The sequence below is a fragment of the Sesamum indicum genome, linkage group LG6 (genome assembly GCF_026168435.1).
Source record: "Sesamum indicum cultivar Baizhima isolate 11 linkage group LG6, ASM2616843v1, whole genome shotgun sequence".
NCBI lineage: Eukaryota > Viridiplantae > Streptophyta > Magnoliopsida > Lamiales > Pedaliaceae > Sesamum > Sesamum indicum.
In genome coordinates this window covers 20681092-20825270 of record NC_142662.1, presented here as the reverse complement: position 1 = coordinate 20825270, position 144179 = coordinate 20681092, and the positions used below count along the sequence as shown (strand labels likewise).

Sequence of the window (144179 nt, the reverse complement as noted above, 5' to 3'; positions counted from 1 at the left end):
AATATAGGATAACAGAGTCAGGAAATGCCACTAATTAGGCAACAGCAGATTGATGAGCTTAATGCTCTTCAAAAACATGTTATAAGATATTTGAGAGGTCAAAACACGCCCAAAAGTATTTGATAAATTTTTAGAGCTTATAATATATTCAAAAATAAGATCTTCTTGAGAAAAGCTAAACATAGTGTTTGGTTTCATTTTCGTATTGTTTTGTTGTGTTTTATGGATATAGAGAGAGAAAAACAAAGATAAATAAGTATGTGTTAAAAATAGTATGCATGTTTGAATTTATTTTTTAAGATAATTTAAAATAATTATTGTATGTTTAATGTTGTATTTTGGGGACAAAAATTACTGTTCATTGTCAAATCATATTTTTTTTATATATATTTATGTATATGCGTGTGTATATATATGTATGTATTTATGTCAAAACAGTTAAAAATACCCAGATAATGTGTTTTTGTATGATGATAAATATTGGGTATATTTTGACTCATCTCGGAGATAACTTGAAAATGAAAACAAACATGGTGAAAGAGTTCTCAATTGCAATAAGCTGATCATCCAATTCAATTACAAAATTATCGTTTCTAACATTTTATAAATTTCGTAAGCTTATTTTATCCAAACACTTTAAGAGTATATTTATAAAATAAAATCTAGCATATCTTATAAGATACTTTTTGATAACGAGTAAATTACTATGAACTTTTCTGAAATACTTCTCGTTATTCAAAAAATTATCAATATCCTCTTATTTTAATTGTCGTTCAACAACTAGCCCAATCTATTATTCTCGGTTAGGTTTTCATCCATTCTTTTGTGTTGAACTGACCAAAATATATGTATGGACTATGGATTATAAGTTTATTTATTTCTTAATATTCTCTAATTTTTATAGACTAAGTAGAATTTTTTTTTTTTTTAATATTTTCATCCACCTAGTCCTTTTTTAAAAACTTTCGTTTTTAAAAACCTACAATAAGTGCAAAATTGACAGTTCTAAGTCTTTATTCAAAAATTACATAATTTCATAAACAATTATGATACTGGCAAGATAATTTTCCAAACAACAAAAAGTATTCATGGTTACATCAACGTTCAAATGAGTTTGTTGTAATTTATCTTAAAATAATTTCAGCCAAAGCTACTTATTTAGAATTATTTTTCTATTTTTTAACACAAACATCCAAATTCAACCACAAGAACTTTCATAAAAAATTTTGAGCCTAAACTATTGGATTATCTTCTGAGCAACTTATTTTAAAACTGTTATTTTACCGTATATTGTTTCTCTAGGGTAAATGTAAGAAACCCTCTCTGTGATATTGTAAATGAACAAATTATTCTTTATAAAAATATAGCAATTTATCTCCATGTATCTTTAAAATACAATAATTTACCACCTTATATTTTTTGAAATTCATTTCGAAAAGCATAGAGGATAAATTACTATTTTTTTATAATAGAATAATTCACTCGCTTACAATATCACAGAGGATAAATTACTATTCATCCATATTTCTCTACATTGGATGATGGGAATTAACATTTCTTGATTTGTCCCTATTATTGCTCCCTTGAAATTGTTTGATCTCCCAACTACTCTATCATATCATTAGGGTTTAATATAATTTATCCTTATGATATTATAAATGTATAAATTACTCTCGTATAAAAACTTAATAATTTATCTCCTATAGGTGCCACAAGACATTGATAAATGTTCTTTTCTAAATTAAAAAAGATAATTAAATCAAATTATAATCTAAAAATTGGATCGCATATAATACACATATAAATGTGACGTCAATATGTAACACTAGTAGGGGATAAAAGATAGACAACGCTAAAATGACTATCGTTTTGTCCAAAATGACATAAAGCTAAAACATATTTTCAGTTTTCTGCACAAAGTTTCGGGCACAAAAATATAGCGAATTACCAATGAAGTCTAATTTAATGAATGAAATTGGGGCTCCGTAGTAATAAAATTATGATTTCTGATCCTTTCAATATACAAGTGTGATCTACTTTGATATAATAATTATTAATTTATCGTAATAATAGTTATTGATTATTTATGAATATCTGAAATTTATAATTGACATATTACTTATTAATTATTGAAATTTATAATATAATTATAATTTATTAAAATAGAGGATTAATTACATTTAAAAACTCTCTTCCAAAATATGAAATTACACTTTTTTTTAAAATAATTTTGGAACTATACTTACATTTCCTCTTAAAGATCGTTAAGATTTGGATGTACGTAAGATATTGACCTTAGCAAAAAATTACATATATTTTTAATTTTATCTCTCATTCAATAATTCAATGTGATAATTTTATACTCATAAGGATAAATTACATTTTATCATCGAACTATATGCACGTTTTTATAATTTTTCAGTTAAACTTTTTTTTATGTCAACTTATCATATAAATTTTGCAAAAATTTACTCTTTGCTATATATATGACTGTTTTCGGTCAATTTTATGCTAAAAAAAATTATAACATGCACTGCATATATGATATTCTATCCTAACGTTCCCCTTAATATCACATGTGAAGTATATGTGATGTTTTTTCCAACAAAAAAGTCAATCAAAAAACAGTCATATATGACAAAGTGTAAATTTCACAAAATTGAGACGTTAGTTGACCAAAAAAAAATGATCAACTTGAAACGTTATAAAATACTTCAGTTTTCCTCTTTAAAAAAAAAAAAAAAGAAATACTAATCTTAAACACTTGCTAATGAAGATTAACCTCAAAAGAATGCGTAGTTAATCAAGAGGCATAACAGAAAACTCGATGACAAAAAACTTAACAGAAACCTGAGAGATTTGGAGATGAATGGCGGTTCCGAATGTGGTTGAAATGATGAAAGATGGAGAAGACGGTGGCGGACATGGTATAAAGCGACGCTACCGGAATATTCCTCCGGTTCCCGACGGCCACCACCCAGCTCAAGTACGTATCGTATATAATGACTCTTGGCATCGGCGGCGGAAGCTGGTCCAGGAGCTGCTCGACGGGAGCTTCCATCTTGGTGACAGTGGCCTCGTAGAAGCCGCGGAAGTCCTTGGCTCGGCCGATCTCAGACGGAATGACATTCGGGATGGAGAGAAACCTGAAGTTGGGCGGCAGCGGGGTCGGCGGCGGGGAGGCGGTGAGGAAACCGAGCCACTCGTCGGTGACGATGAAGGAGACGAGAATGTCCGGCCGGGAACTGAGAATGAGGCGGCAGAGGTTGAGCATTGGGTTGATGTGGCCTCTTCCAGGGTACGGCATAGCCACCACGTGGCAGTTGGGCATTGGGTTGGCCATGTCCAAGGCAAGAGAGCGGATGAAGTCTTCTTCCGTACGCTGGAGAATTCTTGTCCGTTTCTTCTCTTGCTTGGCTATCTCAAACTACTGAATTGATATTGTGTGTTAATCTCTCTATTTGGGCCAAATAAAATGAAAGAATAATTGGTGGGATTTTATTTGAAACTTGATATAATTATGGATACATTTTTTATTTAAAAAATAATTTTTAATTATTTAATTTTATCGATCCTCTAATAATTAGTCTGATACATTAAATTAATTTATTTTTTATGATGAATTGATAAAATACCCTTTTAAACTATGAATAATAGTTTTTACTTAGTTTTTAAAAATTTCAAGAATTGTTTATAGGTTAAGTGGATAATTTTATTATAAATTGTTTAAAAATTTTCATCCATTTAGTTCAATTTTCTTATAATTTTTTAATTTTTTTAAAAAATAATTATAATGATGATAAAGTTGATAATTTCATACTTTCATACAAGTACGACGTAAATCACCAAATATTAGGAGAATATTAATAATTTTTCAAACAACAATATAATTTACCCTAAAATAAAATAATTCAGGGTATTCATGGCAAACGGTGGATAGCTTCAATGAATTCTAACTTGAAAAAAAGAATTTAACATATTTTTCCATTTAAGCTATGCATGTAATTATAGATTTGGATAGGGGTGTGCAATTTGGTTAACCGAATCGAATTGAACTGAATTTTCGATTAATCAAAAATTCGAATCACCGGTTTAGAAACCAAACCGAATAGTATCGATTCGATTTTTTTAGTTAAAAAATTAAAAAAAAAAACCATTTTTTTAAAAATATATATAAATAATTTTGGTATTTTTTCAATTTTATCCAAAAATACATATACCAAAATATCAAAATCTAAAAATAAAAAATTTCTATCAGGCATTTCAACAAACACTCTAAAAGTAAAACTTGCAAGGCAAATTTTTTAAATTTCCTCTACTTGCAAAGAAAGAAAAACTACCTGAGAACGAAGAACAAGAAGAACGAAGTCGCTGGTGGGGGTGTGGTTACTGCCGCTGGACTCTGGAGAGTGGAGAGAGTGGTGGAGAAGGAGAAGAGAACTCTGTCTGAACTGGGTGTTGCGTCTGCGTTCATTCTTTTTTTTCTCTTTTACTTTTATCTTTATTTTATATTATAATATTAACATATAAATATAATATATAATAATATATTTAACATAATATAATTAATTAAAAAATATTTTGATTTTCGGTTCGATACCGAAATTTAAAAAAAAAAACCAAAAACAAAAATCAAACAGAATTTCTCGATTCAATTTTCAGTTCAAACTGAAAATTCGATTCAATTCGATTCGACCTATTTAATCCAACTTTGGAACCTAAATTTGGATAAGTTCAATGAACTTTATTTTGTCACATGTAATTTAACATACTTCTAGACAGCCAAAAATAAAAAATAAAAAGTTATTAGTAATTAAACATTTTATCTGTTCTTCCACCCATATAAGTGGTGTGGGAAAAAAATTCTCGTCTCTTAAGATTCGACTTGAGTTCTTTAGGTTTCTATTTGACAAGCATTAAAATGGAAATTCATAAAGAATAATTAGCACTCCGATGCTCAAATTAATTATAAATAATAAAATCAAAAAACAAAGCAATAGAATAATAATATCTCACAGAATGATTGGATTTCATGTGTGCAAGTGTAATTAACAAATTACCTTCTTCGAATGAGAAAACCTAAGAAAAATTCGAGCCCCACGAATCTGGGATAGAAGTTACTAGCCACCCTTATCACCCCTTCTGCTAGGGTAAGATCCTCGTATTTATGAAAAATGTGATTTTTGTAAATTTTTTAAGGTTTTTTGAATCATTAAAATTAACTTTTTGTTTATTTTGTAATTTTAAGTTAAATATAATTTTTGATTAAATTATTTTGGAGGGTCCGAAATTTGAATTTGGTGAAGATTATTTTTAGCAAACATTAATTGGATTAAGGTGTTTGTTGGAAATAAAAGGTGTTGATATCCATTATTAAATGTAATTCCTTGTGAATGAGCAATATGTGTTTTTATTGCATAATTATAGCATATATGAGATTAGATATCTCTTGAAACTTGTGACGTACAATTTTATAATATGTCATATTATGAAATGTGTTTAATTTGTTTATGTGATAAACGAATCAAAGGATTGCTTATAAAATCCAATAGATTACTAGCAAGCCTGCTTTGTTCTACAAAGGGCTTCTTGATCATTTTTTCTTTCAGACAAGAATCTCAAGCTGGCAAGTTGTCCATCAATTTTTTTAGGAAAAAATATTATTTTAGTCCTCTAAGTATGCCTAATTTTAATTTTAGTCTGATAACTATGTCCATTTTTGTTTAGGTCCAGTAACTTATAAAATTGCTTACTTTTAGTCCTCTGACAGATTTTCCGATAATTTTACCCCTATACAACTTTTGAAAGGCAGTTTTAGTTCATATGCACTCATAGGGGTAAAATTGTCCGAAACTCTTCCGGGGGACTAAAGCTAAGCAATTTCGTAAGTTACTGGACCTAAACAAAAATGGACATAGTTATCGGATTAAAATTAAAATTAGGCATACTTAGAGGACTAAAATAATACTTTTTCCTAAAAAAAGTGATGGACTCGAAGAGTCTAGAAATAGACGATTTGGACAACTTGTCAGCTTGAGATTCTTGTCTGGAAGAAAAAATGATCAAGAAGCCCTTTGTAGAACAAAGAAGGCTTGCTAGTAATCTATTGGATTTGATCCATTCAAATGTCTACGGACTCTTTAACACTCAAGCCATAGGTAGGTTCACATACTTCATAACCTTTACCAATGATCACTCATGGTATGGTTATATTTACTTGATGAAATGCAAGTCTAAAGCCTTTGAAAAGTTTAAGAATTCAGATTTGAAGTAGAGAACCAAACTGGCCGCACCTTTTGATCAGATCAAGGTGTGAGTACTTAGTGAAAGAGACTATGAAACACTCAATTCCCTTTCTTGATGATTTTCGACTTAGAACGTTCAAAACCAACCCTAAAAAATTGGATTTATGGTAGCAATCAAATTCATGATCCAATTTCATTGATTCATTTGGTACGAGGGCTTTGTCCACGTCATGCAATAATAAATATAATTAAAAGCACAGTAAAAATTCACGAAAAAATCTATTCGCAATTTAAATTAATATTATATTGAAAAAAAATTGTCCTTTATAATAGTTGAACGGGACCAATACAATGATTGAAAGCATTGCCCTAGCAATGAAGTGGTGACCACATCTCATGTGGTCCAAAAATCATGATATCACCGCAGTTACTATGTTTGGTTGGATGAATAAGATGGTTGCCAAACATGTCCCATATCAAACTGACTACATTAATCTACTGAAAAGTAGCTCAACGACATATTAGATTTTTTATTGCAATTCAGATTATATTCTTTTATTTTATTATATATGTATATAATTTTATACAATTGATGTCTCTAATATACAAATGGATAAATTATCTCCTATAATAAAAATATATCAATTAATTTTTTTATATTTTTTAAAATAAAGTAATTTATCTCCCTAACTAAGGAGGTAAATTGCTTCATTTTAAAAAAAAACATGGGAGTAGATTGCTGCATTTTAAAACATACAGTGAAGTAAATTATTAATTTTTTAATAAGAAAATAATTTGCTCATTTACAATATTATAAGAGATTATTTGCATTTTTGCACATATACTGTATATATATATAAATATATGTTAGGTATATAAAATTTTTCTTAGATAAAATTGATGGTATTATTGTTGTACACTTAATATGTACATATAAAATAGAATAAAAGCTATATATATATAAAAAAAAAATTAGGATAGAAGATATAATAGGAGTTATAATAAAAATTTCAACCTGTGAAGACAAGGGGTTCACTTGGAATGGAATATTTTGAGGCAAATCCTTGGATTCTTTTTATATTTAGGGGGTATTTTGGCTAAGTTTAATATTATTTTAAAATAAATTTTTAAAATATTCAAATAAAATAATATTATAAAACTTATAATATGTTATAAATAATAAATTAGTAATTATTTTGATAAAAATTAAACTAATTTGTTAAGATTTTGAAAGCAAATTGGGAACTTTTTATTTTTTTAAAAAAAGAAGCTCTTAATATCTCATTTTTCGATCGTGTGAAATTTTTCAAAAAAATATTTTTATAAAATATTTGAAAAATTATAAATCTCCCAAACAATACTCTTACTTTTGTAGGTTTTTAATTGATAATTTAATTTCAGTAATATAAATAAAAGAGTGTCCGGCTAAATTTTAACTAATTATTGCTAGCGACAGTTTTCTCTGTTACTAACTGGTCATTCTAGCACGTCAATTCTACGTGCATATAATAAATAATTTTTACACTTTAAAATATATTATAAATAAAACTAAATCATATAAATCAATACATTACATTAATAAAAAGAAAGAAAGAAAAAAAGATAATAATTGGTTACCAATTAATATAAATTTTAAAAGTTGAATAAGTTAGTTTTTATCATGAAGGGCATTTTTTACTTCACAAAAAATTAGTACGAGGTTGTCATTAACCCTCGTTTGTGAGTGTAGAACTTCTTTTCACTGGATTTTGTGAAATGACAATTTGCCCCCGTACAAGACAAAATCGTTGTCCTGTCAACCGATCACAAAATGGGTTTGGGGGGAGAAAAGAAGTGTGATGGTATGTTGGGGAAACAATATCCAAAAAAGAGTGTCTAATGCACCAGACACAAAAGAGGGTAAATTTGCAGAAATAAAAGGACAATAACGGTATTTCACGACATACAGTTGAGGGTGTTAAAGAGAGGTAACAGGAATCCCAATTGGGGCGACCCGCCTTGGCTTATAATCACCACCTCATATGGGGATCAGAGTCATTGATATCACCCATTATACACTGAATTAAATATGACTTAAAAAGATAAACGCTAAACCTTATTATGCCGTAAAAGGCCTACTGATTATCAATTATGTTTTAATTTAAATAGTTAAGATTGGAGTCCAATGAATAAGTTCAAGGTAATATGTTCACGTCTCACTAAACATATAATACTTATCTCCTGAGGTTTAGCATAAATACAAATGCTCACTCGTTGTTTGAAAAATTACCAATACCCCCATGATTTTAATGATCGTCTAACAATTAGTCAAATTCGTTAGATTTTCATCCATTTTTTATGGTGAACTGATCAGAATGCCCTTGTGAATTAAAAATAATAATTTATTTTTTTTATGAACTAAGTGGATAATTTTTTTATAATTTTTTCATCCATCCCGTTCGATTTTTGTATAAGTTTTTAACTTTTTTAGAAAAATAAAAAAAAATACAATAAGGACAAAGTTAATAATTCCATATATCCATCAAAGATTACATAATTTTATCAAATATTAGGAGAATTTATAATTTTTTAAATAATAAAAAAATATTCATAATTATATCAAATTTCAAGGGAGGTCGATGTAATTTAACCTAAAATAAAAATAAAAAGACTAGTGAGTTCAAACTTGAAAAGAATGGTTTTTGAGTTGGGTTAGGGCCCTAGGCCCATGTATAGGAGTTCAATAGGGTGTGTTTGGGCTGAGTTTATTTATACTTAGATTGCAATCGCATTAACCCCGGCCTTGTATTTTTCAAGATTAGGCCTCATATTCGGCCCAATCAAGACCTAATCAACACCTGTTGAGGTGGAGTTGTAATCACCATCCACATGAACTATTATGTTTTGTTTGTTCATATTGCCCTTAATTTTGCGGTAACTATTACGAATTTGTCCCTGATATTCATGTTAATAACAAATATATATATATATATATATGCATTTGATGAATTTATTAAGCAGGTGGGGAGGGGAGAAATGTATTTTATATTATTATTATTAGTTTTGTTATTAAATATATATTCAATTATTTATTGAGTCCAAATATATTACAATAAATTACATTTATTTATGAAATATATTAATTTAATAAAAAATACTCACAAAGTATATAAATTTTTTAAAAATTAAAATTTTGAATTTTAAAAACAAAATACAAATTTAATATACTAAAAATTCACTTTTCAAATTAAAAATGTATATCCAATATTAAAGTCACTCATAATAATTATATATTATTAACTCAATTAAATTAATATTAGTTTAAATATATTTTATTTATTTATAAATAAACTAATTAAATATCAAAATTAATAATATAAATTATTTTAAACTATATTATTTATTATAAATAATATTTAAATTAAATATTAAATTTATTTAATATTTAAAATTTGAAAAAATTAGATTACTTAATATAATTGTTTTTTAACTTCTTCTCCGTTGCCCGCATTTAGTGGCCGGCGACTGGGCCTGGGCGACGAAGGTTGCCCTTCTTCTTTAGGCGACCACCATTGCCCAAGTCAAAGCTACGCGGCGACGTTGCTCGCCCTGGATCTAGGCAACGTCGCACCAGATCTGACTGCCACCCCCGGGCGACGACGGCAAGGGCGCCCTGCAGAAGGGGGCAACCAAGGTAAGGTCGCCAAGCGGCCACGCCATCGCCCCTTTGAGCGTTGGACGTTGGTGTTCCCCAGAACAATCTGGGCGATAGTCATGAGTGGCGACGGCTTCATCGTCTAGAGTGTTATATTATATATAGTATATGAATAATATATTTTATATATATTATATATATTGTATGTATAATAGATATATTACTATATATATAAAAAAATATATTTTAAATTAATTAAAATTTGAACTGTTTATGTTTTATAATTGAAGATCAATAGTTGTCATAAGAAGGGCATAAAGGACAATTCAATAAAAAGTTAATGCCGTTAGGGCTGTCTAACAGAAGGAGAGAGAATGCAATATTTTAGAAATGTAAGGGGGGATTTCCTATTTTTTTAACACAATGGTGTTTTTTAGCTAAATTTTAAAAATAGAGGGGGATTTTATGTAATTTATCTAATAAGTCCCTCCATTTATCAAAATTCACCAAATCTATTGATATAAAAAAAATAGAAACAAAATCTATATTTACCCCTAAATTGAGTTATTACTGATTTATTGTAGGTCAGATAAATATTTTTATAACCAAATTATCCTCATATATATTCACCCATTAATACATGTAAGGAGGTATTCTTCACCGTTATAAGGATAGTTGAGTTTCAAAAAATTATTAATAAGTCAGTCGAGGGTAAATATAAATTTTCATTCATTTTATTTTTTTTATAATATTAGTAAATTCAATGAATTTTGATTAAACAAATGACTTATTTGTTAGATAGAACTAAACCTTAGGGGTGTCAGATTTAATTTTTCAAATCACAAGAAATTTAGATCTAATTATACCAAACTTTAGGAAAGGGAAGCGTAATTATTCTTTCAATTAATAATAATGCATCGCTTTAAATAAAAAAAAAAAAAAGTTGCTGTGTTAAATATCCTAAAAGTTTGGGAGGATGCATCTCGTAATTTGAAAATTGTTGAATTAAACTCAATTAACAAAACCAATAAAAACAAATGGATTAGTTGTATTGGAATTAAATATTTTTCAAAAGAGAGAATGAAAATTGGAAAGTCAAAAACAAGACCCAATTAACAAGGCAATTAATTCCATAATTCCTCCATACTTTTCTGACTTTAAAGTGTAAATGTCTGATTTTGGTGGTTTCTATTTGAGGGCTCGATGAAACAATGCTTCCAATTACAATTATATTTAATTTTTAATAGTTGGAGGGACAGCAAAATTAAATGTATATGTAATTGCTCTAGGGATTCAACTTTTTTCCCTTGAAAATTAAAAGAAAAAAGTGAAAGTATAAACCCGAAAAAATAAAAAGACACGTTTTATTTTTATTTATTTATTATATATAGTGATTCTTTTTTTTGTCGTGTTGATGATACAAGTCATAATTTTTCAAAAAAAAGATAATTAAATTTTCGAAAAAACTACTACATCATCAATCATTGATAGTAATTTTTATTTTACTTGTACTGAATAATTTAGAATAAATGTATAATACCTATTTGATGAATATTTTTATTAATAAAAAATATTTATGTTCTTATTTGATTAATATTTTCACTAACAAAAATTTTAATTTTTTATATATTGAAATTAGTTTAGTATAATATTAATTTTTCTATTTTCTAATATAAAATAAAATAAAGACAAAGGGTTTAAACAGTAAATTTATAAAAATTGATATTTTCTTCTCAATCTATTTTTTCCGTACCGAACAAGGGATATTATTTGAAGCTTGGACTTTAGATCTGGACTTGGGACAAGAAATAAAAGAACTTGAGAAATGGAACTTGAAAAACAACACGTTAGCACTCCGACGCTCGAGTTAGTATTGAATTTAAGAGAAACTAATCGCAAGAAGTAAATTGTAATGAAAAATTGTGATATGGTGATCATATTCGTGAGAGAAATCGTGTCAAGAGTGAGATTAGAGTTCAAAATAAAAGTTTGACAGCAATATTCAAAGTCTGGAAGGTGTCCCACGCATGAGGACCAAACCTATTAGAGAGGTGTCCTCCTCGAGTGGGGGTCTACACGTTTCCTCTATTTTTGAAGAAAATGAATAAAAGTTGTTTAGATAAAATGTAATCGACTCTTATCCTCTGTTAATCTGTTAATGAAATCATATCTCCACGTTGAGGGGGATTCTTCATCGTTCAGGACTCCTTAATCAGCAAAGAGTCCTTTTAATTCAAGAGTCCAGGGTGTTGAGGGAACCTCCCTTGACTCGCGTCCTTCCACGTTGGCTGAGAAATAAGTTTGGTGATCCATGTGTATGCCACGTGGGGGTGCCCGGATATGGGCCTTGGGTCGGCCCCTTATTCCTGGATCATTTTTTTGGGCCGCCTTCATAAGTGCAGCAGATCCCTTCTTCCTTCTTCTACCGTTGTGGGCTTTGTTGGGCTGTTAAGGGCTCTTTTATTCTTCCTTGGGCAAATTGTTTTGGGCTATATACATCAATGACAAAAGCAATTTTTCATCGCAAACCTTGTGTAATGGCAGCGACTAGACTATCATAGCAAAAGATCGATATTTATGCTATTATTTTGCTACGAAGATGACATCGTAACCATAGTGAATTTTTTGTAGCAAAAGGTCATTTGCTACAAATTTTGTTCGTAGCGAAGCATTTGCTATGCCCGTATACACTACGGATGAAATTCGTAGCAAAAACTTTTTTACTACGAATATCATCCTTTTGCTGTGATTACTGCCTGGTAGCTAAAAGTCTTTTTTTCTTGTAGTGATTTTTTAGTTTGCTTTGCTTGTGAGTATATTTTACATTTTCTTATCAATGTTGGGAATTTGAACTCAAGCTAAGTTTCATAAAGCTTTGATCCTTTTTTTACTAACATATCTCAATCTTTCATGCCATCTCATTTATAACATTCAACATAAATAACCCTTCACTTAGAAATCCTTCCCCAATAACAATATTATATTTCTAAAGGCAAACTTGCATTTTCATACTACACAAGGAGTTTGCATATACAGTCTTGAACTTTATATTTAATCCCAAAATTTTGAAAATTGTGCATTTTTTATTCTTTTTTCTATAATTCCATTAAAATCTTAATAGTTGCCGTTTTTTTTTATTTATTATTTTTATTTCGCATTTTTATTTACTATAGCATGTGTCATTTGTTACCAAATTTGACACATGCTATTATAAGAGCTAGCCATATTAATGGATCCTTTCCTCACTCACAATCAGAGTCTTGGTCATCATCTTTTTGAAGTAAGGGAAAGATCTATGTGTATATTTTTATACATATATATATGTATATATGTTAATTCCTCACCTGTTAATTAATTGACTTGGAAGATCACAGACTTTGGGTCAAGATGAAAAGTGAGTTGAGTTGGGCTAGATCTAATTGAATCAATAAAAAATTAGGATAGTTTGGCCCAAGCCGACCTGAAATCGGATTGGTCTTAGGAATCAATACTTGGAACCAGCCCAACCCAGTGGCCCAAGACCACTTGGTCCTGGATCGAACCTAGGCCATGCTTTTTTCTTTTTAAGCTCATTATATATTCTTAACTATTATTTTTTATATATATAAATTTTCGTGTGATTTAATTTATTATTTATGTATTTCATAAGACATTTACAAGTTTAAGTAATTATTTATAAGATGACCTCAATATCATTAAAAAAAACAAAGAATACCACAAGTACATCCGCGCCTAATGCAGGCCTGGTCTGGGCTTCAATCGAGCCAGTCCATGGGCTTGGCCTAGATTTCAAAATGGACCCAATTAGAATCCACTTATAAGCCCAGAACCGCTTCAAAACTGGCCATAAATAATAGTAGACCGATCCTGAACTGAATTTTTTCAGACTAATTCGTGTTGATCGTTAACCGACCCAACCCACTATGCACCTTAAACCTGTGGGACTAATCCTCGTATATCCACAAAAACATACTTAAGACATTTACAAACATAATGTGTACTTCAAAACCAAATTAAGAAAACAAATAATTCCGAAAATTAATGTGGATTCCTAACCTCATTAAAATTGAAGAATATATAAAGAATAAAATACAACTCTCTTATGATATTGTAAATTAGTAAAGTACTCCTATACGAAAAAAATAGTAATTTATCTCCACGTGTTTTTTAAAATACAACAAGCTACCCCCTTATATTTTTTAAAATGAAGCAATTTACCTCCTTAGACAGGTAGGTAAATTGCTTCATTTTAAGAGAGGTAAATTAGTTCATTTCAAAAAGCATAGGGGAGCAGTGCTACTTTTTTTTTATAGGGAGTAATTTGTTCATTTGCAATATCACAGAGGGATAAATTGTTATTCACCCTATATATACCTTTATCTATACTAATATATAAGAGGAAATATTTTTTTGATAATGTGATGTGATGGTTTATATACATATTTTCTTATTCATAATATACTTTAAAATATAAAAAATTATTTATTATATGCACATAGCTAGGGACTGCGTGTCATGACGGCAATAATATAATTGAAGAGCACCCTATTAGTGTCTTCAATTTATTGGTATGTCATTTTTTATTTTTTAATATTTAATTATTTTTTTTCTTTTCTCAACTTTTCATTTTTCATATTTTTTAAAACAAATTAAATTGATTGTACACACATGTGAGTGTGCAGCATATGCTCGTATATATAAAGGCCTAATTGGAATTTTAGGTTTGTAATAATAGTCATTTGATACTTTAATCCTGTAATTTGATAGGATTATAAAATAGTACTTCACCTTTTTTAATTTGCAATTTTAAGACAAAGTTGGCCGAAGGGTGAATTCCCACCAATTTTGATCCCAACCAATATTTGTTCTAAAATTGTTAAATTAAAAAAAGTGAAGGGCTATTTTACAATGTTAATAAATTACAGGACTTAAAACATCAAAAAGAATATAATTACATGACTGAAAATGCAATTAAATTTGTATATAAATACATAGGTCAAGAAATAAGAAAGTTATTTGCAATAATTTTTGTACTTTTCTTTGGAAGGGTACCATAGGAACGTGCTATTCAAAGGTTTCTTGGACACTTATTTGTAGGCCAGTAGAGGAGGGGGACCTCGACCTTAGGGATATTTTAGCTCTAAATCGAGCCCTCATGTGCAAGCATTTATGGAAGATTATTGTGCAACAACAGGACTCGATCTGGATTGATTGGTTATTCCATACTCGACTTGGAGCTAACACTATCTGGACAGTCAGTAACAGAAGGGGGCCGTGGGGATGGCGGCAGATTCTTGCTCTCCAACCATGGCTTTTACCTTATATCGACTTTCGAGTTGGTAATGGAGATTTATTTTCCCTTTGGCAGGACCCTTGGCATCAATTGGGGCCATTGATTCATCACTTTCCTACTGGGCCGACCGTTACGAATATCCCTCGGGCTACACACCTACACTCAGTCATTGCGAACGGGGAATGGAGCCTGCCGCCACTCACTAATGGATTCGTGGCTATCATTCACCTTGTGCCTGTCATCCATGGTGAGGAGGATTGTATTATTTGGCGCTTGAATGGTGGTACTTTTACAATGGGGGCGGCGTACCACCTCTTTTATCCTCAAGGACCCAAGGTAGGTTGGACTTGACTATTCGTGGGTCCTTTCAAGATTCCCAGCAATCAACTTATCTTATTGCTTGTCATTTTAGGAAAGTTATCTACTCTTAACAAACCATGACTGCACCACACCGGTGGGGCATGTGTCCTTTGCTAAGACGGGATCTCTGAGATACATGAGCATTTATTCTTTTAGTGTCATTATGTTTTTCAGTGCATTGCAGATATTCGGAAGACTGTACGGGTCTGATGAGCTATTCGATCGTGGAATATTGACGTAGAGTGGATGTCGCTTAAATGGAGGGGGAAGCACGTCATCAACGCCTCATACCGCGCACTGTTGGCGTCGTTAGTATATCACTTATGGCAAGAACAGAATCATTGGTTCTTTCAGCATACTAGCCGTACATATGACACACTTGCTAGGGTTGTAGTTGAGGAGATTAGACATGTCATACTTAGTCATACCCTCCCCTCAGTAGTTAGTACACATGGATCTCTTGATTTGGTGAGGTCTCGACTGCTTGAACTATGTTGTTGTATTTCTCTTTTTATCTATTTTATGCAATTTATTATTACCAAAAAAAAAATAAGAAAGTTATTCCCTAGTGAAGAGAGGTGCATGCTAAGCAAGGACAAGAATTAAATGCAGATATTCTGCAACCAAATAATTAATTACACAAGCCCATGTGAGAGTTGCATTTTAATGAAACATCAGTTAATTATATATAGCTAATTACTTCATTTTTCATTTTTCTTTGCCCAAAAACAAATAAAACAATTAGGAAACAAAAGAGGGGCTAATTAAAGTCAATGAAGTAGTTAAGAAACTAAAGAAGTTGATATATTATATTAGTTAAGCTAGTTAGATGAAAATGAACAAACGTTAACCAAGCTTAATTAATTAGCAATTCCTAACAAAAGTTTGATCAAGTCCAAAGGGACTCTCTCTTGAGAGGATCCTGCATTACATTGCTCGAAGTTGAAGCAAAGCCAAAGCATTGTTGAAGGTTATTGAAGTTATTAGTGGCTAAGAGAAGAGATGATTTCTCATCTTGAGGTGGCGGAGGGAGGCCGACCATGGCCGCCGGAGACTGTTCTTGCTGCATCTGAATGCAGAGTATCTCCGCTTGAGCCACCGCCAGTTGCATCTGCAGCTGCGAGACTTGATTCTGCAAGTACGATATCGCGCCTACGCACCCGTACACGGGGTCCCTCATCCTTGCGTTCGCCTCGTACACTAGACTGTTCACCGCGTCTCCTCGTTGATGCACTGGAAGCTCCTGCAAGGAAATTCCCTCTAAATATAAACCACAGACGACGTGCATCCTCTGATAATAATTTACACTTGTAATGTGATTCTAATAACTGCTAGAACGTCTACTGTTTGTAAGGAAAACCCTTTTCGTACATGATCATTGATGGAGACAGTTGCTAATTTAAAGGGTTTTCCAACAACTATAGATACAAAATGAAACCCAAGGAGGAACGAACTTACCTGCAACATCTTGCTGACGTTGCTAGCACCGAAGACCTTGTGAACGATGGCGAACTTATGAGGGTCGTCGGGAGGGAAGTAAGGGGCGAAAATGCAGTCCTTTGCACAACGGCGCCTCAGCAATTTGCAGGAAGCGCAGGGCGAACTTCCTCCTCCCATCTTTTTTCTCCTTAGTGTGAGGGAAAATTACTCTCTATATATATTGGTAAAAGGAGGAAAATGTCAAAGCAGAAGATGAAGTTGTTGTGGTTTCTTTCCTCCCTTTTGCAGTGTAAAAGAGACAAAGATGATGTAGTTTGGAAGACAATGAAATGGGGGAAACCCTATTTATAATGGTGGGCATGGAGGTGTAGTAGCTCTAGTCCACACCACAAATATGGTATATATTGTCAATAAATTATATATGTGTACTTGCCTAATTTCAAATCTACATGAATTTCAATATAAATAAACAATTAGGGACCATAATTTTACATGTTATAAGAAAATATGAGTGCCACATTTCTACCAATACCCTAATGGATCAATCTACCTATATATATTATATAAATTAAATTCTCAAAATTAAGCTTGCTAGTTAATATTAATTACCATCTTGCTCGCAGTTGATTAGAGAACGTACGACATTGTTCAGGGTATTATGGTCATTTTAGATAGGAAACGTCATCTTAAAGAAATAAGAATCAACCGTGAAAGGTTGACCACCGTCGATGGCCATCCATGCAATATTTTGCTGGTTTTCCACATTGCTAGCTAGCTAGTAATAGTATATATATATATATATATATATATATATATAGATAGATAGATAGATAGATAGATAGTTAGATAGATAGATAGATAGGGTTAAATGTAATTCAGAAAAATGAGCAAAAATTTCTGTTATGAAAAATATAACAGCAATTTATCTCTTTACATTTTTAAAAAATGAGTAAAAAAACTCTAACGTGTTTCGTGAATAACTTACACCCTTTTTTTATTTTTTCAATTTAAATTTAAAGTGATAGTCTTGTTTAAAAATTGTTGAATCTTGATTTTAATTTAAAATTTAAATTTAACTAATAATTTAATTGTGTAGATTTTATCTAATATGAATCAACGGTTTAGATTTAATTAAATAATAATTAAAATTATATATAATATATATAATTAAATTTAAATATATATACTTATATAATAAAATATATGTATATGTATATAATATATAGATTTATTTATATATGTAAGACATATATATATATATATATAAAGAGAGAGAGAAAGATGCAATTGGTAGAAAGGGAAGGGGCGACGGCAGGTCGGGAAGCAAGAGGAAGGGGCAACCGAGTTGGGGAGGGGGCCGGATTTGGGCGACGAGGCTGGGGAATGTGGGGGGGGGGGGGCATGGGGAGGATGAGGGGATGGGGAGATATATATTTTGCTCTATTTATAAAAATATATGAGGATAAATTGTTATTTATTTTTCATCAGGGGTTTTTGTGCATTTTTCTTAAAATTGGTGGTGAAATTGCATTTTTTTGATAGCTTGAGAAGGAGAATTATCAAAGAAAAAAGAAAATAGTTTAATGAGAAATTTGAAATAATATTGTTTTGGAGAACAGGAAAGACAAAAGCAATAAATTGGTGGGAAGAACTAGGGCTAGGGTTTTGAGTAAAGTGCAGTATTCGAGGGGGGTGGGGTGGGGTGCGGTGGGGTGGGGTGGGGGTGTGAGAGAGATGGGTTCGACGTGAATGTTTGTTGGAGGACATTCACATTGAAACATCAAACATGTTTTTCTTTTTTACTTACCAAATACTACTAGACCAAAAACATAATAATCTATATATATTATTAATAATTATGTATATTAAATATTTTTTTATTTTGTCAATATATTAATGTTCGTAATTTTAATATAATAACAAATATCGTTATTGATATTTATAAACGTTGGTGAATCATTTAATGTAATGTAAAATTATTACAATAACGACAGCCAGATATATATATTGTCATGTTCACGAGAACCAAAAATGATAATTATTGCTTATTATAAATATGTTTGATTAGTATGATCTTTAAATTGTTGTTTTATAATATTCTTTTACTATTGTAATTATTATTTCTTGATAAAATTATATATGTTACAAGCCTAAAATCATGGTTGTGAAATATTATGGATAATTAGTAATAATTGTACATTGCCCTCATAAATGATATGTATTCAATTATAGACAATTGCCTAATTTTTTTAAAAGAAAAAAAATCAAATATTTGTATTTGAATTCCACGTCAATATTGTATTTTATTTTTCAAAACAAACACAAGAGATTAATTCGGTTATTTTTAATTTTAATAATGAAAAAGATTATATAAGTTCTTATTTCCAAATTTACAATAATTCCAATATTTTTTTTTCCGCATTACGTCGATTCAACCAATACATCACTATACTAAGAACGGTAAACAACAAATTATAATAACGCTCGATTCAACTAATACATGAATACAACTATAAATAAATTGCTATAACTCACGTGACCTCCGACGGGACTCAGACTGATCATGAGAATGAAGTCTTTAATGTAACATATCAATAGATGAATTTTAAATTTGTAGCTAGTAATAAATTATTTGAAGTTATTTGGATAATTTTAAATTTAAACGATTTGATCAGATCCATCAATTTTAAATCTTAATTATATTTTATCGAATATTAATAAACTTCAAATTAAATCGATATAAAATTATTTAAATATTTTCCTCCAAATTCTTCTATCAAGACTAAATTATTTATCCGTCGATCCAAATATAGCCTATATTTATATTGTTGTGCATGTGATTTGTAAACATCAAAAACCAACTTACATATATCCTCAAAATGTCAAACTTAATTAGCTAAAATATTTGAAATAATAACAATAATGATAATTAATAATATATAAGAAAGAGAAGCGAACATGAATTTATATGAACATGAAAAGCAATTAATGTGAAAGTTAAGAGATCCGACATAAGACTGAAATCTAAGAGAAAGTACAAACTTCAAAGACCATAAAAAGTCAGAAATAAATGCACAATATATATATATATTCCAACATTATACAATTCAAAGATATCACATGCAATGAAGCTATTAAATAATCAACAAAGTATATATAGTTGTAGAAATAATAATGGGAAAAGTATTATTTTAATCCGCTAAATATACTTAATTTTAATTTTAGTCCGATAATTATATCCATTTTTGTTTAGGTCCAGTAACTTACGAAATTGCTTACTTTTAGTCCTCTGATAGATTTTCGGACAATTTTACCCCTATGCAACTTTGAAAGGCAGTTTTATTCCATATGCACTCATAGGGGTAGAATTGTCTACCAGAGGACTAAAAGTAAGCAATTTCGTATGTTACTGGACCTAATGTACCTCAAAAGATATTTGTATGAACTTTTATCATCTAATACAGATGTACCTGTAATTACAGCTACGACTTCAAAAGATAGTATTTGTAAATTGGCAATTGAACTGGGGACGTTTGTGTATTTGAATTTAATTTTGGATGATTTAAGTGTAATTTATCCTAATTAATAGTAATCACTACAAAATTATTATTATTATTATTATTACTACTATTATTATTATTATTAATTGAAAATTGTGATGATGTTGTGGTTATATATATATGGGTAAAATACAGTTTGTCTGTTGAACTATACTTGATATATATATATATATATATAATATTTATCCCTTTAAACTAATAAATATAACACTTATCTCCTATAATTAAATTTATGGATAATCTTGCGTTTTTATTATATATATAGTTCAAAATATTTCTTTTTCTAACAATTTTGTATTCAGTTTAATTAAAAATTTCTCAATTGAAAAAAGTATCTTCTAATTATAATGAAGTAATAGAAAATTAGTAAATTAAATAGTTTGAATGATATTATATTTTACAGACTCAATATTAAATAATGAATGAGTACAAAAAATACACAAAATAATTTCATAAATTTTTTTTATTAATTCGGTAATAAAATTAAGCTATTAACTATATATTCTTTTAGATAAAAATGAGTAATTAAATGGTTTTTTAAATATAGTTTTTTAAAAAAATATATGAAAAATGTTTTTATATTTATTCACCTTTTTTCTAAAAATATTTAGCTTTTGGTTAAGCATATATATATATATATATGTCAATTTCTTGTAAAACAAAAGCATATACAAATTGTTGGTTATATTATATTTTTTTGTGTATCTACCATATATATTTCTTTATACTCCACTTGTAATTTAAATTCTTTTTTTATTAAAAAATTAAATTAAAAAATAATTTAATATGCAAAAAATTAAAATATATATATTAAAAATAATATATAATTATTCAAAGCATGAAGGGTATTTGTGTCCAACCAAACAAAACATATTTTACCCTCTATATATAGGTATGAGGAGGAGGAGGGGTTTCTGAAGCTCTACTAATAAATTAATAATGAAAAGAAAAACATGAGATGGGATTCCCTCAACCTCTCGCATTTAATGCTCATCACATGATTCCAAGCTTCTAATCTGCTCTTCTCAGGACATCACTTCTCTTTCCCCACAATTCTCTCTCTCTCTCTATATATATATTCGACGATAACAATTTATTCCATATAATATTGAAAATGAGCACATTACTCTACTATAAAAAAATTATAGCAATTTACCCCACTATACTATTTAAAATGAAGTAATTTACCCCCCTAAATCATAGAGGGGTAAATTGTTATATTTTAAAAAATATAGGGAGGTAAATCGCTATTTGTTTTTTCATAAGAAGGTAATTTACTCATTTACGATATCACAAGGGAGTTGCTTGCATTTTTTTCTATATATATTCTCTACGTTTTCAATAAACGTACTATCAAAATACTACTCACTATGTATATATCTACGTATTTGTTCTCCAAATATTACTGGAAAACATGTTCTCCAAACATTACTCAAATGTTTTCCTTAGTTTATAAGAAGGTAAGTTACATGAACGTTGTTCGAATTTAGGTGTAATTACACAAATATTATTTTATATATTATAAAAGTATAAATACACTACTTAAAATTGTAATTGTGATTTACATCAGTACATTCTCAAGGAAAAAAGATTATCGAAACACCGTCCTGAAATATATTTACATTGATACCTCCTCAAAAATATATTTATAATTTTATAAAAATATATATAAAAAATATTTGTATAATTAAACATAATTAATTAACCTCATATGTGTGGAATCCCGTTATCAAATCAAGAAGGGCTATTAGCCTAACAACTTTTCATGTGTTGTCTATAGTCTTTTGCCATTGTATGAATCAAATTGATCAAAAATAATTAGAATTTTAGAATTATAGGACTAATAAATTTTGAAAATCAAATTCATGCAAGACAAAAAAATATCACCATTTGAGTAATAAGACTAAAATTACCCTAAAAATATCCGAAATAACTTAATAGATCGATTAATCACAAGACAGATATAAAATATAGGGAAAAATACAATTTATCCTTCTGCGATATGAAAAATGAACAATAAAATTGTATGAAAAAAGAATTAACAAATTACCTCGTGTTTTCTATTTAAACTATTCATAGGGGATAATTTGCTTCATTTTTCAAAATACAGGGAATTTATGTACTGAATTTTTTTACTTAATTTCCGATATCAGGTCGGATAAATTGCATTTAACCCATAAAATATATACCAGAAATAAAATTCCTTTTAAGTTAAATTATGGACTATATATAGAGTCTTGAATTGTGTATATAGGGGTGGGTGGGACCCCATTTGTTGAATTGCTATAGTAGTAATAGAATCAGCTGATGAAACGCGTATTTTCAGTGTCAAACATTTCAAGTTTCAAGCCCCCACCCCCTACCCACCCCTAGTGTGATGGGGGGGGGGGGGGTTGGGGTGTGTAGGTAGACAGGATGAGAAGCTTGTAAAGATAGTTTAATGTGTGTGGGAAGTGTGTTTTTCTTGTTTGTTAGCGGTGAAGTTAATAATGAATAAAGTAAGGAGGAAAACAGACATCTTCACCGTCTTAGAGAAAATAAAAAACGTGCGACCTCCGATGCGTTTTACATTAAATGCGCGCTTTGTGATATGGAAGATTCGATTCTTGGGATGTGGATGTTTTTCAAACACTTTTACAACACCACTGTTGGGGTTTGGGTTCGATTTCTGATAATAAGACTCACATATATATATATATATATATATATTGGGACTTGAGAGTCATTTCTTAGTTTCTGAATAATGAATTGATTGAAGTCAAAAGTTATAAACTGTTTTCTACCAACTTTTTGCTGCTTATTTGGTATAACTGTAAACACTAAGTTGTTTTCCAGAAAAATTACAACTTTAATGTTATTTCTACTTTTCACTTTTATTTTCAAACACTCTCGATTTTATTCACCACTTAACTCGTAACTTTTTTCTACGAATTATTTCTATTACATGAGCGAAAACGTGCTACAAACACTCGTATAAAATTTGACAACATTGTGCGTTTCATGAAGAGGTTTGAGGTCATAGGTTCGAGTTCCACAGGACGTGTGGGTATTTATCTCAAGTTGTACATGATACATATAGTATTTGTGATAACCTCGTTGAGTTATATGATTTTATGTGAACCATCGACTCATAGAACATTATCCTGAGTCTGCACATGCCATAATATTCCAGGTCGAGTCAAGATTGAATCATTACAGAATTTGACATATGCTTTGTGGTTAATATAACAGTCAAGGGAGGGCATTTATGTAAATTCTCACATATTTAATGATAGACTAGAGAAATTGTATTGTTCGACCGATTTTTTTTTTAATCGAACAACAATGAACTACTATTAATTGAAACAATCATTTTTATCGAAGATAATTACAACAACATATCATATCCTGATCAACAATATCAGATAAATTAAATCTAGACAACTCCTACTATACAGTAGAACAATATCTTACGCATATAGTGGGGGTCCGAACCCATAATTTTAGAAATCTCGATTTCGTCAATTAAATTAGACCTTATTAACATCGTCTGACCTAATTAAGCAGGGAGCTGATGAGGTTGAGGAAGAATAGATAAGCACGTGAGCGAGCGGAGTTGGTCATGAGACAGTGCATATATAGCTGCAAAGGTAACATTTGTGTAAGAATAATTAAATGCAGATTCCCTGTCATATGTTTACAAATTAGCAGAATATAAAAAAATTGAAGTATTTACGACAGACAGACTGACTGCACTCACTGCTTGTGTGGTAGGTTCATTCATATTGTAGGAGACCCTCTGCTCACACTACTGTACTTAAAATATCCAATCTACTTATTTTGCAAACAAGTGTAGAATCGGAAACTGAATTGAGAAATATTATTCAGTATTCGATTCGATTTTAATTTTTACGGGTAGTTTAATGAGTCGTAGCGAGTATCAAGATATTGTTTATATTTAATTATGAAATAACAAGTTAAAATATCAAAAAGAAATCAATTTTTACTGATTATAATTGTACCGTATCTTTAATAATTTATCAAATTTTCTATTCGATTTAACCAACGGAATACCCCTAGAGCTCGTTTCCATTAAAAACGTTCCCGTTCCTGTTCCTGTTCCAATCAACCCCTCTAAGGACAAAGGGCATGGACTAGGAGCGGTTTTTCTTTTATTTAAAAACTGAAAAAATACTCTAAAAAACTGGTAATGAATGGACCAAGTCTGCCTTGGAATATTCTATAAACAATTAACACACTTCCTAGACTAAATTTTTGGTATAGGAAAAGAACGCAATTTACCCTTTTAATACGATAAATGAACAAAAAATAAATAAATACCCTTTTAACCCATTTTTATATACGTGATAATGCTCTTCCTACTGCAGAATTGTTGTACCATAATGGCAACAAACACATACAGTTTGCTCTTCTGCATTGCTTGTCCGGAAAGCAAGAAATGATGTCATTTTTTAAGGAAAATGCTAATCAAACAAAACATAATGAAAGGGGAAATGTGCACCTCCACCTATGAATTATTAGAAACTTAATAGGGATAAATAGGGTGTTGGAGGCATATAATTAGAGGTTGGGAAGGGAAGCATATTATGAGCTTTGCCATAAATATTGGAGTCACAACTAGGGCTATAAATAAGTCCAGCTAGACAAGAAATTTTGGTACGCACTCGAGTTCAAGCTTTTTTCTTTTCTTTTTCTTTTTCTTTTTTTTTTAATTTTTATTTATAATTAATTAAAAGAATGTTTTAAAATATTTATTTATTATGTTAGATTGACAAGCCCAAATTATTTTTAACAATTATTCCTAATTTTTTAAATTATTAGATAATTTTAAGAAATTAATAATTAATATAAAATAAATATATATATAGTAATAATAATGAACTTACTAGCTTGTTAATTAAACTTATTTCAGTATAGAGATTAAATATGTAAATAAAAATATCATATTTTATCATTAGCTAATTTTAGAATATGTGATATTATTTAATAATTATAATATTTAATTTTGAATATAAAGTATTGAACATAGAATCAAATATATAAAAAAATTAAAAAGCTAGCGATCCAGAACAAAATGTTTTGAGTCGAGATCAAGTAGTCAAGCTTAAAATCGAGCCGACTTGTGAAGCTCAAAGCTCACAAGCAGACTCACTGTTTGCCACCCCTAGTGAAAACAAAATGTTTTGAGTTCGAGATCAAGTAGTCAAGCTTGAAGCTCGCGAACAGACTCAACTTGTTTGCCACCCCTAGTCAGAATAAAATGTTTTGAGTTCGAGATCAAGTAGTCAAGCTCAAAATCGAGCCGACTTGCTAAGCTCGAAGCTCGCGAGCAGACTCAGTTTGTTTGCCACCCCTAGTCGGAACAAACAACACAATAGAGTTATGGGTTGAGTGTTGGGTAACAATGAGCTAGCTATTTCCACTCCGAATTGATCAGCTGCTCATAGAAACAAGGTTACAATTGGATTGAAGGATTTGAAATAATGGATTTTCATAACAAATTCTTTGAATATATTTGGACAATCTTAAATGCAAAGGATTTCAAATTCTTCTATTTTAATTTTAAACTAGGTTTTGGTGAATATGGATGGATTTCAAATTCCTTTCAAATGGACTCATTTGAAATCATTTCTCTAAATACTTCAAATTCAAATCCATCAATTTAAATGCAACTTAATTCTTTTATGAACGAATTGTCTGCCTTTTATTACTAATGTCTTGGACAATGACATTTCGAGTGTATATTAATCTCTTTAAATTGTGTTCCAAGGCCGAAGTTTGTTCTTAAATCAAATGTGTAATTTCCTCCGATCTCTTGAAGCAAACTACAAAACACCTTAAAATATAATATCAATGTTATGAAAATTTGATGCCAAAAAAAGACATACAACCTCATGGTTGCAAAATTTTATCATGGCAAAGAACTTTTGAATTTGCTTAAATCATTTGGATTCTGTTGTATGTATCTTATAGTGTTTGTTGTATGTGGTGGAAACCCCTTCATTATAGGTGTAAGCGACGACTAGGTAGTTTGAATTCAAACCTATTGGGTTTAAACACTATGAGCTTTGATATGAACATATTTCCTAACAAAGCGTACTTAAATATGTTTTCGTCCAATTAGCCAATTCAAAAATTTTATATATATATATATATATATATATATATATTCTCTATCTTATCAATCCATCATCCATAAAGCTTAAATCTGATAAGGGCATAGTGTGAATTTATTATCTTGAATATATGTAAAGATCAAATTTGCTATAAATTTTAATTCGAAACTCAATTATTAATCAATTTATTTAAGCTTTTAGTTGGTAATTTATTCCAAAATATTTTGATGTCAACAAAACATATTGTCAAAAGTAGACATTTTCTATTGCCAAAACTGCAGATCCAGAGTTTGAGCTGTGTCTATATTCCAAAACCATAAACAGAAAATAAAGAAGAAATGAAAAAAAGCAATACGTTGAGAAGGGACCTGGATCAACTCTTGCCTTCATCAGGACAACAGTTATAAACATCGGCAGTGATGCAATTTCCGCATGTTGTGCTTTCTGATCCCGCTTCTAAACCGAGAGCTTCCAGAACTTTGTGCTTCAATGGAGCTGACCAATTGTGGTGTGCTCTGCTCGAGTTCTCTTTGCCTTAGGTACAGTGCTGCCTGCGCCTGGACTGAATCATCAAAAACACCACCATACAAAGAGATTGAGTTACGTCTCACGTAGTTCCGTGACTAAATAGTGTAACAATTTTATTACGGTTACATTTATAAAATGCTTTCAATGCAACAAAAGCTATGTTAAGAATACTAATCTTATTAGTATACTTTAAAATAGTTAAATATATTATAGAGCTGTGTTTTGGTCAATAATGTACAACGCGGTATGGATGTGTATTCTAATCTAGTTTCATCAGATCCAAAATGAAACAATAAGTCAAGTATTTCTAGCAAGCTCAGATAATGCTGTCAACCTCAAGGATTGAACTATTCAAGTTCTAGGATGTTCAAAATTTACACTTCCACCGTTTCAGTTTGATACCTCTAGGCTGCTAAAGGAATGAAGATAGAGGCAGTGATGCCACTATTCATGAAACTCAAAGCATCTGCCAACTTCAAGAGGCTAAAACAAATATGTACATGCACACTCTCCATGCCTCAGTGCTAAACATGCCAAATAGGATATGCATAATACTGTCACCAAAAAGAATCTCCAACAACTAGCAAACGAAGATTTTGCAAAACCCGACACTTGTACTCTTTTGCATTTGAATGACTTCTTTGTCTCTAAATTAGCTGAACTACAAGTCAAAACTGCATGCCTGTAGTTTGCAACATCTATAAGCAATCTTGATGAAGTCTCTTTAACTTGCTTTCAGAGTTGTCTGAATATTCTATGTCTAAATGCATTAGACGCAATGTTAAAAGTTTTGCCTGCCTTTATTAGTCAAACAGCAGAATCACTATAGCATATTCATTACCCTAATTCATTTCAAGTCCATTGCAACAATGTCCTTTGTAGTTCTTTCCTTCACAACATTCAATAACTCAATTATTTGTTAAGAAGACTTATAAATGTTCAGTTCAAAAAGACATCATTGGGACCACAATCAGATATCATGACTCTAAACACAGATATATGCACCAAGATCAGATACTCAGACTGGCCAGCGCAAATGGTACCCCTCACGGCAAACCAGTCTAGCGTCCATGTTCGCTCTTGTACTTTTTCCAAGAACATACATCAAGTCCATTGCAACTAATGAACTTAAAAAATCAACAAAGAAACTGTGACCTCAATCCACATACCAGATTGTGAAGAAATTGTAAATAGAGCAGCATCCTTCACTCTTTCGATTTTCCTGATAGCATGCATATCATTGAAGACATCATCCATTTTGGGGTTAGCCACATGATTTGCCTTAGAGCACATGAGTGCCTTTTCACATGCCTTCAACAAAAAAGAAATAGCATAAAACCTAAAATTAATTACTTTCAGACTCCATGCAACAACTTCCACATGAACATTAACTGAATAAAACAGGAGAAAAGGATATAGCAACTCTAAAGACAAATACTGATGGAAACGAAACTCAAAAGTTTGTTTTTCATGTCCTGCAGAACGTACCTGCACAAAGTATAAGGATCAGTGTGCATGGACGGAAAACTGAGATTTAATAGACCAGGTTTAATAACTATGTATGCTCAAAGTAGATAAAACAGCAGATTGGTTATGAGCATAGTCCTAATATCAGTGATAGTTTCTCATTTTGATTCAAAAGAATAACATAGGAAACCATAAAGATGACAACAAAATCAGGAGAAACGAAAAGAACTGATGGCCTTTTAGCCAAAAGCAAAAGTAAAATTCAGAACAATTTGCCAAAAATTTTAAAATGTTCCATCCTTACACTGCAAAATTGATCTTCAGTTAATTTCAACAGATATAATGTTGTAAATCTTGTTTCCATGGTGCAGAAAATGTTTTGAACCTATTTTAAAGGCAAGTGAAGCCGATTGCAATCGGACAGTTGCTATAAATGTTGCACGCACAGTTCATAAGTGCAAAAAGGGGAGTAGATTTGCAGGCAGTAAAAATGGTTGTAGAGTATGGTGGAAGGCGAACAAGCAGGCAATAAAAAATTCTAAAAAGAATCTATAAGTGGAAGGCGTTTTTGGAAATTGAACCGTACCACTAGAAATTATCCTAGCAAACAAAATGGTTATATCAATTACACTTCCTTACCCCTTTCTAATACATTCATGAAAACAACAAACACATTTTACTACATAATCCTATCACAAATTTAATTCCCCTCTATCCTATTATCCAATTATCCCTCCCCGAAAAGTAAATGATCCCTAATAGTTTATATAAGAACCTCAAATACAGTTCAGCAAGTAGAGTAGATAACAATCTTGTAGCATTTTCTCAAATTTGAAAGGCATAGAAATAGAACAAGAGATCAGTAAGTATAATAAACAAGGAGAAGCAATAAATAGTAGGCAGTGGAGCTCAAATTGTCCCCCCCTCCCCCAGAGGAACTTAAATAACAAATGCAATCGTCACATTAATAAGTACGTAATGCATGTGCAGCTCAAAGATTGTGTTAGGGTTTTCCTAGATCCTTAATTACAAACATCTATCTTGGTTGTGAATATCCTTGTGTGCCTCAAGTCAGCAACACAAGAACTAGAAGATGATCCTAATACTTGATTATTACTAATAAGCTTTTCTGGACAACAAATAGAGATCAATTTCAAAAGGTCGAAATTGTCTAACTCAAACCTGCTGCAGGACATGACAATCACATTATCCTACTCCATGCAAAAAGATTGTCATGAGTACATTGCAAATTTCCAGACAGATATGAGGGCATGAGATCTAATTGCTGGGATGTTGCACGCAGAAACATATCGAAACATTCATTAAACCATTTTGCATAGTTGATAGCTCAGAAATCATGAAATATGTATAAAATTGCACAAGGTGACTTAATTTTGTCATATCCACATCAGCCTAAGAGATCCTAAAAATATGAAAGATCCATTTTTTGGTATCCTTGTGTATGATGAATGTTTGAAACAAAGTGAATAAACCAAGTTGCACATCACTAGAGTTCACTATTTACCTGGTTTGCAATGGAATGGAATCCATTCTCAACAGATTGCTCAGCAAAGGTGAACCATTCTTTACAATCAACTTGAAGCTCAGGGTAAGTGGTTGCTTTCTGTTCTCGCAGAGTTAATGCTTCATATCTCAAGGCCAAGCAACTCTGTCAAAAATCCAATTGCAGAATTCCAAGTGCAGGAATTCAGAAACTGGTCCAAGCATCCATCACAAATGGCACTTTATAAAAAACAAATCTATCACCAATGACAAAAAATTTTAGAAACATACGCACATAATTTCTCTTTCTGGAGTGAAAGATGCAGACAACTTAAATACAAACGAAGCTAACAATTGTCAAATAATAGAAGCATTACCAAATACTATATCAACAACACTGGAAAGTAGGGCGACGCAGTTACATTTATAAAGACTAGACAAATTTTCCATAGAAAATGTTCGATTAAGTCTTCATCAATATGAATATTCACAATTCAACAATTCTGGTCTCAACCAAAAAATGATCCGCGGATTCTCAAAGCAATCGATTTTTAAATGAAAACATATTGCAACTAAAATGACTATCAGACGCTATTCAGACAATAGAAACAATGAATAAGAGCTAGTACCTCAACGTCACCAATTATAGCAAAAACATGAATCAGAAAATCAGCACACAGAAGCTTAATCTCAACAGATTCTTCTCTAATTTCTCGAACAATAAGAAGACATTCATCTCTCATGAACTGTGTCAAGGCCGATCTGACTCCAATCAACGACTGCACATCCTTGGAGACCAAAATCGTTTCCAGAATTCGAACAGTTACATCATCAAAGCTGACACAAACGAAAGAAGAAGAATCAAACTTCAAATGGTCTTTTCAAATATACTAATGATAATCAGATTGAATCACTCTGGAGAATGAAAAAAAAAAAAATCACATGAAATTTCAGACCTTCGGCTTTGGATTCGAGAGCGAAAGAGGGAAATTTGTTGCTGGAGTGAAGGAGAGTTGGACATTTCAAAAAGAGGCGGCAGTTGAAGATTTAAAATCTCAAAAACTTACTTACCTTTACTTTTAAAATTTGAAAAATCTATTTTACCCTTATAAAAATTACTTTTTAAAAAAAAATAAAGAAAAATTTAAAATATCAAAAATTATCATCTGTCTAATTCTAGTTTTACTCGTTCATCGAACTTTTTTTATTTTGTGTTCTAAAGTACTTGCGGCCCATTTTATTTTAGTTTTACTGGTTTTAAACCAAGTTAAAAATAAATTTATATATACATAAAATTACCACATTTATATAATTATTATATATATATATAAATATATATCAATTCTATATTTTTTTTATTAGTTCATCAGCATTTTTGGTTTATTAATTGTATATTTTTTCAAGTAAATATATAAATATATATGCATGTATAAATTTATTTTTTAGTTGATTTTACAAGCAAGTGAAATTAAAATAAAATAAAATTCCAAGTATTTTAGAGTTACGAAAATAAGAGGAGCTTGAATAAGTTTACATATGAATATAAAATTAATTTTTGTAATCCTAAAGTACTTTGAGCTTATTTTATTTTAATTTTACTTGTTTGTAAAATCAAATTAAAAACATATTTATATATGCATATCTATTTATGTATTTACTTAAACAAATATACAATTGATAAGACCGAATGAGTTGATGAACTAATAAAAAAAATATAAAACTAATATATATTTACGTATATATGATAATTTTGTACATGTTCAAATTTATTTTTAACTCGATTTGACAAACAAGTAAAATTAAAATAAAATGAGCCATAAGTACTTTAGGATTACAAAATAAAAAGAGCTCAATGAATAAGTGAAACTAAAATTAGACGAACAGTGATTTTGACATTTTAAAAAACTCTTTATTTTTTTTTTTTCACAAAGCAATTTTTGTAAGGGTAAAATGGACTTTCCCAACTTAAAAAGTAAAGATCATAAGGGGTTTGAAGGTCCTAGTACTTTAGAAGGTAATTAATGGGGGTGGATACTTGAGGGATGGTAACTGTATTCAACCCTTATATTAATTTAATGGGTAAATAGTATATTTGGTTTCTTCAATTTTCGTTTAAAATCATTTTTAGTCCCTTAAATCCATTTCTTGACTTTAGCATCTTTAAACTTTAATTTTATTTCAGTTTAGTCCCTCTAATCATTTTCCGACAAAATGTGACCGGATTTTGACTCTTTGGAGGGTAAGCTGGTCAATAAGTTTGATTTTATTACTGTAGTCCCTAAAGGTTGTAAAACTATCAAATTAATCCTTTTTTAAACGAAAAAAATAATTCTTTTTATATTTTTTATGTTGATATTTATAACTATCTTATGTGAATAATACGAACTTTGAATTCTTATGAACATAACAATAATATATTGCTTAATTTGAAATAAATAGTCTATTTTCTTCTATAGCCAAAAAGAAAAACTATAAATAAAATTATTAGAACTCATCTAATATGAAAATATAATTTAAAAAAAACTAAGTTAGTAATTTTTTTATTTTAAGAGTTAAAGATAAGTCCGTTAAACCTTAATAATATTTATTAAATATTTAAATTTTTGAATAAAAAATTGATAGATTATACTTTTTTAACTAGATCTTGGCGGATTTCATATATATGTATTTCATCTTTAGAGGTTTTCTAAATATACAGTTCCATTTTATAGAAAAAAGTTTAGAAAAACCTCTTAAAATGACTTTTATATATACTTGAAATCCACCAAATAATATAGTTAAAAGTATATTTCATCATTTTTTTCTTTAAAACTGTAATTTTAAAGAACAAATAATCTAACAATATAAATGGCTAAAAGTAAAAATTCAAAATACTTGGTTAAAAAATTGTTAAATGCTCTAAAATAAAACATTAGCATCATATAAAATTGTAATATTAATTCAAGGGTTTACTATCCTAAGACATTAATCGGAGAGTGTAATGCTGTCCCAAAATAAATGAATTTAACGGCCCATTTTATATATGTTGTTTGAAGAGGATGACTCATGGTTTAAATAGATAAATATATTAAATATTTTATGTAATATAATTGAATTGTTCAATATTTTGTTCAAGAGATAAATATTATATTTGATATATCTGGTTGACTGATTTGATACTATTTATTTAATATTTGTATAATTTTTTAAAAGAATAGATATCTAATATTTATAGAGGATAATCCACATGGCGCAAACTTGATTAACTATAAACAGACACTTCTAATTGATCGATACATTCCAATTTGACACCTACTATTATAGTAGAGACAATACCTACTATTTAATGCATACAACATTCCACACATAAGACGGAGTTCAAACTCATATACTCTAAATAAGTAATTATTGTAAATAAAATCACATTTTCACAAAAAATGAGATTTAATCTATTTAATCACAAAATCAGAACCAAATATAACGGAGTACTTAAACAGAACTTTTCGATGAATTCATAATTAGAATTGCAATATTTCTCTATATTTGATCATAAGCCTAAAATTATTGTGATAGAAAAAATATTTAAAGAAAATACATCAATACTTTTATCGGTAAAACCCCCCACTCTCACTCCATCGGTAACAAAGAAGAAGTCCAGATGCCCTCCTCTCCACCGGTAAAACCTTCAAAATCACTTCATCTTCTTCATCCTCTTCCCATTTTAAGGCTCTCACCTCCATTTTCGCTTCTCTTCTCACCAAAAACACAAAGGAAACAAAATCGTCAAAACCACTTTTATGGGTTTCGTTTCCTTTTATTTCCATGATTCACAATGCAAAAGTTGCAGAAAACGTTGGATGGATTGCTAAGAGAGTTACTTTTGATTCAGTTTTAGAAAAGATCAAGTATGTATTAGGATTGCAAAAATTTTCTCATGTCTACTAGGTTGTTGAAGGTTTGTCCCATGAAAAATGTCAAATTTCTTGACAAACATGGTGCTTCGCATTTCCAATGAACAATATATTGTTTTTCTTTCTAGATTTTACACCAATTCATGTCGTTTTTCTTTGATAGAATCGGCCTCCTTTGTTGAACTGAATGTACAATCCACAGGCTTATTGGGAATGTTTCAGGGTCCTGTAGAATATAAACCTAGGTTGATTTGTAGGCCACAATTATGTGATTACGGGGTTCTTGTATCGCATCTATTTTTTCTTGGATCGTCTATTGTTTAACCTTCATTTCTGCAGGTGGAAAGAAGTTTGAAGTTCTTTAACAATTGTAAATACAATTTTGGTGCTTCTAAATGATAGCATTGGATATTTGTTGTTATTTATGTACAAGATAAAGGATAAATTTGATATATGAGGCTCCTAATTATGTATGCTATTACTCCTTGCGGTTCGCAGAGCATAATGGAATCAAATCACTATTTCTACACGTTCCTCTCTTCTTTTTTTTTTTTTAGTGAATTGTAAGTTTTCATTCATCCAGTAATATTTACAGAGTACTCCGAGCATACTCGAAGAGATACAAAATGACCCATACTATACATTCCTCTCTTCTTGACTATAGATGAGGAGACTCAAATGCAATTTACTGTTTCTCTGTTGGAGGTTCTTGACTCTTTATATTAACTTTTCAACAGTTTCAACCAAAGTCTCAAAATTTCAATAGAGATGGAGTGAAGGTGAAGGGGACCATAAAAAAGGGTTTATGACTCCGAAGTGAATATATCTTCCTTGTATTGTGGAATGGGTGGACATTTTTGACATTTGAAATTGTATACTTCATTATATTTTTTACAACTATACAAAAAAATATACACTATTATATTTATAAATTTAATTATAATTTTTTAAATAATATAATTTTAATATTATGATTTTTTAGACTTTAGTATGTTATTAAAAATTAATTTATACAAAATTCAATTAAATGAATTTAAAAAAAAATTGTCCTAGTTGTAATTTTAAAATCACGACTTGGTGTCGTGATTTGAGATAGGGACTTGGACTTTTTTTTTTTAAAAAAAATAATTTTAACTCAAGTTGCGGTTAGATTATTAATATATTTAAAAAAATTATATAAATATAATTTTTTTATTTTTTTTGAATAAATAAATAATTAACCCCAACATTATGCGGAGTACTGAACATAACCTTATTCAATTATTCAAATCCCAATCCAAAACAGAAACGTGCCCTAAGCGATTCAGTCATCTACACGGTAAGATTCGAAATTATCGACTATGATTGTCTAGAAGCAGCATATTTATCATATGCGCGAGCGCAGTGGAAAATTCCCTCAAAAAAGGAACAAAAAATATCTTTGCTCTTTATCCACGACTATAAGAGGTGCTCCGTTAACCCTAGTTCTTCTATCAGCCATTTTTTCTTCTTGCTCTCTTTCTCATTAGAAATCAAAGTCATCTGTTAATTTTGAGTAGAGAAATTCTTCTTACAAATTTTGCTTATCTGAGTAGTACTAGAGATGTCTGGTATGTACGGTCAAGAAGGTGATGGATCTGGCGCACCGCCTATGGGTGGAGGCGGAGGTTATGGTGGCTCTGAAGGCGGTGGATACGGAGGTTATGGAAGTGGTGGGGCTGGATATGGCGGAAATAGTGGCGGTGGCGGAGGGTATGGGAACCGGGGAGGTGGTAGTGGTGGCTACGGTGGAAGAGGAGGCGGCGGGGGCGGATACGGCGGTAATCGAGGTATTTAGTTTGATTTATGTTTTTGATGCGTTAGTTGGATTCCTGGAAGAGTGTGTATCTGTATATCAAGAGATCTCATATTTTAATTTTAGGAGACCGTGGCGGTGGTTACCAAGGTGACCGTGGAGGTGGTTACCAAGGAGACCGTGGCGGACGCGGGGGCGGCAGGGGAGGCAGCCGTGGTGGTGGAAGCGGCAGAGAAGGTGATTGGCGTTGCCCTAATCAAAGGTAACGGAGCTTGTTTTGGAGATTTCAAGTTCTTTCATTTAATTTGTGTATAATATTTCCTAAGTTGCGAGTTTAGATGTTGTGGATAAAGTATATGTTACGGGGATTTTAATGGGGAAGATGACTCATCTACTTGATGTGTTTCAAGCCAATATATGAACACCAAAAGAAGATGAATTTTGCTTTGAAATGCTACTGGTTCTGAGATCCTGGATTTTTATAGGGGTTCATCAGAAAAAGGATTATATTTATGTTTCTAGGGATAAGACTCTAATCTGCATGGTACCTGGGTCCTCGTATCTTTTCTGTCTTATCTTGCCTCTATGCTTTGAACTACGTCATTAAAGTGAATTTATGTTGCTATTAGTATTGATAAGGTATTTTTGAGTCCTTCAATTTACCATTCTTCAAGAACTTTATAACCTTAAATAGAATGTCTACCATTCTTAGAAGCAAAGCAATTATGCTGATTTGGATTTGTGTGTTATTTTGGATCTGAGCTACCCAAAAAATGTGCCTATGATTTATGTCCTCATTTTTCTTTACGCCTTGTTTGAAATTCTGTGATTTAGTCGATTTGTTTATCTCGTGGAACCAAATTTGTTGTTAATTTATGTCTGGGCATGATTAGATTTTTATCAAAAAGGTCAAAAAGTATATATGATATTTGAGTTCCCTTATCTGTTGGTGGTAATTGATAATGACATCTATGGATGTAGCTGCGGGAATTTGAACTTTGCCAGAAGAACTGAGTGTAACAAATGCGGTGCACCATCTCCAGCTGGTAGTGATGATCGTGGGGGTAGAGGTGGTGGCGGTTATAACAGAGGTGGAAGGGGTGGTAGTTATGATAACAATCGAGGTAGAGGTAACCACTATGATAGTGGCAGTGGTCGGAGTGGGAATGGTTATGATGGTGGGAATGGCAGAGGTGGTTCTTATGGTGGTAATCAAGGAAGGGATGATGGTGGTTATGGACAGGGTCCTCCGGTTGCTCCCCCATCTTATGGTGGTTCTAGTGGAAGTTATGCACCACCTCCTAATGCATATGGTGGGAACCCCAGTTATGCGCCTGATGCAGTTCCTCCACCCACGAGCTATACTGGGGGGCCTGCTTCATATCCTCCATCATATGGTGCTCCTACTGGTTACGGTGGTGATTATCTTGGTGATAGTCGTGGCAGTGGACGAGGTGGTCAAACTGGTGGGTATGGTGGAGGTCCTCGAAACCCAGGAGGTTATGGTGGTTCTCCAGCCGAGGCTTCTGAAAAAGTCAAGCAGTGTGATGAAAATTGTGGGGATTCCTGTGATAACTCGAGAATTTATATATCAAATTTGCCTCCAGATGTCACTATTGAGGAGCTTAGAGAACTTTTTGGAAGTATTGGCCAAGTAATGCAAATTCCTCATCTTCTTTTCATTAAAGTATTATTTGCATATATTAGCTGAAGGCTCTAGAATGATTTGAAGGATGTTGTGCTTGTGTGCATTCGTTTGCGATACCCTCTACAATTTCTGTAGAAGCCACCCCTCTTGGCTCTATCAAACTTAATTGTTTCCATTCTCATATAAAATAATTGGGACATGCTACTGATTTTTATTCTACTATGGATATATTTGAGCGAAAAAATTCTGTGTTAATTCTCAGTTGGTGGATTAGTTACAAATGATGTTTGGTTCCATGCAGTTGTGGCTCGTTTAAGTGATTCTTATTTATCTCTGATTTAATAGGTTGCAAGAATCAAACAAAAGCGGGGCTACAAGGATCAATGGCCCTGGAGCATCAAAATATATACCGATGAACAAGGAAACAACAAAGGAGATGCAGTTTTGTCTTATGAAGATCCATCTGCTGCACATTCTGCTGGTGGTTTTTTCAATAGTATGATCTTGACTCTGGATTTGTCTCCAGTTATTCGATGTTTTTTCTACCCCTCTTTTTTGAGTTGTTACTACTGTTTTTGCTTAACAGTGCATGATTTGAGAGGATACAAAATTAGCGTTTCAATGGCTGAGAAGTCTGCTCCAAAGGCTCCTGCATATGGTTCTGGGTAAGTCTGTCTGTTCTTCGATATGTTCTTAAGTCATTCTTTGGGATCCATTTCAAGTATTGACTGGCGGAGGCTGAAATAATTTTTTCCACTTGCTTGACAACAATTATAGTTTCATCATTACTTTATGTAAATTGGGGTAATATTTTGTTCTGTGGCTATCACTGTTGTACCTCTGCACTTCATCAGTAGTTCAATGGTTTTCCCTCTTGTTTGTCATATATATGAAGGACGTCTGTCATAAGTTTAGCGGGCTTGATTTTCTTAACAAGACTTAGAATATGGTCAGTGTAGTTCCTCTATCTAAATGAGGCCAGAATGCAAGAGCTCAAAAATGCATTAAGTTTGTCATTGAATTCTTGATTTCATTTGGAAATGCTGGAATGAGGTTGAATAATTGGGGTTTGTTTACTTGTGTCGTTTTACCATTTTATATATATATTTTTTGCTACTTTTAAGTGGGTGGTGTTATGTTACTGTGGTTGGACATTTAGTTTACTTTATACAAATGGTAATTATTCAAATCAGGTTTTGAGAACACATAATGAGCTTTATGTTTGTCACTCAATTTGTTTAGTAGCTGTAGAACAACAAAGGTAATTGCATGGTCGATGTCATGCGAGCATATGTTATTTTATGTCATGAATTTGTTTCAATGGAATTTGAAATATTCAATTACTTGTAATTTCTTATTTAGCTTTCTCACACCACATTTTTTGTTTGATTAATTTCTTATTTAACAGCGGCGGTGGTAGAGGCAATTATGGGAGGAGAGACAACTACAGAGATGGTGGTTCTTCTGGTCCAGATAGAAATTATCATGGTGGAAACCGTGCACGGCCATACTAAACTTCCAGAAGGGCTATATATGTAGTAATATTTGTGGTGGGAATGGTTTTTGTTTTTAGTCCATAAGCGGATTTGTTCTCTAACTGGAGATCAGAGGTAGGTTGTTCATTACTCTGAGCAATATGCCTTTCCTCCATTCTGCATCTTTTGTTAGCCTTGTTGGGGAGTTATTCATATGGCTTGGGATTGATTTGAGCTGTGTGAATGTTTTTATAGAGGGAAGTGGATATTCTGCAAATTGCTGCTAAAGGTAGGTTGAAATTATCAGGTGAGTGTTGCTTTTTAAAGATGCTTTTGTTACCTTCTCCCTGCAGACTGATGTGTTTCATGAATTGCTTGCATGATTATCTCATGCATCCATCTTTGCTGGATACAAGTGTTGTTGTCAAAAAGCCTTCATACAGATGCACTTTGAGCCTCTGACTGACTTATTCCTCTCCTTGTATTTCCACCAATCTTTAGGGGTTCATTAAGTAGTCCTTGCATTAAAATCAGAAGGAAGGGAAGTTTTTCGAAGTGCTTGATAACTTTCTGAAACTATAGAAGTCTATCCTCTAAAATATACTCTTATAATTTTACTTTCTCTTCGCGTTTAGAGACCTAAAAACCTAAAGTTTGCGGCTTCAATTAGTTTAAAAGATCTCAGCCGGCTTGTCCTACTTTGTAGTTACTCAGATTATTTTTATGTTTGACGTTTGCCTTAGTTGCCAATTAGTCTTTATCTTTTGCCTTACTCCAGTTCACTTAGATTTTAGGAGACACAGTTTCTTCCGAAAGCCAAATCAGTTTTGGTTTAGAGTTATTGCTACAGTTCAGGGGCTTTTCTCAACATGAAGGAAATCTTGCTTAGTTTTACTCAACTACTTGTGCTTCATGGTTAAAATAGTGTATTTCAAGAGGCAGACTTGATTGGGCGCCATCGATTATATTGTTCTGGTTCTATGATCTCTCAGCAAATGCATTGGAGAATAACACTTCGTGCAACTTACTTTCTAACTAAATGGAGCACAAAGTGTCTTCATGTGGGAGCTTGAATGGGCAGAATTGTAAGTTTGGACCAATTTGTGTGTACATGGATGCGGCTTCTGCCCACTCCACCCAAAAGGGGTTTGCTCTAGTCTTGAAAAGCACATTGCTGTGCAGCATCCAATAGTCAGTTGTGAGGAGCTTTATTTGTACGGCCAGCAATTGAGTTGGGATCAAAGGAGTTGGCCCTTGTGGTTTTGGGATGGTTTGGCTCGTGTTTCAGCTTTTTTGGCTGTCTTTGCCTCAGGACAAATCTTCTTCGTCTCCACTCTGTGTATGTTGCATCTTTGGTTCGAATTTTCTGTCCAAGGATGTGTTAGAATGGCTTGTAGACCATATCCCTATTTGTAGGACTACATGAGGAACTAACTATGGCTTATGAAATTTGGAAAGAATGCTTATTCTACCCTGGGATTGGTAAATGATGATGAGCTAACAATGTTTCGACTTCAATGTTTTACGATAGCTGCTTCAAGTCTTGGATAGGATAGTTGGGCTGGTGGTTTGAAGTCTTGATTAGATGATTATTTTATATGTAAGTTGTGGCTGCGTTTCAAATACATTTTTACACTTGAATTTATCAGATTTCTTTCTTTTCATTAATAGTGATTTAGTGAATTGAGACCTAGTTTGAAGGGACTTGAATGAACAATTTACATTGTGATTCAATGTTGAAGCGCGATCAGATAAGTTGCTTTGCAGATTGAACAAGCTCGATCCCAACTCAGTGATATTTCCTGTTAACACTAATGATAGAAAAAATGGTTCTTCTTCAAAGACTTGACAATTAGTTCTTCCAAGATGATGTGGTGGTTGTGTTCTATGGAGCATTTTACTAATGCTTTGCAAGATATTGAGATGCTTTGCAAGATAATTCAATTGATCTTGTGGCCTCATTAGTACTTGTAAGCATACATACTAGCATCCAGTTCCTTGTTACGTTAACATTTATGAAATATACCCTCGGAAAGAATTATCAAAAAGGTTCACTTAAACCAACACCTCCAATTGAAAATTACCTTTTTATGTAATACCTTTTAAACTGTGTTTTCTGCTAGCTGCAAAGAAGAGTTTTCAGTTTGCTTTTTGTTATAACCCTCCGTTTATATTTATATCACCCAAAACGCTCTCGCTACGCTTTCGGAACTTATGATAATGCAGAAATGATGTGTGCTTGCAGGGTATTGTGTTGAAATGTAATTGTGGGATGGAGAAATTAGTAACATGGGGGAGAACGAGCGACTCTTGGTCTTTTGTATATACGGTGTGAAAAAGTTTGCAGAAGTAAAGCGGAAAAGAATAATAACGTATATCAGGCACGATAATGAATTTTAGAAGATCGTTTCTCTCTCTCTCTCTCTCTCTCATTTTGTGTATTGTCCCATCAAGAAGACAACAATGATTGAAGAAGTGTGTCCGCGATCATGCCCCAGAGTAGATCTCAAATGATGATAATGCATTGGGCTAACAGGGGTGTTAATGAGTTGGATAAAATTCTTTCCAAACCTATTAGATTAATTCTCAAATTCAAATTCAATGAATATTTTTAAATCCTAATTTTGGACCTATTAAGGAAAATATAGACTGGGCCTAGATTAAATTTCTACCCATTAATATTTGTGGATCTATGTATTCAATTTGAATTCAAAGAATATATTTAATTTTCTTCACTATTCAATTGGACTATTATTGTCCATCGATCTGACTTCAACTCAACAAATTTAAAAACTTAAGACCTCATAACGTTATTTTTACAAGACTATTTTCTAACTGGTGTAATAAATGATTTATTATTTAAAAAATTCTATAAAAAGAGTTATCTGTAAATTGGTCTCAATAGTTTTGAATTTATTGATAGATTATTAAAAGTGTTACAAAATTTGGTTAACCGATTGAAAATTGGCCGAACCAAATTTTTGGTTCGTACCAAAAATTGAACCAAAAATTCAATTCGATTTTTGGTTTATTATTTAAAAAAAAATTGGTACAATCAGTCAGTACGATTTGATTAGGTCAGTTAATCATACCGATCAAATAATCGAAATTAAAAAATAAATTTATACAATATATTATAGTTTTATAAAATATATTAATATATATAATATTTATAATTTACAAATATATATTATATTATGATAATATAATTTAATTGCTATTTATTTGAAATTTAAAAATATAAAAATAAAAAACTAATAAATTAATTGACTGGTAGAATTTTTTTTTTCTTTGTGAAGTGAGTTCTTTAGTTATTAATCGAGCCAAATCGAAAAAATATTCGATTATAACCAAACCAAATTGATGAATTCAACTTGATGGGGTTGCGCCCACCTACTCCCCGTTCAGCAGTTGCCTTGTGTCTTCTTGTCGGACAAATAAGCCGTTCTTAAAAGAGCAGTCATTTTCCTCCAAATCCTAATCTTCGATTCTTGCCCTAATCCACTCAAAACGCCATCGTTGCCCCCCCCCCCCCCCCCCCCAAACTTCTTATGAATTTTGCCCCAAATTTTAACTGCTACTTTGATCATGCAATCACCGTCATTCTTTTCCATCGAACAGTACTCTTTCAAAGTCGCATTTCCTTTTGAAATCATGACAAAATCCAATCCACAATTAAAAAAATCCCGGCTAATAGAAAATTTATGGTGAAAATTGTTGAGGGAAATTAACATTTGAGATTGAAAATGGTGTTGAGCACGGTCATCTTGTTCCAACTTATAGTACGAATTATTTCTTGTACTTTTTTCTTTTATTCTTTAGATTTTTAGTTAGGTTAGATTTAGTCCGTTAAGTATGATTAATTTTAATTTTAGTCCGACAACTATGCCTATATTTGTTTAAGTTTAGTAACTTTCAAAATTGCTTACTTTTAGTCTTTTGGCAGATTTTCGGACAATTTTACTTCTATGCAACTTTTAAAAGGCAGTTTAGTCCATATGCACTCATTTCTCAATTTTTTGTTAATGCTCGCCAAAATGGTATCAGAGTCTAGGTTTATTGAACAAATATGTGATTATATTACATTTTTATATTATTTATCCACTAATGGAGGAGACCCTTTGAAAGAAAATGAAACCAAACGAAGGTTCGAGTTACTCTGAAAATAGGGAATATTTTCAGATTCTGAAAATATAAAGAAGAGAATTTCTCATGGAAATTCTGGACAAGTGTCACAACAGTCCCAAGAGGATTGATCCAAAACTTCTCAAGCTAGAAGAAGAACAAGAATGACTGAGAAATTTTGAAGTTCAACAAGTACTACCATGAAATGCAGTGGTCTACACTTCATTGAAGTTCATGGTAGAATCCCAGCCAGGAGAAGCGGAACGAGTAAATTCCTACATAATTTCAGTTCTAAAAATTATGATTAAAGGAATTGACTGCAAAGAATTCAAGTCGGTTACATCGAAGATCCCAAGATCTGAGGGAGATACAAAAGACAAATCTGTTAATTTTTAGTACTAACTGTGGTAATGAGATATAGGTGTTGCGAAGAGAAAAGACATTTAACAGGATAATGCCAATAAAATTTCGCAGCAAACACGGTGATTTTGATGCCAGATTAACTCATCCAAAAATGTAGGATGACACGAAATTTAGTAAGGTCTTTTGGTCTTTCAGGCAACAGGGACTCATAGACAGCGATAGCTTCTATAAGGAATCCGAGGAGGAAATTATGAATCTTAAATAAGCACTACTGGAAATAAAATCGCTAGATATAGAAAAGTAGGCTTTGTCTTGAGCATGTCAAGAGGCTCATCCAGAGGAACTTCAGTGAAAACCCTCTAGCATGGTGGGATAGGAACAAGATCAATCTACTCTAAAGCTTAAGGAAGAATCAAATACGAGTACGTTCGATACAAACCTATCCAGATGAACATGGAAGACAAGAAAAATATGCAGATGATTATCAAAGAGTATATCAGTCTTGGACTTATCGAGCCTGCAATCTCTACCTACACGAGTCTTGGATTTCTCGTAAGAAACCATGGTGAGATCAAGAGAGGTAAACCCATGTTGGTAATTAACTATCAAGGCATTAATAAAATATTAGAGTTTGATAGTTATTACATTCCTAGTAGAGAACACTTAATTGATTGCATTAAAGGGGTAAAAGTATTTTCTAAATTTGATTGCAAATCTGCATTTTATCATATTAAGATGTAGAGTGAATTACATTCTCCACACCACAGGGACAATATATCTGGAATGTGCTTCCAATGGGTTTAGCTAATGCACCCCAAATATTCCAAAGAAAGATGGATAATCTTTTTAAAGATTATTTTGAATTTATGTTTGTCTATATTGACGACATATTGATTGCATCTAAAAATATGAAAGAATATATTAAATATTTTGAAATATTTTCTGATGCATGTCATAAAGAAGGTTTAGTACTTTTTGAGAAGAAAGCTACTATTGTTGTCAATAAAATCGAATTTCTAGGAATTCTTATTGACAAAACATGAATTGAGTTATAGGATCATATTGTGGAGAAAATTCGCAATTTTTCAGACGTGCTCAAGGATAAGAAGCATTTGCAGAGCTTTCTGGGAGTTGTTAATTTTGCAGGTATCTTTAATAAGGATCTTGCAAGATATAAGAAGGAAATGAGAAGAAATCCACACAAAAAGGATTCGTGAGCTGAAACAGGTCTCCAGTAACCCGCTAAAGTTTACTATACTACAGGATGGAGATGAATTGGCAGTCTACACAGACACCAATGACTATAGATGGTGCAACAATGCTCATGAAGAAGACAGCTATAGGGGAATAACCTTATAGATATACAGGAGGGTTGTTCTAAGAACAACAAGTCAAAATTTGACATACTAATGAGAAAGAATTCTTTACGATTTGGAAGGCTTTTAAGAAATGGCCTCTATTATTACTTGCTAAAGAATTTACTTTACTATAATTTGGGAGAAAAAAGATTAATATAATTTAATAATAAAAATTTCAATAATTCTTACTTCTTTATGTTTTTATACTTTACTAAATATCTATTTTCTTTTTATTTTCATGTTTTATTTTAATTAGTGATAATCAAAAAAAAGAAAGAATCTAAAAGTTAAAAGTGCAAGAGTAAAATAAAATTATAATTTCCTTGTTTGTTTTGTAATATGATCTCAAGGTGGAGTAACATTTATTGAGAACTAGCGCCTGGTATATTCTCCATGTGTGTTTTTATAAAATGAATAACTGACAGAAAACTAATAAATGAATAAATTTTAAATGTATATGAATATATATTATCAATAAAACTAAATAATTAAAAGGGGTTAATTGCAATTTACCCTCCGATATGTGAAATGAGCAAATAAATCTCTGTAAAACAAATTAACAAATTATCCCAATGTGTTTCGAAAAATGAAGCAAAACACCCCCTATCAATGTTTTAGATTGGGAATAATTTACTTCATTTTTTAAAATACATGGGATAATTTGCTATTTTATTTTTCACTAGAAACATTTTACTCATTTCTCAAATCATAGGGTCATATTGCATTTTTTCCCAATTAAGAAGTATAGGTATTCGTAGAAGAAATAATTATAACTGAGGGCATATTAGGCAATTCATATTTTGTCAGCGGTAGTTATGAGTGTTACTCTAGGGGTCTCCTGACACCATCGAGAACATAAAATACAGTTTTATCAACTAATCCAAATATATTCTCATTGCTTTACCGAAAAACCTGTGTAAGGTTGAAAATAAACATTTCCTACTTAAAACTAAAAATTGGAAATGAAAACAAAACCAAATAATGCAAACTGGGGACTTTTACACAGTCTCAGACTGGGTCAGCATACTGTAATATTCTCATTGTGTTGGAAAAAGTTATACCGCTGATTGACACCTGACCCAAATAAGAGCACCAGAAACTTAGAAAATGCCATGAAGATGAGCGTAAACAACCACACATGGCAGTGGAAGAATGATGCACCATTTTATAGGAACAATAATGGAAAGTAAAATTTGCAAAACATACCAAAAAGAAGAAGAAAAAAATTTTAACTGAACCTCAGAACATAGAATGACTTTCTGCTGTACCGCATAGGAACATTTCTTATCATCTTTGATTTAGTAACCACAAGAATGCAGTCACCATTGGTGAAATTATCGAACAGAAACGTGCAGAATTCTGTAAGGAAATTGAAAGGGATGTCCTTAATCCGACGAAGAACCTGCAGCCATCTACTGATGGGTCAACAGTGGTAATCAATCCCAAGCCTGCAAAATCACAACTCTCTGGATTCTGATCGTGCTGCTGGTAGAAACTGTTAAATGCATAAGAAATATTTCCAGGCCAACTGAGGTTGAAACAGGAGCCGCCAGGTGAGATGGCTGTGCAATCGGCAGCAGCACATGCATCTAAAGCAAGTGCAGTTGTGTTCAATAAGTCTTTGTTGTTGTTTACCACACACCATTTGGGAGAAAGGTATTGAACATCTCGTACATTCACCAGTTTTCTTGAACCCTGGCCGAGATCAACTTGATACTTAGCTTGGCCATCAAAAGTGAACACGCCCCAGTGCCTCTCAAAGTTTCCAGTGGCTATGCTTCTTTTATCTTCATCTAAAAGGCTGAGAATGTATATTTCTGCCGGCAATTGGCGCTTTGAAGATTTTGTTGATCTGCTATGGAGGTGGTCGATCAAGCCTCTCATAAATTCTTGGGCAAGAGAAGGAGTAGCATTTGGAGCGCCATCTGTAGGCCAACCGATCTGACCAATGACTATGTCTACTTGGGGAAATCCAGCAGTAGATAGTGCTGAGATGATGGTATCATAGCTCAAGTCGAAGCCATTTTTATAGGTATTGTGACTATCGTTTCGGGCGTGTGCTGCTTCTCTGAAAAGAGCAAAATCCAGAGAAAAGTTCTTGTTTTCATGGTAACTCTCGAATGGAGATATGGTTACAAAAAAAGGAGAGTGATGTCTGTTCAGAAATCTGAGGAGCTCAATCATGGTTCTGTTGACATCAGGCCTGAATCGTGCTTTTGATGGCAGGCCAGATTCTGATAGGAAAGCATCAAAACTGCAGGGAGCTACAACTTTCACCTTTTCAGCCAAGTTGGCCTTGAACAAAGCCATTTGAATGTTGGCAGCTGCTCCAACAACGAAGGGATAGAATTGCTCACCATAACTTTGAAGGAAAGGCTCATCTCCAACAGCAACATAACTAAACAGATTGCTCTGATGTTAGCCTAAACACACACAATGGACAGAAATAGAGGAGGGAGCAGGGAGAGGCAATAATACACAAACTTCCATGAGAACAGAAAGAAACGGTATATGAACGAAGAATAAAAGCGATAGATCGACAGTTGGAACTTACTAATACCTGAACAGAACTCTTAAGTCAACATCCACACATACACACAAATGAAAACAACATGAGCTTTTCCACCGATAGTGAAGTTATAATTTCTAAGGGACTATGTTATTACTCATGCTCTCCTCTAGATTGTCATTCCAAGGCAACTACTACATATTACAAAGCAAATATGTGACATTGTCATGGTACCGTCACAAGGACATACTACACAACAACTCCAACGGGCAAACTCAAACTCCATGATTTCAACAAAACAAGTGAATGACTTATTAGAGGAGAACCCCGTCACAAAGAAATCAAGAAGACATACATCTACGTTAAACTTTTAAGTAATTCAGTTCAAGACATTCCTCAGCCTGAGTTGTGATCAACGTCTTAATTTAGCAATCGATATTCCTGAACCGCATGAGAGAAAGAGAGAGAGAGAGGGAAAGAGAATCCCCACCAAAACCCAAGTTCTTGAAACGGAAAAATCCCAAAAACATACTTAGGTTCTTCAAAGGTAGAAGCCCACTTCAACAATGTCTATAGAATTTGGCCCACTAATCGTCTGCTTTACTACTCTCCTCCGCCATTCATTGATTCACTGAACTATAAACCTAAGCAAGCCTACCAAATATGCTTACCCAAACACAAATCCGAGTTCAGAACAAAACAAAGCAACAGAGCCAGACTTCACGAAGAAGAAAAAGGAGAGGAGAAGTCTCAATTGAGAAACTCACTCAATGAGAACCCTGGAGGCGCCATCAGACACAAAGCGGGTGAGATTATCGTGGACCCAGCTCTCAGCAGCCTTCAAAGAAGAGTTGAGACTGCGGAGCATGGAATTCGGGACGCCTACAGTAACGTGAATATTGGAACCGGAAAGAGACTGCAGGACAAGTGGGTTGGCGTCGAAAAGCTTCACCTTCCCAATGTTGTTTGCTTTCAGCAGCTCCACCACTTTCTGCGGCGGCAGAGGGTGCGACGCCGCCGTGCCCCAGTTCACGCCCAATCCTTCAACCTCTGCCAAGGCGGAAAGGGATATGATTAGTGACAGGGAGAGTAACTGCAAAATGGGTGTGGATTTGAGGCTCTGTGAAGCCATTTCCGTGTGAGAGAGAGCTCCGGTGTGCTAGCTGTTGCGCGCTTACATGTTTGATTGTTGGGAAATAATAAATAAAGATTACTTTTTCTGGAACAAAGATTCGCTCCACGCTCTCACGAGACCTGAGATGGTTTCTGGGGCGTGTGCCGTCCATTCTGGTATTAGAGAAATTTTATTTTAGATTGAGTTTTAGTTGTATCTAAATTAATTATATATCAAGTATAATGTATATTGTGTTATTAGTATATAGTTAATTTATGATGGATTTGATTTGATGGAACTTGATTTTGGTAAAAAAATTTCCATTATTAATAATATCTTAACAGTGATGGACATATATATAGTAAAACCTCTATAAGTTAATACTCTATAAATTAATAAACTATCTAAAATAATAAAATCTTTCGGTCTCAACTTGGGCCTTTGTAAAAAATCATCAAATTCGATAAGATAATAAGATAATAATTTTTAGAAAATCCCTTTATAAATATTAGGTCGCATTAAAACTCTAAATTAATAATTCATAAATATTACTATTATATATATTAAATATGAAGTCTGTAATGCTTTACGCATTTGATTATTCATGGATGATTCTGCCATGCCTTTTAGATGAAAATACATGGTTGTGTGTTATGAAATATTTTATTTTCATATTGAGATTTATATAGTATATGTTTCATTCGTCATGCATGAATATATTTAATTAGCTATAATAGTTATTTAAGTGCAACGAATTAATATAAATATGTATATTTAAGTAATTTCAATGATTTGATACATGCGTCCATGAACATAATAGTTAATTGTATATAATGAATTAGTATTATACATGAATATATTTAATTAGTTACAAAGAATTGGTTGATGCATGAATATAATCAATGAAACATATATGAATTCATTTATTTTCAATACATATATACTAAATTTGCTGAATTTAAAAAGTCTATCTTTTAATTAATAAAATATTAATTTATCGATATATTAATATCTTTTTAAATTAATGAAATTTCATGGTCCCAAGGTTATTAATTTATAGAGGTTTTACTATATATATATATAATGTGGCCCTAATCTTTCAAATAAGAAAATGTCTCGTCGATGGAAGGAGGGACTGTTGGAAACAATTTTAGTTTCAAGTAATCGAAACAACGTTTTGAAATATTTCAATCGGATTTAAAAATAAAAAATAATTAAAGCCATGTTGGAACAAATAATATAAAGCAATTAGGAACTCTATTTATGACAAGAAATATAAATCGTGAACTTACAACGAGAATTGTATCGTAACAATTCTTAGTCCAATTGAAGTCGTTAAATTAACCGAATCGCAGAATTGCTGCTTACCTTGAAGAAAATATACGTCCCGTATTAGTAGTGCACCAAGTTCAACGTAATTTCTCTCATGATAAGACGATTACAGTTCTTTCGATTTTAGTACTATACCGAAAAACACCTCGATCAAACACTTAAAAGCTCGTAATCAGAACTTTATAGCTCAAATCTCAAATAAAATACAGAAGCCGGAAGAAGGAGAGGGAGAGAAAACTCAAAATGAGAGTTTGTTGTTTGTGATTTGTTGTGGGTTCAAAATGGTGAAGTGACAAGCCTTTATATAGGCATCCCAAGTCCAACAATTAAAGCAACAATTAAGATAATAATAATGAAAAATAATGACAATAAATCCCCCGTCCAAAACCGTAAACTTGAATTTGAAATGTTGTTGTTCATGAAATTCAATTTGCAAATTCAACATTGAAATGAATGCTATTTCATGTCATTCAAATGCAATTGAATCTGATTTCATTTCTAATAATGTCATTCAAATGCAATTGAAATTGAAATGTTGGCAATGAAATGGATGTTCAATTTATGGGTTTCCACCAAAAATCCCAAGAATCCCCCGCACACATAGATTTGAACTCAAGTTTTTTTGGTTTGCTTTCAACAATGGTACCTTCCGATTTGAACCACTGTTTAAGTTGTCTGATGTTAGTTACCACCAGGTCAAATGAAACTAAGCCTTGAATTTAAGGCTGGAGTGTGACAGCGTCTGCTAATAACAACAAGTCACCGGCTTTGTGTTGATCCTTAGGGTTGACACTTAGGCTATGTATGTTGATCCTATTCATGAATGCTTGCAGGAATAATCCAATTCCTTAGTTGCAGCCAAACAACAACATTCACTTAGTTAGGCGTCTCCAGAGATGCACTGCTAGCATCTCGTCTCATAAGACTTGACCCCATTTAGAGATAAACTCTTACTATAATTGCAGTAGTAGCACCTTCTAAAATTTCAGGGACAGACTCCAGATACAAAATATCAGTTTATTTTGGTGCTCTGACGTACCCTTACGACTTGTTGATACCACATTGAACCTTCTTTGTGGGATCCCACTTAGAAAGTTGGGTTGCCGTTGTAGATATATCAATGATTGGTTTTTAGTCCTATTCCCAATCTGGACTTATGTACTTGTCACAGATTTAATCTTTTCTTCAAAGGATCAGCCACATTGTCCTTTGTTCCCTCAAAGTCAATGTCCATTACTCTGTCTGATACTAATGCCCTTATAGACTTCAGTCTAACTTGGATGTGTCGTTTGGTCATTTGATTGTATTTCCAAGTCCTCACCTTTGCTATTGTAGTTTGGTTATCACAATGTACAGTAATCAGTGGAAGAGGCTGACTTACAGTGTGAAGTTGTGAAAACAACTCAAATAGCCATTCTGCCTCCATATCAGTCGTATCTAATGCACATAACTCGGCTTCAAATGTAGACCGGGTTATCAAACTCTATTTTGCGGACTTCCAGGAGACTGCGCCCCCACCTAAGGTAAAAACATATCCTGAACACCCATTACTTCTGGAGTTTTTGGCTATCCAGCTAGCATCACTATATCCCTCAAGAACAGTAGGGAATCTACCATAATGTATGTCCAGTGACACAGTGCCCTTTGGGTACCTAAGTACTATATCTAAAACACCTAATGGATTTTTTCAAGACAACTAGTCTATCTAGCCAGCTTAAAGACAGAAAATGATATATCTAGTCTCGTGCGATTTTCCAGATATTGTAAGCTCCCAATAATTTGGAATACCTTAGCTGTACAACCGGAACACCACTTCATTTTTTAATAAAGCTACAGAAGGATCATATGGTGTCTTAGCAATTTTACTATTTTGATAACCAAATTTCTCAATGATCTTCTCAACATAATGAGCTTGAGAAATGGTTATTCCATTAGTTGACCGAGTCAACTTAATGCCAAGAATCATATTAGCCTCACTCATATCCTTCATTTCAAACTTATTTTTAAAAAATGACTTGGTTTCGGTAATAATATCTATAAATGGCAAAGTGCAAAATTTCGTAAAATTGAGATGATAAGTTGACACAAAAGAAAAAGTTTAAATACTAAAGCGTAAAAATGATCATAATTCGGATGACAAAATATAATTAACCCTAACTTTTTCCCCTAGCATAACTTTTATTTGCTTTTGACGTTTGTTACAAGCACTCCATACTTTAGGTTCTGCTTTAATTTTCAATTGTTTTTAGTTAATATTTTTCTAAAAGTAGGAATAATTTAATATAAAAGAACCAAAGCAATTTGTTCCCCCCCTTAAATTTTATATGATTTTAGGAAAGACTAAAACACACACTTTGCAACCAAAGAACTGCAGGGAAGCTGAAGCCCAACACATTTTCCTTGGGTGGCTTCGAAATATATTACTCTCCAGCAAGCCCATCCCACTGCACCCTCACTCCATAAAAGTTGTCTCCCCAGTCACCTCATAAAGCCCATTCTAGTGCTTCTGGAATCATTTCTCCTCTTTTCTTCTTTCTCTCTCGAACATTCGCTCTGGGGTTCCATTCCTTGCTCTCTGCAGCTGTAATCGGTAATTCAATTCTTTTCTTCGCCTCTTAGCTTTCGAATCGGTTCATGGTTTTAATCTTTGATCGCTTGCAAATGGGCACACTAGTTAGAAAGCAAATCCTAGGAATAGCCCTTTTTGTTTTTGTGATTTGCAGTACAATTGGTGTAAGTGATACAGTCGCCGATCTCTGTTAAATTGTTTTTATATTTGAAGAATCATTTGGATCCTGAGTTTGGAAGTTTTTATATATTTTGTGCTGATTGTGGTGATTTGGATGGGAATTCGGCGGGTTTTATGCAGCTTGTTGCACTATATGCTTCCTAGAAAGAGACCAGGGGAAGGCGAGGCTGTTAACGAAGGCAATTCCCAGAGTGTTCTCAAGAAGCATCGCATCAGTTCCTCCACCGATAGCAAGAATAATCAGGAGAGTAATAGCAGTGGAACTGGTAGCCTTGTCGTAGGGAACAGCAACAGTAACAGCAACAAAAGCTGCGGGGAACAAACAATCACGGAGATGGCCTTTGATGATGGAAATCCGCGTGATATCGATGAGGATCTCCACAGCCGGCAGCTTGCAGTGTATGGGCGAGAAACGATGCGGCGGCTCTTTGCATCTAACGTTCTTGTGTCTGGAATGCAGGGCCTTGGAGTTGAGATTGGTATAGACTTTTCCACTTTCATCTGCACGTGTATACTTTCCCCTGATTTGTTAATTGGTATAAATGGATGAAGACTTGCATACCTTATTATTACAAAGTTTTCCATATTGTATGAGCTCAGAGTAGTAAAGCTGGAAGCAAGCCTAGTTGTATATCTGATTCCTAGTTGCATTGCGCTTAGCGAAACAAGATATAAAATATGCATTTTTCTATTTACAATGCATTCCACTTGGACATTTTGCAGGTATTTTCATCATGTACCCTTGTAGCTTCTAATTCATTAACTGAATATATGTTACAACTTTTACGGTAAATTTAGGATCTAAAGCATATATATTTTTATCAACTTTTGTTACTGACGTTAGATAGCTGCTGATCTAATTTTCTTTCCTTCTTGAAGAAATATGTGAGGGAATTTTCATGTGAAGAAGTTCCATCATTCAGTTAAATTATTACATCATTTGACTGTTAGTGTTTGGAGTTTACTCTGCTCATTTCTTGATTAGCGTCTGGTTGTAAGGTTTACACTTTGAAGTTTCATGAGTGAATTCATTTCAAAACCAATGCTTAAATTACAAGTTTGTGTTTAGCGGGAAAGCAGATTACTTGAATAAAGTGGGCTATGGACTTTCCTGTTTGAAGTTTATCTTAACTGGATGTGTAAATACTTGCAGCTAAGAATCTAATTCTTGCTGGTGTGAAGTCTGTGACATTGCATGATGAAGGGACTGTGGAGTTGTGGGATATGTCCAGTAACTTTGTTTTCTCAGAAAAGGATTTGGGTAAAAACAGGGCACTTGCTTCAATGCAGAAGCTACAAGAACTTAACAATGCTGTGGCTATATCGACTTTGACTACGAAGTTGACTAAAGAACAACTTTCTGATTTCCAGGTAATCTTTTTCAATTTTCTCTTTTTCTTTTGAAGCTACTCACACCATTTTATCATCAAAGCTCCTTGCCCCATAGCCCTCTATGTGTGTGTGTGTGTCCTTTTAACTTCATATCTACCAGTTATGGCTGCACTCTTTGTGCATTTCTGCATGTGTGGTTGTCGCATTTACTTTTGAAAATTAAAAAATGTAAAACAAACCATTTCGAGCAATATTTCACTGCTTAACAGCATATGTCCTTTCTGTTGCAGTTTGTGGTGTTAAGGAATGCTAGATTTGATCTTGCTAGTTCTTTTGCTAGTTCTTTATAATCATTAGACAATGCTTTGTGGGCGGGTGTTATCTGTTCAGATACTTAATCTATTCATGAAAGTAGTGCTTCATTTTTGTTCTTTTCTTTCTCAGCTTCTTGTTATAATGCACACATATTTCCATTACATTGTGTTGTGGAAGTATCAAATTACAAATCCAGAAAGACCTTCATGCATTATCTTGGTTGCTTGGATTGTGTTTGTGTGTCTGATAGCTTGTTCTGCTCAAGTAATTTTTTTGTTTAATCTAATCTGTTAGTTTGATTGTTTATCTCTTGCTATGATGCTTCAGCTTTCATCATTTTATTCCTTGATTGTCTCTACAAGGAAAAGTTACCCTTGTTGAATCATAATTCTTATTTGCAGTCTGTGCCAGTGTACATTCTTGGTTACTAGGTCTGACGTTATGTTGGTTTATTCATCAAATAACTTAGAACCTCGCTTGGGCAATATTCTATGGTGGATTACAAGTCTTAGTAATGTTTACTGTAGTAAGTCTTCCATACTCAGAGATGCATGAAAGAGATATCATGAAACTTGTCTGCATCATCTGGTATAGAGGATTTTAAGATGGTTGTCTACATTGATTTTGTCCCTGAAGCATTTGTTTTTGATATTTTGTATTTATAGTATATCAAGGCAAGAGAGCCAAAACATTTCTGCTTACTGGTTTCTTGTGATTTCTCTTTTGGAAGTACTCATGTAACTTGATGTGTCTCCTTCAACTTTTGAATCTTCCTCATTCATCAGCGATAGGCTCAGGGATGAATGTTATTTGCTATGATTGTTCTCTTTTATGTGGTGAAACGAATAAAAAACAGCTTATTGAGTTTTAAATCATTATGTTGTCGGTTTTGGTTCCTTCTCATGGAAATAAACTCGCTTGGACCCTATTGGCCTGCTTGTTCTCTCATAATCATTAATTGTATCTTCATCATATATGATTTTGAATGTGATTTAATTAATGCTCCAGGAATTACATATTGAATGCTTATCAAATATCAAATTCATTTAGGTCTTCTTCTGTTCTTATCATTAGTTATTTTGAGATTGATTATTGTGTAGTAGAAGAGCAGAACACCTTTTGTCATTTTGGAAGTATGTTGAGTTGCAGCCTTTTAATTCTACAACAGTCAATAAAGGTTGCTTGTGTGGAAAGTCGTGGGCACTTTTAGAAGTCTTCCTCACATTCCAAGAGTGTTTCCAAGTGTTATCCTACAAGTATATACAACCTCCAGATTATCCTAAAGTCTTGGTTTGCAAAGACCAGATATTTTACGCAATAATGTTTCATGTATCTTGCTTCTATAGCATCCTATCCGGTGTATTCCTTAATGATAGTTTGCTCTGTTCAAGTGTTCTCATGGATAGACTTGTAACCTCCTAAGATTGTCCGCATGTGTTAGGTTGTAAAAGCTTTAGTCAATTATGTTCTGTATTTCCTTGCATCTATAATACTACATTGCACATATGTTGTGCAATAATAGTGTGAAATTTCTATAAACAATTGGGTGAAATGGCTAGAGCATATTGCAAGGCCATTGCTCTTATCCATGTCCCGACAGGCTAGCTATTCTGCATATTCAGCGTTCCTTTTCGTATTGTTTATTGAATTTTGGAATGAGATGGTTGCTTGTTCTATATTTTATAAACTTTTGTGGATTCCATCAAGCTATGCTTTATGCAATTACATGCATTATTTGGATGCTTCAGTTGTTACTGATGAGGATAACTGTGATCGATGCAGGCTGTCGTTTTTACTGACATCAATTTAGAGAGTGCAATTGAGTTTAATGAATACTGCCACAATCATCAGCCTCCTATTGCTTTTATTAAGACAGAAGTAAGAGGCCTTTTTGGTAGTGCATTTTGTGATTTCGGACCTGAGTTCACTGTCTTTGATGTCGATGGTGAGGAACCCCATACAGGTATCATTGCATCTATTAGTAATGACAACCCAGCTCTTGTGGCATGTGTGGACGATGAAAGGTTGGAGTTTCAGGATGGGGATCTTGTTGTGTTCTCAGAAATTCAGGGAATGACCCAACTCAATGATGGAAAGCCGAGAAAGATAAAAAATGCACGTCCTTACTCTTTCACCCTTGATGAAGATACAACTAAATTTGGTACATATGAGAGAGGTGGTATTGTAACCCAAGTAAAGGAGCCTAAGATTTTGAACTTCAAGCCACTGAAGGAAGCAATCAAAGATCCTGGTGATTTTCTTCTTTCTGATTTCTCTAAGTTCGACAGGCCACCTCTCTTGCATTTGGCATTCCAATCACTAGATAAGTTTGTGTCTGAACTCGGGCGCTTCCCGACTGCTGGGAGTGAAGAGGATGCTCAAAGGTTGATTTCTATAACCAGTGACATAAATGAGGGTCTAGGTGATGGGAAGCTGGATGATATAAATCCAAAACTTCTCAGACACTTTGCTTTTGGTGCCCGAGCTGTACTGAATCCAATGGCTGCCATGTTTGGTGGCATTGTTGGGCAGGAGGTTGTGAAGGCCTGCTCTGGGAAGTTTCATCCTCTTTTTCAGGTGACTTTTACATTTCATACTAAAATATTTTATTTTCCTTCATTTTCTCTCTCTTTTCTAATTTTTTCCCTTTTTGGGTGGGTGGGGATGGGGATCATTGGTGTCTATATGAGATGCGAGTTTTTCATTTGAAGTGCATGAAAGCATGGAAGAGTAAAAACCCTATAGCATCAATCCTTATGGCCATCTGGTTGACAAATGGCAGCTGCTTTTCTTTAATAAATAATTTGTATGTAGTAGCTGTGGCTGCGTTGTAAACATAATTGTGCATCACCATCTTTATGGGCTAAACCAGCGGCATTGTTTGCATGTTCACCTACTATTGGATGTGCAGTGTGGTTGGAGATTTTTTCTCCATTTGTATGTTCTTTTGTTTTTCTCCTGTTTTTATGTAGTTTAGGGCTCTCAATCCAATCTTGTAATTCATGCTCCTTGAGATCTACTTGTAAAAAAATTCATGTACTTTTCATGTTTGTACAAACTGCTCAACCTTTTGTTCTGTTTTAATTCTATTTTCATAGGATCTGTCTAGAGCTGGTGTAAAATATACTTCAGCTAAGCTTTTCTGTTATCATTTTCTTGCAGTTCTTCTACTTTGACTCACTAGAATCTCTTCCTACCGAGCCCTTAGATCCTAGTGATTTGAGACCTTTAAATAGCCGTTACGATGCCCAGATTTCAGTCTTTGGGTCTAAGTTTCAAAAGAAACTAGAAGATGCAAAGGTTTTTGTTGTCGGGTCTGGTGCTCTTGGGTGTGAGTTCCTTAAGAATTTAGCTCTAATGGGAGTTTCATGTGGAAAACATGGAAAGCTGACAGTTACCGATGACGATGTAATAGAGAAGAGTAACTTAAGCAGGCAGTTCCTCTTTCGAGATTGGAATATTGGGCAGCCAAAATCCACTGTTGCTGCTTCTGCTGCTTCATCAATTAATCCTCTTCTACACATAGAAGCTTTGCAGAATCGCGTGGGCCCTGAGACAGAGAATGTTTTTAATGATGCCTTCTGGGAGAATCTCAATGTTGTGATCAATGCCCTTGACAATGTAAATGCCAGACTTTATGTTGACCAGAGATGCTTGTATTTCCAAAAACCACTTCTTGAGTCTGGGACATTAGGTGCCAAATGCAATACGCAAATGGTTATTCCCCATCTGACAGAAAATTATGGTGCTTCCCGGGATCCCCCTGAAAAACAAGCACCCATGTGTACTGTGCACTCTTTCCCGCACAATATTGATCATTGCTTGACATGGGCGCGGTCGGAATTTGAGGGCTTGCTTGAAAAGACACCTGCCGAAGTAAATGCCTATCTTTCTAACCCTAGTGAGTATACATCTGCAATGAGAAATGCTGGGGATGCTCAAGCCAGGGACAATTTAGAACGCGTAATTGAGTGCCTTGACAGGGAGCGTTGTGAATCATTTCAAGATTGTATTACATGGGCTCGTATGAAGTAATTCTTTCGATTTTGTTTCGTTCTTTTTAGCTATAGCTTCTCTCATCTTATGCATCTGTAATTCTATATTTGTTGTTTGGCAGGTTTGAAGATTATTTCGCAAACAGGGTGAAGCAGTTGACTTTCACCTTCCCTGAAGATGCTGCAACCAGTACTGGTGCACCTTTCTGGTCAGCACCAAAGCGATTTCCTCGTCCCCTGCAGTTTTCCGTTACTGATCCCAGCCATCTTCATTTTATTATGGCTGCATCCATACTGCGTGCTGAGACATTTGGCATTCCTGTACCTGACTGGGTGAAGCACCCCAAGAAATTGGCGGAGGCTGTTGATAAAGTCATTGTTCCTGATTTTCAACCAAAAAAGAATGTGAAAATTGTTACTGATGAGAAAGCTACTAGTCTTGCTACTGCTTCTGTGGATGATTCTGCTGTTATCAATGAATTAATTATGAAGCTGGAGCAATGTCGGAAGACTTTACCACCAAACTTCAGGATGAAACCTATTCAGTTTGAAAAGGTTCGTCTCTTGTCTCTTAAAAGCGAGGATGTGATGTGCTAACTTGCCCAGAATTTTATGGTTCACTGAGCTTCTTGTCAATTCCTATGCTCTTGAATTTGGTCAACACTTGAAAGGTGCATATATGTTGCATGCTATTGGCATGGTGCAGTCTAATGAACTTATTTAAAAAAGTACTTTGTGGAAATGCTTCTAAATTTGCTCGTATGACCAAAAATGAAGAATCCTATTATCTGTGTTTGCTTTTCTTGAATAGCTTTCTCGTGATGGTTTCTGTAGCATGCATATCTCTACTACAATAATTGGTCATGAATTTCGATTAACACTTGAAGGGTGCATGTATGTTGCATGATATTGGTATTATGCATGTAAATGAACTAACTTATTTCTAGAAGTATAGAAATGATCTTAAATTTGCTTTTACGAACCAAAAATGAAGACTATTATTATCTATGTTTGATGTCTTGAACAGGCAATAGCTTTTTGGAGATAGTTTTGTAGCATGCATGCTTCTATTACTATATAATAAAGGGATGATTGCACCGCTCCCCTGAGGTTTGGTGTAATACCCGTAGACCCTAACAATTATTTTCATCCAATAAATAAATCCGTTCGTTAGTCAATTCACAGAATTTGCTAATATGAGCAAAAAAAGTTAAATGAAAATTCATTATTTTACCCTAATTGATTTATTACTTACTTATTGCAAGTCAAACAAATTTTTTATGGCCAAACTAACTTTTTAAGACCAAATGCTTAATGACCAGACTACCCTTGAAGATGTTCGTCTTCACATGCACTAAGTGTGAACATGTATAAGAGTAGTTTGGTGGGAAAAGATTCATGTGGCATTTAAGTTAGTAAAGGAGGAATCTATTTGTTGGACAGAGACAAAGTTCAAATCATAGGGAGTAATACAACAAACTTCAGTGTAATTATCCCTATAATAAATAAGGGTCGGAGCACAACACTACAACGTAATAAACCTGAAAAGTATTCATTGCTCAATTATTGTTAGCAACCCAGAAATTGTTCATATCTCTACCTAATTACTTAGATATATAAAGTACATTAAATATGCATTTGTCATAGCACCCTGCACACAAGTATCTCAAGAAACTTGTAGTTTAAGGGTTGCCCTAAACTTGGTGTTTGCGGACATTCTACTAAAGTGGGCTATAGATTTGCTCAAGCATCAAGGACCTTTAAATTGCACGAGTATTGGGATTCTAAATTAGTGGAAATTCGGATTTGATCTGAAGCACACTATTCAGTCCATGGTACAATCACAGTGGGTTAATTGAGTAGAAAATAATGCTGTTTGTCGGCAGACTTTTCACTACCAAACTGCCTGGATGAAACTTTGTTATAATCTGGTGCAAATTGGGTAATACATGAAATGGCTCCTAAGGACAGATTGGAAGGTCTGCATTGTTTTGATATGTAGGGGGAATCTCTCAGGGAAGGTGGGGGCTAAGTTCTGTAGGGAAGGAGGGGGTAATTCTGTTCCGTGGTTTGATTTTTATGTTTCAAACTCTGTGAGAACTGAAATTCTCATTGTTGCAACTCAAATAAATAATTATAAGAAAAATAGATGGGATGTGGGAAGAGTAGATGCTGATGGTGATTGGGATTGGAGAGCTTTCAAATATTCAGTAAAATGATTTGGGATAAAGAAAATAGATACATAAAATATCATGTGTATTTTCTCTATCTACATGTGTACATGTGCTATGTGTACATAGCATTGCGTTGCACATAAGTGGAAATTACAAACCCGGCAACTTGAAATGAAGTTGGAAATTCCAGTGTCAGTAAACTTCTATTCGTTACTATGGTTGGGCTCGCGTAGAGCAGGTTGGGTGGGGTTGAGTGGACTTAATTAAAAGGTTTAAGTTATGCCTGCCGACCTTTTCTAGTAGGTTTCTGAAGTTGTTCCTAAAAATATAGTTACATCATGTGCTGGGAAATTAAAAAAAAAATTGCAATACACTTTGATTTGGAGTACCCCTCACACTCTAGTTACTATAAATGACTAAGCCTTCCTAATTGTTTTCTGTTCTCAATACCTAATGCATTAGCAACTTAGGGTGGATTACCTATTATTCTTAGTAATAGTTGAATAATTTATGGTAAGACTGATCTTGTTTTGTTCTTTCTCTACTATGTACAGCATATAGTTTTAGCACCCTGAAGGTTCTGTTTGGGTCTCGTAAAATTCATGAGGACTTTACTGAAGTCTGAAGATAAAGGTTGGATAATAAATGAACGATCAATTTGATATTAAACTGGAAAACCTTGGCTGCCTGGCCCTTGAACTGCTACATCTTTACTTGCTCGAAGTTCCATGTTTGGGTCGTGATGATTTTCTGGTCAATTCAATTTGATAATGCAGAAGCTCAACTTGGAATACCAGGAAGGGTTTCCTTCCAGAGCATGCTTTTTAATTTTTTGTTTAATATTGGTACCTGGCTACATTTTTGATTGCTGAGGATTTTTGTCGGTAAATCAGACCTCAGACTGGTTTCTGGAGTCTCTAATAAATTATGTTGATAAACTCTCATTTGCCAACAGAAGCATAACATCATTGTTATTTGCCAATTCTTAGTGTTAAGTCGTAAGTGTGTAGCATTCACATGTATACAGAAATGCATTGTACTTAATGAAAATTGTTGGTCTTAATTTATTGGATGAACACTGTTAAAACTTTTATGCTAACTTCTCTAAGATTAATCAACCAGAAACTCTGGTGTTCTTTTCCCTATGATCATGTTCTTCTCTGTATCTTCCGATTGAGCTACATCCCCATGATTTGGAATTGTAGAAATTGAAGCAATATAATTGCATCTATTTATATTCCCTTGGTAAATTTTTCTTAACTTAAGACCTCGGCTTAAATGAAGAACTTGGTTGAGGATGTTCTCTGTTTTCACATTCACAGTTTTTATTGCTTTGCTAATTTGTTTATGCTAATGCTATTTAAGTTCTATCTGCAGCAAGGGTTTTATACATGAGTTGTTTTGCTCTGAATCTAGGGGAATAGTCCTTGAATATATGCTCAATTTTACGCAATGCAGTCTGTTTTCCATGTGAATATGGAGAAGACAGTTCAGGGGTTTATCAATTCGCTAAACTTCTTAAGTAACATTTATGTTATTCTTGACATTGCCATGTATGTGCAGGACGACGATACAAATTACCACATGGATCTAATAGCAGCACTTGCTAACATGAGGGCAAGGAATTACAGCATTCCTGAAGTTGATAAGCTGAAAGCGAAGTTCATAGCTGGGAGGATTATTCCAGCCATTGCAACTTCAACAGCAATGGCCACCGGTTTAGTCTGCCTTGAGCTATATAAAGTAATTGATGGGTCTCACAAGTTAGAAGACTACCGTAACACATTTGCTAACCTAGCTCTACCATTATTCTCCATGGCTGAACCAGTGCCACCCAAGGTTGTCAAGCACCAGAACATGAGCTGGACCGTATGGGACCGATGGATCATAAAAGGTAATCCCACTTTGAGGGAACTGCTCCAATGGCTTGCAGACAAGGGCCTGAATGCTTATAGCATTTCTTTTGGAAGTTGTCTGCTCTATAATAGCATGTTCCCTCGGCACAAAGAGCGTATGGACAAGAAGGTTGCTGACCTAGCAAGGGATGTGGCCAAGGTAGAGCTACCACCATACCGCGATCACCTGGATGTTGTTGTAGCATGTGAGGATGACGAAGATAATGATGTTGATATTCCTCAGATATCCGTTTACTTCCGCTGAATATTCACCTCATGACATTAGAATTGTAAGACAGGGTCTTTATATTCCACCCTTTCGATTATAGTGTATTACTTCTAGAGAACGTGCCTGTACGGATACTTTGAGATTTCATTTATGTATTGGAATAACTGAAGCACTCAAACCTGTTTGTTGTCTGTTTGATCTTTGATTAATCATTTGTGGAGCATTGTTTGATAAGCCTTTTACTGTCCTTCAAAGTTTGTTATTTAGATTTTCTCTTGCATTGCCATGAGCATGGATAAATAATCCAGGGTTTGGCTGACCTTTTACAAGTTGTCCACAGGTATGACCACTTAGTGCTGTTTTGTTTTACCTTTCTGCTCTTGAAGACCAAATCCCTTTTGGGACATACGCAAGTGTTGTTATGTGTTGAGATTTGGGGGTGTTTTGCTAGTTTTATAAGCTTCTAAAAAATATTCGAGAAGATGGTCGAGAGTTTATTGGATATTAACACTGTTTTTTAGGGTTTCCAGCATAGGAGGTTGTAAGCTTTCAATACGAGCTTGTATGTTTTAAGCTTTGGACGAAGCTCAAACCATAATGAGCTCCTCCAGTCTTAGAAATTACTGCACATCTATTAAATAGAGTGCCTTTCAGAACGGTGCCCAGAGTACTACATAACATGCTGAATGAAAAATACCCTCACACAAATACATGAGAGTCTTCGCTTCACATAATAGGAGATCAGTAGAGTGCTACAAATTTGCATGATATCCAAAGGAATTGTGAGTACACCTTCATGTCAGATAAACAGAAGAGATTTATGAGTGCTTTGTAGGAATTATTTCCTAATGCAGAATATAAGTTTTTTATTAGACACTTCCACTCAAACTTTAAAACATCTGGTTTTAGAGGGTTGGCCTTCAAAAAAAGGTTGTAGAAAGTTGCTAGGCTATGATGCAATAATTGAAAAAGTTGGATGAAGGGGCTTATGCATGGTTTAATGACAAACATTCAAAAGAATGGAGCAGGTTCCACACTTTTTCACTTATTTAAGGTGTGATATTCTGTTAAATAATGCATGAATAGTAACATTCTAGAAGCAATGGACAAACCAATACTGTCAATACTTGAATGGTTAATGGAATATTTCATGAAAAGACCGCAAGTGAACAAAGACAAGGCTTTGAAAAAATGGAAAAGGACATTGTGTCCTAAAATTCAAAGATTATTGACAAGAATATTGCAAAACTTGGTGATTGCATACTCATTAGGTCTGATGATAAACATTATCAAATCTCCTATTTTGATGGGACACAAATAGTGTTGACCTTGAGAATAGGACATGTGGTTGTAGAAAATGGAATTTGAGTGGGATACCTTGCAGATATACTATGAGTGTCATTTTCTATTAAGGAGAGGACATAGAAAATACACACACCAATGTTATAGGATGCAGACATATTTGAAGGCCTATCAGCATGCCATATTACCAATCAATGGAAGGGAAGAGTGGGAGAATAGTGCATTCAATCCACCTATGCCACCAAAGCCTGTGAAGAGAGTGGGAAGGAATCCCAAATCAAGGAGACTTGAAGCTGATGAGTCAATGTTGAAAAGGAAGAGAAGAAAAACTAGTCCAATCATTAAGGAGGGTGCCTCCAAAATCAAAAGGCAACAAACAACAGTAAGTGTGGCAAATGTGGTATCCAACGTCATAATGCTAGGGTTGTCCTACCAAAACTATGTCAAATGAGCATATCCCCGATGCATGTAGCCAACTCCCTCCAAATGATGCACCGCAGAAACTGAAGGTATATATGCAGTATTTCATTCTGTTTTGTTCTTGAAATCCTAAAACTTTACTTAACTGTTATTCTGAAAAATTGTTCTTGACAGGTTAGAAGAAAATGTAAAGCATCCATTGAAGAACTTGATGTGGTAATCCACAAGAGAACAAGTGTAAGAACTTAGTTTTTCTTGTTTTCCTTGCTATCTATGTTGTTTCTAATGCTTATATGTTGTGTATATAGGGACAAGTCCCAGCTGCAGCCCCTTTATTTAGAAAATTGAAGGACAAAAAGACTCTAAAGCAAGCTGCATCTGCACATGTACATGCACTTGTAGGGGACATGTTTGCACAATTCCAACAGTGTCAAAAGGGAGTGAAGCTTAAGGAGCCTGCTCCATTTGTGGAGGTTGAAATAGGTGAACAAGGGAGTTCAGGATCAACCCCTTCTATTGTTAAAGGAGGAAAAAGATTTGTTAAGTTGTTGAATCTTTCAAGTGTTGTTAATTAGTTGAAAAAAGGGCAGAAGTAAAGCTGGAAATGTTCAATTGCAAGTGAAAACGTAAACTAGGAATTGTGTTGTTATTCTATAAAACTTGTTACTGATGTATGTTGGAGATGAAACAGTGACTCCAACAATGGCAGGAACAAAACTGTTTTGGCTCTTTTGGGACATGTCTATATGCCACATCTTTTGGCTCTTGCAAGCAATTATTGGTGCATTTATTTCTGGTTGGTGTCTAATTGGTGTATGATCTGCAGGCTGGTGAATTTATTTTGTGAATTTATTTTCTAGTCAATATAGGTTTAGATCATAATTTAGTTCAACAAATACCAAACAATAAGTAATGAAATGTTGTCTGGAGAAATGACAATCGGAGAAGGCCAGCAAATTGTGCAATCTGCAGATCATTTTTTTTTTTCTTTCAGGGAGTTATGCTTGAAATTTGCTGAAAGGCAAGGACATTTTTACATAGTCAAAGCTAACAAATTACATCATTAATTATAGCACTGATACATCAATACAACAAATTAATTTTCATTTTACAAATACATCACTAATCTATCCTACCCAATGCAGCTCATGAAAACAAAACAAATAGCAACAAGTTTCTATTTTCTATAAATCCTTTTGATTTTAGCATAGTCCTCCTCCACCTTCGTCAATTCTTCAATTTTAGCTTCATATTGGGAACATTTGCGAGCAATTTAGGGATCACAATCTTTGCCGTGCACACATTGGTGGATCTTTCCAAGCAAAAAATCGACACTTTTCTCTCTACCCAAGCACACAAAAATGGCAAAAAAAATTCAAAAAAATGTGCAAGAAAACCGAGAAAGAAAAATATACCAAAAAAATTGAAAGAATTACCTTGTAATATTTGCAAGAACGGAACCTCTTCATGGGTTGTCATTAGTTCAAGAAGTCCTTACCATTGCTCTCTTTCTACAACAGCAGAAAAGTGATCCTTCCATGGCTGACATGTTGGAGACAGCAGGAGGCAAGAGACGGAAGTGAAAAAATGAGGTTTGGCATAGTTTTCCCCCTTTTTCTTTTTAGTTGGATATTGAGTTTGGACGAAAAAATTCACATGTTTCTCTCCAAAAATGTCTATGTCAAATGTTCATACAATTGTGCCACACAAGACTAAAATCCCCAAAATTAATAGCATGTGCAGGGGCCACAATTACCAATTTTGTACGTCGGAGGACGATATTTACACATTTCTGCAAATTAATGACTTTAAATTGATAAATATAAAAGTTAAAGGACTAAAATTAATCGCAAACAAACTTAAAGGACTAATTTTTTTTTCCCTATTACCTATGCCATTGGAAAAAAGTATGAATGGTGCATAGGTCCTTTAAATTTTTGTATTATACATTATAGTTTTATTTATACTATTACTAATAATATTATAACAAGTATTATCTAAATAGCAATTAATTACATCATCTATAAGTTATTAATAGATATATACAGAATAATCTATTTGGCACCAGTTCAAATTCAAATGAACCAAGAATTGAGAAATAATACATATTCCTTTTCTTTTATTTTATTTTGCAATATTCATGTAAATTTGTTCAAAGTGTATTGAGAGTCAAATAAAACAATTTCCTTATAAAATAAACTAACGAATTTAAATTATTAAACCAAATCATCTGCAAAAGGACATAATGAATTGCCTGAATATTAATAAAAGAATTAGTATTTTATTTTAAAAAATAAAATATAGTACTTTTCATAAAAACATGTTATTAATTTTTTGTTGAACTTAAAGTATAAGATTCTCGTGATAAGTACACATAAATTATCACACGGTATATTTTGCATTATTCAAGTAATTTTTAGTTTCTAATCCTCATTAATATGAAAAAAATTACTTAAGCGTATGTTTATTTTAATAAATATGATAATTAACTTAGAGATCTTCTTTCAGTAGTATGTATTATTTGGTATAGTTTAAATGGTTAATTAATTAGAAAAAATGACGATTAATTATGTAAAAGTATATCAAACTACTATAAAAAAAACAGAAGTTTGAAGTTTTATGCATTTATAAATAAATTAAACAAATAAAATAAGCTTTTAAAAAATTTGATTTCATTTAATTTTTTAAATAAATCATATTTGAAGAAATACATCTTAAACTACTATCCAACACCGTTTCTTAGATATAGATTAACTTAAAATTTGGAATAAAATGTAAATAATTTTTCAAAACCAATAACTCAAATTCAACAATCATCAACTAAATTTTATAATTTTGAATTTAACACTAATTATTTAAAAAAAATTATAGACAATATATTATTATTAAGCATATGAAAGAGAAAAATATATAATTGTTATAAACTTAGTGAAATTCCAAGTTTATTGGCCTATCACTCCTAATATAATATAAAGAAAACAATATATGTATCACCAAAATTGTGGTTACAAAATACACCATAACTATTATAATTACAAATTATAATGGGGGATATTAAGGGTGTATAACATAATGGATATTAAAAATAAATATCAAGAGGTGTATGCATTCATATATAGATATTATATATAATACTCCCCCTTGAATGCATACCTCTTTATCATATACATCCTGCCTCGTTAAAAACCTTGCTTGGAAAAACTAAATGGGATAAAAACTAAAACTAAGGAAAATAGTACAGTTGCATAATCTCCCCTTTAATTGAAGCAGATATCTTTGAGGTATCGCATGCCAATATTACGTACGAGTTGTTTGAACACCTTTGTTGGTAATGCCTTCGTAAACAAATTTGCTAAGTTCTGACTTGATAAAATTTGTTTAACATCAACTTTGCCTTCCACTTGAAGCTCGTGAGTGGAGAAAATTTTTGGTAATATGTGCTTGGTTCTGTCGCCTTTAATATAACCATCCTTGATTTGGGCTATGCATGCCCCGCATTATCTTCATATATTATTATGGGACTCTTTTCAATTGATTCCAGTCCACATGATTCATGCACATAATGTATTAGTGATCTAAGTTATACACATTCACACCCAGCCTTGTATAATGCAATTAATTCTGCATGATTTGATGAGGTGGCCATCAAAGTCTGTTTGGTTGAACGCCATAAAATAGCAGTTCCACTGTACATAAATACATATCCAGATTGAGATATAACTTTATGTGGATCAAATAAATACCCCGCATCTGAATAACCAACTAATTTGGTAGTTTTGGCATCATCATGCTGTTCAAAATATAGTCCCATATCACTTGTTTCACGTAATAACGTAGAATGTGTTTAACACCATTCCAGTGCCTCTTTGTTGGTGTTGAACTATATCTTACTAGTAGATTAACTGAAAAGGCTATATCTGGTCGGGTATTATTAGCAAAATACATCAATGCACCAATTGCACTGAGATATGGTACTTCTGGACCCAAAATCTCATCAAAACATATTGAGATCAAAATATATATTTCATCCATTTTATTTTTGATTAATATATATTTCATCCATTTAAATTTCAAGGCATCAAAATGATAAAGACAATAGTTCAATTTAAGATTCATAGTAATTGAACTTTATAGTAATATGAGATTCGTAGCTCTAATTTCGATTAGTCGATGAGACTGAGTTTAATTAGACCCATTAATTAGATATAATTATACAATATTGATGAATAATATATGGTTGTTATCGTTGTTGGTATTTGCTATATAATTATATTTGATATCGATGATTGTAATAATAGTTCATCAATTCTATTTTAAAAAAAATCTAATTTTGATTTAAGATTTCTAGTAATTGAATATATTGAAATTGGTAACTCTGATTTCAATTTAAAATTTATAGTAATTAAACATTATAGTATCGTGAATTTAAATTATAGTAATTGAATATTATTGTATTGTGTATATTTTCCAAAATAGGTAAAAAAATCCTCATATATTTTCCAAAATAATGCACAGTCTCCCCTATGTTATTTATCCTTAATGGCGTTAAACTTTTACTAAGTTGCCCGCTTATACCCTGATTATAATATCCATTGTTTTTTAATAGTTAAAAAAATAAACAATTCAGATTTCAAATACTTTAAAGTATATTTTTTTATTTAAATATATATATATATATATATATGTACACACCTTACATATATAATATAATCAAATGCTATCTAAGCTATAAGGCCAAGAATTTAACGAGGCCCACTAATTATTGCTCCTAAGCTAAAGTATCATTTTGGATATAATAAAGTCTACTTTTTGAAATTATAACCAAACCTTTATTCATCTTTTACAGAAAATCAAAGAAAAATTTAAAATACAATTGAAAAATATTAGAGAGAAGGGGGGGGGGGGGGGTTGGATTATAGATGATTAAACGGGAAAATTTTATTTTTGGTCCCATACTATAGAGGGTGTTGCACTTTTAATTCTACAGTTTACATGCTTAGCATATTTGATCTGATAGAATAAAAAATTATAACATTTTTGGGTCGATAAATAAAAAATTGTAGCATTTCTAGTCTCAATTGCTACAATTTCTTTTCGGTGAACGTTACACTTTTTGTGCCGCACTATAAAAGGGTGGTGCATTTTTTGTCTCTCAGCCTATGGACTTAACACATTTGGTCTTATAGGCAAAAAATTGTAGCATTTGGAACAAAAATGCTACGATTCTTATCCTAGCTATGAGATCAAATATGCCACAATTTTTATCCCGTAGGACCAAATGTGTTAAGCCTGTAACTGTCGGATCAAATGTGCAACACTCTCTATCATGTGGATTAAAAGTGCAATTTTCTTATTCTTCGTAGTCTATAAAATCAAATGTGCTAAATCTGAAAACTGTGGCACCAAAAATACACCAAAACTGTGTGTATAATTTAAAATTTTATGATATTCAATTAATTATGTGAAAGAGAATAAGAATAAAGCAAAAAGTTAATTTTAATCGATAATTTCTTAATAATTTCTATTAATGTTAAATTTGCATTCATAGAATATTATTTATAAGAAAAAATGGAGAGAGGGTAATTTTGTGTAATAATCAAGTAGTTACTTTAACTTCCTCATCTATCTATACTATTATAAAAAAAAAAAAAATTAGTATACCAACTTTTGAATACTTAAATTTATCGTTTTAATTTATTTTTTTCATTAAAAAAATTATTGGTCAGAATAGTAATTTCGATATTTTTTTCTCTCAGCCCACTACTCTATGTTTCTCTCATCTTGCTTCACATTTCTTTCTTTTTACAAACATTTATCTTTCTCATTCCTTCGCAAATTTCTTTTTTTTCTTCATTTTACACCACAGTAATTTTTTATATGTTCACGGGTACTACGTGCAACGACGATTAGTACTTAATAAATGATATATATAAAAAGATAACGTCAATATAATTTTTTCTGTTCTTATTTCTTTTCTCTCCTTTTATGTAATTTAATGTTTTCTTGTTTTTTCTCACCCACTCATTATTTAGAGTCTATATCTCATCTATTTATTTTTTAAAATCATCTTATTTTACATTATATATATTTATTTTACTTATTATAATATAATAAATACATTTAAAAAGTACTTAATTCACATAGAAAATATAATAAATATCTTTAATAATATTAGGTGTGGGCACCAACAACGCATAGTATTAATAATAATATTTTTAAAATAAATTGCATCGACATCATCAAATTTATATTTAATTATACAAATACTTTTTATCTTTTACAAAATTATAGATACAATCGGGAGCAAAAGGAGGAGGCCCAACTGTCTGAATAATAGCAATAGAACCCTCCGCCCCATGTCCCATTCAATGTCAATGCTCATTTTCAATGGGACGTGTTTGGAATCAATTCTAAATGAATTATTGTACAAGCGGGTCCGTAGTTCTTGAATTTCGCTTTAAACAAGTCTGACTGATGCAGTCCAAACTGGTCCTTTTCCAATTATTGAGTAACATATGTATTATGACATTTATATTCAAGGATAATTTTATTTTTTATTCCGTGAGTTAGTCACTGAATCACTTTTCTTATTTTATGTTTTGATCTTATTAATTTTATTTTTCAATATTTTTTTAAATGATCAAAATTGGTTTTGATCATTAATTAACAAAAAAGGTCCGTCTGTTATAGTTTAGACGATCAACTAACGATCAGGACTAACTTTGATCACTTGAAAAAATTTGGGATCAAAATCGATGAAGTCAGAATACGAGGTACCAAAAATTATTTAGTGATTAATATAAGGAACGAAAAGTTAAATTATCCCTTTATAAACCTTGGTAATACATAAATTTTGTGTTATTTCGAGTGTAAAATGCCATTAAATATTGTGGCCTTTAAGATTGAATATTACCATACTCAAGTTCTAGGTTCGAATTTATCTATGTGTGTTGATTTCGACATAGTTAGACTTTGAGTGATGAAGCCAAAAATATATTCAAAATAGCCTAGAAAATAAGAGAGAATGAGAGTTTGAGTGTGATAGTTTGTGTTACCAAAATAATTATACTATGCCTTAATTTATAAGCGTTCGTAGAGCAAGATTTGAAAGTTAATTGCGGAAAATTCAGTACCATTGTATAGTTGCGTGTGTTAACTTTGTAATAAAAAAAGAATAGTAAAATTTAAATTTATATAGACGAAGATATGACCGTTTGAGAAAGCATTGTCCAATCTACCCGAGTATAAGGGATGCAGTTACTTGCTGACTAAATAGTCAATTCTTTGGAGTTATCTGAAGGTTTTTTACCATGACATGTCTCAACATGTCAACCACCCGTACGACGAGGTTTCCCTGCTGTATGATGTATAGACATGTTGTAATGAGCTTTCTTCTTAGGCCTACCAGATTAGTAAAGATATTATAGTTTTGTGAGGTAAAGGGCTTCATTGGCTGGACGGGCTATGCCTGCTTGGATGTTCGGCTGGAGGTGCCCCTCTTTGCTCATGAACTTCTAAGGGTAAATATTTGAGGGGACATCACGCATAAAATATCACACTAGCCAATCTATCAAATCAAATACAGGCTTTCTATATCTAGAGCTCGTTTATTTCGAGTGATGGAATTAGGTTAGTATAGACTAATGATGGATTAAATGTGCGATGAAATAAAATTATCCCAATATATACCTTATTTGCTTGCATCAATAAAATTTGGGATTAAATTAATTTTATGCTTACCATTTAATCACTAACAGAGCGGGCCACGGCCTTAAATACGGGCCGTACAAAATTAAAGTAAACAACTAATTAGTTAGAATTAAGCGAGATATCTTGGCGTTGGTTGTTTTTTATTATTTCATAAATAGTTGGTTAAACATATACATCTAAATTAATTTTAATAATTAATATTATGTATTTGTGTCGTTCAATACATTATTAAAAATTTAAAAATGATTGATCATTATGGTACGTAGTACTTGTGCGCACCCAATCAAATAAATAGAGTACATATTTCAAGAAACAAAACGAACATAAGATTAAGCGTGGAGTAAATAATGAATACGGAGTTAAAGTAGAGAGACGTATATGATAGTAAAAAATAAACTTATAATTAAAAGCGAAATAAAATATGAACATGAAGTAAAATTACAAGAATAGACATGATAATAGATTGTGAATTGGCTTGTCGACTATAAATTATGCTGTATATTCTATTCTAAGTAATATATACGCACTGTGTGTATATAATCTTCCCTTAAGTTGTATTCGGATTGAAAAATGTAAAATCATGGATCTCAAATCCTTGATAATAAATCCTTTGAATATGTTTGGATAATTCTAAATTTAAAAGATTTCAAATTCTTCCGTTTTAATTTTAAACTATGTTACGATGAATATGGATGAATTTCAAATTCTTTTCAAATAAAGTCATTTGAATCATTTTTTCGGATCCAAATCTATCAATCCAAATACACCCTTAAATAATATAAATGGTGTAATCAATTATAATTTCTATTACTATAGATATCAAAATAAATCGTAATATTTATTATATTTTTTGAATTTTTTTTGAGTAACTTATTAGGCTTTGTTAGGTTTCTATTTTCAGGTGTTTTTCTTTGTTTTTGGTAAATAGAGAGGAAAGATAGAGAGTTTTGTGTTTTTTTTAATATTTTTATATGTTTGATTTTGGTGTTCTCTTTTAATATAACATAAAGTTTTTACTGAATTATATGTCTTGTAAAGACATAGAACAAACATTTAGATATTTTTTTATTGACTTTGGACATGGAGAAAATAAAAACAAATAATCTCAACTATTAAAATATTTTTATGTATTTCAATTGCATTATTCCAGATAATGGATACTTTTTCACAATTTTAAATTGTTCAGAATGAATTTTTTTGATATATTTTACTAATTATATTATTACTAAACTAATTAGTAGTTTATATTTATAATAATAAATTAAAATATCTTAGTATATTTTAGTATATTTATAATATAGTATACATTGTACAAATCTATTTTATCACTTATAAATTTATATAAAAATTTGGTGATTCAATCTCATGATTTAATCTAATAATAATAATAAAAAAAAATATACCAAGCTTGAGTTCCACAATAAAAAAATAATAATAATAAAAACACAATCTAATAATAATAACAAAATTTAAAAAGTTAAGTAATAGTTAATGTGGAAGTGTTGGGTAAAATAATTCAAGATAATTGTACCGCTCTTCTCTGAGGTTTGGTATAATTAACACGTAAGCCTCCTGTGCTTGAAAATTTGTGTCTAGTACCTCTGATGCTTGTTTATGTCTAACAAACAGACCATCCCGCCAGTCAAAACTTATCAAATTCATTGATATTAGAAAAAAAAAAGTACGTATTACCCCGATCGACTAACTACTAATCTATTGCAAGTCAGATAAATCTTTTCTAACCGTTCTGATTAGAGAATATTTGTTAAATGGAAAAAAAATTTGTTTTATCTGTAATAGGTCAGTAAAAAATCGTCTGGGGGTAATTATACATTTTCATTCAACTGTTTTCCTAATATCAGTAAATTTCATGAATTTTAATTGATAGAGGGATTTGTTTGTTAAACAAAAATAAAAGGTCAGGTACTAGATATAAATTTTTATATAATAGGAGATTTAATATAATTATACCAAATCTCATAGAAAATCAATGTAATTATTTTAATAAATTAGTGTCCTATTAATATATTATGAAATTATCTAACCACCCTAATGAGTGACTGAAGTGTACTATTTTTAAAATATATGAAAAAACAGTTGGGATAAAAAAATTATAAAAGCTCAACTTATTTACAAAAAGATGCATTGCCCTTCTCACTCTTTTACCGTCTGATCTAAAGTGAAGGGAAATAGAAAAAGAAAAAGTAAAAAAAAAAATAAAGAGTGAAACCGAAGCACTCAAAAAAAGTGAAAAAACAGTGGGGAGAAAAGCTGACGCTCTGCCTACACCACCCGCCAAACCCAAACCCTCACCGCTTTTCCAGCTTCTTCCTCCATTCCCCATCCCCCAACAAATCTACATTGCCCCAGTATTTCTCAAATAACTAATTTTAATTAAGAAAAAATTGAAAAATCCATAAAGCTCGATCTATCTGAAAATTTTCAGCGTTGCTGCAAAATCTTGGTGGATTGAAATTTCCAGGGTTGTGAAATTTGATTGAATTTTCGGGACCCATGTGGCTTAGACGATCCAAATCAAAATCTCGGATCCACAACGCGCCGCCCCTCAAATTTGCCTGCAGTTCCTTCAAGGATATCGAAAGCCTCGTCTCCGGTGACGGGTTCGTCGCCGCCGGGGCCGAATGTACTCTTTTTTCCCCTACACAGCCTTCCATTTGCCACCGGAGCCGCAGCGTCAAGCCCATCCTCCGCACTCTATCCCATCCTACATTACCACTAATTGACGCGCCCGGGGAAGGAACCGAGCCCGATATTCGGATCCCAGGTGCGGAGAAAACTGTAGTGGTGTATTTCACAAGCCTTCGGGTCGTTCGCCGCACCTTCGAGGACTGCAAGACCGTCCGATCCATCCTACGCGGCTTCCGCGTGTCGATTGACGAACGGGATCTTTCAATGGACTCGAGGTTCATGGCCGAGCTGCAGAAGATCCTGGGTCAGTCGGAAAAGTCCAAATTGGCCCTACCCAGGGTCTTCATCGGTGGCAGGTACATCGGCGGGGTGGAGGAAGTGCGGCGTCTCCACGAGAGCGGCGAGCTGAAGAAGTACGTGGAGGGGCTACCGGCCGCGGAGCCCGGTACATGCGAGGCGTGTGGGGGTCACAGATTTATATTATGCCTAGAGTGCAGCGGAAGCCACAAATGCTACAACGAGAAAGCTGGCTTCAGGAGTTGTACCTCATGCAATGAGAATGGTCTAGTCAGGTGCCCCTCTTGTTCCTCTGCACCCCAATGAGCCGTTTTGTCCATTGATTCACCCTTAACCTCTTACTTAGTAGTGTGAATTAATATTAGGTTTTAGACATCAAGTTAGGACAAGGAGTTTAAGATATTGATGCATCGTGGAAAAGCACCCAATTTTATGTCATTTAGCGCTTTCCATTCAGCATTTGATGTTAGATATGGGCTTTGCTTTCTGATACGTGTTTAGATTTTGACGTAGGTTTTTGTGTTGATTTTAGTGTAGTTATTTTCTGTAATTTAGTGGCCAAAATAAAAAGCCATAAGAGAATCATGTAATGCTTTGTTGTTTTCTGGTGTCGTTTTATGGGCACGTTGACAGTGATTCTGTTTTTGAGGTTTTCACAATCTGGATAATTTTGATGAATGTTTTCCCAGACGGTATTGATTTAATCAAAATTGTAAGTTCGTATAACTGTATAATTTTGTAGAAGTGATGTTTTAAATCTGTTCTTTTGTTACTTTGATTCTGCTTGATCAGATGTATGAATCTCTATTTGTTTGTACATACACATGCACCCACTCGCACGACCCCAATGGGTTTATGTTAGGTCCTAAAGATTGGGGTGTCCCCTTGTAAATCTCTGTTGCTTTCACCTTCTTCTTTTCATTTGGCCTTTATGTTGCCTTTTCTGTATAATCTTCTCACTTGGAAGAACATATAGTAATGCTGGATATAGATGTGTCCTATTTGACCATCTTAGGAATGAATGGATATGATGATGAAGAAAAAGATGAAAAGACAAGCTCAGAAGTTGAATTAAGAGCACCTCGTCCCCACTTTACCGTGTTCGCATGACAACCTATTTTGGAGTTTTCTTTCCTTGCTTGTTTATTGTTATTCTTGATTTTTTTTCCTTTTCTTTTTAAATATTAAAAAGGCTTCTATTGATGAGTAGCCATTTTATAAGTTGAGTGGAATGAGATTCCTGCATGTTAGTGTATAGTGTATATCTACATTCTCTGAACTGTTTCAAGAACTTTCTAAATTTGGTGCTAAAGGACTCTGAAATTGAGGTACCAAGGGCTGGTTTCTGTTTACATTCCAAGATCTTGCAATCAGTATTTGTTGATCGATCGTGATAATCATTTTCCTTGTTTAGGGCAAATAGGAAAGGTTTAGTCCACCCATGGCTGTATATCAATGTAGTCACTTGCAAGCTTTATGAGCTGACTCTAGTAATATATGTGTCCAAATTGTTTTTCTCTAAACTTCCTGAGCTCGAGTGAAGTTCGGGAATTCTGCGAGCTCAGCTCGAACCTAGATTTCATGTTCAGTAGCTGACAAAACTTGGAAACTCTTAGTTATTTTAATTCAACTGTTTCAGTTTTAAATGTATCTCAATTATAAATATATTATCAGCTCTGTTATCTTTCTCCAAATGTGTAGCCTCATCACAATCCTCACTACCCTATTCTTCTTCCCGTAAAGCTTCAACTCAGTATCTCTATGGAATCTCCTCAAAGTTTTTAACTGCTCTTAAACCAGCACATTTTCCATCGTTAATGGCTTTTAAATAATCCATTCTTAGTTTGCAAACACGATGTCAAGAATATGATGGGCGTAAGGAATATAAGATTGATGAAGCGAATTCTAATACTATCATCTGTAACAAAAAAATGGGCTGCTTGGCATTTCCATCCACTCTCATGAAGGTTATGGACCTAGGGAGAGAAGATGTCTCATAATCTCTAGATTGCAACAAAGCCGTAGTTAATCTTAGAAACTACTTGTAGCACACTAGAAATGTGGTTCAAAGAGCATTAATTGATAGTAGGAGTTTGGAAATCTTGAAAACATGAATAGACTTGAGCTACTTCATCTCATGTACTCATTTGATATTGGTCTCCGCTCTTATGCTTGTTCGTACTTGGCCTCCATTCTTGTACTTCTTTACTCTCCACCTATAGTCTTGTACCTGTTTGAAAATTCTGTCATAAACGGGTAGGGAACTACCTAGCTCTCTGCCTATGCAAAGCATTGCTTAATGTACCAGAAAGAGGACATGGCCAGAGGGTAGGAGCCTGCATGGTGGGTGTATGCATATGTGGGTTGGCAGTGGGGGAATCGCCTAAATAGATATAATTTTCTGCCAATGAGTTGCTAACTCTGTGACTGAGATTGTTGCTGGAAGCTGAAAAACCCATGATTAGTTGAATCTTCATTCTTTTAGACTAGAGGATAGTACAGAAGTTATAAACCAAGTAGGGTATGGTGTGAGAGATTTGGGTTGGTGGTAAAGGTGGTGCTTCCGGCGGTGGAATTTCACAAGAGGTGGCGACTATGTGGACATGATATTGCATGGAGTGGGTGTTTTTTCTTTTCTTCTTTCCTTCTTTTTACCAATACTATTATTACATTAGACTAATAGCCATTGTTAATGTAGATCAACACATTGGTGGAATTCGAACCTACGAACTTATGGTCATAGAGAGTCGGCATCGCCACTTTTTGTTTCGAAGATATGAATTTATAAGATTAAGCAAGATACAAGGAGTTTAGAAGGTCTTGTAATAAGTGTAAGGACATTTTGTAATTTTACTTAACCGGGTCGGGTTCATAAGTGGGCTGGGTCGATTCATGGGCCTGAGTAAAAACTTGGACCTTGGTGATATAAGGGCTTTCTAGTGGGGATTGGGTTTGGGCCTTCCAAATTAATTGGTCATGGGCCACATACATTTACAAGCATCTATACCTTTATATAATTGAAAAACACCCTTTTAGTATCTTCAATTATTTGGTCTGTAAATTTATATTAATTTTTTTTATTAAACCCCATTTTTCTCTTTCTTTCCCTTATCGACTTCCCATTTTCTCTGTTCTCAACTTTCATATCCCTATTTTTTTTTATAAAAAAAAATCCACATTTCTTTTTCTTCTCTAATTTTTTCAATAAATTTTCATGACTTTCTTATAATTTAAGTATATTTTATTTAATTAATTAATATATATTTTTATACCCCAATTATCAGTTGAAATGAAAATCATTCAAACCGACAAAAGCAGAGAATAATAGCAAGGGCGCTTATAAAACAATTATCATATGGGCTTGGAATTTGAAAAACAAAGAGAGGCCAATTAGTGCAGCGATGAAGGCCCATCATTCACTCTAATTCCTCTCCATTGCTTTTTGCACTCTATCGTTACCATCATTCAATATACGGCAATACGCTCCAAAAAGGCCGTTTTTATCGAGAAAAATATAAGCAATCCTTTTATGATATCGTAAAATAGTAAATTATCCCCTTATAGAAAATTAAATAGTGATTTATCTTCTTATATTTTTTAAAATACAACAATTTACCCCATATAATTTTTAAAATGAAATAATTTATAGGAAAATAAATTATTATAATATTTGTATTGAGGGTAATATGCTCATTTTCAATATCACAGGAGGATAAATTACTATTCATCTGTTTTTTCATCATATAACTGATTCAATTTTGATCGAACCAAATTCTTACTATAATTTCCCCACATATACCCTACCTTCATTATAGTTTCAAAACAAGGGGTTAACAGTGCCAATTTAAAAAAAAAAAAAAGAAAAAGAAAAAGAGGAGAAGATGAATCCTTAATTTATTGATGACATGGATATCTGTGATGTTAAATGACCCATAGTAGATGGCACCATGCATCTGCCATACAACAGCATCATAAAGCCATGCAAAGGAGCAACTAATTCTCGGTTTGATTGCACCTTAATTCACAATGTGGGTTTTTTGTATCTCTCCAAATATGTTCCAAGTACACTATAAATATTTTTAGATGAATGAAAACTTGGCCAAAGGATGGGAGGGCACGATTTTATCTTTATGCAGGACGAGTACAGATTATTAAATCTATTCTTATTGCCTTTAGTATCTATTGGGCATTCGCTTTTATTCTACCCAAAGGCATCATTCCAGAGATAGAAAAATGATTGAGGATATTCTTATGAAAGGGATCATCTGCTCGAGAGTATGCAAATGTGGCATAGGATTGTGTATGTCGTCTTATTGATGAAGGTGGTCAAGGGATTCAAGATATTGTTACTCTTAACAGTGCAATTATGGGACTCAAATTGTGGCAGATTATTTGCGGCAACCGAGCTTCTATTTGGGTTGATTGGATCTATCATACACGCCTGAGAAAGGTTACTATCTAGACGGCCCCTGAGCGAGGGGGTTCTTGGGGTTGGAAGAAACTCCTTCGCTTACGGCCACTTCTCCGGCCTTTTGTTCATTATTTCATAGGGGATGGAACTATTTTTTCGTTATGGCACGATCCTTGACATGATCTTGGTCCACTCACCGAGTAGTTCCCGCAAGGCCCTCGACTTACAAACACTAAGGAGACGGACAAGGTTGCGGTTTTCCTTCTAGATGGGCAATAGTGTTGGCCCTCTATCACTGACACTCACTCCCTACAGCTCTTGCATTCCCTTCCACCCATCCATGGAGGGGCTGATCGTATCCTTTGGCGGTCAAGAGATACACAACTAACAGTTACTATGATGATTCGTTCACTACGGGGTGAAGGGCTCAAGATAGGTTTGTTTTCACTATTGTTGGACCGCTTCAAAACCCCTAACATGCTTTTGTGTTATGGCTGGCGATCCTTGGTAGACTCTCTACTATGGATAATCCTTGGTTGGTCATCTTAATAATTTCTGATTACTTTGTTTTGATAGTGCTGATGAGACCCACGATCATCTTTTTTTTCACTATACTTATTCGCGTGGCTGTTTGAGGGTGATTCGACGCACACTTCAGTTCGATTGGCCAAATCGAGCTTGGGCTACAAACGTCTTATGGGCTGCTTGCAGATGGAGAGGCAAACACTATGTTTCTACGGCCTACCGCGCTCTTTTGACCTCGTGCGTGTACAATATCTGACGTGAGTGCAACATTAGGCTATTTGATGGAGTACTCAGAGATACACGCACTGTGGGGGCTGATGGTTCGAGATGTGCAGCAGAGGATTCTTAGTGTAAAACTACCTACTGCTATTAGCACTTGTGCGCTTTACCGCTTATGGCAAATTCCTTGGCCTGTCGAGGAAACCGTTTAAATTAAGCAAGTTGTATTGTATTATTGTGCATTTTTTTTTAACTTAATGAAAATTACCTTTACTGAAAATTAATTGATCTACTTTTGGTTGATTATAGAATGTGCTCGTCTGGAGAACAAGCCCGCATCACAAAGCACATCTAGGCTGTGTCTAATATATCTTTTTTCTTTTATAAAATTAAATACATAATAATAAAATAACCCTTGCAAATTAAGTCAAGTGCCGATCAAATGACTATTTTTTGGCCACATTTTCTGTCGAGAAATGGTGAGAAACTTATCTGAAACAAAAACTAAAATTTTGGAATACAAACATTAAGAAATGAGTAATAGTAAATACAAACTTAAGAGACCAACTACATTATTTAACCTTTATATAACAACTTCTTATTTATTATGAAAAAGAGTATTTATGTAAGGATACAAATGTTTTTCATAATAAGAATAAACACCAAAGAGATTCTCAATCTTATATATTTAATATAATCATAAATTGCACTTACTAGTATTATTTAACTCTAGTATATTATAGAAAAATAAAAGTACTTGAAAGTACATTATATAAATAATTATCTAATACTAATATTAAAATAAAATCAATTAGTTAATAATTACTCATACTAAATTTTTTAAAATTTAATAACATTGACAAATCTAACTTAAAATTTAAAGTTTAGATTAGTATTTAATTTTATATATTATTCAGATGCTATTTCATTTTAAATTTTACTGTGCCTTCGTAAATTAAAATTGTCATAAAGTATTTAAAAGTTTGTTCCAAGAAATCAATCGCTTAGAAATATTATTTGTCTATTTATTTTTTAATTTAATATATATTTATCTAAGTAGTTTAGAGGTATTAGGATTTTAAATAGTCTTTTTTCATATAGAATCTTATTCTTTTATAACTAATTCTAGCTTATTTTTAAAAAAGACTACTTAATTATTTAAATTTTATTATGTCCTAGTAAATTATTTTTTCCTTAAAGTATTTAAAAATCTCTTCTAACAAATTAATTGCGTAGAAATATTACATGCTTATTTATTTTCTTTAACTTAATATATTTATACTTGTCTAAGTAGTTTAGAGATTGTAGGATTATTAAATAGTCTATATTCTTTAAATAAAATTTTATTCTTTTATAATTAATTCTTATTTATTATTAAAAAAATATTTAAATAAGAATGTAAGTGTCTTTTACACTGATATATATAATATAAATTTGGATAGAGCAATGATATTTAAGATTTCCACAACCTTACTTTCATCATCCCACATGCTAAGTCATGGGCCATAGGACAATGATGCTTAATGATTAAATGTACATATTTATATTCAAAGTAAATTGGATTAAAAAAGTACAAGGCTTTGTTGTCTTGGGGAATATTAGAAGAATATTGAAATACTAGTGCTATGATTGGGGATTCATTATAGCTACATCACATTGTTCATGTTCACCTACTATATTCCTATAATGTCCCTATAAAAATTCGGGCGCGGATCAGATTTGATCGAATCATATCAGTTACATAATAAATGTAGTATGCTCGTTATGTAACAGTCAGTCTATTTAAACTGCAACAATCATATTACAGATGCAATTGGTTCAAATTTGATCATTCTGATACAGAATTTTACCGAAAAGAAGCTAATGACATAATTCCATACTTGCATCTTTTTTTTTTTCCATTTTTCGATTTTCAAATCAATTTTTAATTTTTTTCTTTTTTGGAAAAATAAGAATTGGGAGGTAATTTAGTTCCTATATGCATGTTTACTTGAGTTTTGAAGGTGCAACTTATTATAAAATGGAAAATATGAATTTTTATCACGATTAATTATTATGATTAAAAATAAAAAATTATGATTAATAATAATTTCCGTCTTTGTTTCAGTAACTGCAATCAAATATTAATCACAACTAAAATCATGAGTGCTGTAGTTCGTAGCTAAGAATCACAGCCAATGTGTTCTGGTTGTAGCTAAGAATTAAAATGAATTTTCTGCCAGAACTAAGATCATGAAAAATATTAATTAACCAAGATTTAAACTTAAATTTTCATATTGATTTTTCTACTGTAATTGATAGTATTAATTTGTTGTGATTTTCTAATTGTATTATTTAAAATGTATAGAATAATCCATTTATTTTCGTAGTGCTACTTAACAACTCGACATTAAATAATGGAAAAAGTATTATTTTAGTCCGCTAAGTAGGCCTAATTTTAATTTTAATTCGATAACTATATCCATTTTTTTTTAGGTCCAGTAACTTATGGAATTGCTTACTTTTAGTCCTTTGGCAGATTTTCGAATAATTTTACCCCTATGCAACTTTTGAAAACCAGTTTTAGTCCATATGCACTCATAGGGGTAAAATTATTCGAAAATCTGCCAAAGGACTAAAAATAAGCAATTTCGTAAGTTACTGGACCTAAACAAAAATGAATATAGTTATCGAATTAAAATTAAAATTAGATATACTTAGCGGACTAAAATAATACTTTTCCCTTAAATAATTCTTAAAAATTACCACTCTTGTATTTGTATATTATTTTCTCAAAGTATGATTGAAATAATTAATTGGAGTGAAGATATTGTTTACATATATACGAGTTCAACATTGGGATTAAATTAGTTTTTTAAAGAAAATAGATCTTAATCTTTTTTATTTTTTACTAAAAGAAAAAGAGTTTTTTCAAACTCAGAAAAAATATTAACTACATATTATTATAATAAGAATACAATAAAATAATCCTTCATCGATACATTTTATAATTTTTGTATATGTAACGTCTATCTATTAAAGATAAAGGTTAACTACAATTAAAACTCGTTTAAAAATATGAAATTATATTTTTTGCACAAAGAAATTTTAAAACTTACCTCTCAAAAAATTTACTATTTTCGCTTGACCTCCTTTCGTTAGGATTTGGAAAAAAAATGCTAACATTAGCAAAAAAATATTACATATATTTCTAATTTTTATGCCTCATTTAACGTTCCCATGTAATAATTTTATACTTATAAGAGAAAAACATAATGATTTGATCTTTTTATATATATTGCATTTATTTATTTATAAATACAAAAATATACATGAGAACATTAAATGGGGGATATAATCGAAAAATTATGTAAATTCTTTTTTGCTTGCATTATTATTTTACGTTCAAACGCTAACGAGGGGTCAGATATAAAGTAAAAATGTAATTCTTAAAAAGTAAAATAAAAAAAAAGTGTAATTTTATATTTTTAGGAGATTAAATTTAATTAACTCTAAAAGCAATAAAGAATGTAATAAGATTCAATCAATTCCCTACTGATCTCACATGGCTACACGTGTCCACACACATGACGACAAAAACTAATAAGCAGAAAACAAGCGCATACGCTGAACCTGGCGTGACTCAAGAAACGGTGAAAGAATCCAAAATCTCAATAGAAACGCGACACCAAAACATAAAGGAAAATGCTGATCTAATCAACATATGATGTCTTAGCTCTATGGATGAGGTTAAAATATAATAAATATATGTCACATTATAAATTTGAATACTATCGGATGTGTGGGTATTTATTTTATTTTATATAATTTTATTATAATTTATTTCACAATTTTTTATTATATTGATGTATTAATCAAATTACTGTATTGCTTAATCTATTAAAATATTAATATATATATATATATACTATATAAAGATAAATATCATAATTTCACTTATAAATAACAGTTATTTACACTGCGACACTAATTTATAAAAAATATTCTTATGTATTTTCGACCACTCCTACTCAAAATTTTCTTTTCATCTACATAATTGATGCTATCTATCTATACTAATATGAAAATTTAACTCACATTTTTTTTTGTTTCCATAATATTTCTAAACTAATTTTATCTTATTTATTTATTTTAAATATAATGTAATGGTATATATATTGTATTTTTATTTATAATATATTTTAAAAAAAACTAAATTATTTATTATGTACGTACAGAGACAACGTGCAATAACAATTAATAAATATATATACATGAAGCGGAAATCACACTGGCAGACACGTGATACGTAATTTAAGGGAAGCAAAGGGACAAAGAGGCGCAAAGCGGGTTTAGGCTTCGGCCCCAGCGCTCGCCCACAATCAAGACATAAAGAAGAAAAGCAACTACTACAACTACTACTACGCCACATCAAAACATTCCCGTGCCCGTTCATGAAGCCGCTGCCCACCTTCTTCTCTTTTTGGTCTTTCTTTCTGTTAACATGTCTTTTCATATAATAATGCCATGCCCACTCACAATCATTCAAACTCATATTTGGACTATTGGTACATCGCCAAGAGTTTGAGTTAGATGTAGAACTGTGTATCAATCATACATTCGAAATGATTTATATTAAATAAATTTGAAAATAAGTATAATCAAAAGTTCGATGGAGTTGGAATGGTTTGTAAGATGATATTATCCGAACAGGTCAAAAGAATTTGGAATTGTTGATTTTGAAAACCTTAGTTCGTATCTAGATCTGGCCATACTTGGTCCGAGTTAGAAAGAATTTGCTTTTCCAACGTTGTCATAGTTAGTAGTTTTAGGAATAAAACTAATTAATTGTGGTAGATGTGATAAAGATAGTTGAGGAAGAAGATCATGATTTACAACCAAGATTAAAGAAGGTTTAACTAAAGAAAGCAGCCTGTTAAATACCCAAAATGCCCTTGGAAGGTTGGGCATAATGACCAAAATACCCTCCGTCCGTCATATTGCAACGCAGGTTGTGTAGATACACCTTCATTCTCCACTCAGTGCACTTTAGGTAGAAGAGAAGAAAGAAAGACACAGACACAGAATGATGTGCTCTGGGGTGTGTACCAATTATGGTGCTATAGGACAACTCGAGATTTCCTTGTAAACTGATTTTGTTACATAATTTTCATTTATGTTGTGGTGAGCAATTTGGTTTTGCAGCGTCTGAACACTCAATTTAACACAAGAAAGCACCTGGCATCATCACTAAACTAGGCTGGCCAAACCATGGGGGACTTACGACTTAGACATATTCATGTTGTTGCAGCTGAAGCGCGACAGCGTTGATAAAATTTCCGAGAACTGTGGACGCTTTGAAGGGCTATTGTTCCAGCATTTTATCATCAGTGATCGCAGGATCTGTGGGCAGGACTCGGGAATTTCAGGTCTGAGTCCACAGGCTGCGATCCCGACTGCAGCCTGCACCGGTGAATATGCAGAATAAGCAATCTCACCAGTCACCATCTCCCATATTATCATCCCAAAACTGTATGCATTGCTCATCCACGTCTCAGTGACGTTCTCTGGATCACCCGAAATGATCTGTTACGAGCCGGGAAGAGTTAGACAAGGCAAATGATTTTATTACATTGATCATCTAATACTCGGATTATAAGAAAAAAAAGAAAACAAACACAACACAGTTAACTTTAGCAAGCTGTTTATGAAATTTTTATGGGAGTCCATAATCAGTCATTATGCGTTGAACAGAAGCATTAAAATATAGTTAACAGAAGAACAATCATCATGGGAACGACACAAACGCCTGCCCACCAACTCCACCATATTCAGAACGACATGGAATTATTTCCTTCAGAAGAAACAAAGACTATAAATAAATGACATGAAGTTCTATGGCATAGGTTCATAGTTGAAATACCTGCCTGCATGTATAAAATCTTGAAAAAGGTAAATGAAGTTTCCAATTTTTCCTATTACATCTATCAACATAATTATAATAATAGTACAGAAAAAGTAAGCAATGCTTGGTATTATTTTGCTGGGAATGAAATTTGAATACCACAGAAATGAAACCAAGCAAAAGTCTTTTTGGGTTTTTTTCCAATCTTCCTAATCAATTACCCCCCCCCCCCCCAAATAGATATATATATAAGTATATCAATTATTGTATATTATAATTTTCCAACCATTATATTAATACAGTAACATGTAATAGTATAAAAGTTTGATTTGACAATACTAAAGACAAAATCTTTCATAATATGATATCTACAGTAGAAAATGTTTCATCCAGAACCAAACGATTTTTTTTTTCCAAATTAAATCACATCAACTATTTCCAAAAAAAAAAAAAAACCATATTTTATCGTTCTCCACACACTCCCCAAGACCATGCTGCAATACTTCCCCCCATACCCCCCCTAATGCTCCAAACATAGCCAAGAAAGCACATTGTGTCAACACAAGCCATGATAACTATTTAACTCATCACTTTCTGCACATCATATGAAAGGCTATAGTTGATGCTAATACTTGAAACCATAAAAACCTATGACAAATCAAAGTAAACCTAAATTTCACCAAAAGAAGCAGCTAATAATTTCAGGAGAATTCACAGAATGTGTCAAAACAAGTCCAACTAGGATACCAAGAATATTATGCTGCTATATTTTAACATGGCTTGGAGATCCCAAAAATAAAGGGAGTCCAGTGTTTAGGAAATTGATCCAAACACCAATAATGTATACTGATGATCTTATCTTCACAATCCGAACCCCAACTGCACCCTCATGAGACTTGCAGTTGTTACAATTGCTTCAGCCTTCAAATATGAGCCGATTCAGCCCATTTCATCGGCAAGGCAGTAGGTTCAATTACTTGACCAGTTTCAATTAAAAATTACCAAGAAATTGAATTTAATGCAACTCAACATATATGCAACATGTTAATATTGATTCGCAAAGAGATGCACCATATAAGAGAACGTATGACAAACAGCTGCAGGGGTAATGAATCAGAGATAATACACAGAATCAAGAAGGGAACAAACCTCTGGAGCAAGCCACCTATAACCATCAGTTTCGTACTCCATAGCCTCACCAACACTCTTGCAAGCAGCAACTATTCCCATATCCCCCAAGCAAGCATTGCCGCGTTTATCTAATAAGATTCTCTGTGTATTTAAGTCCCTATAGGGAACTCCATGATCGTTCATGAACTTAATCCCCTCGGCAACATCCGTCACAATCCTCAATATTTCTTTTGTCTGAAGCTTCTTATTCTTCATTATCAATTCATGAACAGACCCTCCTTCCATTAACTTAGTCACAATACATAACCCGTGATTCTCGTCAACACAAACCCCATGAAACTGTAAGATATTTTTGTGCCCACATGTCATCAATTCCAACAAATCTTTCCTCAACTCAAACTCATAGGCATTTCCTTTATCACAACCCTTGAGCTTCTCAATCCCAACTCTTTTACCCTTATACACTCCCTTAAATGTGCTCGGTCCAATCTGATCTCCAATCTCAACAGCATCATAACTCAGCAGCCACTTCCCAATCTCATCTTTCCCCGAAATCACAGTTTGCCACTCATCCACAGAAACAACAATGGAATCATTGGGCAAAGGCACTTTAAGCTGAAGTTTTGAGTCCGAATTCTCTCCTCCATTTCTGTAGTTCTGGTCACCCCCACAATCCTCTTCGATATCTCCAAGATCCCTCCCTTTAGTGTTCTCCTCTTGGCATCCGCAGAGTCCAAACGGGAGCTTAATGGTATTATTTTTCGGCTTCTTTAAAGCCAATTTAAGTGCATTTTCGATCCGGGATTTGAACATTTTCTCCTGCCCTGACTGAACTAACAGCATAACAATTCCCAGAGTGAACCCCTTCTTCTCAAAGATCTGTAACTTTTTACAGCAAATCGAAGAACTATCGAGTGCCCCCGACATGGCTGGCCATGAAATAGCAGAATTACAAGCAAATGTAAGCTTAAACACAGAGCCATTGGCATTCACTTCTTCATCAGAGATTTCCTGAATCATTATCGCTGGCTGGTCCTCTACCGATGCTTGCTCTATCAACTTTATGTGCAAAAACACATCTTTCATCTCAAAACCCGCTTGCGCGTAGCTATAAATCAGAGAAAAAAAGAATCATTTCAACCGAATGTTCAAATACCACTTCGAGAAAGGAGAAATTGAACAAGAGGAAGAAAAACGGCAAAAAAAAAAATCATTTCACCTGAGTGGCAAAGAATCGTAATGTTTGCGAAGATTTGAGACCAATTTCTCCGGAAGTTGGCTGCCGGGGTACAACTGCGTCAAGCTCCGTACAACACTACCCCACACCTGTCTCCGGCAGCTCGACGGTGTGGACGCCGGAGGCTCACGAGCCGAGTCGAGGTTCAAAGTGTTCTTCAACGAGGCGATGGCCTCCGACACATTGCGGCTCAGCTTCTGGAACCGTTTCTGCAGGGCGGAGGACTCTCGAAGAGTGGCGGCGGAGGAAGATGAGGAGGATGAGGAAGATGCGGAGGAAGAGGAAGATGGGTTGTTCTCCGGGGGGCACTCGGATCTGTCCTGAGTTCGCATAAGCACTTGCTCCACCATGTCCTCGTCGGTACTTGCCCGGCTCGACCAGCACTCCAGAGCGGCAGCCATGGGTACTAGGGAGGGATTGAGGAAGAGCACCTTAATGCTACTAAAATAGGAGGAGAGAGTTTTGAAATGCTGCCATTGTCTCCGTCTGACATGAAACAGAATGGCGTCTATTGTATGTATTTATCACAGGAAAAAAGATTAAGAAATGTGTATATACATATAAAAAGGAAGTCTGAAATTCAGCAAAATGACTGTATTGAGAGGGTAAACGAACATGGGAAGGGGAGTTGGAATAGAACCACATCAATTCAACAAAATATAATTTAAATTTATCAATCAAGAATTTAAAATTATTCAAATTATTTAAAAAAATTGTTACGTATAATTTTTTATTTTATTTAGACTATTGATACATTGAAATATAGAGTGTTCACAATTCCATTAAATCAATCAAAATTGAATCACATCGAATTTTGATTCTTTAATGTTTTTTTAAGAAAAAGTCTTATTTTATTTTCTTTTCTTTTGGTGACCGAATCAAACCGAAAAAATTGAATTTTTTATATATACTTTAATTCTATTAATTATTATATACTATATTTATATTTAAATTGTATAAATAAATATATATATATATATAACTAAATGGAGTCATAATTGAGAGAGTACTTGAATTGACTTGACTTGAAAATATTTAAGAACTGAGAACCCTCTCTCTCTCTCTCGATACAACGTCAGAAAGCCAGAAAAGAAAAAATTGCAAAATTCTCTCCACAACTCCATCACACCTTTGCAGTTTTGCTCCGATTCCATTAACAAGTGAATTTTCTTTTATGTAAATTTCTTTTATAGTTTGTAGAAGAAATTGAATGCTTTCAAAGTAATTGTTGAAATGCTTGATTCAATTTCTGTACAGATATTTTTGGACAATATTGAAAAAATACTAATTTTCTTTTATTTTTTTAAAATAAATCATTTTTTCAGTTTTTAAACCAAAAAAAAAATCGCTTAGAATCGAAAATTAACTGAGGCTTTTTGATTCAGTTTTGATTTATGATTTCGAGGGGTCGGTTAATTGAACTGAACACCCCTATTGAGACACATCATACTAAAAGATTTTTAGGAAACTCCTAGTCATCTGGTTGCAATCGGACGGTTAACTAAATAGGTAACATATTTCTAAATTTTCAGGAAGATTAGCCAAGATTTGGTCAAAGAGTCATATCTCAGTGAATATGAGTCAAATTCATGAACAAATTCTTCAGTTGGATGGCTAACGATATTTCAAATAACTTATGACTCTCCATAACTACTTTTTGAATCTTGCTTCACGAGCACTTATAGATAGACTTTTGGTGTTGTCATTTTGGTAACATTTATTCTCAAACTCAAACTTTTAATCTCTTTCAATTCTGAAACTATCTCAAGCTCACATTTTGCAGTCCTCACGAATAACCTATCATTGAATATGTCCTCACGTTATCACCATTTTCAATCATTATTCTCGTATTATCTTGAGTTTTTCCTTTATTTCTTCAATAACCTATTACTGACTTAAGTATCAGAATCCTAATATCTATTTTGCAGATTAATCCCCAATTAATTTTAAACTTTTTGTGAAGATCCTTCGATCGTTATAGTGCAGTTGAAACCTAACACGTATTATTAACGTTGTCTACGAGAACAACTTGAGCTTTCAGACAATGGAGGTGACAATGAATCTTTTAAGGGAAACACCTCCCTCCACTATTCCACCTCCAGAGCAAGCACTAGGGAGACTCGATGCCCTCGTTCCCGCTTTCAACCCACTAGCTCTCCCTGCTACTGCCGACCCGTTCTTTTGTGAGCAACTCCGACAGCTCATCATGGATACCATTATTCAATGCTCCGAGGCTGTCAAACCAATGGAGCAAGACAATCCTCTCAGCAAGAAAAGAAAGGAACAAGGGCGATCAAAGAACTAGAGAGTATGTTTTTGTTGGTCACTAGCAGAGCGGTCGTGTACCTGCTCGAGCTTACGAACAAGGAGATGGTTCCCCGTGGACCTTTCGAGAGCTAGCACTCTCTCATGAAAAAAATGATTGAATTCCTTGAGTGTGGTATTCCTTCCATCATTAACATCATGGTAGAGGAGCTCCTTGATCACTTTAGGGCGCCCTCGCACCTGCTCCCTGGAAATGGCACCATCAACCTTGCTGAACACATCCGTAAGTTTGTAAACCAATAACGCAGCACAAGTACACCAATGGTATTAAATATTACGTATTTTTTACTGCGCTAAATGATTCCATGCAACCATGGTTCAACCAATTTCCAACTAGATCAATAAGATCTTTTTTAGAGTTTAGCTTTCTTTTCTTATATCAGTTTGCTAGTAGCTAGAAGTGCCGAAGATTGGCCTTCAGCCTTTTCAGAGTGAAGTAGGAAGAGAATGAGACATTGAGGGTATATATTGAACATTTAACAAGGCCATACTAGAAGTCCCGGTTACACACTCTGAGGTAATGATTATTGTCACGAGTTTTGGATTGGAGAGATCCACTATTTCTTTGATAATAATAGGTTTGGTATAACTCAAGAGAGTATATCGAATTAACTTGGGAAGAACTTCAGTATATGAAAACACTTGCTTGTTAGATTAATGTCTTAAATTTTGCATTCATTGAATCAATTAGGTGGACCTATAGTCTTAGCATCTTTATCATTTCTAAATCTTTTTCAACATGTTTTTCTGTTCATTTTAACCACTAATCTTTTTCGTAGTTATAATCCATCACTTGATTCTCGATCATCCAAATAATCGCAGATTAGTTATAGTTTCGATAATTATTTCATTTAAATCCTTGTGGGGTCAATGCTTATTATACTACTTGATAGCTAGTGCACTTGCTAGCGATACATACATATTTTAGCAATCAATACATGCAAATACATACATATTTTCAAAATACAAATGCATAAACTTTAGAAAAATACAAAAAAAAAAATTAGAAAATTGCATGAAAATACTCAAAGAATTGCATACATTTTTTAGAAATTTGCATACATATTTTAGAAAAATGGCATAAAAATTTTATAAAAATACATACATACTTTTCAGAAAATTGCTATTAACATACAACATACATATATTTTAACCCTAACAATTAACAAAATAAAACCAACAAATAACTATATCATCCTTATCATCATCATCATCAACAACAACAACAACATTACAAGTCCAAGAATTCATAATTAATAAAAAAATATTCAATAAATATTATGGGATAATTATATTTACCCCTAACCTATGGGCTATTTATACAAACCATCCCTACTTTTGTATAATTATAGAAACTACCCCTAACAGCAAAAAAATACGATATTTACTGAACGATATTTTAAATCAGTATTAAATATATGATAAAAAAAAAACTCCAGATTAACCATGAATAGTTTACCCAAACTGATTAGCTTTTATGATAAGTAAACAACTCCATGTTTATTTTATGGTATTAGTCAATTTTGGAAGTTCATTGATGATTTTACCCCTGGATCAAATTCTTGACATATTTGATTGTTGACAGGTTATTTTCTTAAGTTTTGAATATCTTTTTTCTGTAATTCTTCATCTTTATTCTTTTTTATTATCAGTATAATTTTCACTAATTATTGAACTAATTAATATAAAAACAAAATGGCATCTTATTCAATCAATTGTTTCTTATATATGCTGAATCAAATTGGGATCAATTTTGTTTTTTCCCATTAAGAATTTCTAATTATTTATACTTCATAATTCCAAATCCTTTTTTCTTTACTTTATGATTAACACAAAATTGTATCTTTCTAATGAACACCCACCTGAAGATGCAAGAAGAAGAATGGTGCAGTAAGTCTGAAGTTATTGCGGAAGATATTAAATAGAGGATTATCAGTGTTAATTTATCTCGTTCTGTTAGTTCATGTGTGTTATATAGATTATAGCGTATCCCTTGGCCTGTCGAGGCAGAAACCATCAGTTGAGCACTGTTGTACTGTACGATCTTGTTTTATTAATGAAACTTACATTTACCAAAAAAAAAAAAAGTCTCAAGTTGACTTCTTTATTTAGCCCAATTCAGAGAAGTAAACTAGGCTTTAGAACATGAGAATCATGTCCAACAACTTCATAGATTTTCTCAAACCTTTTCATATAATTAGGAGACTAGATTGGACAAGGATATCCAACATGTCTTTTTTTCTTTTACACTTTTCACATTTTGAGCACTCTCATATTTTTTTCTCTATATTCTTTTCACTCCCCTACTAGTTTTTTTTCAAGCATTTTCAATATACTTTTGCTTAAATCATAACTAAAATAATTATTAATTTAAATATTAGAGTGCTAAAATATATTTGTAAGTTAGATCTTCAGTTAAGATCACCAGCAAGATCTTTTGACATTTTATAGTGTTGTTGGACTCCAATGAGAATCGATATATATAATACACATTAAAGTTATCTTAGAAATTTATACCATTAATATTTAAAATTTTATGAACGTAAAAAGTTGATTAGATCCTTTACTTTTCATTTATTCAACAAAAATTTGATAACTATTAAAAATAAAAATATTTTATAATAAGTAAGGCATAACGGGCAATTCACTGAAAATTTTTCATAGCCAAAAGGCGAGTAACAGAAAGGGGCATGTGCACCCTATTTTGAAAATTTTGGGGGTCATTTGAAAATAAAATTAATTGATGGGGATTTTATGCAAATTTAGCAAACTACAGGGGGTATGGTGCAATTTATCCCTAATTAAATAGTAAATATTCAGTAGTATTAAAGATAAGGACGCCGTAGCGGTAGTTGAACTCATGGAATATATGAACTGTCCAATTTTCCAAAAGATTGCCTTATAAACCACTGAATCATGTAAATTGGGGCGCTTCAGGTGCCAGTACATGTTCATCTTCACGTCGCTTTCTTTTCACTCCATCACACAGAATTTTGCTTAGAATTCATCACATAGTTTTTCTCCTCTTCTTTCTTTAGGGCCGATTGCTTTGAATCTTTTTTGCCCCCGATTAACTCTTTCACTTCCTCTTGCCTTCTGTCCATGGTCTGGCCAAATGATTATTGTTTGGCCTGAATTATCCATAGCAAGAACGGGGGAGGAATCCAGTAATCTTGCAGAGAGCAGTTTTTTGGTGTTCCCAGAAATTTCTTTGGTTGTCAAGCGTGGTTTCGCTCCTTTTGAGTCAACCTTGATAGAGAAATGGCGTCTATTGGTGGAGTTGCCGCCATCAGCAACTTGGGTTTGGCGTACTGTTCGTCTTCAAAACAGTGCGTTTTTGTTGCAACCCATCAGGCGAACATGCTCAAGATTCAATCTTATGCAAGAATTTCAATGGGTGAGTGCCCAGGTTCTGTAATCAAGAAAAGGAGCAAGATTCATGGTTTTCGGATACTTAAATCAGTTCAATTGGATGTGTTTATCACCAGTGATGATGAGGATGAAATGAGTGAAGGGTTTTTCGAGGCAATTGAGGAGCTGGAGCGAATGGCTCGGGAACCTTCTGATGTGTTGGAGGAAATGAACGATAAATTGTCAGCCCGTGAGTTGCAGTTGATGTTGGTTTACTTTGCACAGGAAGGGAGGGATTCGTGGTGCGCTTTAGAGGTGTTTGAGTGGCTGAAGAAGGAGAATAGGGTAGATAAGGAGACGATGGAATTGATGGTGTCGATAATGTGCACGTGGGTTAAGAAGTTGATTGAGGCGAAGAATAACGTGGCGGATGTGGTTGATCTTTTGGTGGACATGGACTGTGTTGGTTTAAAGACAAGCTTTAGTATGATTGAGAAGGTGATTTCACTGTATTGGGAGGCAGGGGATAAAGATGGGACGATATCATTTGTCGAAGAGGTGTTGAGGAGAGAGATATCGAGTCAGGACGGAGATAAGGAGGGGAATAAGGGTGGACCAGCAGGATATCTTGCATGGAAAATGATGGTAATTGTCAATCTCTCAATAGTTTTTTTCATGTTTATGGTTTTAGAGGGTAAGAGGGAAACAAGAAAAAGTCGAAACACACTGTAGCTGTAGGAGGTACCGCAAGTTGTTGTAGCTATGCTGTCTATTGAACCTTGTTTTGCATTGGACTGAAAGAACTAGCATGTTTCTTCTTTAGCCACGAGGTGTTGCTTGTCTCAATAAACCGTACCCTCTTTTTAAGACAAATTAACAATCCATCATATGCAAGGTGATTGTTTCTTCATCCAAATACATGAATTCAGGTTATTGTGGTGATCCTGGTTCTTCTTATTCACAGCTCACAACCTGCAGCCGGTTCATTTAAGTTCTACTTTTTCTGTGCTTGTCTTACTTTATCTTCCTAGCTATTACGGAAATTCGGCAACTTATCACCGTGTCATTCCTAAAATTGGAATTTTAAAGCCTGAAACATAGATATAATTGTCTCGCTAGAATATGTTTTACTCAAATTATACCAGTCTTCTTATCATGTTATATGTGAAAGTTTCCTTCTTTATTTCTTCCTTCCTTTTCTTACTTTCTTCCAAGCAAAGTGGTGAGTGCGTCTCTTTCCTTAGTTTGTAGCATTAGAAGAAGTTGATCCCTCCCTTGTATATATCGTTATCCTACACATTATTTGGGTAGCTTATGACCAGGATATCTTGTGAGTGGAAAAATCCTGTCTTGCCTTCCTATCTGATCATCCTATGTTGCTCAAAATCTCTAAATAAAGATTATAGTTTGATGCGGATTTAGAAGTTGGATAGGTATCAAAATTTAAGATGGGATACTATGTAGTGGAAATACACACACTATAATGGATGATGTACTACTATAGAATTTCTGGATCCCTGTACATTTGAAGCAAATTATGACAGAAAAGTTGGAACACCGCTATAAGCACTCGAGAATCTTTTATGGGGTTTGGATTTCATTCAGTTCCATTGAACTTTCACAATGCTAAGCGGGTTTATTTGTTCTAGGTACTGGAATTGTCTCTTGCTTCGTGAACGAAATGGGAATTTCCTATTATTTGTTAAATGATGACGATGATGTTGGACATCTAATGATCTGGTTTCATGATAGAAAATCGAAGAATGGAGTTGGCAATATATATACAATATTTCTGAAGCTGAAATTTTACTTATGTTGAACCAAAGTAGTTAAAGGGGCGTTATGGTGCATGCCATGGCACAAGCCTCTCGCCATTCTTGGTCTGTGGCACAGGGGTAGGGCTTCGCCTAGGCGCCGCCATGGCCCCCCTCTCCGTGCCCTTACGCGCCATTGGGCTGTTGCCCAGGTGCAGGCGAGGCTCACCTTTGTGAGCCCAGGCCTTTTTATGAAAAAATAAATAATAATAAAATAAGGGAGTCCAACATCAGCAAGCCTCCCGCGAATGAAAATCCAAATCCCTTCTTTGCGACGTTCCTTGTTCTCTTCCCTGGTTTCCAATCTTTGTTCTTTTATTATTTTGTCTTTTCTTACGTTGCTTTTCTTCAGCTTTCACAATTCACATACTCTGTTTATTTTCTTTTCTTATCTTTGTGCTATGTAACTATGTTTAATTAAGTATAATTAGAGTTCTCACTTTTCATATGTTTATAATTTGTTTGATGATTACTGAAATGTTATGTATGCATTAATTTAATAAAAAATCATATGTAGAATTAAAGAATATAGATTAAAACTTTGATGATATTGATGAAGATGGGGCTTAGCATAGATCTCAAGAACATGGAGATGATGGAGAGGAAAGTCAAGATTACCTAGTAGAATCGGATGATTAGATTTTAGGTTTATTTGGTTTTTGATATGCTATTTAGGATTTATTTGAAACTTTGGCTCTTTTTATCGTTTAGGCTTTAACATTAGTGTTTTTTAATTATATAAAGTTTTTTTTTATGTTGAATTTGTTATTTAATATGTCTTATTTAACTTAGTTGACATTGTTCTCATTGAAAAAATACTAACTATATAAATATATAAATTTTTTTGTTCATTTGTGCCGTCCTTTTGAAAAGGCAAGAGCCGTGGCTCTAGGAGCCATTGGCGCCATGGTGTGCTGCATGCCATTAACTACTATGTGTCGAACCATTGGGGGCTGAATTTGAGGTCGAAGGGATTCGAAACCTTATAACTTGGACTCTGACCTTTAACTTTTGTGAACCAGACTACCAGGCTGTTTGGGCATACTATTTAGTTTGGAAATTTATAATGGATTCATTTAGGAGAAGAAAGATCTATGGTGCTAAAAGTTTTCTAGAAAGAACAGCAATGGAGGTAGTAGTGGAAGCAGATGAAAGAGGAGAAATTTGAGGAGGTGAAAGGTGCAAGCAACTTTAGAAGGTTAAGTTAACAGGTTATAGGAAAACTTTTGTATTAATTAGCTCTATTGAAATTATATGACATAAGTGTTTCTACACTTGTAACTTGTAAGACTTTCCAGTAGAGAAATAAAGGGAGTTTGTGGTATCTATTCTGTTAGTTAAATACCAATACTTGGGATACAGGGAAAGACATTAGGAAAAGGGAAACAAATGAAAACTAAGATTGTAGCAGATGGGACTAAGATTGTATGTCGAAGTTGCACACCGAGGAAGATAATTGTGAATTATGAATTTTATTAATGCTACGAGTGACTTGCTTCAATGATACTTAGATTTAGCGATTAGATTGTCACCAGAAATTGGCAACCAACATGCTCTTACTCATATCATGAAGCTCACTATATGTTATAATATAACTAATTTAATGTAAAAGATGTGTAATTGTGCCAATAAATGTATCCAAAGTTTCCTTACAATTTCCAACTGTTTATGTAAACTTCTAAAGCTTTTATTGATCAGAATCAAAACTTTGGATATCCTTGAAAATTCTGTTAGAATATACCTGAACAGCTCCCGGATCTATGTCAATACCGAAATTTAAACACTGGGAGCGCCAAACTCAGCCTACCTAATATGGTTTATGCAAATCAATGTTGGAGGAAGATAAAATGGCGAAAGATTGGGAAAGAATTTATATAATTCATTAACATGACACTCTCACAGCAGGTTTTGTGTTACCAATAACTATCTGATCCTATTATGAATTGTATGTTCCTTTCTTTCATTTTTGTCACTTTTTCAGCATGACTAATAGGTTTAGATATGTAGATGACTCATTATTTAGCTTGTCCACATAATTATAGATTTTACCTTTTCAGTATGATATATTGGTCTCGAGGTACATCAAGCTCTTGAAATTTTTACGGCATGCATCATTTGTATTCTGATACACACTGTTCGAGGATGTTCGAGAGGAAAGAATATAATATGGTGGCAAATTGATTTTGCTGTTTTGTTGCTAAGGTGAGGAAAATGAGAGAAAAGTGTATTTGGGCTTCCGTTCTCTTCCAACACATTCGTCACCTCCCTTCTCATTCATTTTCTTATCTTTCCCTTAGACAAACAAACAAGTTTGAAACTGTCTTTCTTTGATTTTCCTTTCCTCTCTCCTGAATTTTTTCTTTCCCTAGTAAAGCCGTTCAAAACAAAGAAAGGGGTGTGTGAGAGAGAGAGAGTACTGTGCTTTTCCTGTGACTGAATGACTGTAACGCTACTTGACAGGTCTGTACTGGCTTATCTTCCATCATTACATCAGTTTTACCCTCTTTCTATTAAGAGTGCCCTTTTGCAAGTGGATGGATGGGTGCAATTCTCAGATTCTTTGCTGCGTGTCTCTGGTCTTATTTTCACAGTTATGACTTTGTTTTTTCCAGGAGGAAGGAAGCTACAGAGATGCCGCCAAGTTAGTGATTCACCTTAGAGAATGTGGCTTGAAGCCAGAGGTATACAGCTATTTAATTGCAATGACAGCAGTAGTCAAAGAGCTTAACGAATTTGCAAAAGCACTACGCAAGCTAAAAGGCTACACCAAGGCTGGTTTGGTTGCTGAATTGGACGCGGCGAACGTCGGGCTCGTAGAAAACTACCAAGAAGATCTTCTGGCTGATGGGCTGCGCTTGTCTAAATGGGTTATTGAAGAGGGAGGCCCGTCTCTTAATGGAGTGATTCACGAGAGACTCCTGGCTATGTACGTCTGTGCCGGGCGTGGAAGTGAGGCTGAACAACAGTTGTGGGAAATGAAGCTAGTCGGCAAGGAGGCTGACGCAGACCTATACGACATTGTTTTAGCTATGTGTGCTTCTCAAAAGGAGGCCAATTCAATCGGGCGGCTGCTTACTCGGATGGAGGTCACCGGTTCATTGCGGAGAAAGAAAACATTGTCGTGGTTGTTGAGAGGGTACATTAAAGGTGGTCATTTCAAGAACGCCGCGGAGACTGTCATTAAGATGCTTGATTTGGGACTGTATCCCGAGTTCCTAGACAGAGCTGCCGTGCTGCAGGGGCTGAGTCGACGAATTCAACAACCGGGAAATGTTGATACCTACATCACACTTTGCAAACGCCTTTCTGATGCCAATTTGATCGGGCCGTCTCTTGTTTATCTGCATTTGAGAAAGCACAAACTTTGGGTTATCAAAATGCTTTGAGTTGGTTAGTGATTATGAACAAAACCTGCTTCTAAATAATTGTAACTGCTGTTGATGTTGTGTAGATATATATGTACAGATGCAATGGTTTAGAACAATGTGTTGTGTATATAATAAAAGAATACTGCATATGCTGTAAATGTAGGAATTGGGTGCTAAGGGACACTCTTCATTGGCTTTTCTGATGTATGTTGCTGTTTATATTCATTTCATGTGTACTAATAAAATATACCACTGCTTTCTCCTTTTTCTGAATATTAAATTTCTGGAAGCTTCAGTTTCCACCTTACTTTTTAATTATTTTTTATTATATAAACAAAGAAAATTATAAAAATATATTTAAAATAATAGATATAATACGACTTCACATTTATTTTGAATCACGCGACTTCAATTATAGCTGAAGCCTTGACAAGTGAAGGATGTCAGCCTTGATTTTTTTTTATAAATATTATATATTATTATTATTATTAGTAGTATATATGTATTATAATTATTTAAATATTTTTTTAATTATAATCAATGTTAAATTGAATCAACCAAAATTTTTTGTATATTATTATACATATTATATATAATAACTTATCTCAATATCCAAATTAATAATTCAATTCAACAAAACATTAATATGAATAATGAAAATTGAATTACAACAACTTATATAAAGTGAAATAAAAATTTAACTATATTATAATATTCGTATTCATTGTAATATTTGTAACAATTGATTGTAAATAATATTCATATTATATGTTATGATTATTTGATATAAATTTTTCTGTTATTTTAATTATAATCAATGTTAAAAACTTATTTGTTGCATTCATCATAATATTTGTAACAATTACAATTTTTTTAATTAACAAAATTTTAATATTGATTATAATTAAAAAATATATAAATTTATAATCAAATAATTATAATAATAATATATAATATTTAAAATGAAAAAATAAATACATTAATATAACAACCATAATTAACTCACATCAATGTATCAGTATGGGTCATAGATCATAAAATAATATTTGTATTTTATTATAATATCAATAACAATTAATTATAATTTTTTTAAATTTAATGGATTGTTAATATTAATTCTAATAAAAAATATTTAAATAATATATAATATTTAAATAAGATTAAATATAATTATTTTAAAACAATAATATTCTAAACTTTGAGTTGATACGCGTCAGCTGCAACCTCAATTGAGGCTGGTGGTCAGCCATTCGGAAACCCTTTTAGTTTCTTTTTTTAAAAAATATATTTCATGTAAAATTATTGGAGTCACGGATTATTAACAAAAATAAATTATATTATATGTATTGTTTTAGTTAAATTTTTATTATTTTCTTTTTTTATAATAAAAAATAATTACCCCACAAAAAGTCCCCCTATGGTTCTCGACCATTGTGGAAATCAACTGCATTGTTTCTTCTAAGGTCTTATAGCGAAGATCTGCACAGAAGTATAGAACAAAAACCACTCAACAATTTGATGATGGGAATGGCTTGCAACAAGTTTCTTATACCTCACTCAATATTCATACAAATTAAGATACTCCCATTGAATTTTCTTATTCCGCATACCTCCTTTCTATGTGTGTGTCTCTTGATCTATGCAAATTAATATTTGTTGTTGCATATTTATTTGTCCATGTTTACGTCTATGATGCATCCAAACGGACACGATACAATATGGACATATCGACATGGAAAACTTTAAAAAATTAGGATACGGACGGCTCTGACACGGCTATACATAGTATGTTTTTTATTGTATATATTCTTAACTTTTTATGAAATTGAAATGTATAATATAAAAAATATAAAATAAAATAAAACATAAATATGCCTTACATCTAAATGTTTAACCAAATGTGGGTTTAAAATTATGCATAATCAGTTAATTCTAAAAAGTACGCAAATAAAAATTTCTAACAATCTAAATTAGTTAAATCATTATGGCTATCTCTTGAATTTTTAGTAATTTCATCCCCAAACCTTTTGTCTAAGATATGTGAATTAATTCTTTTTCTTTTTTAATTTAGGTCAAAACTCTTTTTTTTGAAGATAGTCCCAAAACTTTTTGAAATTCAAAAAAAAAAATCTAAACGTGTTCAAAACTTGTCCGACACGCCAATAGCCGTGTCCAATACTGTGTTCTCTTTTCACTTTTTTTTTTTTATATTTTGAGACACGTAGATGCTGTGTCCGAGCTGTGTTCGTATCACTGCACTGAGTAATTTTTTTTAAAATATTCTTTCATTATAAATTTAAATTAATTTAGAAGGGAGGTGGTAAACCCAATATTTTGCCGTATCTTTCAATGAGAAAGGGAAAACTCTAAAGTTCAATTTTTCGCTCGTCAGTCCTTGTGGCTTTATTGCTTCGCATGACATGAAATCTTTCAACTGATACTTTGGATCTTCTCCTGCAAAACTATCAAAAGCAGGATGAATTCATTAGGATAGTGTCCGGCGTGCCATCTACGCTGATCGATGCTAGCTAGATAGCACTGTTTAATACACAATTGCATAGCGTCTATTTGTATCACATCAATATCATATGGCATTCTTCATTCACATTTTATATCTGAATAGTAGAATAAAAACCCTAGGCCATACAGCTATGACGCATGATCACGCATTTGATGGTGATCATAAAATATGCGTCCAAGGTCTTAGCCTTAAATGTTCCAAGCCTAGGATCAATGAGAAGAGGAACCATTGATCTCTTAGAGACTTGCTCACACAAGATGCCTCTTTTTGAAGGAAACGTCTCGTTTTATGGATGTTGGTGCAGAGACACTGATGTGTGTAGGGGTGCTTGTTAGAATATTCACTGAATGTTTCCGTAGGAAATTCTTTATTAGAGTGACAGCATTCAGTTAAAAGTTTCATAATGCGATAGTGTAAGATTGATCCTTAGACATGATGTACCATTGTTGTCATATATTTGGTCCCTTGTACTTTAATTCATCTTTTGGTCACCAAGGCAGTCATAAAGGAAGTATTTTTGGTGCAACCCATCTAATATGAAGATCAATGAATGGCACATCAAAGATTCATCAACCTATCTTAAAAGTAGGAGATCTCCTTTGCTCTTCATTGTTTCTTGATTGACTAGTTCTTGGCCAAGGCGACACGAGAACAAGGCATCTGGGGTTTCTTAGGTTTACTATATTGAGAAATTGAAGTGATGCATAGTTATTAAATGGAAAGAAGAATTTCGAGATAAATTTAGAAAATAGAGAGAATAAAAAGAATTGAAGAAGATAGTGTGATTAAATGGAAAGATAGGAACATATTTATATAGAAAAATTTGGAGCGGGCTTAGGAATAGGTGTAAGAACACATATCTAGTCGTTAAAAAGTAGCCGTTAATTCTTACTTTTGGAACGGTGTTGGAGACGGTCTTTGGAACGATTTTCCTACGATTGAAATATAACCATTGATGATCAGTTGGAACGACCTCGGTAACACATACGAAATAATTTAAAGGAACTGTTGCAATTTGTACTATATTTTGCCACAATTTTAGAGACACGTTGCTTCTTAAATAAAACTCACTTTTTGGAACGGTTTTTGGGATACTTCATTAACAGTGTTCAGTGACCATTCGAAATTGTATCTCATTTTAGGAGTATATTTTCGAACTGTCAATTTTGGAACACATTTTCCAGCGGATATGGGGATGGTTAGATTGTTTCCGTTCCTAAATCTAATATAGTGTTTCAGACTGAGTTCCAACGATTTTTCTGGTGTAGTAACTGTACGTTTGGAACTAAACTTGAAACGGTTCACCCCAAAAAAATATTCCACCTAACGTCATCCTTTTATATCCGTTCCTCAAGTGTTCCAAAGACCGTTGCAAGATGAAACGGATTTTAGAACGGATGCCTGACTGTGCCAAATCCCTTATTCTTTTTGTAGTGTACTATTTTAGTAGACCAATAATTAATATTAAAATAGATTAATACCGAGATATTAATGAGGTTGGAACTCACATGTCATAATCATGAAACTTTATCTTCACCAATTGAAAAAATCTCATTTGTTTCAACAAGAATGTTGTTAACTATCATAAATGACACTGAATGAAAATGACAATCTTAGAAAATTTCTTCCAACAAACTGTTGGCTTGTTATATATTCATCCTATCAACTGACATTCTTCCCAAAAATCATTGTACGACATCGAATTATTCAAAAGAGAAAAAAGAAACAATAAAAAAATGAATTCTCAAATGCTCAATGTCTCATTATGAATTCAAACCACAACTTCAACTTTCTTTATCCACAAAGATAAACATCAACTATATTCAATATTTACATTTGGATATTCCCCATGCAAAGCAAGAAAATTATATACATACATCAATACAGAGAGAGAGAGAGAGAGAGAGAGAGAGAGAAATTGGCTGAATTTTGTGGTTTGTGAACCAATGAGAGGAGATGGCTTGTCACGACTTGGGCTCTCCCAAAAGTCCTGAATTGCAAATATTTGTACAGCGTAGTGCTGACTCAGCCTTTAGAAGCGGGAATGGATAAAAACCCTCCTTTTGTCAAAACCCCAAAACAACAAATGTAAATAGATAAACCCAAATCAAGCCACGTACGTGCTATGCATAGTCTGGTCCCCCAATTAAAAATTACTACCGTGTTCCGGTGTTATGCATCGATTTAATTTAATTATAATTAAAATTATATCTTAAAAAAATTAAAATTATGTGAAAATTAGTTAAAATTTTTTTGAATTAAATAAATAATATAAATTTAATTTTTTTTTCAAATTACAATGATATAATGATTAAATTTACAAAAGTTTAAAATCATTAAAGTAGGAATGAAGAGATACGTCCCATAAATTTAAATTTTGATTAATTGTTATGTCTTATCGACTTTTCTAATTTTTGGATGTAACATAAATTATTTTTTAATAAAATAATAGTTTTATGTAACAAATTTGCATATCAATATTATATCTTTTTTTGTATAATATGATTTTATAACATAATTTTCAGTCATAAAATTTCAATATGCTAATTTTTCATGAATTATTTTTAAAACGAAAAGAAAAGGTGAATTTTACAAAACTTATCAAATAACTCAACACCAAAAGAGTACATATATAACAAAGTATTATTATTTGATATAAATATAAAAAAATTAATCAAAAAAATATTTAAACTTTGTTCTATTTATGGAGGAGTGAGTTTCAATTCTTTCTAAAGGCATACACATATAATAACAGGAAATATAATTTCAATTAACATAATTAGCTACAATAATAATTAATAAAAATACGGAGATTTAATATAATTGTGATAAAAAATTTGTATATCGTCAAATATTTTAATTAGCATAATTATTAGAAAAAATAATTAATACCTAAAAAGAAAGTTGCCGATAGAAAATTTTAATTAATATAAAAATCAAAAGTTAATATAATTGTAGCAAATTTGTATATGGTTAAATATATTAATGAACGTAATTATTGGAAAAAGTAATTAAAAAATTGGAAGTTAACATCACGGTGGCAGATTGATAGCAATTACTATATACCTATTTCATGAACTCATCGACCACATATCCGTGGGGGAGGTAACTCCACTGCGTACGGATACCTCTCCATCCAGGGACAACTTGGATTTGGGTAAGGTCAATTATTGTCTAATTGACTTTGGTTGGGTGCATATTGAAATTCAAACCCATTTAAGGAAGGTTGGAGCAAGTTAAAAAGGAGTTGAAACTTCTCACCATGATGAAGATAATGGAGTTGTTATTTCATTATGGTTGAAGGTTATATGCAGGTGTGTGTATATGTTGTCTTAGAGGCAAATTTGGTAGTTATTGAATTTTGAGTTCTATTGTACGTAATATATAAAACTACACACATATCCAACCTAGACTAACCAATAAGCCATGAAATTTTGCTCCTTTTCTATCTCAAAATAGTCTCATTTTGTTCTATATTGAATTTGATTCAAATTAGAACAAAAATAATCCGGAAGCAATAAAAAATAGTGTTTGTTTGGAGTTGTTTTTTTTCTTGTTCTTTGTTCTATCTAGTAATAGAAAAATAATTATATCTATTCCATAGTGTGGTATGAACAAATTAGAGGGATTCTAATTTAGATCCTAAAGTGAAAAGAAGAACGAAATAGGAAATAATGCACGTTGCTGCTCATCTAAAGAAACAAAAGGTAAAGTTTCATGTTATATTTCTGTGCCTTTTTATTTCATTCTCTAACCACATGTTTAGCATGCTTATATGTTTGTTATTATGCTTTTGACAAACACCGAATACCCGAAAATTTCAAAGGGAACACCCCTTTGAACCGTTTTAAATAATTTTTTCATTTTACGCTTCCGCCACGTTCTCGAACCTTACCGATTCTTTCAACACACACCATTTACTAACTCTTGAAACTCTAGAATTATTACCTAAAAACCTGAATCGACAAAAATTTCATTAATTATATCTATTTTATCGTAAAAATAAATATTAATATTTTTTGGTTGATCAGTTCTGTCAGTAATTTTTATTCATATGATTTTCGATCAGTTATGGATTTTATTTTCCTTCTTTTGCATTTAATTAAATAAAGATAAAACGAATAGTATATTAAATAAAGATAAAACAAATATTATACTATACACATTCATCAAGTATGCTTCAATCGAGATGACCCAAACAAACTCCATTACACGCATTCATCTGAAGCGATCATGTTTAGCTATAAATTTGTGGTGTTAGCAATGAGAACAACAACCCTCGATTTTTTTATTCTTATGTTGACGTTTCATGCTCCTTAAAATTCCGAAAACTTACAGATTTCATTGGTCAGACTCATAAATCGTTAGAGCTTATTAAGTATTATTTTGCGAAAAGTCGACGCGATTATATATTTAGTGATTATCGAATTTGATGTTGTTGGAGTAAAAAATATAATTTGAATTATTCAATCCTCGATTGTGATTGATTGATAAAATATTATTTGGGCTTGACTCGTTGAACATAATAAAAGTTTGATCAATTTTTTCGTTTGATAAGTTTCAAGCTAATATTGATCCAATCAATTGGTATAAAAAAAACTATTTAAAAAAATATGAAACTACTGGAACTCAACTCATGTTTGATTCGATTAAAAATGTAAAACTCAAATGGTCGAATTTGAATTTAGATCAGATGTACTTCAGAAGTATCCCTACATCCACAAGATCGGTATGAACAACACTATGAATGCCGAGATCTATCCCTTTCCAAAAGTCAGTAGTTAAGATCCAATCTTGATCAAGCAATTATGGCGATTTTGTACATACTCGGGCTTGGATTGGATACGAGTAACGTGGGAATGACCTGAACATGGAGTGTGCAGATCCAAGATTTGCTATGGTGTAAAAATTATATTTTCGAGTTTTTCAATTGAGGTATTTTAAGTATGGTTCTCTCACATAACTAAACAACTCTACCGACATAACAAACTCACGAAGACTACCTAATACTCTAATGTGAGGGATCCGAATAGGTGAACTGCTCCACTCGGAGGCTAAAACCAACCATCATCTCTAACATAGAAAAACTTCTCTTTCCAAGAGCCTCGAGAAGAAGTGAACCCATCCAAAAATCTACACACCATATTGCAGAAAGAAAAAATCCTCCCATCATCAGTTAAGGGGGACTCAAATACTTGACACACATGTCACAGTGCATGAAAACCAGCTAAAGTAATTAGAGCCCCTTCTCGCAAAGTCTAGGTCAAAACCCCTCAAAACATATGAAAGAATTTGGTGTGAACTAGCTAATTGAAAGACCATAACTCTAAATGACCTCTATGAATAGAGGGTTGGGGAGGGATAGAAAATCCACTATTAAAATAAGCAACATAAATAGTGAAGTATCCCTCAGAGGGCTCTCTAGTTTTTTGCCCTAGAGAAGGAAGAACAAACTTATGGGCAGAGAGCAATCCAGTCTTTCTCTAAATAATTAAGAGCTCTTGATGACTAGATGTGCTATCGCACATCCCAATATCCACAACACGGGTTCAACATACCCTATTTCTTTGACAAAGTTCCCTACCTATGCCTAAGGCCATGACTATGCTCGATATCCTAACCACCTCGAAAACTTCCATCTCTTTCTCTTCATTCTCACACAGCCTCCTCACCTTCACTAGTGGATACTTCCTCTTCAAAATGACAATGGAATGAGACTCATCACCTCCTGTTTCACTCGAGTCAAAGTCATTCAATTCCTCTAAGTAATCACTTGAATCAAAAGGGCACCCATGCAAATCTATAATTGTTGTAATATGATCTGAAAAATATCCCTCTAAATATTTAAGGACATCATTCTATTGACGAAACACCGAGTCCGTTGGAGGAACTGAAGGCCTAAGGCAGGCACCTGCCGACGGGGGGACCCGCTCACCCAGCCTGAGGTTACATAATTGCCATATATGATGAATGTTGTGTACAACTTCCATAAGTATGTAATTTGTAATTTATGTGAAAAATTTGATTTTGTTAGACGTGACAATTATTATATTTATCTATTTATTAAATAGAAGTAATAGAATTTTATAAATAAAATAGGGTAAATAGTATAATTGATTTCTTAAGTTACTTTAGTCTTCCTCAATTTGGTCCCTCAATTTGTGTCAATTAAATTGTTTTCTCATTTTATAGTCCCTTAAATTTGTAAAATTATCAATTAATTATTTTGTAGGCAAGAAAAGAACTTTTAAATTTTTATGTGCTGGATATGATAATTATCTTGTAAATAATGAAATTTTGAACTTCTTGTGAACGTAATAATGACATATTATTTAACTTAAAATAGTAACCATTTTTTCATTACAAGATGTGGCGAATCTATGAACAGATATTCTTTATGTAGAAACTAGAAAAAATAATTATTTATATTTAAATCAAGGTAACAAGAATAATGATTAATTTTATGTATAATTATAAAAATAAATAACACGTAGTTACAGAAATTGTAATTTACACAATATAACATATCTCAGTTTCTAGTTATCAAATTTTAAAAAAAGTTCTACAAAAATTTTCTAAAATAAATAATATATATATATATATAGATATATAGTTCACCAAACAATCTATTTAAAGAGTACATTTCATCAATTTTTGTGTTAAAACTTCCAATTGTTAACATTTAATACACATTGTTAAGATTCAACTTTCTTAAATTTATGTATAACTCTTATGATTAAATATTAGGAAATTAGATATTTTTAGTATATTTTCAATTTTCTAGATTAGATATATTTTACATAATTTGGTCATAACTTCTGTTTCTTTTTTATAAAAAAAAATATATTAGTTTAAGCAATTTGTTATTATTATGTTAACAAGAAGTTCAAAATTTTCTTTATTCAATTAAGATAATTATATTCTATATATTGAACATATAAAAATATAAAATGTATTTTTTGCCTAAAAATTGATTAAGTTTAATAATTTTATAAATTTAAGGGATTAAAGTGGTAAAAACAAATCTAAATTTACTATTTTACCTTAAAAAGAGTCAAAATCCGACCATATTTTTGTTATAAAATGGTCAGAAAAATCAAATTGAAATAAAAATAAAAATTTATATAAGCTAAAATTAAGAAATAAACTTAAGGGACTAAATTAATTTCACATACAAATTTAATAATTAAAGTGTCTAATTATAATATTTACAAATAAAAATAATATTTAAAAAACTAAAAAAAGGATAGAAAAAGTAAGACACCAAAAAAATAATCCGACTTAATAATAACATATAGATACGTATCAGTTTTTACAAAGTAGACATTTATATACATATATTCATATGAATAGATTAACACGTGTCAATCATCTAAGCTACTATGTGTATGGCCATCATGAAGGGAGAATGGAGTACATGAACAGATAGGTATTACTTCCACATGTAAATTCTGCAAATATAACACAAACATACAAAAAAGCTGTCCCCTCAATCACTATGGGCCATGTGTTGTTTCAAAGTTTTTAATTTAAATCGAGTTTGATTGAATTTAAATTAAAGGTATGATAATATATTTATAACATAAGTGGTAGAAGTTTAGAAAAAAAATAACTAATCATATGATAAGTATAATATATTTGGCAATATAATTGGTGTAAGTTTAAGAGAAATAATTAATCGTACGGCAATTGTATTACATATATGTATATATATACTGGATAATTATACTGCCCTCCCCCTGAGATTTTTTATAATTGTATGTAGATCCCTTGAGATTTAAAAAATTATATCTAGTACCCATCAAATTTATTTTTTTCTAATAAATATATCCTGTCGTTAGTCAAAATTTACCAGATTTGTTGATATTAGAAAAAAGATAATAAGTAAAATTTCATATTTAAGTTTGATTGGCTTATTGTTAACTTAGTGCAGACCAAACAAATATTTTGTGATCAAACTACTCTTATACATTTTCACACACTAATGTATGTCGGAAGGTGCATTTTACATATCCTTAATGTATACCAGAGTCCGACAATACTACAACGGTCGAATGATCTTTACGAATATTCTAATATTAAAGGAGGACTAAGCTGCAAGATAGGGGTTAGTAATCTGAAGTTTAAAACAATATTTGAATTACTGAATAAATAATTGAGAAAATCACAATAACGTAAGAATAATTGTGTAATAATCAAAGTGAACTGATAAAATATTGAGATAAAGTGATAATAATCGTGTGGAATACAAAAACATGCTAGGAATTTGCTGAAATTCGAGAGAAAAGAGTATACGATAGTGAGTGATACGTGTTACCATTATGGTTGCAGGGTGGCTTCTATTTATAGGTCGATTAGTTGAAAATTTGAAAAATAGTTACCACATAAAAAAATATACCTTTTGAAAGTTGTATAAATTAGCTAACTAACAAAAAAAAAATGGATTGAAATTTGGACTTATCTGAAGAACGATATGAGCATTTGAACGAGTCATGCCAAATCAACTCAAGTTCTGCGCAATCTATTTTATCTATTGTTGTCAGGTCGGCCGTTATGAATTTAGGAGAAGCTCGTTGAAAAATTTTCAACATATTAATCGAGAGGTTAGACATGCATGCGACGTGGGATTCCAACTGTTTGCTGTATTGGACTTATTTTTCGGCATACCAAATTAGTATAAATGTGGGAAATATGGGCTTGCCCCCTTGCTTATGGGCCAACAAGGTCAATCCTGTTGTACTGCTTAGTGAAAGCCAATATAATTTATTTTGGGTTTTAAGACAAAATGATTGACGAATATCAACATTTATAACAAAAATTTTGTGATAAAAAAGATTTGTTTGACGTCAATAGTCAATTAAGGGATCAAGAAATTCTATGAATTTTGACTAATGAAAAAAATCTATTTATTACACACAAACAAATATCAGAAATACTAAATATGATTTTTTAAAATACAAAAAATCTATATGTATTTACACCAAATCTAAAAACAGTACAGTTAATAGTATATATATTTTGCACATCCAAAATCCAACAGATCTCCAAATTATTGACTTGTCTAGAAAGGGCAATAAATATATTATATTCAGCATGTAATAAATTGGACACTATCTCATTTTTATTTGGATAAGAATTTATCCATATCGCACTCGGATCTCTCCCACAAGTGACTCAGATGGGTGGCAAGACGTCGCCGCGCGAAAGCAAAATGATCAACGACGATTTTAGATGAACAATTGAGGGACGAAAAGTCTTTTGCGTAAAATCGTCATTTTCCTCTCATCTAAAAGAGGAAAAAAATAATATAAAGAGTGGGGCAAAGAAAAGACGTCATTTTCGCGCCCACGATTTTGGTCCAACTTCCCGCCCCTATAAGTAGGAAGGATGAGCCATTGAAGCGGTGCATACACGAGAAAATAGAACTGGTCGGGTGAGCATAAGTGTTAACGTGTAGCTCTCTCCCACAACATTGGCACCACCTTTCTCTGTTCCTCTCATACTACCACTCTTCTCTCTCTCTCTCTCCTGTCTTCTTTCTCTCTCTATGTCTTTTCAGTGATCTCTTTCTCATCCATTTTTCTTTTTTCTCACTGCTATTGTAGCTTTGGAGGATTAATCTGAGCACGTATCTCTATATATAAGTGTATTACGATGTGTGGAATATTAGCGGTTTTGGGTTGTTCGGATGACTCTCAGGCGAAGAGGGTTCGCGTGCTCGAGCTCTCCCGAAGGCAATCTTTCGTCCACCTTTTGCTTTTCTTGGATTTATTTTTCCAATTTTTGGACGTCCATGATTGCTTTTTGTTTTCAGTTTTCTGAGTGCATGATGAGATTGCTTACTGCATATGGAGGATTTAATTAATGGGTAGGGGAAATACAACGAAGAGTCGTATGTAGAAACCAGGAACATTTGATTTGGAGAATATGCTGAGACGGAAATGTGTTGGTTTTGTTTTGGAATGGTTGGATGATTCTTTATTTATTTTCTTGTTTATTTTTTTAGATAAAATACGTTAGATTTTATTTTGGATATGATACTTTGCGGGGTAAGTGTGTGTAAACTTTTGAGTTAATTAGTGTGTCAAATCAAACTTTTGTATTGTCGTATGTTTTGGTTAAACAAATAGGGAAAAATATTTTTTTAGTCCGTTAAATATGTTCAATTTTAGTGTTAATCCTATAAGTATGCCCATTTTTTGTTAACTTCAGTAACTTGCAAAATTGATTAGATTTAGTCCGTTTGAGGGTTTTCTACTTTTTTTTTTTTTTGGCCAAAATTTTAAATTTACCTGGAACTTACCAACGTGTAAATTAGTTGGTCCAATTTCCGACCAATTAACCACGTGTTATGCCACATGGGAGAGTACATGGCTTGCATACGTGGCTTGTATGCTGACTGGGTAGACCCTTCTCTCTACAAAACTAAATTCATTTAAAAAATTCGAAAAAATTTTAAAAAAAATTGATTAGGAAAAAAAGTGAGCTTATTACCTTGTAATCTTGACAGGAATGGAACCTCCTTCTTGGATTTTGATTAGTCCAAGAAGTCTGAACCATTGCTTTCTTTCTGCAGTAACAAGTGATCCTTCTATGGAAGAAGACATTGGAACCGAGAGATAAAGGAGAAAAATGGGTTTGTGCAAGCATGGGGAGAAGAAAATATATTTTGTTGATTAGTAAAAGTATTTTGGAGGGAAAAGTCACATTTCTTCCGTCCAAAAGATAACTAACTTGTCTTCCACCTCATGATTTTAGCCATATAGGATTATAAATCAACAAAAACGCATCTAGGTGTCCAGCCATATCACTTTTCCTGCGCAAATTATAAATCCAATCCATCGAGGACTAAATATAATCAATTTTGCTAGTTATTGGAGTTAATAAAAAATAGGCATACTTATAGGACTAAAACTAAAATTGGGCATACTTAACGGACTAAAAAAATATTTTTCCCAAACAAATATATATCTATTTATTGTTGTAATTATTAAGAATATAGTTCGAATATCATGTTAATAATCACTGTCTTTCCAGAACCCCAAAAAGGCTTTTGAATATTTGGTTTTATGTTTGAATTCCCATCAAAAGATACTACGCAGTCCCTTTCTTCATTTTTATGGATGGGCTGGTGGTCCTATAAATGATGCATTTTTGTATCAGCTATGCTATTGATTTGGAGACCAATAGTTTTGTTATAGAGATTTAGTATTACATGAACATTGCAGTGAATAATGGAGACTCTCAGCTATTAGCAAACCTTTGGATTTCAGATTGTCTTGATTTGGATAATCACACTTAATGGTTAAATCAGTTCATCTAGGCACCCTATTGTCAATTTTAAGAGCACTATGTGGGGCCTAGCATGCACCAAGATCCGTGATTATCTCGAACTTGGAGTTCCCAAACTCTATGAGAATCACATCATGTAGTATATTGAATTTAGGATGGGACAAGTTTCTTATTCTTTTACTTTCCAACATGGACATAATTCTCTTCTATTGATGCATAACCTGAAGTTCTCAGTCACTATTGCATGATCAAATAGGTTGAAGCATCGGGGTCCTGATTGGAGTGGACTATATCAGCACGGAGATTGTTATCTGGCACACCAGAGGCTTGCAATTGTTGATCCAGCCTCTGGCGATCAGCCCCTCTACAATGAAGACAAAAAGATTGTAGTTACGGTAGGTTTCTTTTGGTCTGTTGCTTTTTCTACCTGCTATATTCTAGTTTCAGTATATCCATAGAACGTCGGTCGTTGGAGAATTCTTTTTCCATGAATATCTCTTGACTGGAACCCAAGGGTGGCTCAATATGAGTAGAGAAGGAGATAGATGCAAGACCATTGACTAAACTCATTTTTGTGGAATAATTTGTGAAGAATCCAGCTTAAAGCTATGGAATGATCCTTTCATTTTAGACAGAACATGCTCATATTGAAATTTTTCAAAAGAATCATTCTTTCTAATGTGGTGTTTCCAATGGATTTAGGTAAATGGTGAAATCTACAACCATGAGGAACTTCGTCGCTCATTACCTAACCACAAATTCCGTACTGGAAGTGATTGTGCTGTCATTGCACATCTTGTGAGTATTTTACCAAAATATAAACGAACCGGAAGAATATGCTGAAGCAAAAACAATTTTTGGACTTTGTTCATCTTGTTCTGTTTTTCACTTTCTTAGTATGAAGAGCATGGGGAAAATTTTGTGGACATGCTGGATGGAATTTTCTCCTTTGTGCTGCTGGATACCCGTGATAACAGCTTTCTTGTGGCCCGTGACGCTATTGGGATTACTTCTCTGTATATTGGTTGGGGACTAGATGGTATTGCTTCTTAATCAACAATAGTTAATTATATAAGGATAAAGTGGGCAAGAAAAACAAGTTAGACGTGGATTTTATAGGCTTATACTGATTTATTTCTTGGTTTGTCTCCAGGCTCCGTCTGGATAGCGTCAGAACTAAAAGGTTTGCACGATGAATGTGAGCATTTTGAATCCTTCCCACCGGGGCATCTCTACTCCAGCAAGAGTGGATGTCTCAGAAGATGGTACAACCCTCCCTGGTTCTCTGAGGCCATTCCTTCAACTCCTTATGACCCCTTAGTTCTGAGGCAGGCTTTTGAAAATGTGAGACTTTGGAACCTAACCTTAGGTTTATAGATGACACTTATTGCTTGAAATTTGCCAACAAATATAATGCGGGTTGATTCATTGATTTAAGCATTTCCTAAATTTCACTATTGCTTGGGTGAAAAATCAATGCAGGCTGTTATTAAAAGGCTAATGACCGATGTGCCTTTTGGAGTTCTTTTATCAGGAGGACTTGATTCATCATTAGTTGCATCTATTACCTCTCGTTACTTAGCTGGCACGAAAGCCGCAAAACAATGGGGTGCACAACTTCATTCTTTCTGTGTTGGCCTTGAGGTAAGAAGATATCTTGCTGCTAATTTAGGCATTCACACACTTGTCACTAGTAGTTAATATGCGAACAGATTTTACCCACTTCTTGGACAGGGTTCGCCTGATCTGAAAGCTGCAAGAGAGGTTGCTGATTATTTGGGTACTGTTCACCATGAGTTTCATTTCACTGTTCAGGTAAGCTCCTGCAATAGAAGTTTTCCCTGCTGTTGTTTCTTGTCATACCACCAAACCCTTATGATATATTTCAGGATGGAATTGATGCGATTGAGGATGTCATTTATCATATTGAGACATATGATGTAACAACAATCAGAGCAAGCACTCCTATGTTCCTTATGTCACGTAAGATCAAATCACTGGGAGTGAAAATGGTCATATCGGGTGAGGGCTCTGACGAGATTTTTGGTGGTTATCTTTACTTCCATAAGGCACCCAACAAGGAGGAATTCTATCGTGAAACTTGCCGCAAGGTACAACCAAAGGATGCCATATCTTTCCCTTCTAAAGAAGTGAAACAACTTAAAGTAATATCAAACTAATGGTGGTTTTCATCTGTCTGTAGATAAAAGCCCTTCATCAGTATGATTGTTTGCGAGCAAATAAGGCAACTTCTGCGTGGGGTTTAGAAGCTCGAGTACCGTTTCTGGATAAGGAATTTATCAATGTCGCAATGAGCATTGACCCTGAGTGGAAGATGGTAAGGACAAGAATCCTGGTTTTATTTAGGTAATTTTGTTTTATAATAAATTTCAAGGAAAGCTACTTGCCTTACAGCTAAATCCTGGGATTTGTCATTAGGCAGCATGTTATAGACTTGTGTTAATTAGTTATCATTTTCCTTCCGTTACAGATAAAACCTGAACAAAAGAGAATTGAGAAGTGGATTCTCAGGAGGGCCTTTGATGATGAAAAACAACCATATCTTCCAAAGGTATTCGATTATGGATGTGAAATAGTCTGCTGGTAGTATTACTTAATTCTGAATTTCACTTCTCTTAACAATCTCTGTTTAAATTCCCTGCAGCATATTCTATACAGGCAAAAAGAACAATTTAGTGATGGTGTGGGCTATAGTTGGATTGATGGGCTTAAAGCTCATGCTGATCTGCACGTACGTCTTTCATTTTCACTAAAGTTTCTGGTTCTTGAGTTTCTCCATGTGCTGATTCTTTACCAAGATCAAATTGCTATTCTGTCACTACCTATATCGATTCATTCAAAGTAAAAGAAAACTCTGTTGTATAAAAGGTAGTATAATTCTCATTTACTGCCAACCTGAAGTTGCCCTTCCGGTCAATTAACAGGTCAATGACAAGATGATGCTTAATGCTGCACATATCTTCCCCCATAACACGCCAACCACGAAAGAGGCATACTATTACAGAATGATATTCGAAAGATTCTTCCCTCAGGTACATTCTTTACATATCATATCTTTTTCTAAGTTGAAGAGAAGGTTAACAAAGTAATTACTGGTACTTAATCATATTTGCAGAATTCAGCAAGGCTCTCCGTTCCAGGTGGGGCAAGTGTAGCGTGCAGCACTGCCACAGCTGTGGAATGGGATGCAGCTTGGTCGAAAAACCTCGACCCATCGGGCCGAGCTGCCATTGGCGTGCATAATTCCGCCTATGAGAAGCATTTAGTTAATGGGAATTTGACCTCGAAAATCATAGACTCTATGCCGCTGACGAACGGAGTAGGCACACCAGGACTGACCATCAGGAGCTAGTATCTCTACAAGGACAGGTTGGCAGCCATCTTAGAATAAGTAGGAGCTGCATATATTAATAAGTGCTCTTCTGGTATGTGTAGAACAGTTAGTTTGATGTATGGTAAACTAGCCAATGGAAACACTGTTTTGGTGTTTTCTGGAAGGAGAACTTTGAGATTTTAGTATATATGTTTTTCTAATATTTTTGTGTCATTTGGAAAACGAGCCTTGAATCTCAAGTGTCATTGTGAAAAGAGATCGGCGCTATGCATATAGTTAAGGTCTGTAAGATGTGTTTCCTGTATCAGGACTGATTATGTTTTCTGGTTAAGCACGAACCTGGTAGTCTAAGAGTGTATAAATCTTCTTTTGTTTGTCAGCTGGGAATATATATATATACATATCAAAGTTCCTTTCTTTTCCCTCCCCCACCCTACTCTTTGGCATATACATTGAAGTTTGATACTCTCAATATTAGCTAGCAGTTGCCCATACTATGGAGTGTGCGGTTAGACAGTGTTTGCAAAAATTTCTGCTTTTTTAGAATTGATTTTTGTAGAAAAAATTGAAAGTTGTAATAGAATGAAAAGTGAGTAGTGTTTGTAAATCGTAAAATGATATTACTCAATAAGAAAATTAGTAATTTAGTTGAACGTATTTTTTGTCTTATACAATTCATTTAAGGTTGAAAACTATATTGATGTATTTAATTCTAAACTCATATTATTTATTAAAAAATAAAATATTAGTTGAATGTATTCTTCGTATAATATAATTCATTGTAAATCGTAAAATGATATTACTTGATGAGAAAATTAATAATTTAGTTGAATCATGGAAGAATTTTAAAAACACCTTATTTAGGTGTTTTAGCATAAATACATACATATATACACACATATATACATAAATATATATAAAAAGGGCATGATTTGTCAGTGAATAGTAATTTTTGCTCCCAAAACACACATTAAACATATAATACTTATTAAATTATCTCCACAAATAAATCCAAACATACATATTATTTCTAACACACACTTATTTATCTTTATTTTTCTTTCTTTATCTCCACAAAACACAACAAAACATTGAGAAAACGAATCCAAACATTATGATGATTTTTTTCCATCAAATATGGCCAAAATTAGAACCTAGCTATTGGTTGAGATTATAGATTGCATATTATATTTTATTTGTTGCAATTAAATATTTCCAACTGAAACATAAATGGACACAAATTAAACTGAAATGTTAGGCTTACTGTTTTTTATTTCTTTTTTCTTCGATCAAAACGCACCAATTCTAAGGAAAATTAATCCAAAAAGACTAACCACCTGTCACGTGGGACAAAGGATCCATTTTACTTCTCAAATTGCCGTTATGTGTGTTCACATGGGGCCACCGTTAACTTTAACAACCAAATAACTTTCCCAAAAAACCAAAAAAAAAAGAAAAAAGAAAAATGAAGGATCAAAATCAATTACTCGAAACTTGAGGGATCAAAATCGAATAAATGCTCACATATAGATATGAAAATATAATTAACTCAAAACTTTCTAGTAATGTTTTCGTTTTCTTTTTTTCTTCTGTGAAGGTTGAAAATATGGACATTTTGATCCTTGAATGAATTTTAAAGAAGAAATTTTGCCTAGAAATTCTAAAAAAGAAGGTCAAACTCGAATCGAATATCAGACATAATAATAATAATAAAAAGGATTCTGAAAGTCAAAATTTAAAAAAAACGAAAAAAAGGGAATTGTGCAATTTTTAATAGTTAAACGTCACTTGTGCAATATTAGAATATTCCCAAGAAAGCAACTCTATAAACAATATTTAATAGGGTATTTTTTAAAGAAATTGTTATAATTACGAATATCATTTTATTATTTAAAAAATTATAAATATTTTTTAAAATTACAAATATTATAACAAAACTCCATTATGATAGCCCATTATCTGGGGCATTTGTAATTTTCGGGAGAATTTATAATTTTTCAAAAAACGAGAGTATTTATAATTATAGCAAACTTCAGAAAAGTCTGTTGTAGTTTATCCTATTTTAATATTAATATATACTTTTAATAGAAAAAATTACATTTTCCTCTCCTAAGATTTGGTGTAATTATATGTAAACCCCCTATAATTTAACAGATTACGTCTAGCACCCTTGAGATTTACTTCCGCCTAACAAATAAGTTTCTCCGTTAGTCAAACCTCATTGAATTTGCTGATATTTATAAAAAAATTGGATAAAAAATCTATATTTATCTACTATTGACTTATTACAGATTTATTTAAGATCAAATAAATATTTTTATAACCAAATTATCCTTATATGTTTTCAAGCGTTAATACATGTGAACAGGTATATATTCACCATAATAAGGGTAGTTTAATTGAAAAAAAATTATTTGACCTATAATAATTTATTAATAAGTCAATCGAAGAAAAATATTAATTTTTATTTATTTTTTTTAATATCAATACATTTAATGAACTTTGACTAACAAAAATACTTATTTATTAGATTAAAGTAAAACTCAGTAGTGCTATGTATAATTCTTTAAATTAAAAAAAAATTATGTATAATTATATCAAATCTCAAGAGAATGGCGTAACTATTCCTTTTCAATATTAACAATCAACATGTTTTAATATTCCCAAAAACGCGGAAAAAGCATAAACACATGACCCTTAACATGTTTTAATATTTTACTAAAATTATAATAAAAAATAAATAAAAAGTACTAAGAAGCACTAATAAAGTACGCGTTTGGCATTCGCCATCCGTCAGCTTTTTTAATCATCCCTACAGCTCTATCACGCAGCTGTTGTTATTATAAAATTTGTTAAGCCCAACTCTGGAATGTTGGATTGGCCAAACAGTCCGCAGAGCTAGTTCCCTGCCCTAGAAATACGTGCAGGGCAGTTGGTTTTCTTGTAGAAGAATGTCTTCTTTATGCTTCTACAATATTTTGTCGCATAATAATTATATTATTTAATTTAATTAAAAATGTTTCTTAATCAGCTTAAATTATTTACGTAAACCCCTTAATTATATTTTTTTCTGTGTATTTAAATTTAATCTGAAAAATTGATGACAGTTTTCAAAAATATAATTATATGTATTTGAGTATTTATTTTTTATTATTACAAAATTTGTAGGTGTATTTATGTGTTTTTGCAGATATACATATACGTATGCAACAGAAATACGTATTTCTATATATTCAAATCAATTCTATGTATTATCTAAATTGATTATTTATGTATATATATAGATGCATCGATATGGTTTATGTTACACGCACAACACACACTAAATTGCCAGTGAGAGACGTACTTTATGAGAAATAATTTCTTAATTAATGAATGAATGAGAGAGAGAGAGAGAGAGGGAGAGGAACTGAAAAGGAAAATTGTAAAGAGAGCCGCATTATTATTATCGTAAGGCGGCACCAAGTATTACAAAACCCCAATGCAATTAGACGAGTACTCAGAACGCAAAGATAATCTGCAATGGCGGCCGAGAGGACCCGGAGAAAGCTGCTGCTTCATGAAAAAGTTGAGGTAATTTTCACCTTCATTGTTAAAAAATCATGTGTAAGTGGGTTATGTGTAAAAATCATCTCTTGTTCAAAATTTTTATGGTTTTATTTTTGGGGTTAGTGAGGAGGTTTTTGATCTTCTGGGTTTTTATTTTCTCCCTTTCTTCGTGAAGTTTTGTTTTTCTACATTGATTGGTGTGTAACGTTATGGTGAAGTTTTTTCTTCGTTGATTTTACTGCATTATATTCTCTCTCAGTATCTGTCTCTGACTCTGTCTATTTCTCTTTCTCTTTTGTGTTTGCATGTGGGTTTTGTTTGATTTTCCATGATAAGGTCAATTGGGATGAGGTAGATTGAAGCAATCAAACGGGGGCGTTAAACTAAATCAATGAGATATTTTCTTAATTTGGTTTTTGCGGGCATGCAAAGCTTATTTGGGTATGGATTTTTTGTGGATTTTTTCTCCTTGTGTGAATTTTATATATAAGTGTTACACCCCCTCGGATTCTGTGAGATAAATGAGCTATGGAACCCACGTTACAGCAATTTTGTCGATGATCCCCTGCTATATTTGATCGTTCATTTATTTGTTTCTAGCTATGGGGTCTATGAAAATTTTGCTTGCATTGAATCTGTATCAGGTGAGAAGTGTTGAAGATGGGTTTCTTGGTTCATGGCACGCTGGTAGAGTAATTGGTTGTGAAGATTTGGCTCGTGTAGTTCAGTATGATCACCTTCTCAATGACGAAGGCTCTTGTAATCTGACTGAACATGTGGAGGTCAGTCCTGTAATTGATGGGTATGGCAGTGGTGAAATTGAGGTGTCCAATAATTACCGGGGCCTGATAAGGCCTTCGCCACCTTCCTGTGTTCTGGGGCCATGGTGTCTACACTATGGACAATGCGTCGACTTGTTTTATGAGGATGCCTGGTGGGAAGGTGTAATATTTGATCATGAAGATGGATGCGAACAACGGAGGATTTTCTTTCCGGACATGGGTGATGAAATGGAAGCCCGGATTGACAAGCTGCGACCAAGTAAAGATTGGGATGAGGTTACTGAGGAATGGAAACCTCGTGGAAACTGGTTGTTTCTTGAACTGATTGAGGAAGTTGAGCAAGACTGGCCTTTGCCTGTCTCTGTGAAGCAAATTTGGTATGAAGTGAGGATGAAGAATGGCTTTGAAAAACTGAAGGAGTGGACTTCTTCTGGAAGGTATATTTGGAGAGAATTATTGTTGCAGGTGTTATTTGATAATCTTAGGATAACTGTTAAGCAGCTCTTCACAGAATTGAATTCTTCATGGGACTCAGCAGAACTTGGACAACCATTGCTGGAATTTTCTGAAACAGCTTTTGATGATGTTGTGAAAACTGAAGGACTTTTTCATAATTCTCTGGAAGTTGTACCCTTTGAAGCTACTTCCCAGTTGGATGGTGAAGGAATTCTTCCGACTGATCTAAATGATAAAAGCCATCATCAGGTTCAAGAAAATAATGACCGGGTTCCTATTTCAACCATGCTCACCGATGAGCGAGCTCTATCCGTTTCTAATCTTCCGTTGCCACTTTTATCTCATAATCGAGATGAAGATTCTGGAATTGGTTCCAATATTTATGATGAAGCTCCTGGTACGAGCTTTAAATTGCCAAACATGGAGCGCAGGATTTCAACACAGAGAAAGAAACTTGAGTGGCAGCCAGCTGTACCTGAATTAATTCCTGGAGCTGAGTTTTGCCCTGATGCTATTGATGAGATTAATAAGATGTTTAGGTTGAATAAGAGGCCTCCAAGTACAGTAACGTTGAATGCTAGGAAGCATCTATTGCATTTGGACTGGAAAATTGAATTCGCAAAGGACAAGGGGAACCATAGAATACGTTATCTTTCCCCTGAGGGAGAATTGTTTTATTCACTTTGTCAGGTTTGTCTGAAGTTTGACCATGTACATCAGGAGTTGGGGCCTGGTTCTCAAATGCTCATGAGCCAAATTCCTGTCTGTTCACCTGGAGAAATGCTCTCAACTCCATTTGGTGGAATGTCTCAATCTTCCACTGAGTTGCCCGAGTTGTACATTACTGATGAGCCTGTTATTGAACCTGAATATTGCCCTGAAGCAGTGAGGGATTATTACTTACTCAGCCTAGAGGATAAACACTTCCATCGTGGCTTAAGTACAGAGGTGAAATGGAGAGCCCTTAAAGCGAAGAAACACTTATCTTTTATTGGGTGGTCTTTTTATTACTTCCCAAGAGGAGAAAAGAGGGAAATGCGGTATAGCTCCCCAAGTGGAAAAGTGTTTTACTCTCTTCTTTCAGCCTGCAGATGGTCTATAGAAGCTGGTGCACTCACTTCCACTAATCTCTCTACTACCTTAGGAAGAATGGGAAATGTAACTATGATCAAGGATTTTGGTGACCCTTTGTCCATCGAGAAATCACAACTTCCATTTCTTGCACTGGAATCCCCAGGAATTTCTGCTTTAGTGAATGACAAATCTGAGAATCTACCAAAGGAGTCATCTGACATGTCAAAGAGTCTTGTTCAATCAATTGAAGGTGAAGTTTGTAAACGCAGAATTTCAAGGAAGAGGAGGAAGCTTAATAAATCACATCGTACTGAAGTTTCATCATTGCCAAAGAGGGGGAGGAAACCCTGTGTATCAATGAAAGTGAAAGGAGCTATGTATGCTGATTCTTCAACCCCTGTGCGGCGATCAAGTAAAAGAGCTCGGGAAATGGTTGCTTCTTCCTCGCAGCAAGCTCCTCGAACGGTCTTGTCTTGGTTGATTGACAACAATGTGATTTTGCCAAGAGCAAAAGTTCATTATCGTGGTAGAAAAAATGGTCATCCAATGGCAGAAGGCCGAATAGCTCGTGAGGGAATAAAATGTAGTTGTTGCGGAGTAATCTTTAGTCTTAGTAACTTTGAAGCACATGCTGGTAGCACCAATCGCAGCCCTTCAGCTAATATTTTCGTGGAGGATGGCAGATCTTTGCTGGAGTGCCAGCTGCAACTGAAACAGCAAAAGACCAACAGATGTTCAAGGTCAGAATCACGTGAAATTAAGGGAAGCCGGCGCAATAGGAAAAATGACTATATATGTTCTGTCTGTCACTATGGAGGTGAGCTAGTTCTGTGTGATCAGTGTCCATCCTCATTTCATACTCACTGCCTTGGTTTAAAGGTATTTCCTTTATTGATTATCATATTGGTCATTTTTTGTCTGAGAATAAGTGTAGGCTATTTCATCGGACATTTTTTTGGGTTTCCGAAGTACTAATTTGAACTATATTTTGTTTTATAATTATGTTACTGCTCCACAGGAGGTTCCTGATGGTGATTGGTTCTGCCCATTGTGCTGTTGTCAAATTTGTGGCCAGAATGGATTTGATAAAAAAAATGGACTGGTCACTGGCTCTTTTGTTCTTATTTGTGGTCAGTGTGAGCACCAATGTAAGTTACCTATATGATTTTGGCATAATATATCTGGATCGTTAACATAAGCTAAAGATAGTTGCAATCCTATATCATGCTCTAATTTGTATATAACTTCATGTAGATCATGCTGAGTGCCTCAGAAAGAAGGGAATTAAAACTCCAGATTGCTATCCTGAAGGATATTGGTTCTGCGATGACACATGTAGACAGGTACTTAACGTGTTTTCCATTTATACAGCACTCTGAATTATGAGGGCATAAGTAAAGGATGACTATAACATCTAGTTTGTTTCTGATATTACATATATCATTTGAGCCCCCACCATTTTAGTGCTGAAGCAAAATGACATAAACTTAAGCAGCATTAATAACAACAAATGTCTTTATCATCAGGGCTTCTCAGGCATAGAATATTTGTATAATGGCATTGAATTCATACAGTTTCTGGTTGTGAATTACTTGTTCTTTGCCATATTGTGATACTACTCGAGTTATGATTTTAATATTTATTTTTTTTTTGGGAAAAGGAGTTATTATTTTAATATGATCTGTTGTTTTTGTAGATATTTTCTGGTCTGCACAAGATTCTGGGAAAACCATTTCCTGTGGGGACTGAGGGTTTGACTTGGACTTTGGTGAAATACATAAAATCTGATTCTGTTGACCAGGATGCATCTGATGATGAGCCTGCAATGGAGAGTTACAGCAAGCTTAATGTTGCTCTTAGTGTGATGCATGAATGTTTCGAACCTGTCAAAGAGCCTAGCACCAGAAGGGATCTGGTTGAAGATGTTATTTTTAGTAGATGGTGAGATTTCATGCCCTTGCCAATCTCATCTCTCTATTGTTTATGCGTGCATCTTTTTAGAGCCTCTGCATTGTCTATTGCCGTGTAAGATATGGAATATAGTTTCTCCTCTCTTTTTGTGTATCCTGGTGTTTTCTGCTTTTTGTTTAAGCATACAGTAGGGATGTTGTACCTAGAACTACCACCTAGAGCGTTGGCATTATCCATCCGAATTGATAAATGAGCCTCTTGTAGTCATATGCATATACCTCCTTTCGGCAACTGCAATTATGGTGAGGAGATTGTTATGACTTTAAGGAGGTGGGTATGGATGAACTGACCCCTTAATAAGCCTTCAGTTCACCTTTCCCCTTGTTTTTCTAATTATGCATCTTCTATATAGATGTCATAGATCCTGTCATTCATTCACATAAAAGTCGTCATTGTTGGCTAATTATGATTCACTGCCTATTCCTTAACACCTTTTGAAGCCTTTCCACTTTTCATCAATTTGACATGATCATACTCAAAGATGAACAATTCTCTTATTGATGCACTACATACAGCTGGACTGGACCCAAAGTTTTAATATTCAAGTTCATGGTGTCAAAAAGTTTCAAGGTTAAATTACATTGAGACCCCCCTGAATTTCAGTCTACACAAAAACCTTCTGCTCTTTGTAAAATTACTAGTACACTCCCTATGCGGGTATCAGTGTAATGTACCTCACCTCAGGGGTTGTAAATTACAAGTACACCTCCTAAAAGGGTGTCGATGAAATGTACCTCCGGGTGTGTTTGTGCAAGTATTTTTCCCGTAGGAGGTGTCGATGTAAATTACAATTACAATCCCAAGGGCAAGGGTTTTTTGTGTGATTAGACCTAAGGATCAATGTAATTTACACAAACTTCAATGATTATTCCCCTTCATCTATTTACTTGCTTGGATACTTATTTTGGTTATTTACACATTATATTCACTACATACTATTGACCCAGAAGTTGAAATAATATCTGGATTTGCAGGTCAGAGCTAAATCGTTTAAACTTTCAAGGGTTCTATACAGTACTATTGGAGAAGAATGATGAATTGATTTCAGCAGCTACTGTGAGGTATCTTGTGCATCCACGTTCTTAGTTTGAACCTGTTTCATTCTTTTTATTGGAGTAACTTAAAATCCTATCATGCTTACTCCAGGATATATGGCAAAAGAGTGGCAGAAGTCCCTCTGGTTGCAACACGGTTTCAATATCGTCGGCTTGGGATGTGTCGTATTTTAATGAATGAACTTGAGAAGGTGCACTACACCTGTTACCATTCATAACCTTTACTTTTGCTTCTTTTTCCATCTTATTTTCAAACTTCTTATCCTGAGACATGCAAACACCCTGCATAAGAGTGTCTTGCTAATCATTACAGTTGATACCTACTGGAACAGAACTTTGTCTTTTGAAGTTTTGAGCGGATGAATATATCATCATATACAGGAAAATTTTCACTAGTGACAAATCTTTTGGTCATTTCCCCCCACTGAATCTTCTACTGTGTCTCATCTTACTTTCATTTGCTCTTGAGGATGTAGTAACCAGTTACTACTATCTGTGACCCGAACACTCATCAGCTAAATTTTTAACATGATATTTCTAATCAGATTTTTTGTCTGGAGATGTTCGTTCAAGGGCATTTAGAAGTCAGCATAATCCTGTGGCTAATTATACTATTATTATGTGATGAAGACTTTCTTGTTTGTGATTTACAACAGCTTTTCTGCTCATATGGTAAATTTGTAGATGCAAAGGCCTTGATTGGACTGGGTTTGCTGATCTTAAATTCTCATCTCCAGAGTCCAACGCCAGACTGGCCAGTCAATTACTTGCTATAAGGGGTCACGTCTAACAATGTTCGACTTCAAAATATACCTTCTGTGTTAATGGAAAGCTTGAATAGGTTACACTTAACTGCAAGTCGACAACTATCTAAGATGATATTGGTCCAAGACTATTTCTAAGCCAAAGAGATTGATAATTTGCAGAGTCGTGATGGTTTTTTGTTGTCACATTGAACTTGCCCCAGTTTTAATCCTGTGTTAATCTATACCAATTTGGTTTGCAGAAACTCTTGGAATTAGGAGTAGAGAGGCTTGTTTTGCCAGCAGTTCCTAGTGTACTGAACACATGGACTACTTCATTTGGATTCTCTGTGATGACTGAATCAGAGAGATTAAACTTTCTGGACTATACCTTTCTAGACTTCCAGGGCACAGTAATTTGCCAGAAGGTCTTAATGAACAATCTTTCCTCAACATCAAGCATATCTACAGGTACTATTGAATGTGGAAACTACTTTTATTTGAAGACTGCATATTCATTTCTGGAAAATTAGAATAAATCCTACCTTCAAACTAACTCGCATGCATCTTTCTGCAGGAACACAGGCAAATAGTTGCGACCATGAGAACAAAAATGTCATCACTGAGTTAGATGGAAACAGTACAGTGTCTGAAGTGTTTCAAGGGGATCAAGTAGAGGAGGCCGACATTATGGAGCAAGGATCTACATGGTAATGCCATATGCTTTACCTTTATGTTACAGTATTAGAATTTGTGGTCCATAAAACTTTGCTTCACATAGTTCATATTTTTTTCTTTTCTTTATCTTTTTGTGTTTGGGGGAGGGGAGGGTGGTGAGGAGGGCTTAGAAGTTTGGCTCCACTTTGGTAAGTAAATTAGTAGGTGCATACCTGAAACGGAATCAAGGCCTTCACCTTCATCTTACTGATGTTAAATCTTTGTTTTTGTGATTGGGATCGGGAAAATTATTTGATTTTTGGCAGAAGTAGTTTAAGGGAATTTAGTTGTAGATAGCTGAGAAATAATAAGCGGGAGAAAACAAAACACATTGCAGTTAGGGAATGAGGAAACTACTCCAGTGACTAATAGATACAAAAGTAGCATCTGCATGCATGCACACAATGACAGGGTGGTGGGTGGGGTATTTACATTCAGTGCATGAAGAGAACTCTTCTAAATGTAATATGGATGCAACGTAAAACTACTTGCAATGAAGATTTGTATGGACGAGAAAGTGTTTGCTTTGTTGGCATGTCCCTAAATTATTTTCTACCTAGAGCAAAACAAATGTAAATAATTTAAGGTGAGTTGAACTGCATTTCAAGATTGTATGGAGGAAAATAATAAAAGGATGCTGATTCTCTCCTCCTTCCATCCCATTGTTAGCATCCAAATTCCTAGTGTAATTGTCAGAAAAGATGACACTCCGGTGATTTGACTGCTTGCATGTCATCGTTTCTTTTGATGCTCTTCTCAGTTAGAATCTGATATTTGCAGATCAAAGACTCAGTTGCATTCCTTTTGAGCACATTATCACTATAGTTTTCTGTTATTTTGAGATTTCTAGTTTGAAAAAGGAAAAAAAGCGTCCAATAGTTAAAATGGGTTTCAATAGTTTTAACACCACTATCAATTTCACAGATCAAGAATGCAGAGAGGACAGAAAACATGGTGTTTGTATTCGGACGACTTAGCACCAAACAAATAAACTTTCTTGTCTTTCTACTTTGTTTCATGCCACAAAATTTTTCTCAACTACAATTTGCTCATAGCTTCTTGTTTCATATCTTTGGTTCTATCACATTCCTGAAATCGCAATGGAAGATGAAGGCTTTAGTCCTGATTATTCTTTTTTCTCTCAGCATGGCAACTGGTTTGGACAACATTGGCAGTTGCCCGGCTCAATTGGAACTTGTGGTACTTTTGATATTGCTTAAACCACTTTGTTCCACTGTCCCTTTTCATCACTCATCCAGTTTCTTACTGAAATTTTGGTTGTAATCTCGTGTATAGATGGATCAACCGACACTTTCCAACTGTTTACCATTCCAGACCAAGATCTCAATCGAATGCCCCGTGGGAGTCTCCAACGACAAGCAAGCTGAAGACAACAGTGAAGGACTTCTCAAATGCTACAAGCGAAGGAGAATATCAGCCTGTTGAGGTCAGTCCTTGCGAGAAAGTACTCAATAAAAAGACACCTTACTCAGGCAGATGAATCTTAAGTTTTTTGTCCAGAACTCCATCCTTTTCCTTGTACACCGGCATAATTCCGGGTAGTAGCTGAGTAGCCTTCGAAAGCTCGTGTTTGTTTCCATGTACAGATGACTAGCTATACACTCCATTCCTGCTGATTTTCAATGTCTTCAGCAGGAACTTTTTGAAATTGCCTATGAAGAACGGCTTTATATAAATCAGCAGGCGCTTTTTGAAATAACCTATTATATATTTGTGCAGCAGCAATCAGTATCAATCACAGTCCTCTTACTGGCAGTGCTTAAGTGCACAACTACTCGTTCATCTTTTTGTATCTTGTTATCTCCAGGCCCCTGTGTCATAGTTGTCGTTCAAGGCCGTATTGGGAAAATCCGATGCCACTAATGTAAGTTTGTACCCACATATGCTGCGAGTCGGTGGATACTCAACAGATGATGTCATCATGTGTTATTCAACAAGTCAACTCATGTGGTTACAAACTCGTAAGGGTGGCATTGGTAGCCGGCCGCCCCTATGGATTCTTCGTAGGTCTGTTAAAATGAACGAACAATTTAACTACCGCAAGTTATATTGAATGAGAAAAAACATTTTAAATTTGTGATAACACAAGTGATAAGGTGATGGCAATACATCATGAATAGTTGTGTGGACCTTTAAGAAAGGGGGTAAATGCAATTTATTCGTATAATATGTGAAATGTGTAAATACTCTTGTGAAATAATAATTGGCAAATTACCTCATGTGTTTTGGAAAATAAAGCAAATTACCCTCTATTGATATTAAGAGAGTAATTTGTTATTTTACTTTTTACATGATTTTTTTTTTCTCAATTCTCATATCACGGGGCTAAATTGCACTTGTACTTTAAGATTGGAACCTAACAATTTTACATTTGTTTGTCATGCGTCAAAAAAATTGCACGGGCCCAATGATGCTCAAAATTTGGGTTCGAAGTGAATGTAAATCCTGAGGGAGGACTTGCAAAAAATGCGTTAGCTTTTCGACGCTCAAGTTAGTATTGAATTTGAGATTAAATAAAGCCAAAAAGTAAATAAATATAATTAAAATCAAGATATGGTGAAGAAAGTTGGTGAAAAATGCAATAACATGTGATAATGTGCTTGTAGAGTGCTTACAGAATATTTAAAGAGTGAAAAAAATGATTTAGACAGTAATAAAAGTATGAGAGACGTGAGAGGAACGTCCAGAGAAAGAGAGGTGTCAAGAAGGTCTTATGAAATGCCCTCAATGTAGAAGAGTAAACCGTTATTTATAGAGGGGTGCCCTCTTCCGATAGGGCTATGCACATTTTCTCCATTTGCGGGAAAAGTGGATGAAGGCCATTTAAATAAGCCATAGTTTATTCTTATCTTCTGTTTAGGCGCGCTTTTGAATCCTTATCTCCTAGTTGGGGGACCCTTCATCAGTAAGGACTCCTAACCCATAGGGAGTCCAAGCTGCCACGAAATCTAGGGCTTTGGGGGCACCTCCCTCGTTTGCAAGGAGTCCTAGCTGCCAGGGGGGTCGTCCTAGGGATGATGTGGTCCAAGGTGTTGCTAACATATGGGTTGGTGAAACGCCATGTTGGAACGTGGGCTGCGACGTATGTGGTTGTTTTAGGCTGAATGTTTTGTTGGATTTCGATTATGGTCCGGCATCCAGTCTCTTCCCTTTGCCAATCTATTTTCTTGAGGGCACCTACAAAGGCTGCTTGCTAGGTCCCCTCCTTAGAGCGTTATGGGCCTCTGGTTGGTTTCTTCTTTTAGGATTGCTTGGGCCTATTTAAGCTAACTTATTTTTATGCACATCAACAACCCCCCTCCCTCACTCTAATAAGTGGAGATTTCGACACTTATTTAGAGTAGAAGTCTTCAGAGGTGGGATTCGAACAATGAACTCTTTTTTTCCTCTTTTTTCGAATTCTTGGAAAGAATGTTAGTACTATAACCATGCTTAGAATAAAAAGAGAGCTCACATCGTGCCTGTATGGAGCAGGGGCTTTTTATGAAGGCGCTAACATGGAGGAGGGCTTAAGGGGTGCTTTTTATGTCTACTTCGGTGTAAAACTTTTCTACAAGAGAATGCTAAATAATAAAGACATGTATATATTACGAATGTTGGAATAGGTGAACTAAAACCAATTAGATTGACGATTTTGCGAACCATTCAAGAAATATTTATCTAAGCAATGTTGTCCCAGTGAATATTGTAGGTATTCGAATTTGGCATCTCATTTGTTATGCTCATTACACATATGTTTGCATTTCTTTCAAACATTACAACAAAACCCACAGACCACCTTAACAACCGTGCAACAATTGGACTGCACATTAGATAGTGGTCATAAAACCAACTGTCTAGGGTTGAGTTTGAAATGTTCCAAGTCGAATACCTCAAGAATGGCATCAAGTGTCCTATAGAGACTTGCATTAAGAGTCACATTCATTTGATGAGTGCCGTATTTCATCGACGACAGACGTCGGACATCTATGCGATCTTAATGGGTCGATTAGCTGGGTGTCGAACCGACTGAACTAACTAGCGGGAATTATCATATGGAAGCCTTGGAGGCTTGGTCGGTATGGTTCGATCTATAATACGGGAGTAGTCCTCAAACTTGAGGAATCACGGTAATCATGTGCATGCGATGTATATATTTTGGATTTGTGCAAGAGGAGATCATGTCCTAGACATGGTCATCATAAGCCTTGGCCAGTGCAGTCAAAGCATGTAGTGAGGACGGTAAGTTATAAGAAGAGGATCTGTCCCCTGTCAAAACATGACAGAGGTATCTCCTATGCACTTAGAGATGCATTTATGCTCTATAAACCTGTGGCCACAGTCATTGGTTGAATAGGAAAAAGAGGTTCCTATGTCGAGTAATTTTGGTGTAGCGCGATCTCAAGTATTAAGCATAGATGCCTAGTTCAGGAGGAGAGCTGACACCTAATTCCATACCATACACTAAGGCCGAGAGATGGTAGACGGAAGGACCGTACCCGTATGGACTCGAGAGCCTAAAAGTTCACATGAATATTCGCCTAGTCTCTAGTGCAATTGACAGTTCCTAGATGGCCACCCATCGTGATGGGCTTTCTTGACCAATGGTTGATCGAGAATTATTAATTAAATTGAACTTAATTAATAATAGTGTTTGGCACTAGCCTAAGTCTAGTTGAAGGGTGAACCTAAAGAGTAAATCATCAAGAAGGGACGAGGAATTAATTGGGAATTAGTTCTATAAGTAATTGGATTACTTAAAAATGAGAGGGATCCACTAGATGGAGGAGCCCCAAGAATAAATTAATAAGATAAATTTATGTTGGACTTGCCCTTATTATTTAATAAGTTGGACTTATTAAGTAATAAAAGCTCATTGGGCTCATATATTTAATTCAATTAAATATATGATGGGCTTAATTAGGTGTGCTTTAATTAAATTAGATTTAATTAAAATTATTGGGCCTTGTATTTTATTTATTAAAATCAGCCCAAGCACCCTTTAGTTAAGTTATTGGAAAATGTTAGGAAAGGAAATCGTTGACTAACAATTTCACTTTTGGAAAAGTGCCATTTTAGTCATCCTTTATTTGAAATAAAAGATTTTATTACCTTATGGATGATAGAATGAACCAAGACACATTCTAATACATCCATAAAAGGTATATATATGTGTTGAGGGCAAAATTACGAAAAGACCGATATGCCCTTAGTAAGGGGTAAAAGTGACATCTTGCGCCACAAAGGTCAAACTTAATTCTACACAAGGCAAAAGGAGAAATCCAGTGGCGTGATTAATAGGCTGGATCGCGGATCTTGGGCCGTAAGCGCGATCCAGGCGCGTGATCTGCGGTAAACTGCCTGATTGAAGGCCCACAAGGCCTATGATCTTGACACGTGGCAACCTCATATAGAAAGTTCAGACTATATAAATACATGGAAATCAAACCGATTAGGTAATTGATATTTTCATAACCAATCTAGCTTCTCTTTATTACATATTTTCGATCCGAAATCTAACTTGAGCGTCGGAGTATCTTCGTCGGGGCCCGACTCGACTAGCTTGACGTGTTTTCTGATCCACAGGAGTTCCTTAAGATCGGGACAAAGAAGTGGATGTGTCGCGTATTCATATCACCTATTTCGATCCTGATCAATATGTATATTAGTTATTTGGAATGACTAATGAATACATAACAAACAACAAAAAAAAAAATTCCTCTCCCTAATTCTCCAATTCGGCCGTCCCCTCTCAAACTCACTACTTGGTGTGTTCTTTATCCCTAATTTTCTTCTAGCAAAGAGGATTGAGAGATCCCAAAATTCTGGTGTGGTGTGGATGCAACTTTAGAGGGCTTCTACATTAAAGCCTTGCGTGATTTATGATTTATGATTAAATTAAGGAGGTTCGATATTCTTGAGTTATAATTTATGTACCTCTCATTTTTTATTCAATCATTAGCCCCATTTAATTTTATTAGTGTTAATATTAACTACATCGAACGCCTGAGAACTACAAGAGTACACCCCTTAAAATTATGGTTTTATTGTGTTTCATTTTAATTTATATAATTTTATACTACCGCTTCTGCTTGTGTGTTCCCATGCCGATCCATTCGCTTTTTGCGTTGCTTTCAACGAATAGGTCATCCACGGAGCAAAAATATTGTGCCTCCTCAGAGGAGGGCTTATTTGAGAAAATGGCCCTTCTTGGAGCAAGATTTAGGAACCTCGTCGGAGAAATAATAAGGTGTCCGTTGAAAGCAGGGCTTAGATGCCTCCACAAAAGAGGGCTTAGGTGCCTGCATGGGCAGAGCTTAGAAGTCCCCAAAAAAGGACTTAAGTACCTGCCCAAAGAAGGGTCTCTGTACTTGTGTGGAAGACTGATTTTTTATGAGAAAAATGCCTTCCACATGAAATCCCTACAAAAAAGCATGTATTAACGCCCCGAAGGTGGTAAAATAGACCTCCAAAATTATTAAATCAAAATATGAAAGATAATCCCAAAAGAGAACTTGTATGTGAAAATTATTCCGTAAGGGGGGGGCGGGGGATAGGGTTTACATTTTCTGAGGGGATGCCCCAATAACTCTTGTAATCTTTGAGCGGGGATCATGTCGTGGTAGAGCGACGGTGGTGGGGTCGGAAGAGGGGGTGGTCTATGGGGCTACAATAGAAACGGGTGAGAAGGAGCACGTGGGATCATGGTAAGGGGGTGAGGATGGGTCGGGGAAGGCTGTGTTGGGGTATTTGCAACTTTCTTCTCAACGGCTCGGGTGGGTGCTCCCAATATCCAGACTCTACTAAAATTCTTTCCACACAAAATCAGGCCAATCCTCTTCTTGAGACTACTGCACAGCTTGAGCCCTTTTTCTCACATCATCAGCCCATCTGGATACAGACTGAGCCCACTTCTCCTAAAGAACCAAAGTCGTCAATCTCGCCTTATCCACCGAATCAACCCACTGTTCAGCCCATTTCTTCAAACCCATCTTGTTCCATTAAGCTGACAAACCCACTCTTTGAACATCATAATATTAAACTCCGTTATCTTCCACACTCGTTGATTTAATTGCATTTAATGAGATTCAATATAATTATAAAATATTTACAAAAATTTAATATTTTTTTTCAAATAAAAAATAATCACGCAATCCCTTGATGGTGAAATGACAATGATTATTTTATTCTTGTTGATTTCTATTTAAAGAAAAGTTTTAAAAAAAAATATTAAAAAGATTTAAAAGTGAGTAAAGAAAATAATTCATAGGGCTTATTATTTAAATAAAAGTCCTTTAAAAATTCTAATATATATAATTGTAATTTATAATCGAAAAGGTCATTTTGATAAGTTCATCATAAAAACTGGAAGATTATCATTAGACGAACATTAAAATGAGAGGGTATTTATAGTTTTTCAAACAATAAAAAGTATTTATAATTATGTCAAATTTCAAGAGATGTGGATATAATTTAAAACAAGTCGTAATATTATAGTGTTAGGAATAATTCAAAAAAATATACTAAAACATTAAAAATGTAGTTCTATCAATTTACATTAATCAATATTTACAATTAAAATATATTAATATTCATAAACGGGGAGGTTCGAACCATATCCTATCAGCACAAGTTTTAATTACGACAACTAAATTAAATCTCGCTGCCTTTTAATACTTTATCTATACTAATCTATATCTATCTATACTATATAAAAAGAATCCCATTTTTACTCACTTACACCAATACTAACTTTTTAAATTACCAAAAATATCCTTATATATTTTCAACCACCTTTATTCAAATTCTTCTTTTAATCTATATATCTATACTAATATAAAGTTTTTACTCACAAACATCAGTTTGTAAAACAACGATAGCAAATTTTTTTGGGGGTCAATAATATTGCTAAATAATTTATTATTTTCTTAAAAAAATATGATGTGCTGGTTTATATATTTTATTATTATTTATAATATATTTTAAAGTATAAATAATTACTTATTATATACAAGTAGGGACGGCTTGCCTCAACAACTGGTATAAAAAGAAAAGATTTCCCATATTCACAAATGATGGTAAATGAAACAATTTACTATATTTATGAAGCCAAAAATACCCTTCAAGTAATAAATAACTAACTTATTTAACTTTTAAATTTTACAAAAATTAATAATTAATTTTATTTTTTTAAAATATAATATATTAATTTTTTATATTTCACTTTTATTTATAATAATTATTTAAAATTATAAAAATTATTCATTATATACATATAAAAATCACGCGCCACAACAATTAATATTAAAAAAAAAAAAAAAAAGGAATCAAGTTGACTACAGACACCACATTGAAGCCCACGACCTGATAGATACGTCTCCAAAATGACACGTGATGATATGATTGGAAGTATTCAGCGGCATCACAGAAAATGTATTTCAACTTTGAAAAATTATATAAGTCTGTGCTGAGGCGTAGAGACACGCAGCCAGACTGCAACACCACGCAAACCAGAAAGAGGTGTGAACACAGCGACCGCATCTCTAGTGTTATCAACACTCATTGGACCGCATAAAACTCAATTACCACCCTACTTTCAAATATGTTTTTGTGCGTAAATCTAGTTTAATTGGTAAAATTGAGACTTCATAATTATTTTCTTAGAAAGTGTTTGGCTGGCGTGAAAAATTGAGGAATAAGAGAACTGAAAAAAAAAATTGAATGTATAAGAGATAATCTTGTGTTTGGTTATGAGGAATAAATGAAGGTGAAGTAAAACTCGATGTATATAAAATTCCTTCGGAATCCAATTTTATTTCCCTCCAAGTGGAACTATAAGGTCAAAAGAACAAAAATGTATAGTTCTTTTTATTTTTATTTACTCTATTACTCATATATATATAATTTCTCTCTAATTCTCTTCTAGTTCTTGCTGATAATACCGTACATAATTTTCAAAAAAAAAATAAAATCGCTAAAAAACTACTGCATCAAAGTCAACAATTGGGTAAATAATTTTGTTAGTAATTTTTATTTATTTAAACTAAATAGTTTAGAATAAATGAAAAATACTCATTTCGATGAATATTTTTATTAATAAACGATATACTTATTCTTATTTGATAAATATTTTTATTAATAAGATATTTAAATTTTTGATATACTAAAATTATATTATAATAATAATTTATTTATTTTCTGATAGAAAGTGAAGAGAAGTGTAATTTAGTAAAATTATAAAAGTTAGTCTTTTCTTTTTAATCGATTTTTCTCGTACCAAACAAGCGAAAGTATTTGATATTTACTCCCCTTCCAATCATACTAAACAACTTCAAGGAAAACTATTATTCTCCCCCTTTCACTTCCCCTCCCCCTTCTACTTCCTTATTGCCTCACTTGAACCACACGAACGCTTAGACAATGGATTAGCCGTTCCCTTCCCCCAATATGGTATGAGTTATTTCCATCGTGTAATGAACGAATTTTTTTTCTTGTATTAATTTAATATTTAGTTTTAATTGTTACAAATTTGAGTATTTTTTATATCTATTATTTAGAAATAATTATATATGCATGGTAAGAAAAAATAACATTACTTTGATATTTATTTATTTTATTAATTAAAAAAATTCTTTCACTAAATATTGAATAAATAATGGTAGACGCACAAATGCATTAATCCATTTGATTGTTTGAATTATTTCTTTACTTTGGAAGAAAAATACTATCTGTCTATGTAACGAGTCAATAAATTATTTATTATGTAAATAAATAATTTATATATATGTAATTTTGAAAATTACTATTGCTATATAATTGAAGTAAACATATTCACTAAAATATACATAAATAATTTTTAAAAACAATTAAATATCAAATTTATCATAAAAATAATTTTATTTCATTACTAACCATTATTTTCTAGTTATCAATTATGTAAAGAACTAAGGAACAATAATTCTATTACCTTTTAGTTTATTGTGTATAATAATTATGCGAATGTTATTTAAATTCAATTGATTTTCCTTCGATATTCTATTTCTTATTTGTTTCATTTCCACTTAGAGGGTGTTTGGCTAAGCTTATAAGCTCTTCAAAAGACTTAAATACAATTATTGTCCCGTATCTATAGTGGAAAAACAAGGATTGTATAAACAGGGTGGCAATTTATGCCCTGTATCTATCAGATTGTGTGCGATTTATGTCCTCTGACCAGATTATGACCATTTTGCCCTTTTGGTGTTCAAGGTTTTTATAGTCCATTTTCATGCTCTTAGTTTGACCCACATGATTTTGAAATAAATTAAGCCCACACAAATTCGTACCTTTTTTTTCGAACATTCCAAGTTCTCGATTTTACAGACCTCCTCCAACCATACTACTGCAACAAATGGTTCGCAGGCACATGACTCCTTCAGCAACAAACAACACGGTCCCATTTCATTTCCTACCTTAGGGTGAAAAAGGCACTCTAATATAGGAACTTAATAGAATTTTGGACAAACGGGTTGAACTGAAGCTTTAATTTTAGTGGAAAAATATATGAAATATTACATAGATATTATATCCTCCATTGGAAGAGACAACTGTCTCTCATATGATAGAGGATTTAACTCGTTGGGAAAGCCCCCACAAACTAAGAAATTTAAAAATATAAAGACTCAGAAATCGAAATATTATGATTTGAAGAGTTGGAGAAGTTTTCTAATGTCCTCCATCTGCTTCATTGCTTCCTTATTTATAAGCGTCCGGGGACTTCAAATCCGGACTCCAAACTTCTTTTTTGATGACACCACTGGGTTCATCATCATCTTGTCTCTTTTGGACTACGTCATTGCGTTCATCATTACCACGTCCTTTTCAACTATTGGTCATAATGGCTTGTCGGCCATGTGATTGCTAGTTGGTTTTCCTACTTTGCTAACAGTTGGTCTTTGTTGTTTTTTTACCGACATTCTTATTCTTACTTTTTTACATAATAGAATTTTTACTTCTTTTTATAAAAATTCTTTTGTTTCTCTTGTCCTGATTTGGTTCGGATTACTTTTGTGTGACCCGAATTTTTGTTTCGAACAGGGACATGTCTTGTTTATCACAGCAAGGATATATATGTTTAGTCGTTGCCCAACATGCAGTATGTTGCATGTTTTCATCCTTGTAGCTTCGATCGCTGGTAGCTTATTTCCCATATTAACATCCTCTTCTTCTCAAATAAGCTTTCTGCGAACTCAGTATTTTTTATCGTCATGGAATTTAACAGGAACGATCCATTCACTTTGTTTGAGAAAATTTTGAATGGATACTTGACTTTCTCCGTCTTAGTGAGACAGACCCATAATCCCAAGCTCTTCTGGTAGATATATCATTTTCACTAATAGCTAATACGAGGGCAACTTCTCCTGAGGCAGCTTTGATTTTATTGAAAGCCACCATGTTTGGCCTCTGCAACTTCATAAAATGAAATGCTAGATGAGACCCTCTTCCTACAGTCTTTGGAGCAACTTATACAAATTTTATCTCCAAAATATCGCCTCTCTTTAGGTGGGGTTTATTTTGCCATGAATCAAAGACCACCCACTATTCCACTCTGAAAGTTTTGAAATTTTTGAAAAATTTGGTGACATAGTATGAATTGAAACGAGAGCTCCAAAGTCATACCATTCTCTGACATCCATTGCTTTAGACCCCTCTAACATCCAGACCCTATTTATTTTTTGAATGTTTCGATGATTGTCTTGCCTGAATTTAATCCTTTGAGGAAAATTAATTTTTCTCACATGCGTTGTTAGTTCTGTCAAGCATAAGAATATATTAGTTTGTTAGTATTACCTTAGAAGTGTCTGTTATCGGCATAAGGCTAATCTCTCCCTCCTTAAGCCCAAAGGTGCTAGGTTGACTTGAATTTTCAGGAGTTTCCACTTCCTGTGACTCAATTGTTGCCGTTTCACCAGAGTCTAGTGATGGCCTTGTGCAATCGGTACTTGAATTCGATGCTACAGGTCTAGAGCCCTGTACCCTAAAGGTATGTCTACGGTCATGCTCCCTGAACTAGTGAATCATCCCTTAAGGTGATGCCTTCTCGTAAATCGTTCCATAGCGAGGTGGATGCTAATAAGGAACTCCTTATGGCGACCTGGACTGTATCTATTTCAGCTTGTTGCATCTTTTCGGCAACTTGGGCATTCACGGCTAGCTGCCCGAACTTCTTGTCAAGCTCCTCGAGGCTTTTCCGGAGGTGCCTGAGTCTCAGCATGATGGAGTTTGCTTCAAATGCCTTAGGAAATGTGCAAGAATATTTTCATGAGATTTTATAATGATAATATTATAACAATGATATTGGCGTTCAACTTGCCATCTGATAATACAAGCTTTCTTTATCTTTGATTCTAATTTATTTTTTAAGAAAGCCTTAACATTACTATTGTTAACCTTTAAAGTAAATTCTTTAGCAAGAAAGAATAAAGACCATTTCTTAAAAGCCTTCCAAACCATAAAGAATTTCTTCTAGTTGATGTGCCAAACTTGGACTCGTTGTTCTGATAACAACCCTGCTGTATATCTGCAATGCTCTTCCTCTGTAGTTGTCTTTTTCATGAGAACTACTGCCTATCTATAGTCATTGGCGTCTGCGTAGACTACCAATTCGTCCTTGTCCTATGGTATAGCAAGTTTTGGCAAGTTACTACAAACCTGTTTCAGCTCACAGACCCTTTTTTTGTGTGAATTTCTTCGAATATACAAATTTATTGCATTCGGCGTATATGTATCAATGTCAAATAATTTTTTTTAATTTAATTCAATTATATTATTCCACTACGATGATACGTTTTCGCAACATTACATCATCGAAAATGGCAATTTATTTTTAAAAACAATATCAACAAAAATAATTAATTATTTTGGAGTTCTCTTTGTAACGGTAATGAACAAAACGACATCGTATCCACAATTTATAACGACTTTTGTAACTACTTTTTAAACGGCTATATTTTTGTAATTATTTTTGTAATGGCTTTTCAAATATTATAACTCTCTTTGTAGCGACATGGTCATTCCAAAAATTATATATCTAAGCCACACTTGACTGATTTTTCCCCTTCTCTTCCCTCTCACTTGCTCTTCTCTCCTTTTCCCTCTCGTTTAGGCTACCCCCACGTCTGCCCCACCCATGCCCCACCACCACCATCAGCCACTCATTCTCTCTCCTCTCTCTCTCTCTCTCCGCCTCACTCCTCCTCATCCTCTCTCCACCTCCGCCTCTGCTTCTCTCCTCTCTTCGCCTCTGCCACATTTCGGAGGTGCCATTTTATTTTCTAATTTTTATATTATTTTTTTTATTTTTAAATTTTCTGAAATGTGAATATATGGCTTATGTTTAATTGTGTATTTTGTTAAATTGTATTTTTCATTGTTTTAAAATTATGTTTAATTATGTTGTTAATTTTCTGAAATGTATTGATTATGTTTATTTTTTATTTTAAATTATAGTTGAGGTTTGAAATTATGATGATGATGCTTGGAAATTTCTGATATTGATGCTTGAAAATTATGATGATGATGCTTGGAAATTTCTGAATTTTTTTTGAGAATTTCTATAATTCTGAAAAAAATTCAAAATTTTTTCACAATTTCTGAATTTTTTTTTCTGTTTTTTCAAATAAATTTCAGAAATTTTTCATAATTTTTGATTTTTTTTAATTTCTGTAATTTTAAAAAAATTCAGAAATTTTCCATAATTTCTGAATTTATTTTAATTTTTTGTATATTGTTGTAAATTTTTGAATTTTCTACACTTTTCTGTAAATTTCTGCAATTTTCTGCAATTTTTTGAAATTTATATGTAATTATATTAAATATATATGTATTTTTCTAAATTTAGAAACAAAATGAAAATATAGCGTAATAGTAGGTTTATAAAAAAAGACCTTAAGAGGAATTTTAATAAAATTATTAGAAAATTATGGACTATAATGCAATTTTTAGGAAAATTATGCACCTACATGAAATTGTTAGAAAATTAGAGAACCTTAATGTAATTTAGGAAAATAGGAATTTCCTAAAACTATTAGAAATTTATGGATTACAATTCAATTTCTAGGAGAATTATGTATTAGATGAAAAAATTGGACCTTAATGTAATTTCTGATGAAATTTGGACTTTAATGTAATTTCAGATGAAATTTGGACCTTAATGCAATTAGTAGAAAATATTTGGACCTTTATCTAATTGAATGCAATTTTTAGGAAATTAATCAATGGACCTTATATAATTAATGCCAATTTTAGGAAAATAATGGAATTTAATGATATTTTTATAAATATTTTAAGAAAAAAATTAGGGCCTTAATACAATTTTTAGGATAAATTTTGAAGTTTAATGCAAATAATAGGAATTTAAAAAAAATATAATTTTATCAATCATAAGATACAATTATGTGTTTTTAATGTTAATAATTTTTTTAATGATAAATAATGACGATTGGTGCTCTATCACACCTGGAACGAGGTAGTGGCTGTGGTCGTGATCCTCTCCGAGATTAGCCAGCGAATGCACCTCTAGCCGCCCTATCCTCGGAGGGAGTCTCCTAGCCCTCGCTGATACCTACAGACTCTCCCGCAGTGGGGTCAAATGCTGTGGCGGAGACCAGTAGTACACAGGCCCCGGTGAGGCCGTGGGATGCACCACCACCACAACCACCAGCGCCACTACTTCCCCCAATGGCCCAGAGGCGTTTTATTAGCCTCCGAAATTTAGTTAATTGATTTAATTTTTTTTAATTTCATTTGATTTTAATATTTCATTATTATTTTCAAGTCTGACTACAATTTTCATATGGCCATCAATAATGTGGCCAAAGGGCATTATCCGCATCCCTAGGCCAACATATCCTAGATCCCATAGGAGTATCAACTATTCTGGTTCTAAAAATTGAAGGTAATAATAATATTATTTAATTTTAAGTAATGTTTATATTTTTAAAATTAATATTTATGTAATTTTTTTTTATCAAATTTTCAGATGTCATACTAGTGGGACTGCGACGACGAGTCGATGGTCAAACTCATCAAGTCGTATGCGGGGAAGTTCCTGCAGAAGCGGTTTGCTGACGCACAGAACCAGTGGCCCGACCACTATTGCTGGCCGAGGAGATCTAGCGTCAGTTCCTAATAGTCGATCAAGGATAAGATCAATCGGACCGCCAACCAGGAAGCAGCTGCGATCGTCTACCGCGGGGAGTCGTCATCCATTGGGGTACACAAGCAGAAGATGGTAAGTAGTTTAGCACATATTAGTAATTTCATTGATTTTTTTTATATTTCTAATCGTTTTTTAAATTGAGTTTTCAACAGGAGACACAACTCAGACGCCCCGTCACTCAGATGGAGGTGTTCGAGAAGGTTTACAAAAAAAAAGTACGACGACCAGTAGAGCGACCCGAGAGCGAAGGAGGTTGCTTTAAGCAATTAAAAGAAAATACATAATTTATTTTTTTAATTTTATATTAGTTTTTTTAATCTAATTATTTAATATATTCACAGGAGATGTTCTTGAGGATGATGGAGGAACGCCAGAGACAGCAAAGCAGCGATGAAGAGCTTCCATTGTCCTCTCAAGGCTCCGCAGCCCCGGACGAGCAGCTGATCGTCGGAAGAGGGACCGAGTATTCGATCTCAGCTCTGAGGCCGACCACTCGATTGTTGGATCATCGCAGGCGACCCGTTCGACTACTCCCTCGCCCTCACCACCACAGGTGCAGCGCCCCTACATAGATGATTGGGTGTTGGCACTCGAGCGCTACATCAGAAGCATCGATCCCAACTGACCCGATTATCTGGCGCTCGAGCGTCCAACAAATCCCCCAGCACCTAACGGTGAACACGCGACTACTGGGGATAATATAGATTAGCATTTCTTTTTGTGTTTTGTAAAAATACAATATGTAATAATATTTATATTTTTAAATTAATATTTTATTTTTTTGTTATATTATGTGTTTTTTATATTATTTCATTTAGTCAATTTTACAAAAAAAACAAATATTAAAATATATTAAATAAAATAATAATTTTTATAACTACATTTGTAACAGCTTTTGTAATATACCAGTAGTAGATAAAATCGTCAATCCATTACAAAGAATGTGACAAAAACAGTTACTAATTTCGAAATAGGCCGTTTCAAAGATCGTTACAAAATCAGTAATTCAAAACAGTTACAAAGAATATTACAAAAATCGTTTCAAATATCTGATAAAACTATACCTAATTGTGTTTCCAAGATCGCCGTTAAAAATGAAAAAGTTGTTACAAATTAATTTAAAAATCGTTACAAAAACCGTTCCAATAAAATGATTTTTTTGTAGTGGTGTTCTCCCACAACTTGCTTCAGTTGTCTGCATATTCAAATGCTGCTTGGGCTTCTTGCTAAATTACCAGGAGTTCCATCACTGACTTTTGTGTATTCCTTGGGTCCTCTCTTGTTCCGTGGAAGAGAAAAAAATAAGCTAAGGTCTCTAGATCATTAGCAGAAGCAAAGTATCGTAGCATGGTTTCCATCGTATGTGAGTTGCTTGGTCGTCATATCTGCTGCGTGATTTTCAGGTTCCTGTCCAGAAACCAATTCCGTTTTGTGTGATAATCGCGTTGCACCCCAAATCACGGCTAATCTCATTTTTCACTAGAGTGCCAAGCATCTTGACATTGATTGTCACTTGGTGCACGATCAATACAAGCTCGGGTTCATTCATCCGTCTTACATTTTCGGGGCGAATCAACCCGCAGACATCTTCACCAAGTCACTGTCTGTGCCTGCCTTTACTCATTTGATGAGCAATTTGAGCTTGGTCTCTCAAGCTCCACCTTGAGGGGGAGCTGTAGCAGCATGACAGTTCAAGCTGATAATTCAAGAGTTGAGCAGAGTTACAGTTCATTAACTTAAATCCTCTTCTTAGTACAAAGTCGTGTTCTCCAATGGCGTTTCTATTAGTTGGGATAGTTCCTTACACACGTTTTTGCTTAGTTAGCAGCTCACGTGCCAGGTTAGTTGAGTTAGTTTGAGTTTTCTTCTTGTCCGTTTCGTGTATATAAATGTAATGAAATATACAACTGAATACAGATTTTTCATACTCTGAAATTATCTTCTCCATATCTTCTGTTATTGAAAATTCACACAACTTAAATTGTTCACAAACATATGTAATATAGCCCAAACAAAGAGTGAAGTTAGGCTAATTCTGTAATATAGGCACATAAATTCTACGTACATAAAAATCCTAACATATATACTCACAACAACATACTCAAATGAAACTACAAAAAATATGAAAATAAAATAAAATAAACTAAAAAATAATAATGGCAAAGAAACGCTTGAACAATAGTCGGGAAGTTGAAACTTCGCTCCTCGTTGTTATAGTAAGGGATAATTACACTCCCTTCTCTTGATGTTTGGTCAAAGAAAAGTCGAAAAAAATATGTATTTATCCTTAATTGACTCATTACTGATTTGCAAGTAATAAATTTTTTTCTATGATCAAATTACCTTCATACGTCTTCACGCATTAATGTATGTTAGTATATCGTCATCGTTATAAGGGT

At 33.3% G+C, this 144179-nt stretch overlaps 12 protein-coding genes and 1 long non-coding RNA gene across 21 annotated transcripts in view; 8 read left to right on the top strand and 5 right to left on the bottom strand.

Moving 5' to 3' along the window:
* Positions 1-4480, bottom strand: part of LOC105163936 (UDP-glycosyltransferase 87A2) — a 5641-nt gene extending 1161 nt beyond the window's left edge. The window contains exons 1-2 of one of the 2 annotated variants that reach the window (XM_011082474.3): positions 4341-4480; positions 2851-3430 (exon numbers count right to left, since the gene is read on the bottom strand). In XM_011082474.3, the coding sequence (XP_011080776.2) occupies positions 2851-3343 (493 nt within the window). In that variant the 5' untranslated portion in view covers positions 3344-3430; positions 4341-4480. The remainder of the gene's footprint in view (positions 1-2850; positions 3431-4340) is intronic. The other variant, XM_088881197.1, reaches the window with a different exon arrangement.
* Positions 4481-16314: 11834 nt separating this feature from the next.
* Positions 16315-17320, bottom strand: ASL5 (Lateral organ boundaries (LOB) domain family protein). The gene is made up of 2 exons (XM_011082475.3): positions 16991-17320; positions 16315-16775 (listed from the first exon to the last, which is right to left on the bottom strand). The coding sequence occupies exons 1-2, from the start codon at positions 17147-17149 to the stop codon at positions 16422-16424; spliced, it is 513 nt and encodes a 170-aa protein (XP_011080777.1). The 5' UTR covers positions 17150-17320; the 3' UTR covers positions 16315-16421.
* A 6542-nt stretch (positions 17321-23862) lies between these two features.
* On the bottom strand, positions 23863-31185 carry LOC105163997 (protein DOUBLE-STRAND BREAK FORMATION). Of its 4 annotated transcripts, none has more exons than XM_088881874.1 (6): positions 31103-31185; positions 30776-30983; positions 30169-30312; positions 28346-28664; positions 27004-27210; positions 23863-24153 (listed from the first exon to the last, which is right to left on the bottom strand). In XM_088881874.1, exons 1-5 carry the CDS (start codon positions 31165-31167, stop codon positions 27050-27052), a joined length of 897 nt encoding a protein of 298 aa, XP_088738000.1. In that variant the 5' UTR covers positions 31168-31185; the 3' UTR covers positions 23863-24153; positions 27004-27049. The 4 variants fall into 4 exon arrangements, with proteins under 4 accessions (XP_088738000.1, XP_088737999.1, XP_088738001.1 ...); XM_088881873.1 differs by having other exon boundaries at positions 27017-27210; XM_088881875.1 differs by having other exon boundaries at positions 27033-27210.
* Positions 31186-35468: 4283 nt separating this feature from the next.
* Positions 35469-40601, top strand: TAF15B (TBP-associated factor 15B). Of its 4 annotated transcripts, XR_847966.3 has the most exons (8): positions 35469-35844; positions 35937-36072; positions 36792-37464; positions 37804-37954; positions 38045-38123; positions 38867-39068; positions 39189-39240; positions 39926-40601. XR_847966.3 is itself a non-coding variant. In XM_011082476.3 (6 exons), exons 1-6 carry the CDS (start codon positions 35619-35621, stop codon positions 38970-38972), a joined length of 1371 nt encoding a protein of 456 aa, XP_011080778.1. In that variant the 5' UTR covers positions 35469-35618; the 3' UTR covers positions 38973-40601. The 4 variants fall into 4 exon arrangements, 1 of the variants encoding a protein (XP_011080778.1); XR_847965.3 differs by having other exon boundaries at positions 39189-40601; XR_016065942.1 differs by having other exon boundaries at positions 38867-39240.
* Positions 40602-45879: 5278 nt separating this feature from the next.
* LOC105163939 (O-Glycosyl hydrolases family 17 protein) lies at positions 45880-48555 on the bottom strand. The gene is made up of 2 exons (XM_011082477.3): positions 48056-48555; positions 45880-47177 (listed from the first exon to the last, which is right to left on the bottom strand). The coding sequence occupies exons 1-2, from the start codon at positions 48418-48420 to the stop codon at positions 46067-46069; spliced, it is 1476 nt and encodes a 491-aa protein (XP_011080779.1). The 5' UTR covers positions 48421-48555; the 3' UTR covers positions 45880-46066.
* Positions 48556-52562: 4007 nt separating this feature from the next.
* Positions 52563-62657, top strand: UBA1 (ubiquitin-activating enzyme 1). Its single transcript, XM_011082478.3, has 6 exons — positions 52563-52962; positions 53637-53854; positions 55913-56707; positions 57293-58161; positions 58248-58680; positions 61863-62657. Exons 1-6 carry the CDS (start codon positions 52578-52580, stop codon positions 62457-62459), a joined length of 3297 nt encoding a protein of 1098 aa, XP_011080780.2. The 5' UTR covers positions 52563-52577; the 3' UTR covers positions 62460-62657.
* A 1293-nt stretch (positions 62658-63950) lies between these two features.
* Positions 63951-64896, top strand: LOC148787898 (uncharacterized). Its single transcript, XM_088882267.1, has 3 exons — positions 63951-64234; positions 64320-64382; positions 64454-64896. The coding sequence occupies exons 1-3, from the start codon at positions 64166-64168 to the stop codon at positions 64718-64720; spliced, it is 399 nt and encodes a 132-aa protein (XP_088738393.1). The 5' UTR covers positions 63951-64165; the 3' UTR covers positions 64721-64896.
* Positions 64897-73956: 9060 nt separating this feature from the next.
* Positions 73957-75527, top strand: LOC105163942 (Glutaredoxin family protein). Its single transcript, XM_011082479.3, has one exon. It carries the CDS (start codon positions 74370-74372, stop codon positions 75105-75107), a length of 738 nt encoding a protein of 245 aa, XP_011080781.1. The 5' UTR covers positions 73957-74369; the 3' UTR covers positions 75108-75527.
* Positions 75528-84855: 9328 nt separating this feature from the next.
* On the bottom strand, positions 84856-88763 carry LOC105163943 (Protein kinase superfamily protein). Its single transcript, XM_011082480.3, has 3 exons — positions 88191-88763; positions 86990-88079; positions 84856-85521 (listed from the first exon to the last, which is right to left on the bottom strand). The coding sequence occupies exons 1-3, from the start codon at positions 88607-88609 to the stop codon at positions 85216-85218; spliced, it is 1815 nt and encodes a 604-aa protein (XP_011080782.1). The 5' UTR covers positions 88610-88763; the 3' UTR covers positions 84856-85215.
* Positions 88764-93519: 4756 nt separating this feature from the next.
* Positions 93520-99291, top strand: LOC105163944 (pentatricopeptide (PPR) repeat-containing protein). Its single transcript, XM_011082482.3, has 2 exons — positions 93520-94529; positions 98311-99291. The coding sequence occupies exons 1-2, from the start codon at positions 93795-93797 to the stop codon at positions 99082-99084; spliced, it is 1509 nt and encodes a 502-aa protein (XP_011080784.1). The 5' UTR covers positions 93520-93794; the 3' UTR covers positions 99085-99291.
* An 11574-nt stretch (positions 99292-110865) lies between these two features.
* Positions 110866-116613, top strand: LOC105163945 (asparagine synthetase [glutamine-hydrolyzing]). 2 transcript variants are annotated; one of them, XM_011082484.3, is made up of 14 exons: positions 110866-111020; positions 111193-111321; positions 113136-113274; positions 113582-113677; positions 113777-113918; positions 114033-114223; positions 114362-114523; positions 114614-114694; positions 114769-114990; positions 115083-115217; positions 115371-115451; positions 115545-115631; positions 115825-115932; positions 116016-116613. In XM_011082484.3, the coding sequence occupies exons 2-14, from the start codon at positions 111242-111244 to the stop codon at positions 116250-116252; spliced, it is 1761 nt and encodes a 586-aa protein (XP_011080786.1). In that variant the 5' UTR covers positions 110866-111020; positions 111193-111241; the 3' UTR covers positions 116253-116613. The 2 variants fall into 2 exon arrangements, with proteins under 2 accessions (XP_011080786.1, XP_011080785.1); XM_011082483.3 differs by having other exon boundaries at positions 110986-111321.
* A 2905-nt stretch (positions 116614-119518) lies between these two features.
* On the top strand, positions 119519-128308 carry LOC105163946 (PHD finger transcription factor). The gene is made up of 11 exons (XM_011082485.3): positions 119519-119807; positions 120428-122974; positions 123114-123243; positions 123350-123438; positions 123792-124036; positions 125041-125127; positions 125213-125312; positions 126128-126335; positions 126442-126574; positions 127727-127781; positions 127878-128308. The coding sequence occupies exons 1-11, from the start codon at positions 119757-119759 to the stop codon at positions 128025-128027; spliced, it is 3795 nt and encodes a 1264-aa protein (XP_011080787.1). The 5' UTR covers positions 119519-119756; the 3' UTR covers positions 128028-128308.
* Positions 128309-140692: 12384 nt separating this feature from the next.
* Positions 140693-142481, top strand: LOC105163947 (uncharacterized). Its single transcript, XR_847969.3, has 4 exons — positions 140693-141516; positions 141601-141852; positions 141933-142032; positions 142122-142481. It is a non-coding gene; the product is annotated as an uncharacterized LOC105163947 (long non-coding RNA).
* The last annotated feature ends 1698 nt before the right edge of the window (positions 142482-144179 follow it).

Excerpts from the sequence above, each read along its gene's own strand:
- ASL5 (XM_011082475.3), bottom strand. The coding sequence starts at position 17,149 with ATGGGAGGAGGAAGTTCGCCCTGCGCTTCCTGCAAATTGCTGAGGCGC. Across the intron at positions 16,776-16,990 it reads ACGTCAGCAAGATGTTGCAG|GAGCTTCCAGTGCATCAACG; the intron begins GTAAGTTCGTTC and ends ATTTCCTTGCAG.
- LOC105163997 (XM_088881874.1), bottom strand. The coding sequence starts at position 31,167 with ATGTCCAACTCTCCTTCACTCCAGCAACAAATTTCCCTCTTTCGCTCT. Across the intron at positions 28,665-30,168 it reads TCCATTCCATTGCAAACCAG|GTACGTTCTGCAGGACATGA; the intron begins GTAAATAGTGAA and ends TACTTTGTGCAG. Across the intron at positions 27,211-28,345 it reads TACAATTTCTTCACAATCTG|TCCAGGCGCAGGCAGCACTG; the intron begins GTATGTGGATTG and ends TTGATGATTCAG.
- TAF15B (XM_011082476.3), top strand. The coding sequence starts at position 35,619 with ATGTCTGGTATGTACGGTCAAGAAGGTGATGGATCTGGCGCACCGCCT. Across the intron at positions 37,465-37,803 it reads TTTTTGGAAGTATTGGCCAA|GTTGCAAGAATCAAACAAAA; the intron begins GTAATGCAAATT and ends CTGATTTAATAG. Across the intron at positions 37,955-38,044 it reads TGCTGGTGGTTTTTTCAATA|TGCATGATTTGAGAGGATAC; the intron begins GTATGATCTTGA and ends TTTGCTTAACAG.
- LOC105163939 (XM_011082477.3), bottom strand. The coding sequence starts at position 48,420 with ATGGCTTCACAGAGCCTCAAATCCACACCCATTTTGCAGTTACTCTCC. Across the intron at positions 47,178-48,055 it reads GCCTCCAGGGTTCTCATTGA|TTATGTTGCTGTTGGAGATG; the intron begins GTGAGTTTCTCA and ends CAATCTGTTTAG.
- UBA1 (XM_011082478.3), top strand. The coding sequence starts at position 52,578 with ATGGGAATTCGGCGGGTTTTATGCAGCTTGTTGCACTATATGCTTCCT. Across the intron at positions 53,855-55,912 it reads AACAACTTTCTGATTTCCAG|GCTGTCGTTTTTACTGACAT; the intron begins GTAATCTTTTTC and ends TGATCGATGCAG. Across the intron at positions 58,681-61,862 it reads AACCTATTCAGTTTGAAAAG|GACGACGATACAAATTACCA; the intron begins GTTCGTCTCTTG and ends ATGTATGTGCAG.
- LOC148787898 (XM_088882267.1), top strand. The coding sequence starts at position 64,166 with ATGTCAAATGAGCATATCCCCGATGCATGTAGCCAACTCCCTCCAAAT. Across the intron at positions 64,235-64,319 it reads ATGCACCGCAGAAACTGAAG|GTTAGAAGAAAATGTAAAGC; the intron begins GTATATATGCAG and ends TGTTCTTGACAG. Across the intron at positions 64,383-64,453 it reads TAATCCACAAGAGAACAAGT|GGACAAGTCCCAGCTGCAGC; the intron begins GTAAGAACTTAG and ends TTGTGTATATAG.
- LOC105163942 (XM_011082479.3), top strand. The coding sequence starts at position 74,370 with ATGTGGCTTAGACGATCCAAATCAAAATCTCGGATCCACAACGCGCCG.
- LOC105163943 (XM_011082480.3), bottom strand. The coding sequence starts at position 88,609 with ATGGCTGCCGCTCTGGAGTGCTGGTCGAGCCGGGCAAGTACCGACGAG. Across the intron at positions 88,080-88,190 it reads TACGATTCTTTGCCACTCAG|CTACGCGCAAGCGGGTTTTG; the intron begins GTGAAATGATTT and ends TCTGATTTATAG. Across the intron at positions 85,522-86,989 it reads ATAGGTGGCTTGCTCCAGAG|ATCATTTCGGGTGATCCAGA; the intron begins GTTTGTTCCCTT and ends GGCTCGTAACAG.
- LOC105163944 (XM_011082482.3), top strand. The coding sequence starts at position 93,795 with ATGGCGTCTATTGGTGGAGTTGCCGCCATCAGCAACTTGGGTTTGGCG. Across the intron at positions 94,530-98,310 it reads ATCTTGCATGGAAAATGATG|GAGGAAGGAAGCTACAGAGA; the intron begins GTAATTGTCAAT and ends TGTTTTTTCCAG.
- LOC105163945 (XM_011082484.3), top strand. The coding sequence starts at position 111,242 with ATGTGTGGAATATTAGCGGTTTTGGGTTGTTCGGATGACTCTCAGGCG. Across the intron at positions 113,275-113,581 it reads ACAAAAAGATTGTAGTTACG|GTAAATGGTGAAATCTACAA; the intron begins GTAGGTTTCTTT and ends CAATGGATTTAG. Across the intron at positions 115,452-115,544 it reads AACAACCATATCTTCCAAAG|CATATTCTATACAGGCAAAA; the intron begins GTATTCGATTAT and ends AATTCCCTGCAG.
- LOC105163946 (XM_011082485.3), top strand. The coding sequence starts at position 119,757 with ATGGCGGCCGAGAGGACCCGGAGAAAGCTGCTGCTTCATGAAAAAGTT. Across the intron at positions 125,128-125,212 it reads ATTTCAGCAGCTACTGTGAG|GATATATGGCAAAAGAGTGG; the intron begins GTATCTTGTGCA and ends TGCTTACTCCAG. Across the intron at positions 126,336-126,441 it reads AACATCAAGCATATCTACAG|GAACACAGGCAAATAGTTGC; the intron begins GTACTATTGAAT and ends ATCTTTCTGCAG.